The sequence below is a fragment of the Dermacentor andersoni genome, chromosome 5 (genome assembly GCF_023375885.2).
Source record: "Dermacentor andersoni chromosome 5, qqDerAnde1_hic_scaffold, whole genome shotgun sequence".
NCBI lineage: Eukaryota > Metazoa > Arthropoda > Arachnida > Ixodida > Ixodidae > Dermacentor > Dermacentor andersoni.
The window spans coordinates 8,586,523-8,730,701 of record NC_092818.1 but is presented as its reverse complement, the minus strand read 5'-3'; positions in this window follow the sequence as shown (position 1 = coordinate 8,730,701).

The following is a 144,179-nucleotide window of genomic DNA, read 5'->3' as shown; positions in this document are numbered from 1 at the left end:
TAATAATTCATGACTTGCGCGATCAAACGCCTTACTGAAGTCCAAATATAATACAAGTGTCAAAAGCCTGTTTTCGATATTGTCTAATATGATTTCTTTTTGGGCTAATAGAGCGCTCTCAGTTGAACGTTTCTTTCTGAAACCATACTGACATTCGGTAATAAGATCGTACTTTCTAGAGAACATATCAATTCTATCGTTTATTATTTTTTCAAGGCATTTCGAGAAAATGGGGAGTATGGATATTGGGCGATAATTGCTTAAATTGTTTTTGTCTCCTGTTTTGTATATTGCGGTAACTTTTGCTATTTGCATGAGCGTTGGAAAAATACCTGTTGATAACACCAAGTTGTAGATATGTGTTAGTACTTCCGCTATGATATCTAATACATACTTTATTGGTCGCATTTCTATGCCATCAAAATCACAGCTGCGACTATTTTTTATTCTACTGAATAGTGTAATTACTTCAGAACTGGAAGTTGGTTTAAGAAAAAGCGTGTTTGGTATCGGATTTATGCCGGTTGTTGTTTGTGCGCTGTGGCTGGCATTTCCTATTTTCACGAAGAAATCATTGAATTGCTCTGCAAGCTCAGTTCCGTTTAACCTTTTTCCGTCTATTTCCAGATTTTCGATTTTAGTGGGAGTGGCTCCTTTATTCAGTACTTCATTTAGTTTGTTCCACATGGCATTACGTCGCTCTGGACGTTGTGGATGGAATATGTGGTAGTAGTAGTCCCTTTTTGCCCTTTCCTTTTCTTTATTCAACTTGTTTCTAACAGTCTTGTATTCAGTCCATAAGTCCGCATTACGTGTTTTAACGAACTGCTGGTAAAGTTTATTTTTATGGTTTATCTGTCGCTTTAGATAATTTGTTATCCATGGTTTCCGAGATTTGTTTGGTCTGTGATATATCTTGAGAGGAAACGATTCAAAGTAAAGTTCTTTAAATGTTGTTATAAAGTTATTATACGAGTTGTTTGCATCTCCATCGGCCAAAATATCATTCCAATGTAATTGCTTGATACGGTGTCTAAAGTGCTCCAATGTTGCAGGTGTCACTGAGCGGTACATGAATTCTTCTGGTTTCACGTAGGCCGGGTTTGTGTGCATTTTCAGGAAAAGAAATATAGGCAAGTGATCGCTTATGTCGCAACTTAGTACGCCTGAAATGCTTTCTTCTGTTATAGAATTGGTAACAAACATGTCCAGCAATGACATTGTTGATTCAGTAACTCGTGTTGGCATAGTAATGACATTTTCAAAAGAGTTGCACTCAAGCACTGATAAAAATTCATTACTTGTAACTGAGTTCTTCAAGACATCTATATTAAAATCCCCGCCGACAGTAAGCACATAATTCATAGCATTTGCATGTGACAAAAGACGATCAAAAAATGTTAGGAAATCAGCCATAGAACCGCTAGGAGGGCGATACAGAACGGCGAATACATTTGTACCCTTTTTGATGCATAAGGCTTCGTAGTTTTTTGTGATAAGGCTGTATTCTTCAATTACTTCACAGAACTCGAGAGTTGTTAGAATGGCAAAGCCACCCCCTCTACTCTCCGTGCGGTTTAAAAAGAAATGGTTGAACCCCGGCAGCACGAAATGTTCTGACTCACTAGTATACCACGTTTCTGTGAACATTAAAAGGTCAGAATTTATACCACATGATTCCAACAGCAAAGTAATATCTTCTTTTTTTGGTTGAAGTGACCGTGCGTTTAAGTGCATCACTTTGAACAACTTAATACCATTTTTCCTCGATTTCACAATGTGCTGAATTTCCTCAGGGGCGATATAACTAGCCGACATAGCATTGCGAATAGGCATCATCGTATGGTTCTACCACTACAACTGTGAGGTGCTGCTAATCCTTTCAACATCACTTTCGCGACAGATAGCAATGATAGGGGACGTCTCCGTACGACGGGCAAAGATGTTCCCATTCCTTGTCCAAACGAACTTCCAACCGTTTTCGCGCTTTCGGGAAATCGCCAGCCCCAGGATTCTTTTCATTGCCGGGCACAAGTGCTCATTTATATAGATCGGAGCGTCGTTTTGCAATCCGATGGCAGTGTTCGTTATCTTCTTTCTTCGGGCGACGTTGAGAACCCTGTCACGTTTTTCCCGGCGTTGAAACTGGACAATGATATTCGGTTTATCTTTATCTTTAGTCTGCACCCTGTGGCACATATTGACGTCACAGGCTGATATGGGTTCTCCGATAGCTTCACCAACTTTCGTCAGGAGCTGTGCAAGGTTCTCATCATCTGCTTTTACTATTCCCTTGATTTCAATATTTCGATTTCGCGAGTATTGCTCCGATTTTAGCATGCTTATTTGACAGTCAGCAACATCTTTTTCGAGAGCGTGGATCCTGAGTTTGAGAGCCTCATTTTCCTTCTTAATACCTTTGTTCTCGTTGAGAACAAAGTCAAGTCGACGGCTCGCATCATCCAGACTTGAGCTAACATAATTCAAGCTAGATTTTATTTCTTCAAATTCCGCGCGCATTTTTCGCTCGTCTGTGCGCATGCTTCGTTCGACAGCATCCTTTGTGCTTTTCCACTCGGCTCTCATTTCTTCTTTAAAATCTTGCAACAGCTTTGCGAACTCTTTTGACATGATAGGTACAACAGGCATACAAAAGAAAGGCACAGGGCAGCAGCGACAGCGGCTAAGTATTATACTAGCTATGTCAGATCAATGCAAAGACGTGTGCACCAACCTGGAAAATGCAATGGATGCTTGTAAAAACGTGCGCACACCACTGTCACTGCTGCCAAAGTGCCGATCCGTGGGGCGGTGCTGAATATATGAGGACCAGACGCCGTGACCAGTTCAGGCCTCGTCCGCCAGTCGTCGCTTGCGGTCAGTCGTCGTTTTCCTTCGCATGCGTCGATGAGATAGTGGTTTCCGCAGCCGTGCAGCAGTGCTTGACAGTTCTCGATATCCCACGGTGTTACGCTCTGGAAAATGCAATGGATGCTTGTAAAAACGTGCGCACACCACTGTCACTGCTGCCAAAGTGCCGATCCGTGGGGCGGTGCTGAATATATGAGGACCAGACGCCGTGATCAGTTCAGGCCTCGTCCGCCAGTCGTCGCTTGCGGTCAGTCGTCGTTTTCCTTCGCATGCGTCGATGAGATAGTGGTTTCCGCAGCCGTGCAGCAGTGCTTGACAGTTCTCGATATCCCACGGTGTTACGCTCTGGAAAATGCAATGGATGCTTGTAAAAACGTGCGCACACCACTGTCACTGCTGCCAAAGTGCCGATCCGTGGGGCGGTGCTGAATATATGAGGACCAGACGCCGTGACCAGTTCAGGCCTCGTCCGCCAGTCGTCGCTTGCGGTCAGTCGTCGTTTTCCTTCGCATGCGTCGGTGAGATAGTGGTTTCCGCAGCCGTGCAGCAGTGCTTGACAGTTCTCGATATCCCACGGTGTTACGCTCTGGAAAATGCAATGGATGCTTGTAAAAACGTGCGCACACCACTGTCACTGCTGCCAAAGTGCCGATCCGTGGGGCGGTGCTGAATATATGAGGACCAGACGCCGTGACCAGTTCAGGCCTCGTCCGCCAGTCGTCGCTTGCGGTCAGTCGTCGTTTTCCTTCGCATGCGTCGATGAGATAGTGGTTTCCGCAGCCGTGCAGCAGTGCTTGACAGTTCTCGATATCCCACGGTGTTACGCTCTGGAAAATGCAATGGATGCTTGTAAAAACGTGCGCACACCACTGTCACTGCTGCCAAAGTGCCGATCCGTGGGGCGGTGCTGAATATATGAGGACCAGACGCCGTGACCAGTTCAGGCCTCGTCCGCCAGTCGTCGCTTGCGGTCAGTCGTCGTTTTCCTTCGCATGCGTCGATGAGATAGTGGTTTCCGCAGCCGTGCAGCAGTGCTTGACAGTTCTCGACAGTTCTGGAAGTGGAGGAGCCCGAACGGCGAGACTAGAAATGAAATAGACCTCATACTCTGCGCTAACCCTGGTATCATACAAGATGTAGACGTGCTCGGCAAGGTGCGCTGCAGTGACCATAGGATGGTAAGAACTCGAATTAGCTTAGACCTGAGGAGGGAACGGAAGAAACTGGTGCATAAGAAGCCGATCAATGAGTTAGCGGTAAGAGGGAAAATAGAGGAATTGCAGATCAAGCTACAGAACAGGTATTCGGCTTTAACTCAGGAAGAGGACCTAAGTGTTGAAGCAATGAACGACGATCTTGTGGGCATCATTAAGGAGTGTGCAATAGAAGTGGGTGGTAACTCCGTTAGACAGTATACCAGTAAGCTATCGCAGGAGACGAAAGATCTGATCAAGAAACGCCAACGTATGAAAGCCTCTAACCCTACAGCTAGAATAGAACTGGCAGAACTTTCGAAGTTATTCAACAAGCGTAAGACAGCTGACATAAGTAAGTATGATATGGATAGAATGGAACATGCTCTCAGGAACGGAGGAAGCCTAAAAGCAGTGAAGAAGAAACTAGGAATTGGCAAGAATCAGATGTATGCGTTAAGAGACAAAGCCGGCAATATCATTACTAATATGGATGAGATAGTTCAAGTGGCTGAGGAGTTCTATAGAGATTTATACAGTACCAGTGGCTCCCACGAGGATAAGGGAAGAGAGAATAGTGTAGAGGAATTCGAAATCCCACAGGTAACACCGCAAGAAGTGAAGAAAGCCTTGGGAGCTATGCAAAGGAGGAAAGCAGCTGGGGAGGATCAGGTAACAGCAGATTTGTTGAAGGATGGTGGGCAGATTGTTCTAGAGAAACTGGCCACCCTGTATACGCAATGCCTCAGGACTTCGAGCGCACCGGAATCTTGGAAAAACCCTAACATAATCCTAATCCAGAAGAAAGGGGACGCCAAAGACTTGAAAAATTATAGACCGATCAGTTTACTGTCCGTTGCCTACAAAGTATTTACTAAGCTAATTGCAAATAGAATCAGGAACACCTTAGACTTCCGTCAACCAAAGAACCAGGCAGGATTCCGTAAAGGCTACTCAACAATAGACCATATTCACACTATCACTCAGGTGATAGAAAAATGTGCGGAATATAACCAACCTTTATATATGGCTTTCATTGATTACGAGAAAGCGTTTCATTCAGTCGAAACCTCAGCAGTCATAGAGGCATTGTGGAATCAGGGTGTAGACGAGCCGTATGTAAAAATACTGAAAGAAATCTATAGCAGCTCCACAGCCACCGTAGTCCTCCATAAAGAAAGCAACAAAATCCCAATAAAGAAAGGCGTCAGGCAGGGAGACACGATCTCTCCAATGCTATTCACAGCGCGTTTACAGGAGGTATTCAGACACCTGGATTGGGAAGAAGTGGGGATAAGAGTTAATGGAGAATACCTTAGTAACTTGCGATTCACTGATGATATTACCTTGCTTTGTAACTCAGGGGACCAACTGCAATGCATGCTCACTGACCTGGAGAGGCAGAGCAGAAGGGTGGTACTAAAAATTAATCTGTAGAAAACTAAAGTAATGTTTAACAGTCTCGGAAGGGAACAGCAGTTTACGATAGGTAGCGAGGCACTGGAAGTGGTAAGGGAATACATCTACTTAGGAAAGTAGTGACTGCGGATCCGGATAATGAGACGGAAATAATCAGAAGAATAAGAATGGGCTGGGGTGCGCTTGGCAGGCATTCTCAGATCATGAACAGCAGGTTGCCATTATCCCTCAAGAGAAAAGTTTATAACAGCTGTGTCTTACCAGTACTCACGTACGGGGCAGAAACCTGGAGGCTTACGAAAAGAGTTCTACTTAAATTGAGGGCGACGCAACGAGCTATGGAAAGAAAAATGATAGGTGTAACGTTAAGGGATAAGAAAAGAGCAGATTGGGTGAGGGAACAAACGCGAGTTAATGATATCTTAGTTCAAATCAAGAAAAAGAAAGGGGCATGGGCAGGACACGTAATGAGGAGGGAAGATAACCGATGGTCATTAAGAGTTACGGAATGGATTCCAAGGGAAGGAAAGCGTAGCAGAGGGCGGCAGAAAGTTAGGTGGGTGGATGAGATTAAGAAGTTTGCAGGGACAACATGGCCACAATTAGTACATGACCGGGGATGTTGGAGAACTATGGGAGAGGCCTTTGCCCTGCAGTGGGCGTAACCAGGCTGATGATGATGATGACTTCTCACACCAAGAAACTATTTTTGCAAAATCATTATTCAGCCTAATTTGATCACCAGGCTAAGTTATTTTCTCATACAGCACGCAGTCGCCCGCATGTAACTTAACACGTACTGACAGGTTTTTAACAATACGATTAATAAACAGTAGGGGGCCAAGGACGGATACCTGGGGAACACCAGAATCGACGGGAACGTAATTGGAGCAAGTTTTATGCAGTTCGGCAAACTGGCGGCGATCAGATAGGTACGATTGTATCCATTTTAATATCTGTTTATTATTTATAATAAAACTGAGTTTATAAAGTAGTTTCTTGTGCGAAACCTTATCGAAAGGTTTTCGAAAGTCCATAAAGATAACATCAGTTTGTTTTCCTTCGTTGATTGCTGTCACAAAATTATGGATTGTTTCGACCAGCTGAGTGCATGTGGAATACCCTCGTCTGAAACCGTGTTGAACAGCTGCCAGTAAATTATGCTTGTCGAGGAAATTAGTTAGATGCTTATGAATGATGTGTTCCAATAATTTGCGTGTTGTTGAAGTTAATGAAATAGGGCGATAATTTTCGATACACGTCTTCTCTGCACTTTTGTGCAAAGGCTTAATTCTAGCAGTTTTCCAATCACACGGTAGAACACCTTTCTTCAATGATCGAGTGAATAGGACGCACAAATACTTTGAACACCACTCTGCATACTGTTTAAGGAAGGCATTTGGAATATCATCTGGCCCAGGTGATTTCTTAATATCCAGTTTTAACAATAGATTAAAAACACCCTCTTCATAAATTGTAACATCAGGCATGGAAGAAAGGGGCATGCTAAAGGGTGGGAGACGCCCTTCATCTTTCGTGAAAACTTTCTTAAAGGTGTTATTAAATGCTGCTGAAACCTGGGCATTGTCACCTACATGTTGTCCATTTATAATAAATGCATCGGTAGAACGAGAAACTGGTGCAATTGACCACCAGAACTTCTCAGGTGCAGTTTTTATAAAAGCCGGAAGTTGCTTATTGTAGTATTTTTCTTTATCTTTCAGAATGCACTGTTTTAATTTCTCTGTAGCTTAATTAATTTTCGCCTCTAAAAAGGGTGAGCTTGATTTTTTTTATTCTTTTCTTTAATCGCTTTAGCTTGCGCTGCAATTGCAAGGTTTCTCGCGTAAGCCAGGGATTGTTATTGTCTGACTTCTTGCATATCACTGGTACAAAACGCTGAATGCAGTCACGAACAATGTTTTTGAAAACAAGCCACAGGTCATCCACGCTACGAGTGCTGTGCAGAAAACTATAATAATGAAGATCTAAAATATCAATAATCGATTCATTGTCAGCACGGGCAGAATTCGGAAAGTGTCGAGTATCACCCGTTCGGCCCAATAATATGTCTTCTATTACCGAGATTACGGCTTGATGACCAGAAACACCGGCCACTACATTACATGAAAGTTTTTCTTTGATATTGCCACGTACCAAGAATAAATCCAGTATTGATGAAGAATCTTGTTGGATTCTAGTAGGGTTCTTCACAATTTGTAAGAGATCGAAATGAAACATGATATCAAGCAGAGGATCTCCTACAGCGTGCGGAGATTTAACAGAAAAAGTAGCCCAGTTTATGTTTGGTAAGTTAAAATCTCCAGCTAAAATTAACTTATCGTCTGGTTTCGTGTAGCAATAAAGATATTTCTTAACTTCATCTAAGACAGCGACAGAGGAACCGGGAGGCCTATAGATAGCACCAAGAATATATCGGAAATTGTTAGCATATACTTTACAAAAGACAGCTTCAACTGTAGCAACATTAGGCAGTTTTAAAATTTGGAATGTGCTTTTGAACAGTATAGCCACTCCGCCACCTCTTCTGTCGCGGTCTTTGCGAAAGACATTATAGTTTCTTGGCACAAATTCGGAATCGAATATTTCTTCATCTAACCATGTCTCTGTTAGCGCAGCTATGTCCGGATTATGCGTAAACAGCATCCCTTCTAGATGGGAGACTTTGTTCACAACGCTACGACAATTAATACTAATTATTGTTAATGTCCTCCTATCTTCCTTTTGTGGTCATTTCTTTCTTTCAGAAATTTTGTAGCGAGCATTGTTCGCTGAGTCCCAAGCAAACACCATACCATCTACACACAGCTTGTTAAAAAAAAGCTTCACCCTAGCTCCGTTCGATCTCTCTTCCGCAGAGCTTTCTCATAACTTCTTTCTAATATTTCAAACGGCGAAAGAAAAGTCTTCCGTGATCGAAAATTCCGTTCCCTTGAGCTTATAGCAAGCTTTTAGGTTGGAATGTTTTTCGCGGTAGTCTAAAAACTTAATGATTACTGGGCGACCATTTTTGCTCTTTCTTCCAAGCCTGTGGCATCTCTCTATGCCTTTAACAGTAACATCTAGTTTTTATTGGAACACCCTCTCGTTGACCTTCGTGATAAGAGATTCAGCAGTTTCATCGCTCTCTTCTTTTATTCCGAAAATAATCAAGTTATTCCTCCGGCTCCTGTTTTCTAGTTCATCAACCTTGTCTTGCAGGTATGTCACTTTATCTTACAGCTCAGTCGTTGATTTTAACTCGCAAATCCACTCTTTTAGTTCATTTAAGGACGCCGACTGAACCTCTAACAACTTCATCTTTCGTTCAGTCCTGCGATATCGGCTTCAATCTTTCCTTGATTTGTCAAAATGTTGTTGATGGAGGCTGTCATATTACTCTGGCCCGAAAGAATCATCTCCAACATTTCCTTATCAGTAGGACCTGGATTTGACTCGATGTCGCCACAGCTCAAAAGGCTCTTCCTAAATGAACACACAACCAAAAGTAAATTTCTTATACTAAGTGGGCAAGGCAGCAGCAGTAGGAAACGGCCATCACTGCGATAACATTTGGCATGTAAGTATGCACTAACCTGCAAGACAAAGCAGAATGGGTCGACCATTATGTCCGATATAATGCTGCCGAGCCCACTGATTCCGAACGCCAGGCTGCTGCTTCTTATACCCGCTGGTGGAAGCCTATGATGCGACGTCACTGATGCCGGCGCAGGCGTAGTAGCCACAATGAGTGGCTGGAAGATGTTGTCTACGGGGCAGTCAATGTCTCGTGCAGATACGTCGATGACCAGACGCTGTATGGCAATTCCTTCTTCTGCGCAGATACGTGGTGCTTGCATTTGTAGCAAGGAAGCTAGAACCTGCACGACAAAGCAGAATGGGTTGACCATTGTGTCCGATGTGCTGCTGCCGAGCCCACTGTTTAGCTAAATGTTTAGCTAAATTTAGCTAAATGACATTTAGCTAAAGCTTTCATGCTTAGTGCACAAGTATTCATTCTAAGCACCTCTATGGCAAATCAAGTGTCTGCTATGCATTTAGCTCAAAACCTTCTATTTAAAAAAAAAAACTGATTCTAAACAGTATCCACAATTTCTGAGCGGGTAACTTCTGTAGGCCAGCTCGGACATTCTTATCTTCTAAGCGGAAGTAGCCCGTATGGAGCTGAGCCATCATTCTTTGACCAGATGATGAATATAGACAATGAAATCGGAGAAAGCATTTGGTAAACTGATTGTGCGGTTTCGGAATTTATAGATAGTATGGAAAGGGAGATGAAAGTGGACGAAGAGATAGCTTGCTGTAGGTAGGAGCTGGATCCACACCGCCTTCATTAGGCATGTGGTGCCTTACCAATTCAGCTACAGTGGCACTCACCCTCCCATCCCCTTGGCTTAAGCCACGACCACTCACAGCCACAGCCGCCGACGTCTTAACTGCAGGCAACATGAAATACTTCAGCAGGCAACTGTTCGAGGGCTCTGACTTCAGCTGCCCCTTGATGCCCTAAGATAGGGTACGATGGTTTATTGGCCATTTGCCCAACTGCGGCAAGCAGCCTATTGAGGCGATTTCATCAAATGAACAGGCATTTAGAATGGAGCTTCACTCAATTTGTTGTACATGCTGTTACCAAATCTGTTCTTTGAAAGGTGAAGCTTTGCTCACTAGGACACAGCATCGAACATAAGAATAACCGATCGCTAGGCATGACTTTGTACCATATGTGCTCAGAATTAGCTACAAATTTAAAAACTTGGCTGGTAGATATCGTGCCCCAGTGGTTTCTCCCGCACCCAAGCGATTAGCCCAATTGTGTATTTGTACCACGAGTACTGAGAGACAAGAATGTATGAAGAACCATGGCAAACACTTTGTGTGCTGTGCTGGGGGGGGTTATCAGCGCGATACCTCTCAGCTGTGGCAAGTCTTATGCAAGTCCGAGGGGCTAGTGTATAAAGGAACACTTAAGGCAAATTAATAAGTCAAGCTAAAGTAATAGATTAGTGCTCGAGAACGTCTAAGGCATTACTATTATTGCGAACAGAGCTTCAGCAATTGAGAAACTGAAGTAAATGCAGGACACAATTAGGCTCTCGCCTGGGACATTCAAGTATAAGCACAATGACGAAGGCACTCCTCATTAAAGTTCTGTTGCTAGGACTCATCTACTAGTAATAAAAAGATCGCTGCATTTCATTATAAGATGAAAGAAAATGCTATTCGTCTAGTTCCATTTGATTTTCCCCTCAAAAAAAGAACCCATTGAGGTTACCCTTAAAAGTATCGCCCACGTTTTCACGTTTCAGTATTTTCCTTATCATGTAGTGCTGAGCTGGCTTTTCTGGCTGGCGAAACTCACATAAACTGTTAGTTACCAAGAATTCTATGTTAATGTGATGTTGTGGGATTCCCGAACAGTCCATGCTACTTGATCAAGAGCAGCTGCAGCAGCGAGTCCAATGTTCTGTCTTTGCTCGGTTGCTCCATGGCCACGCATACGCATTTTGCAATGAAAACTGCAGCACCGTCTGTAGGGCACTGTTTTACTCACCGATGGAAGTAAAGGGCAGTGATGGCGCAACATCGCCACTCCGTCCTAAGGAGCAGGTGATTTGAATTGCTCTCTAGGTATGCGAACCCCACAGACGCAAGTTTCTCGCAAACTAAGTATTTTTTTGGCACGAAACGAGCACTGTGAGGTTTATGGAATGCTACTTTAATAGGCCACATCTACTTAGTATTTGCCTTTAGTGTGCCATTAAATGACCATATTGGGGAGCACTCAAATAATTCAAATAAATTTCATAGTGTGCATCTTGGCAGGCTTTGCAAGGCCTGCTCATGTGAACTGTGCTTTTCGCATGTTATGATCTTGGGCAGTGTATGAGTCGATGGAGGCTTATGTTATTAGAATGATCCTGCGTGTGTTAGTAAATGTAATTATTCTTAATTGCATGTGACCTTAGAAGCAGGCTAGTAGCCAATAAACTCTTGTATGCTACCCTAAGGCATCGAGGCGGTCAAAGTCAGGGCCGTCGACCATTTGCCTGCTCCTAAGCCCAATTATTGGCAAATCAGTTCTGTGGAAGCCCGCAAGATCAAAGAGGATTCAGGAAAAGGAAAATTCTCATCAACCTGACTTTAGCACAATATCCTGGGTTCCATCCCCGGAATAAGATAAATTTTTTTTCAAAGAAACCCATATGAGCTTTTAAAAACTGCTTTCAGCTGAGAAACCTACCAAGCCATCGTTGGTTTAACATACATCACATGGCATAGCCATAGGTACGTACGATCGTATAACACATAATAACTGATAACTTCACAATCCAAGCTTATCTTTCATATGCACGTCCAGTACATATGTAGAACGCAACAGTCTGCATTTCGTAAACTGACTTCAAATGGCCGGAGTAGGAATAACGCCGTCAGTGTCACATAATCACGGTCACTGACGCCTTTTTGCTGTCGTTACATACATAGTTGTTCGCTTTACACCAACATGTCGGTCCGCCTAGCAAGACTTCACATTAATCATAACAGTGCTGGGTTACCAGCAAAATGTTACCATAACATTGGTTCCTATAATGAATGGAAGTTGTTCCATTTTGATTTCTGACTTGTGTAAATGTTTACCCTTCTGCTGGAATTCAAATTAAGAAGTCCTCATGGTTAATTACGTGAATGCAATATTTACTTGCAGGCTAAGGCAATGTTTTCTTACTTGCGACGGAAGCACTGTGAGCAGAGGTGTATGTACAAAGAAGTTGTGGGAAGGCTGGGTTCGGTCGTCCTGGTCACCAATTTATGGGAGGCAGCATAAAGAGGTAGCAACCGTACCCATGGCTTATTCAAGCCAGCCAGCCATGGTGTCACGGAATCTCGGGAGCGGACGTTCAGGTAGCACGCGCTAGCATGTTCTATTCTTGCTCTGCCTGTGCGTGAGCCCATCTCCTCTGCCTGCGTTGGAAGCGACAGTCGCGCGGCTACAGGGCCCACCTCCTAGTGCAACGTGCAGTTGAAATAAAGTCCAATGGTAAAGCCCAAGTAATGTGTGCAGATGGTGTCGTCATTGGTAGTGTCGGGTTCACGCAATCCGAGAGATATATACCAGGCAGCACCGGCAGCAAAGGTTGTGAGTGAGGCACAGCCACAATGATACCAGAGAGCAAAATCGCAACCTGCCACAGGCACTCATAGATGCACGGGCCTGTAGAAGTCGGAGCTCCTAAAGTAGACCGTCTGGCAATGCGGGACTTGCGTGGAGATAGCGAAAGTGTTGGTCGCTCATGCTGTTGACGTAGAAGAGATTGTAGAGCTGAAGAAACGAGATCGCAGAGTTGCTCCTGCAAAACTTCGGTAGGCCATGCATCCGCGGAAGGTGTGAGAACCACATCGGAAGGCTTGCCTGCTGCTGCTTGCAGTGGAATCTCGAATGCCGATAGCATCAGGGTTGCAGTGGTCACTGAATTCATCACGAGGGTTGTGCTTGTGGCTCCGCTGTGCCAGAGAGAGTGAAATTCGCGTCTTGTGGACCCGGTGGCTGAGCCTCTGAATTGGTGATGAGTGAGGTGCCCGGAGTGGAAAGCGGGCAGCAGCTTGTGCGAACGTCCAAGGAAGGAGAGCGACGAGCTGTAGAGTAGCCGAAGGTACTTGCGTTTGGCCCAGTGAATTCCTTGGAAAAAGTCGCTGAGCAGCGGCCTTCGAGCTGGGGAGGAGGCTTACGGACCGAGTAGAGGTTTGATGCTATGGTCGGCGCATGCTTACGACCGGCACGGGTGGACGCAGGTGATGTGGGACGGCAAGACGCAGAATGACACGATAGATGGCGAGAGCTGTTGTGATGGAGCACCGGCTGGAGGAGAGTGAACGCTCGAGGTGACATAGTGAGCAAGGACGGCTGCCCGCAAGTCCTTGTAGAAGTCGAAGCAGGGGTTGAGAGCCAGAGTCTGCAACGCAGCCGGAGCCTGGCACCTTGTTGAAAAGGAAATGGCTGTTTAGCCGGATGAACAAGATGTCGGGGAAGTCAATGTAGAATTCCCGGGCACCCTACAATCGCAGCATGTTTGCCGAACCGTGTGAGGCCCCGTCACTACTCGCCTTGGTAAAGTCGGTGCGCTGATGCTGGCATGGCAGGGCTCGGTCATCCTGGTCACCAAGTTGTGGGAAGGCTGGGCTCGGTCATCCGGTTCATCAATTTGTGGAAGGCAGAGTGAAGAGGTAGCCGCCATAACCACTGTTTGTTTAAGCCAGCCAGCCATAGTGCAGCGGGATATCGAGGTCGGCTTACACCGCGGCTACTTTGGTCAAGTGCGCTAGCGTGTTCTACTCTCGCGCTACGTGCATGTAAGCTCATCCTTTTCGCCTGCGTTAGAGGTGACAGTCGCATCGCTACGAGGTATTAAACATGTTTACTGTTTGAGCATCTCTGAATCGCATGAGCTATTAAATACACCCATCACGCAAGTGCCGAGCCCTTCCGCTATGTCTATTTGGCAGGAGTACTTTGACCTGTAAATGTTCATGTTTTCCCTGTCCACTGTGGAGCTGTATCCTGCTACGTCTATTTGCTTAGATGCTGACGCCAAACTTGGAGGAAGAAGCGAAGAAACTATATCCACATTAAATAACTTTAACATGATAAAATTTTTAGGATTATTAGCATTCAAAATTAGCTCGAATAGCAAACCACATTTAAACTCTTGTGAGAAGCCCTCACTAAAAAACAAAGCTTATACTTTCTGATGAGCCTACCCTGTGCATTTTCCTTCCTTAAAGATTTGTCTACTTTTATCTTAAGGATTAAATGAACAGGGTTTTTCAACTCGACGGCCAAAATTCATTTACACAAGAACTAAAATTCATGCTAGCCCGTGCTGTCTAGGCCAAATGTCAGCGTTCCTGTGTTATATGTCATCTTGCTTTTGTGTTCTACTTGGCGCTTAAGATACGCGATAGACAATTTACACACAAACAAACCATTTGTATTACATACTGTTCAACTTTATATGCAAAAAGTACTACCGTTGCAGACAGAAAACACTGAAATATAGTAAGAAATTTTAGGAATTGTTTTCTGCGCAATTAAGTTGGTCGGCTTTGGGCAAGGGTCTAAAAATTTTACATAATTCAGTTTCCTAACGTCAGTTTTTCCGTAATACAGCCGTTGTCACAGGACATGTGTGTTCCTTAATTACACATGCACGCACCTACTGTCCCCTGTCATAGTACAAATACCGACACATGTAATAACTGCACTGGCAGCCATTCAAAGCTGTTTCTGTGGAGATTTAAGGCCCATGTTCTGAGGTGAAAAGTGTGGCCCTAGCTGTAAGAAAGTAACATTTTGTTTATCAAGCCAAAGTTTATAGTGTTCATGCTTTTTAAGTGTTTATTATTTCTAAAATATTAGTTACATCCTTGCAAGGTGGATGAAATAGAGCTCACATTGCCACAGCCATGTCTAAAGTAGCTCTGATGGCCTGGTAGTACAGTTAACAGGTACATTGGTGCTTTTATTGACAGGAGAAGGTGGGTGCAAACACGTATCATTAAGGAACACATTATATGTCCCGTGACAGTGGCCCCTTTCCACTTTTATAATATGCTTCGCCGCCGTGCATTGCATATGCTTCATCGCATAACCGCACGTTATTGTGGCGAAGCTAACTTTAAAAACTGAATTATGCGACATTTCTGGGAATCTTACACGGCTTCATTCTGTAGAGGCCCTATGAAAAGCCATGCTGCTTTATATTCGCAGCAAACATAGTCTGTGTCATAGAAAAACAAATATTTGTGATATTTATTCGCAAAATATAGGTGCAACGTCAGCCAAAATATTACCTGCCGTTTTACTTGTGGCACTGCTGCCAGTAAGTCTGAATGAGTGGGTCTGAGTAGTCTGGTTCTGAAAATTGCCCATTGATAATATTTGCATTCCGTTAAGATCAGTTTTTGCCTTTACTAGGATGCAAATAAAAAATTTTATTGTGACGTAGCAGTTAGCATGACCGTTAATACGCCCCAAATACATGGTGGACGGATCACACTGAAGGCAAAGATCAATTTTAATATGGGTCCCCACAAGAGATGAAGATGAAGAACACGATGTGATGATGATCATTTGCAGATGATGACGTGCCTAAGAAATGCCCAAATTATAGTTATTTGTGTCAATAGAAGAATTGTAAGCAACCTATAGAAACCTGACATTTTGTGGTGAAATTGTAAAAGTTGGCAGGTATGTATTACGACAATGAAGCAGAAAACATTCATTTTGTCATTAAATAAAGTGATGTATGCATTCACTTTTTCATCTTCCCTCTTGTGCTTGGGCCTTCATTGGTCTACATTGTGCAACAGGTAAAATGATGCGAAATATAACTGAGCACAAAGAAAATCCTAGCCTGTTAACATACGCCTGCTCAGTACACTATTGACATGTCCTGATTTATTAAGCGTACTCATCTGTCAATTGAGGCACAGAAGCATGTCACTAAAACTTCCGTTCTTCAGCCGAAACATACACAGCCATGCTTACATAGGAAAAAACTTTAGGGATGCCAATTATTGGCACGCATTGCAGATAGTACTATGGATCAAGCATGGAGCTATCCACAATGCCCTCGAACTCATCCCAACAACATCTATTGTCTAGCATCCTGAGCCAACCTTCTGGCCATGCTTTGAAGCTGCTGTCAGCGTTCGAACCAAGCCCAATCGCTTTCTGGCTTTGTTCTTCTCCTCGTCTTGCCATTTCCCCCCTCATTTATGTTTGTCATATTGAGAGTGATATGTGATGGTTGCTCAATTGTGTGTAGTTTGGGCAAAATCAATTTGAAATCAAACAAGCCAGTGAGCAATTCTTATGGCCTAATTTCTTTTTGCGCTCACTGATTATGCAGACCTACCTGCACGGCTGCATGTATACGGCAACTGAATTCTCGTCAGATGTTACGTGAATTTATTCAATTAATAAACTTTATATACATTTCTACATGTTTGCAGCACAGACCCATTGCGACTGCTACTATATTGAGCTGCATGGCTGTTCACAGCAGCATCATAACGGAATAAAATTTGCCAGTCTTTACTTAATAAACAGTCACAATAATGAATAACCAAATAATTTTTGTATATTTTTCTAAATTTAAGTACTTTCTGGCTTTCACTATCATGTTCTTATAAATTTGGCAGGCCTAAAATTGCAACAGACCATCTAACTATGTGGAGGGATTTTTTAGCAATTACATATTCACTGCGTTTGCCTGCTTTCCACATGGCTACCAATAATCAGTAGATTTGGAATTGATGATTTACCCAAAACCTCTTAGTACCCAAAAGAAAATAAAGCCATTGCATATATGGAACAAAAGTTTAATGCACCCATGGAAGGGGAAGCAAATGTAATGATTTAAGTTAGAAGCTAAGAGTAAGATGACATTTTGACTTAAACAGCAGATTACAACAAATAAAGCAGTGGAACAAAACAAAGCGAATGAAAAAAGTATTGTTCAGCCAAAGAAAACATTTCACTGTTGCAGCAAAGTGAGATGACGAGGGAAGCTGCACTGCACTCATCCCAACAACTAGAGGCTTGACCGAAGGGTCCAAGACATTTCAAACATAATGTCCACACTTGGCCAAAGAAGCGGGGACCATATCGAGAAGCTTGTGTTCTGGGCACAGAAGCGGGAGCTCACAGGCGTTGTGTTGAAGTTTGAAGTTGTGAGGAAGTGAAGGAAGTGAAGCTTGAGGTCCGATTGACCAAATTACACAAGAAAGGGTGTTACACATCCGCTATGCCAACAGGGATTTTGATAAGTAGGCCCTAGAGCTGGGTTTGTTCACATGACGAGAGTATGCCAATTGATGAAGCTAAGTAACTAGGTCTAAAAAATGCTGGAAGAAATTAACACTACTTCAGTAGCGATATTGTCACAGCAAATAGGTGCATTGCAGAAGCAACAGTCATAGCCCCAAAAGCATAGAAACACGCAGAGGCGAATCTGGATTTGTGCCACAAAAGCCATTCTGTTCTCTGTCAGTAGGTCTGCTATGCTGTGTCGGTCAATGGGTGCTGTGTCTGCCCTGAAGACGGTGACAGCTTTCCTTTAACTCGGTTTGATAATCCATCTGGAACCACTGCTAGAGAATTGTTAAACATTTGTGATAAAGACAAAAACGCAAAACAAAGGGGGGGGGGGATGAAGCTTACAGAAAAACGAGACGAGGATTCTTTGAGATAAGGTGTGGCAGTCGGGATCAGAACCAGAACAATAAGTCAAAGGCGAGTTTGCACTTTCGTGTGTGACCAAACGGACAGGCATAATACTGAACGCATCATGAAGAGCACAGGGATGAAGCGAATGCACTTGGCAGCTTGGAAAGACAGAGTCACGCACTCGAATGCACAAAGATTGCGCGAAGCAATCAAGCACCCGAATGAAAGAAAAGAGTGAAAATTATACTTTATCTTTAAAAAAACGATTTCCTTTAAAACACAAGGTTAAAATAATACTGCCCCACTGCAAGATACATAAAACATTATAAACAGCTACAAAACGGCGTAACTGTGCAAACTGAAACTGAAAGCCTGAAATCGATGGAATAAAATTTGTTCCTTGTGAGCAAATTGGGATGTGTGGCTTGGGTAAGCTGAATATGTGCAGTTTCAGCTTGGCAGAAAGGTTATTCATTACTTAAACTTCTATAGTGGTGACTGAAATTGGAGTTGGGCAATGGGAAAGAAAATAACATTTGTGTGCAGTAGTGTGAGAGTCAACATGGGCAGTGGTGCAATGTGTAAATAAGGTCTATTTTGGGCAGAAATACCGAGATATAAATTGCACTGGTATTGTACTGAGTCAGGTTATCTTGTCAAGAAGCAATAGCCTGCCCTTTTTTTGCATATATTTTGCCATACAGTTTCCGAACACTTCCTGCTATTACGTTACTGCATACCTCGGCAAAGCCAGATGACTGTCATCATAAATGTCATGTATAAGGCAGCCATTTTTGTCTATCCACGTGCAGGCATATCTGTATTTTATGACTGTGCGCAAGCTTATTGTTGACAGATACCGTATCTTGTGCATAACATAAAGTATGCATCCTCGCATTCATGCTGGACGGTAATAATATTTTTCAGTTCGACCCTGCCCCCTCGCTCTAGGTCTTTGTCCAGAGAATGGAATACCCACTGCTTGAGAGCCCATAACAGAATGGATGGTGCTTCAAGTTTCAACAAGTCTTGTGCCAGTTAAAGCTGTGCAAGCCAATATTTGCACCAAGAATATGTTACTTAGCTCCTTCAGGTTTTTCAAATAAAGTACCTTACCAACAAAACTATGCCCAGGGGCTATCCCCCTTTGACTTTTCTTTGGCATTTACAACACATCATCAGGCCATAAATGCTTATTCAAAGCACCCAACACAATTTGGGTGGAACATCTGCAAAGTTCCAATTGAAGAGGTACTGACATGATATCTTCAATTATTCCTTTTTTTGTCTCTAAATTAAGGCTTTAGAGGTTTAAAAATGTAGTAACATGCCTTGGAGTGGCGTGATTTAGTATAATAGCTTTCCTAGAGCCAGTTTCGGTTTTGTTTTCTAGGAGGATAACGTGTAGTGGCGTCACAACACAGTATGTGGTCACGTGGGAGAAGGACATTGCGACGTTTTTGGCACTCTCTTGGGGCCTCCGGCTAACTCAGTCAACTTGTGTGCTGCTACTTGTGAAAGCCAACGTAGCAGCATAGCGGACGACTGAATGAGCTAGAGCGAGTGTCGTAACATCACAATGTCCTGCTCCCACATGACCATATACTGTGTCGTGATATCAGGGCATAGTATGCTCCTGGAAAACATAAGTGCCTGTAAAGAAGCTATTATATCAAATTATTTACGGCGTTTTGAGGCTTCACCCCTCTAACGCTGTCTGTCGTCTTCTCTCCACCCATCTTCAGTACTGTTAAATTTAATTATAAACGTGCACTAACAAGCTCAGTTAAGCACACTCTTGCAGTATGTTCTACCAAGTGTTTTTTACCCCTTTGAATGTCGCACTGTTACCCCGATGGGGGCGAAATGCAAAGACACCCATGTATTGTGCATTTGGCGCACATTAAGGAAACCCCATATGGTCAGAATTAATGTGGAATCCCCCACTACGATGTGCCTCATGATCATATCATGGTTTTGGCATGTAAAATCCCACAATTCGTTTCATTCTGACCAGAAGTAGCTAATGTATGCTTAAAACCTCAGTTGACAACGTGCTTTTACCTGCTCAGAAAGAATAAATTTGCTTCTTCTGGCGCTGTCCCATGGATTATGCAGTGCCTTCGATCAAAAGCCTGACTAAGCATTGAGACACATCTTCTCTCGTCTGTGGCATTGCTAGGGAATGCGAAGTACTGCTTATGAGCTGAGCTTGTCTTTGGCTGTTTTTTAGCAAAAAGCCACGGACGAACCTGGCTCGTCGAGGGTGCAGAAAGTGTTAAACATCCCACACAATCTGTACAAGTACTTCATTTAGAAATCAAGTAGGGGAACACAAGCTGCACACCTGGCAAGTATTGTTTGTGCAATTGACGGAAAGCTGAGTCTACTAAACTTGCTAGAAAGCACGCCTGAAATGATGTACGTCAACAATTCCAAAACTAGACAGCAAAAACAAAAGTCTAAGAATGCAAGGCATGCGGTGAAAATTTTTTGGGTAGCTTTTGCAAAGAAACGGCGGGTACATTATTAGGCTACTATGAAAAAGCCTTTGGCAGACCAGTTCTTTTTAATATGTAAGCTTGATGACACGAAGTTGCATTGCTTAGGCAAAGGAATGCTGTTAAGACCTTGGGTTATGGCTTTCAGTGAAAGGCAATAAGGAAGCTTAACACAGCCACCTACATGCTTTATCTGTTTGGGCAATGATCTAAAGAGGTGGGGGGGGGGGGGGGCTCAGTAGCAGATTAAGAATAATGTATGTAGGACATGCCCACACATCATTAACAATGGCAGGTGATATTGGTGATACTTCTGGCTCCGGTTTCGAACATTAAAATATGAACCAGATTCTCTCTACACCGATTATCATCAGGTTTATACTATTACCCTTTTTTATACACCTAAATTTATAAAAAGGAGCTGCAGACAGGTTTCACACAAATCAAATAGCAATGTCTTTTGACAAATTAGCTTAATAGCATCAGCATTAGGCCCTCGTTCAATAAGTACTATTTGGAACATATACAGAGGAAAGGTCACTGATCCTGATATCAATTACAGCAGCACGGTTCTCAGACTTTCCAAGCAACCAGAGGCGCTCCATGCTGTAATGTCTTCCTATTTGTATTAGTATGTATGGAAGACAGGTTTTAGTCATTATGTACACCAAAGGCACAACATTTTCATTAGTGAGCATGGTTGTTTCTTTCGTGTTTTCTTTTTCAACTTGGAAAGAGAGAAATGAGTGCAAGATGATGGTTGTTGGTGCATTTAAATTGCCACAACATACTGACACGTGTACTTATCTTTATCGGGCGACCACGTTTCGCCACCTAACAAATGTAATCGCACAGCGCGGGACGCGCCTGCATGTATCCGAAGTTTCTGGAAAGTTATCGTTACTTCTACCCGGCTATCTCTTGTCGCCGAACGTTGCGTTATCTGATTTCATCGTGTGTCGCGAATGGTGTAGAACTTTGTGGAAGGTACGCGGGTCCGAACAATTAGTCTGGAACATTCGGCGACTGCTGTATAAAAGCCGACGCGCTTGACTCGCTGATCAGATTTCCGACGATCGCCGACCGTGTTCGCCGCTATCGTTGTGCTATAAGTGTAGCCTGTTATTGTGGGCACAGGTTCGCCCAATAAAACCTAGTTTTATATTCCACCGTATTGCTGCTTTTCTTCACCGTCACTACCACGTGACAATACTGATTATTAAAAATTGAGTTGCCGTGAAGCCATTAAACGCATATAAAATATATGAAGAAGTGAACCTTAGCAAAGCTGCACAACCATAAGTCAAGTCAGTTCAAGTGCACATACTAGTTCAAAAACAAGCTTAAAATATAACGTACCACATATTAATTCAGCCATCCGAGAACCACTAATAGGTGCTAACGTGGCTGGGTTAGTGATCAGAAATAATCCTTAAGAAAAAAACCGTTGTTGTAGAAAAAACAAAATGCGTGTTCCTGCTAGGGTGTGAGTTCATGACCTTATTTATAAGCCAGGTGTTCCATACACGACACGGCAGCGGTTTAATTTTTTTCTTTCCAATGCAGACACAATCGAATAATAACTGTAACCCAGTGTATTTGACCACATTTGAATGTTTCAACAATTCAAATGCTGAACTCTTAAGAGTACTAAAAGTGAAATACTTTCATGTGCATAGTTCCATCAGTGAATACAGTCATCCTCAGTTCTCTATAACCGCTGTTGTCTTAAATATTAAATGATGTGTAATATTGGGAGATGTTGCACAAGTAAGCATCATCGGAAGATAAATAAATTTTGTACACCACAGGTCTTAAAATGGTTACCCATTGACAAAAAGCTCATAAAATTGACATGGTTCATAAGAAGTTCAAGTATGTTAAAGTGAGCAAAGACTTTGCAAGTTTAAAGGATGTCCATCAAGAAAGATCTGTTTTCAGGTAACACTATATCCCAGTAAACACAAAAGGCAAGTGGAACAGTAGGAGCTCCAGATTATATTTGGTCGTGGCCAGGACGTATATTATGTGAAATGATTATCAGATACGTTCAGCTGCCACGGAGTTGACAGTGCAAGCCTTACCTTAATGAGAAGGTTTCCCTAAAGGGCTGCCACAGTAGATGGGCGCCTACTTGTATGTAATGGTTCATTTGAAGTTCTGTAGGTTGTTTTCGTCACCCCGCTTGGGAGAACCCTTAGCACACCCTTTTTACTATCGCGAACTGATCCTTGCATTCAAAGCTTTCGACTTCCCCTTTCCATAGCCATCATTTTACTCAGACGCACCTGCTTATCCTCCGCGACCGTTGCGAGCGATGAGCTATGTGGAAATCAGTTGTCGCCTTAATGACGGCAAGTCCCTTTGTCCAAACGTTGACGTTGACTCCAGGCAGAATATTCCCTTGTTCAGTGTCTGTCGGTAATTTAAATAATTGTGTGGTGCTCTACTTGCTCTACAGAAAATATTGTACAATCATCATCATTATCATCATCATCATCATCAGCCTGGTTACGCCCACTGCAGGGCAAAGGCCTCTCCCATACTTCTCCAACTGCCCCGGTCATGTACTAATTGTGGCCATGTTGACCCTCCAAACTTCCTAATCTCATCTGCCCACCTAACTTTCTGTCGCCCCCTGCTACGCTTCCCTTCCCTCGGAATCCAGTCCGTAACCCTTAATGACCATCGGTTATCTTCCCTCCTCATTACACGTCCTGCCCATGCCCATTTCTTTTTCTTGATTTCAACTAAGATGTCATTAACGCTAGTTTGTTCCCTCACCCAATCTGCTCTTTTCTTATCGCTTAATGTTACACCTATCATTCTTCTTTTCATAGCTCGTTGCGTCGTCCTCAATTTAAGTAGAACCCTTTTCGTAAGCCTCCAGGTTTCTGCCCCGTACGTGAGTACTGGTAAGACACAGCTGTTATAAACTTTTCTCTTGAGGGATAATGGCAACCTGCTGTTCATGATCTCAGAATGCCTGCCAAACGCACCCCAGCCCATTCTTATTCTTCTGATTATTTCACTCTCATGATCCGGATCAGCAGTCACTACCTGTCCTAAGTAGATGTATTCCCTTACCACTTCCAGTGCCTCGCTACCTATCGTAAACTGCTGTTCCCTTCCGAGACTGTTAAACATTACTTTAGTTTTCTGGAGATTAATTTTTAGTCCCACCCTTCTGCTCTGCCTCTCCAGGTCAGTGAGCATGCATTGCAGTTGGTCCCCTGAGTTACTAAGCAAGGCAATATCATCAGCGAAGCGCAAGTTACTAAGGTTTTCTCCATTTACTCTTATTCCCAATTCTTCCCAATCCAGGTCTCTGAATACCTCCTGTAAACATGCTGTGAATAGCATTGGAGAGATCGTATCTCGCTGCCTGACGCCTTTCTTTATAGGGATTTTGTTGCTTTCTTTATGGAGGACTACAGTGGCTGTGGAGCCGCTATAGATATCTTTCAGTATTTTTACGTACGGCTCGTCTACACCCTGATTCCGCAATGCCTCCATGACTGCTGAGGTTTCGACTGAATCAAACGCTTTCTCATAATCAATGAAAGCTATATATAATGGTTGGTTATATTCCGCACATTTCTCTATCACCTGATTGATAGTGTGAATATGATCTATTGTTGAGTAGCCTTTACGGAATCCTGCCTGGTCCTTTGGTTGACGGAAGTCTAAGGTGTTCCTGATTCTATTTGCAATTACCTTAGTAATTACTTTGTAGGCAACGGACAGTGAGCTGATCGGTCTATAATTTTTCAAGTTTTTGGCGTCCCCTTTCTTATGGATTAGGATTATGTTAGCGTTCTTCCAAGATTCCGGTACGCTCGAGGTCATGAGGCATTGTGTATATAGGGTGGCCAGTTTTTCTAGAACAATCTGCCCACCGTCCTTCAACAAATCGGCTGTTACCTGATCCTCCCCAGCTGCCTTCCCTCTTTGCATAGCTCCCAAGGCTTTCCTTACTTCTTCCGGCGTTACTTGTGGGATTTCGAATTCCTCTAGACTATTCTCTCTTCCATTGTCATCGTGGGTTCCACTCGTACTGTATAAATCTCTATAGAACTCCTCAGCCACTTGAACTATCTTATCCATATTAGTAATGGTATTGCCGGCTTTGTCTCTTAACGCATACATCTGATTCTTGCCAATTCCTAGTTTCTTCTTCTCTGCTTTTAGGCTTCCTCCGTTCCTGAGAGCTTGTTCAATTCTATCCATATTATACTTCCTTATGTCAGCTGTCTTACGCTTGTTGATTAACTTCGAAAGTTCTGCGAGTTCTATTCTAGCTGTAGGGTTAGAGGCTTTCATACGTTGGCGTTTCTTGATCAGATCTTTCGTCTCCTGCGATAGCTTACTGGTATCCTGTCTAACAGAGTTACCGCCGACTTCTATTGCACACTCCTTAATGATGCCCACAAGATTGTCGTTCATTGCTTCAACACTAGGGTCCTCTTCCTGAGTTAAAGCCGAATACCTTTTCTGTAGCTTGATCTGGAATTCCTCTATTTTCCCTCTTACCGCTAACTCATTGATCGGCTTCTTATGTACCAGTTTCTTCCGTTCCCTCCTCAAGTCTAGGCTAATTCGAGTTCTTACCATCCTGTGGTCACTGCAGCGCTCCTTACCGAGCACGTCCACATCTTGTATGATGCCAGGGTTAGCGCAGAGTATGAAGTCTATTTCATTTCTAGTCTCGCCGTTCGGGCTCGTCCACGTCCACTTTCGTAGAATAAGGTGTAATTTAAAACCACCGCTAATTTCTGGCGAAGTGGTACCTTAGTTGGCCAGGCCATTGCTTGACCAAGTGTGCTGACCAACTAGCTATCTTTGGTTAAGGCATAAGTACAAGGGTATCTCAGTCGTTCAATTGAGTGTGGGAAAGAACCTTTCAGCAATAACTTTGCTTTATTCTCAAATAAGAATAACTTATTCTGACAGGGCTGCCTTTGTGGACTCGCTGGATTGAAAATGCATACATGCTTTCAATCCAGCGAATATGAAAGCATCACTGCATGCTTTCATATGAAAAGCTAACATTTCTATTGCGTCATTGTTTCACGCTGCAAGTAAATAATCTATTTCGTTAATGTGGAAAGCTGGGCTAGTTGGTGATTATTCATCATACCTTGCAGGGAGTGTCGTGTTTTCTTGTGTGTCTTCACCTTGTCCTTGTCAGTGCACTGCTTCACCACTAAGATACGATCATCTATTTCATATTTTGCAAAGGCTATGAAGCTTTCAATGACAGTAGATAAAGAACTATCAACTGACAACTCTGACTACCTAAAACATAGACCATCAGAACACCGACATGATCGGGTAAAAGGAAAGCAGAGCTGTTGCTGACTGCCACTCTTATATCCTATACTAGCGAACGTGGTACAAATGTCGGACATGTACATTGGGCAGCCACAACACAACGGCTCCTGAATTTCACAGGTGCAAACACCCCGTCAAAAATTGTAACGTGTAGTTCGGAAAGACATTTTATAGTGTATTTTGTATGTATTGGCAGTGCGCTATCAAAGAACTGTGGCGCAGAAAATCGTGAAGCTATTACAAAATCAGCTACATTTATACATCCTTCGCTGCAACCAAAAATGTTACCAGAAAGCAGTTCCTGCCTTTTACACATATAACCGGAGTCAGATTCAAAACCATGCATGCTTAAAGTGTTCAAAAAACAGCGCTATCTTTTACAAGTCCTGCATCGTTAACCTGCACAACGCCTTGTATTACATTTGAAATAGGAATCGAACAAATAACAAAAATGTAAATATAAAACATAACAATGAGTAAATCATTGCACATTGTCCGAGTTTTTAAATACTAGCACATACAGCTTTAATAGACGACTGCAAATAGCAGACATGAATTACTGATTGGTAACGCACACCAAAAGACACGTAGTATGAGCCGAATGAGTACTGATTTTCAGGGACGTTGAGATCACTGTGACCACAGTGAATACGGACAGCAGTTCATGGCGGCAACCACTAATTTGTTAGTCACTGCGCAACGAGTAAAGAATATGTACTTCTGACATGCAGCTTCTCTGTAGTACAACGTAATAATAAACCTCACTGACAAAAAACTAGCAGGTTGGGAACATCTCACAAACACGAAGACACTACAACCATGAAACTCAAGCTAAATTGTTATTGGTTTAATTTTGCGTATGGTTTATCATAGTACTATTGCAGTCGGATAGGTATAGTACAGGTCGATTCATCTTCACTGCAGCACAAATTTTATGCGATGAAGCCGATAGATTTTGGTTTAAAAGTTCATCGCAGCTACTGCTACTGCTGAAAACATATCGTAAAAACTTGATTTGCCTATATATATATATGAGGAAGCGCAATGTGTTTACCCGATCGAGATTAAATTTTTTTCCGATAGCGCTTCACTGCATAAACCTTAATGCTGCTGTAAAGCCCATTTGCAGACAACTATTATGCATTGCAGCGAATAGATCAGTTTATTAGTTGGTTTTATTGTTGTTCGCGAGTGGGTGTGTAAAGAGGGTCCAAACAGAGAGGAATTATGAGGGCAAAACAACGACTTAAAGCACCACACCAGAATCACCTCTGAATGCCTGTCGGTACACATATTAGATGGTTCAGTGCTCTACTGTTACCGGAGACGACGTGTGCGCTCATGTGTAATTAGGGACTCTTACTATAGTCCCCGTGAGAGCTGAACAGAGCCCCCTTTCAATCTCAGTATGCTTCACTGCAATGCAGTTTGTATAACTCACCACATAAATTGTCTGCATTGTGGTGAAGATAAAGCAAATCACCGTTAAAAAACACATACAAGACCTTTGCCGACGTGTGTGTGTGTTTGTGTCTCTCTCACTCTCTCTTTCTCTCTCTCTCTCTCTCTCTCTCTCTCTATGTATATATATATATATATATACATCACAGTGAAGCAGACGCGCGTATGAAGCGGTTTATTGACGTTTCGACCGGAGTTCGGCCTTCATCAGAATCGGCCGAAACGTCAATAAACCGCTTCATGCGCGTCTGCTTCACTGTGAATATTGACCCGGACCCCGAACTGCTTTTCTTTCTGGTACATATATATATATATATATATATATATATATATATATATATATATATATATATATATATATATATATTGTCACGTGGTAGTGATGGTGAAGAAAGAAGCAATACGGTGGAATACAAAACTAGCTTTTATTGGGCGAACCTGTGCCCACAAAAACAGGCTACACTTATAGCACAACGATAGCGGCGAACACGGTCGGCGATCGTCGGAAAACTGATTAGCGGGTCAAGCGCGTCGGCTTTTATAGATCAGTCGTCGAATGTTCCAGATTAACTGATGGGACCCGCGTGTCTTCCACAAAGTTCTACACCATTCGTGTCACGCGATGAAATCTGATAACACAAGGTTCGGCGACAACAGACACGCGGATAGAAGCGTCGATAACTTTCCAGAAACGTCGGATACATGCAGGCGCGTCCCTCGCTGTGCGATTACAGTTGTTAAGCGGCGAAACGTGGTTGCCCGATAAAGATAAGTACACGTGTCAATATATATATATATATATATATATATATATATATATATATATATATATATATATATATATATATATGCAGACACAAACACGCACACATGGGCAAAGGTCTTGTACGTTTCTTAATGGTTGTCGACGCTATATAGACATTTTATGGGCGCAGTTGTAGAAAATACTGTGAAGAGAAGCATACGTTCTAATATATATATATATATATATATATATATATATATATATATATATATATATCTTGTGACGTAGCTGTTGTCACTACGTTTATTCCGAGGTCGAAGATGCAGCGAACCGCTCGAGAGCCAGCCCCACAAGCGATGATGAAGAAGAACCCCATATGAACCCCACATGATGATGATCATGTACAGATGACAAACAATAGCTTATAAATGGCCACACTAATGTCCCCTCGCGCGAGAGCGGCCATCCTGGCCGCAATTCAAAGGGGCGGCGAACGCCTCGTGAAAGGCTTCATACGGGAAACGTGGACAACCTCAGCGGCGCGGCAGCGGTGGTCATTTGGAACAATGACTGGTACCACGCGATAGTTAACCGGAGAAGTCTGCTCCAAGACTTTGTAGGGGCCGATGAACCGAAGTTGAAACTCGTCACGCAAGCCAGGAGTACTAACTGGTGTCCTGAGTAGCACTTCGTCGCCAGGGCGGAAGCAAACGACGCGATTAGAGGCGTCGTAATGCTGCTTGCGGTCCTGTTGCCGTGCTTCGGTATTGATGCGGGCGAGCTGGTGACAACGCAGAATGCGGGACACATATTCTTCACAGGAGGATGGACGTTGATTGACAGTTGGCGCGAAGACAGAGACGTCAAGACAGGAACTGGGCGAACGACCATAGACAAGGCAGAATGGCGAGTAACCGGTCGTGCGTTGAACGGCGGTATTATACGCAAAAGTCACGAATGGCAAAATTGCGTCCCAGTTTCTGTGATGCGGTTCAATGTACATGGCTAGCATGTCTGACAGCGTGCGATGAAATCGCTCTGAGGCCGTTAGTTTGCGGATGGTAACTGGAGGTAGTCTTGTGGGTGGTTCCGGAGGCTCTGAGTACTTCGTCTACTAGTTGCGATAGGAATGCTTTTCCACGGTCGCTCAGGAGGACGCGAGGAGCACCGTGGCGCAGTATTAAGGATTGAAGTGTGAATGCAGCAGCTTCAGAGGCTGAGGCAGAACTCACACAAGCTGTTTCGGCGTAGCGTGTCAAGTGATCAACGGCTGTCACAATCCATCGTTTACCGGTAAGAGTCAGAGGAAGAGGACCATACAGGTTAATGCCAACGATTTCAAATGGTCGCGACGGGCAAGGAACCGGTTGCAGTTGTCCGCTTGAAGCTGATGTAGGGAGTTTTCGACGCTGACATAGGGCGCAGGAAGCGACATACCTCGCTACACTGGCGGACAATCCAGGCCAGTAGAAGCGACCTTTGATGCGGTCATAGGTTTTCTGGAAACCAAGGTGACCAGCAGTCATGTCGTCGTGAGAAGCCTGCTGGACATGATCACGTAGAGAGCGTGGCAGGACAGGAACCCAGCGTTGACCGTCAGGGTGATAGACATGACGGTACAGGACGCGGTTGTCAATCTTAAATTGCGTCAGCTGTCGACGAAGGCGGGCGTTAGGCGGGCGCGAAGGTCCTTGAAGGTGGTCTATGATGCGCCGACAGTAAGAGTCTGCAAATTGATGAGATTGAAAGAATATGTTGTCGTGTTTAGGCATCTCGTCTACAGTGGCCAACAAGAAAGCATGTGAAGAGGGGTCGTGCGAAAGCTTGTCACGGATGGTAGTTGGAGGTCCATTGCATGGTGCCGCAGGAAGCGGACAGCGAGCAAGCGCGTCGGCATCCTGGTGTTCTTTTCCGCACGTGTAGGTAATAGTAAAGTCATATTCTTGTAGCCGAAGGATCCACCGACCAAGCCGTCCAGACAAGTTCTTCAGCGTCGAAAGGCAGCATAATGCATGATGGTCTGTAACGAGTGTGAAATGGCGGCCGTGAAGATAAGGTCGACACTTCTGTACAGACCAAACGATAGCTAGGCATTCCAGCTACGTGATGGTGTAATTCTTTTCGGTGTTTGTCAGAACACGACTTGCGAATGCGACGACCCTCTCCCCTAAAGTGTCGTCTCGCTGTAGGAGAATGCCACCGATGCCGTGACCACTAGCATCCGTATGCAGGAGGGTAGGAGCAGCTTCATCAATATGGCGTAGTACTGGTTCAGATGTGAGAGCGCGCTTCAGATGGGCGAACGCAGATTCACATTCGGGATACCACACAAAGGGAACATTAGAACCCAGTAATTTGTGCAGAGGTGACGCTATTGAATCGAAGCCTCGTGTGAATCGGCGAAAATAGGAGGCGAGGCCTAGGAAACTGCGCAAATCTTTGGTCTTTTCGGGACGAAGGAAGTGCCGAACTGCCGAAACTTTGTCAGGATCAGGACGAATGCCATCTTTGCTCACAATGTGACCTAGTACCTTGATCGTCTTGCTCGCAAAATGACATTTCTTGGTGTTTAGGTGAAGTCCCGCGTTGGCAAGGCATGTGAGAACTTCATCCAGACGTTGCAGGTGCTGAGAGAAGGTTGACGAGAAAACAACAATATCGTCCAGATAGCACAGGCAAGTCTTCCACTTCAGGATACGAAGAACGGTGTCAATCATGCGCTCGAACGTTGCGGGTGCATTGCAGAGGCCGAATGGCATGACATTAAACTCGTAGAGCCCATCTGGTGTTGAAAACGCTGTTTTCTCGTTATCGTCCTCATGCATAGGTATCTGCCAGTAGCCTGAACGCAGATCTATGCTGGAGAAGTACTCGGCACCCTCCAGGGAATCCAAGGCATCGTCTTTTCGCGGCATAGGGTATACATCCTTGCGTGTGATCTTGTTAAGTGCTCGGTAGTCGACACAAAATCGAACAGAGCCGTCTTTTTTCCGAACCAAAGCAACGGGGGAAGACCAAGGGCTAGAACAAGGGCGTATTATATTCCGTTGGAGCATGTCGGTGACGGTCTCGTCAATGACTTTCCTCTCGGCTAGCGATACGCGATATGGTCTACGGCGCACGATGGATGTACCATCTGTCTCTATCCGATGCGTCGTAATCGAAGTCTTTCCCAACGAAGCTGAATGCGCGTCAAACGAAGCTTGATGTTTTTGGAACAAAGCAAGCAATTGTTGTGACTGCGAAGGTGTCAGTTTGGAACTGATTGCAGCTGCACGAGCTGAAGGAGATGCGGCCCGTCCGGTACAAGGAACTTCAGAGGAAGCTGGTTTAAAGGAAACAACGGATATAGACACCGATTCGGTGGCGGAAGCCAATGTAGTGCCTTTAGGGATGATAATTTTTTCGGATGTCGGGTTTGTAGCGTTGAAAAGTGCAGAGCCATGATCAAATCTAACCAGCCCTGATGCAAAGGCAATCCCTCTTGCGAGACAGCGTGCAGATGGCAATACGAGCGCGTCGCCGCAATCAACCTCATCAGACCTGATAGTCACAATGCTTTGATGGCCAGGAGGTAGCGTGGTAACTTCTGCAGCAAGAAAGTGAAGTGGTGCGTCATCTGCATGAAGTGAATAGGTCGTGTCGGTCATGTGGAGAACGCGTTGCCCACAGCAGATGGAGGCGGAGGCCGTAGAAAGAAAATCCCATCCCAATATGAGCTGCTAGGCACACGAACTTAGCACTGCAAATAGTACGTAATGCAGAAGTCCATCGATGGAAATACGAGCTGTGCACATGGCGATAGGTCGAATGGCAGCCCCTTGAGCAGCGAGTAGCGTAGGTCCATCATAGGGGGTCGTAACTTTCCGAAGTCGCGAACACAATTCACAGTGAATGACTGAACACTAGCACCAGTGTCTATTAAAGCTTCTACTTGTACACCTTCTATTACAACCAATATCACATTGCACGGACGCCATGGAGGAATTTTTGTCCTGTCGTTCGATGCAGCTTTTCCCCCAAAAGCTGCATAATTTAGTTTTCCGGACGACGCTCGGCGAATCGAGAAGCAGGTTTCAGTGGGGACGTAGAGCGGCGAAGCGGTGACGGCGAGCGGCGTCTCGCAGGACGGTACGTCTGAGCCGTCTCGGATGCTACAGTAGGCGATGGAGAGCGTCCGCGCGGTGGACCATAAGGACGGCGTTGGTCATGGAAGCTCCCTAGACGTTGGAAAGTAGCGCCGGGCGAAAAGTCATGCCATTCGTATACGTCATATCCACGACGCTCGTCTTGCTGGCGCTTGCGGCAAGAACATGCTATGTGGCCACGATAGCCGCAGTAGTAGCAGATGGGACGAGGAGGACGCCACTGCGGATAGCTGGTTTGAGTAGGTGCGCTGGTAGTCATGGACGTGATGGGGGCCGGTGTTGGTTTTGGAGGCATCGGTGGAACGATGACTGGAGTAGCTGCGGCTACTTGTGCGTACGTGGATGGGGCCCTAGGGGTTAGAGGGTCCTTGTACGCTGCACCAGCCATGGAGGCCAATTCTTCCTTGATAACGTCTCGCAGATTGGCATTGGAGGGATGAGAAGGCATAGGCCCTGCGGCTAAGCCAAGATACTGGAGCTCTGCTCAAATTATTGCTCGTATCATTGCCCGTAAAGTAGAGTCGTCGGCAGTAGTGTTCGCAGTGGTGTCTGGCTGCAACCGTACTGATTCGAGTTCGTCAAGGCGCTGGCAAGTAGCGACGATATCAGCGACGGTAGCCGGGTTCTGGATGGCTAAAGCATTGAAAGCAATAGCTCCGATGCCTTCGAGGATGTGGCGAACCCTGTCTGATTCGGTCATAGCCGTGTTCACGCGTCTACAAAGAACAAGCACATCCTCGATGTACGACGTGTAAGATTCACCGGTTTGTTGCTTGCGAGTGTCGAGCGTCTTTTTTGCGAGGGCGGAACGAACAGCCGGTGTGCCGAAGATTTGGCGGAGCTGCTGTTTGAAAACGCCCCAGTTCGTGAAATCAGCCTCATGGTTGAAAAACCAAGTCTTCGCTACTCCGGTCAGATAAAAGGCGACGTGACGTAGCTCTGACGCATCGTCCCAACGGTTAGCTGAACTCACTCGGTCGTAGTCGTCCAGCCAATCCTCGACGTCTTCCCCGCGAAGTCCAGCAAACAGATGGGGATCACGCTGGTGTCTACTGACAACCCAATACAGGGAGGCTGGAGTAGCCGAGGCCGAGAAGTTTGAAGTTTGAGATGGGGGAAGTAGAAGTGCCTGTTGGCTCATCCTGCGACATGCTGGCGGAGAGCTGGCACAATTGGCGACCCGATCGAAGCTCCAGGAGGTTCAGCGGGGAGTCAGAGGACGGAGGACCGAAAAGCACACTCCACCACTTGTGACGTAGCAGTTGTCACTACGTTTATTCCGAGTCGAAGATGCAGCGAACCGATCACGCCCACAGCACGGATCACACTCGAGAGCCAGCCCCACAAGCGATGATGAAGAACCCCATATGAAGCCCACATGATGATTATCATGTACAGATGACAAACCATAGCTTATAAATGGCCACAATATATATATATATATATATTAGAACGTATGCTTCTCTGCACTGCATTTTCTACAACTGAGCCCATAAAATGTCGATATAGCGGTGAAGCTAATTAAAGCAAATTTGTCTACCATTATGAGATGCATACAAGACCTTGCACACGTGTGGATTTAAGTGAGTTAAAACTACACCGTAAAAAAGTTTACACCCTTTGTGTTGTATTTTGTCCCCAAGAAATAATCGCCATTTGTCTTGCCCGCATTTCCTTTCTTTAATGCTTCGAGGCCGTTACTTCCTAGTCCCAAACGGCTTGCGCGCAATCAGCTTGACACAGCCCTCTCGACAGGAAAGTAGCGAGCGCCGAGTTTTCAAGAGAGCAAATGCGAGTAACGCAGATGACGATTATCGGTGTGGGACAAGACAAGCTCCAAAGGTGTAAACTTTTTTTAGAGTGTATGGTGGACTGTCAGTGGCTGTGAAATCTTCAACATCTAACTACTCTCTCTCTTTCTCTTTCGAGAGAAAATTTAATTGCATCTAGAGAAGCCTCAGCCCCAGGCTTCCAAAGCTTGATGCTGCTTGTTAGATGGCAGGGACTAAAGAAAGAAAGTGAGAAAAAAAAAGCACACTGACTTACACATACATGCGTGCGGAATGCACTATCACAAAAGTGATTTTCACATTGCCTTCGTGGAGCACAGCTCAGATCTATTTTTAGTTGCACCACAAATCATGTATTGTGTGGGTACTGAATTCCTATGGACAGCCCTCACTGTTACAAAGCCTCTGCAAATATAAATCAATGGTTCCTGTCCTAGTCAACACAACAGGGGGATGCATGTATGGCATGCTGGACAAATAATTCTAACTAAATTCCTCTTAAGCGCATGACTGTTAACGAGACCTTTAGCATTTTGAAATGTGCGTAAGTTTAGCTATGAACTGGTTAAATTGGTGATATAGCCGTGGTCGAGGTAGCCTTTTCTTGAACCTACTGTGTGTAAAACACACTCACGATTGTTGACAGTTGAATCGTTACAAATGCAATCAGCAGGGAGACCTAAAGTCGGCCTACATAGATGTATATACTAAAGTGCTCAGAGCACATATTCAACATTCCACCATCTTGCTTGACTACCACCTCGTTTGCTTGAAAGTGGTCAGCTCACTGGCTACATTTTCAAGAACCATTGTTACTCACTAGCCTTCACTTTCAAAGATGTTTGCACCTGCTGCAACATCACCATCTCCCTTTTGTGGTGAGAGAAAGCTCTATTAGAACTGTTTATGACATCTGGACCTTCATTTTAACCCCTGGTATTTAGAGGCATACTTGATCAAGTGCCTTTACAAATTCACTGTACTTCGTTATTAAATGTGACCACTGTAACTGTGAAAAGACCATTGAGCACCTCCCTGTCAGTGAACCCACTTTGATGTCCAATGTCAGCCCTTTTAGAGTGTACCCACCCAAATGGGCCGTTGACCTTTCACAGAGGCTAGTATCCTGGGTGCTTGGCCATAACAATGAAGGAAGCTATACATACATGCTCTAATAACTTTCTAAAATAAACTAATCCGAAAATACGCTTGTAGACAGAGTCTGTCTTTTGTGCGAGTGAACTGTCTCTACTTGCCCCCTTTTTTGTTTTAACCCATCATACCCCCATGCAGGGTAGCCAACTGGATGTACGTCTGGTTCATCTACCCGGCCTTCCTTGTTCCTTTCTTTGTCTCTCGGATGTAAACCCCGTGCAGGAAAACTAAAAACCACACAAAATCTAGTCAGATATACCTGTTCAAACTAAGATGCGACATGCTTAAACCATTTCAGACATCTAAATGCACCTAAAATACAAGGATACAAGAAAGGACAACACACACGTAGCCCATGCACTACTGATTCTTGTCCTTTCTTTTAATTGTCCTTGTATCTTATGTACTTTTACAAGCCTGCAATGCTGAATCAACATGCCTAACTACTTACACTTCTTAAACCAATTCAATTAATCTTTTGGTTAATGTATACTCAGGCATTTGTGCGATGATTAGGCAGATTCTTCTCTCGCAGAACTTCATCCGACCAAACACCAGAGAATGGAGTGATGCTGATATGGACACAAGTTTTGTTGGCAGTGGAATACGTTAGCTGGGCAAACTGCTGCAAGCGTTGCATAGTATGATGCGTTAAAGCTGGTGAGCAAGCTGAAGTTCATGACTTGCAAATTTTCTGCCAATAATTTGCATTGTCAGGCAACTGCAAAGAAAGTGAAGAAAGGACTGCTGGCAACTGGACCAGGTTCTTGCTAAGTTCATAGCAACTGCTTTGACATTGGAAGACAAAATAAAGCAACCACTGTGCCACCTGAAGCAGTATTCTCGCTTGTTGCCTAATCCAGGGAGGACAGAAAAAGAGCGGAGAATGATGCCTTCCAAGCTTAATTATAAGCAATGCAAGAGCTACCTTGGAAACTGAATTAATTGCATCCTGCTGGGCAGAAATGGGAGAACTAAAAAGACGGGATGACATGCAAGAGTACAGAAATGTCTGCACATTGGCCCAGCACATATTAACTTTTTATTATTGCTGCAGCTGAAAGAAGCTGCGCTAAAAAGAAAGAGCAGTAGGGCTTGGAGCTGAGAAACTGCATGCTATAATCATAATAAAATCAGCTTTTGCCATGACTGGCAGGAGCTATGTCAACATGTGCAAGCACCAATGAACAGCAAATTAAGCTCCACCAAAAAGAAAGTGGACTAAACGAGACATTTGCTTGAGCTTTGCCAAAGAGTTATCACCTGGCAGTTCTGCTTCCATAGCCCCACCAATAAAATAAAGTCGCATAAGTAATACAATATTGATTTTGCTGTAATTGACTTTTTATTGTGTATTTGCTTATGTTAGTACGCCATTTTGATGTAGTTTTATAGGTGCAACGAAGCACTAACTTTTTTGTTATAGTTTGTATTAAAAGATTTCAATAATGGGGGTTGTTACTCTTACATGTTTTTATGCCGGCCAAGTAGCCCAAGTTGCATATTAGCTTGTGCCACTGGATGTGTTTGTGTTTGTGATGCCATCGTGTTCGTTGCATTGTCGTCATTCCTGCTTTATCATGAAACTGTCACGATACCTGCGTTGGAAACAGATGGCTCACATGAAAAGATCTGGGTGCCACAGCAGCAGCACACCCACCCATTGTTGGTTGCTTCCGTTTGAGATTCAAAAGCAAGTTTCACACGAGTGTTCATTTCGGAACGGCCGATAGCAACACTATATCTTGGCACAGCCAACTACCTGTAAAATAGTTCAGATAACATAACATAAACTTCTTCTGTACAAATCGCTTGTCCGCTCCAAATTAGAATATGCTAACTCAGTATGGGACCCTTTCACTAACTCTTATCGACGCCCTCGAAGCCGTACAGAACAGAGCAGCCCGTTTCATCTTTCGTAACTATGATCGTTTGTCCAGCGTCACAGAAATGAAAAACACATTGTCACTAACCCCTCTCTCAACGCGCAGAAAAATATCACGCCTGTGTCTGTTTTTTAAAATTTACCACATGAATTCCACCCTTAAAGATACATTACTCACGCCGCCAACATATGTTTCATCCCGCTTAGATCATCCATGCAAAGTTGGTGTTTCACAGTGCCGTACAACATCCTGCAGGAATTCTTTCATTCCAAAAACATCGTTGGACTGGAATCAGCTACCATGGGATATTGCATTTTCGAAAGATTTTGATGAATTTAAGAAGAAATTATCAACATATTATTGCTTGCCAAAGCCTTGGTTCTATTTGCATTTTTCTCGTTATCATGCGCATCATTCTGTATTTTCCCCCCAGATTTGCTGTGTTCATGTTTGTGCTAATGATGGCGTTTTGCAATTTTCGACTTTTCTGTGCGTGACTTAGCGTTTCTTGGTAATTGTATAATTTTGAACTCACTTCATGTTCCGGGTTGTGAATTATGTATTTGTTCCGGTATATGTATATATATGTTTTGTATATATGCGTTGTCTCCTTTTGTACAAATTTATTGAAATGTGTGTACCACTCCCCTCAATAATGCCCTGTGGGCCATGAGGGTATCTGAAATAAATAAAATAAATAAATAAGTTCCCACATTGCGTGGGATTTACGCAAGTTTATATTGTCACGTGGTAGTGACGCCAAAGAACTCAGCAGCAGTACTGTGAAAGACAAAACTAGCTTTTATTGGGCGAACCTGTGCCCACAAAACAGGCTACACTTAAAGCACAACGATAGCGGCGAACACAGTCGGCGATCGTCGAAAATCTGATCAGCGAGTCAAGCGCGTCGGCTTTTATAGAGCAGTCGTCAAATGTTCCAGACTAATCGTTCGGACCCGCGTACCTTGTACAAAGTTCTACACCATTCGCGTTACACGATGAAATCAGATAACACAACGTTCGGCGACAACAGATAGCCCGGTAGAAGCATCGATAACTTTCCAGAAACTTCGGATACATGCAAGCGCGTCCCGCGCTGTGCGATAAGATTTGTTAGACGGCGAAACGTGGTCGCCCGATAAATATAAGTACACGTGTCAATATCATAGTTTTCATCTAGAGCCTTCTGAATCTTTATGTGAGGGATAATGAAATGGTTTTTTATGTCTAGCTCCTCTGAAATATATATAATTCGACACCTTGCATGCTAAGCTGCAGCATCTTAAGTCCCAAACTGGCATCAAGAAAGCCAGGACCGTAACATGATACTGGGCTGGACAAATCAGCTTCCAAAGATTTATGTTGCGTTCTTGACCTCCTTTCCACAGTTCCTGCGAAAGTTTGTGTGAAAAGACATTCTCAAAGCTTACATGTGTAGAGACCACACTGAGAAGCTTTATGTCAAGAAATACTTAGCTGGCTGATGGTGCCTGCGGTGGAGAAATGAATTACAATTTTTTTATAATGTTATGAAGATAAATAACCCTATATCATGCACACTTATGCTGCAGCTTTTTTTCCTGCCCTGCACAAGCAAGAAAGCAAATCAGTAATTGCAAAGTACTCTGCATATTGTATCCCAGCTGTATTGCGTGTGCCACATTACCAGATAATCATGCTGACCTTTATTTCACGTTTACAGCACACCATGTCTTTATGAAGCGATACCTCTATGTTGGGTTGATATATGTAAAGATGCCCGTTCACCTTCATGTCAGCTTAGCTCTGTCAACAGCAGATGCACTAAAGCTACACACTCTTGCTACCTACATCGAATATTGCAATTGAAATGAAGGAAACACAGGTCTTAAAAGTAAACTAATAAAGAGTGTATTTAAATACTTGGGCAACCTTCTTTTTGGAAAGACCATGTGGCACCTACTGGTTAGAGATGTAGCTTTGAAAGTAAGAAACTCACGTGCTTTCATCTAAAACTAGAATTGATTGATGTTTTGTGGGACAAGGTGCCTGCTGTCTCAATGAGCACACTTTATGGCTGAGAATATTTTTGCTATTGCGTCAGCCTTGACAACATCAGAATCTTTAATTTGACGCATTAGAAAACACATTGAAACAAAATGAATGTAACCCTTATTGTCATTGAAAGACAGGTGCTGAAAAGAATTCGGTGAATACAGCAGAATGAAATGCAGGGATGTGGATGGGAAACGGGTAAGCAATTTACCAACCACGTTATGAATGCAAGTAGCTGACACTTAATAGAATAAGAAATCCCTGAAGCAAGTCTCCGGCTTGCAGTGCAAGACCTGTGCACACCTATATGATGATATTGCAGTGTTCATGGCAGAGACGGGACCGTTCAACCTTGCACACTGCAACACTCTGTATATCTCTTTCAAATCTTCTCGTACCAACATGTACAAATTGCATGTTGCAAACAGTAAAATCATTGCTATTGTCATATAGACAGTTTTCATGTTTATTGGATTCTCATTTTAATAGCCAACTGCACACTTCCACACTGAGAGCTGGGCGAGTTAATGCATTTTTGAAAGACTAGAAACAGTGCACGAAGTATGAAGGACAGTGATAACGCAACAGGAGCACTGACATGCAACTGAATTTTTTAATGAGGTATATATACGAGAACAATATGCACACACCAGGCAATGTGAAAAAAGGAAGCAAATGAAGTGCAGACTAATAATCATGATTGACATTGCTGGAAAACACAAGCATGAGTTACGCCGTGAGTTAACTGTGACATGGTCTGTAATCCACGCAGAAAGCCATGTTAGAACTTACATGGGCATTATGTGATTCAATGAATTCAACAATATGCTTATAAACTATGTATTCTAACATTTTACTTAAATAACGCGCTAAGAAGATCAATCCATATATAGCTACAAATGCCTTAGTCACCAGATTGAAAAAAAAGGGAGGTCTTTCGTTTGTTTCAAAGATGAAAGAATACCTGTTGTGAGAGAATGCTGAGAAATAACAGCGATACTGAAGAGTCGATTGGGAATAATCTAATGTACCGAAATGCATTAAGAATTACGTCAGGGACTCCACATTTCTTAAATTTGCAGACGTGCTTCTATATTCTAAAAATATTGTCACGTGAAAGAGACGGTTAAGAAGGCAGCGAAACTGTGATTTAAGGCGCACCACGTGGACCACTTCAGATCATGCGCGGCGCCGCTGTGATTGCGAAATGCCGTCTGGCACGACCTCATAGTCCAATGCGCCAATACATCGGATGACCTTGTAGGGGCCAAAATAGCGTCGCAGAAGTTTCTCACTGAGTCCTCGTCGGCGTATCGGGGTGCATACCTAAACACGGTCACCGGGCTGGTACTCCATGAAGCGTCGTCGGAGGTTGTAGTGTCGGCTGTCGATCCTGTGCTGGTTCTGGATCCGCGGGCAGGCGAGCTGTCGGGCTTCTTCGGCACGTTGGAGATAGGTAGCGACGTAAAGATTCTCCTCGTCATTGACTTGCGGCAGCATGGCATCGAGCGTCGTCGTCGGGTTCCTGCCATAAACCAACTTAAACGGCGTGATCTGTGTTGTTTCTTGCGCCGCCGCGTTGTAAGCGAATGTTACGTATGGCAGAATGGCATTCCAGGTCTTGTGTTCGACGTCGACGTACATTGCTATCAGGTCGGCGAGGGTCTTGTTCAGGCGCTCCGTAAGAACATTCATCTGCGGGTGGTAGGCCGTTGTCCTCCTGTGCCTTGTCTGACTGTATTGCAGTATGGCTTGGGTGAGCTCCGCTGTAAAGGCCGTTCCTCTGTCGGTAATTAGGACTTCTGGGGTGCCATGTCGCCGCAGGATGTTTTGGACAAAGAATTTAGCCACTTCGGCTGCGCTACCTTTCGGCAGTGCTTTAGTTACAGCGACGCGGGTGAGGTAGTCTGTTGCCACGACGATCCACTTATTTCCGGTTGTTGACGTCAGAAAAGGTCCCAAAAAGTCCATCCCGATCTGCTGGAATGGTCGGCAACGAGGCTCGATTGGCTGTAGTAATCCCGCTGGCCTTGCCGGTGGTGTCTTGCGTCGCTGACAGTCTCGGCATGTTCTGACATAACGGGCGACGTCGGTGGTCAGGCGCGGCCAATAATACCTTTCCTGTATCCTCGATAGTGTCCGGGAAAATCCGAGGTGTCCAGCGGTCGGATCGTCATGCAGGGCGTGCAATGCTTCTGGTCGCAGTCCTGACGGGGAAACAAGAAGGTATTTGGCGCGCAGTGGTGAGAAGTTCTCCTTTACGAGTAGGTTGTTTTGAAGTGAGAACGAAGACAATCCTCGCTTAAATGCCTTAGGGACAACGGCGGTGTGCCCTTCCAAATGCTCGACGAGGTTTTTCAACTCCGGGTCTGCTGTTCAACGAAGACTTCCGCGTTTAAAATGCCAAGGAAGGCGTCGTCATCTTCGTCATGTTGCTGAGGTGAGTCGATGGGGGCGCGTAATAGGCAATCGGCATCACAGTGTTTTTGTCCGGACTAATAGGTTGCATTTATATCATATTCTTGCAGTCTTAGGTGCAACCGCGCCAGCCGTCCTGAAGGATCCTTTAAATTCACTAGCCAACACAAGGCGTGATGGTCGCTAACGACTTTGAATGGCCTGTCATATAGGTAAGGGCGAAATTTTGCTACAGCCCGAACGATGGCGAGGCATTCCTTTTTGGTCGTAGAGTAATTTCCTTCCGTTCTTGAGAGCGACTGGCTAGCGTTAGCTATTACACGTTCAAGTCCATTTTTCCTCTGAACTAGAACTGCACCGAGGCCCAGTAACTGGGGTCAGTGTGGATTTTTGTATCGGCGTCCTCGTCGAAGTGGGCAAGTATGGGTGGCGACTGCATGCGTCGTTTGAGTTCTTGAAAAGCGTCGGCCTGCGGCGTTTCCCACTTGAACTCGACGTCACATTTAGTTAGCTGTGTCAGCGGCTCAGCGATGCGCGAAAAGTCCTTGACAAAGCGCCTATAGTAGGCACATATGCCAAGGAATCTACGCGCTGCCTTCTTGTCGATGGGCTGCGGGAACTTTGCGATGGCTGCTGTCTTCTGCGGGTCAGGCCGGACTCCAGACTTGCTGATGACGTGGCCAAAGAATACAAGTTCATCGTAAGCGAAACGATACTTTTGTGGCTTCAGAGTGAGCCCTCATGACTTGATGGCCTCTAGTACTGTCGCTAGCCGCCTAAGGTGATCGTCGAAATTTCCGGCGAAGACGACGACGTCATCCAAGTAAACAAGACAGGTCTGCCACTTCAATCCTGCTAACACCGTGTCCATGACGCGCTGGAACGTTGTAGGTGGCGAGCACAGTCCGAATGCCTTGACCTTGCACTCGTAGAGGCCGTCTGGCGTGATGAAGGCGGTCTTTTCGCGATCTCTTTCGTCGACCTCTATTTGCCAGTAGCCAGACTTGAGGTCCATCGACGAGAAGTATTTTGTGTTGCAGAGCCGATCTAATGCGTCGTCTATCCGTGGTAGGGGGCATACATTCTTCTTTGTGATCTTGTTCAGTCGACGATAATCGACTCAGAAACGTAAGGTTCCATCCTTTTTCTTCACCAAGACAGCTGGGGATGCCCACGGGCTTTTCTACGGCTGGATGATGTCGTCGCGCAGCATTTCGTCGACATGTTCTCTTATAGCTTCCCGTTCTCGCCGCGAAACTCGGTAAGGGCACTGGAGGAGTGGTCTAGCGCACTCCTCGGTGATTATGCGATGCTTTGCGACTGGTGTCTGTCGAATCCTCGATGACGTCGAGCAGCAGCCTTTGTATCGTCGGAGCAGACTTCTGAGCTGTTCTTGCTTAATCATGCGGAGACTTGGATTAATTTCGTAGTCTGGTTTGGGAACCATGGTCGTCGGTGTAGATGCGGTGGAATCCGAGAGGACAAATGCATTACTGGTACGCGATCGTTGTGCCCTTGCTGATGGGCTTGAACTCCTGGCTGAAGTTTGTCAGCAACACTTCAGTTTTCCCTCCATGCAGTCGAGCGATCTCTCTTGCGACGCAAATTTCACGGTCGAGCTGTAGACGTTGGTCACCCTCGGTGACGCCTTCTACGACGGCAGGCGTTTGGTGCCGACGGAAGTGACAATGCTGGAGCGAGGCGGTATGCTGACTGGATTTTCGAGCAGGCTTAAGGCATGGTGACTACGAGAGCTCTCCGGCGGTATCGCTCCATCTCCCGACAGCGTTATCGACTTCGACTTCAGGTCGATGATTTCGCCGTATTGGTTCAAGAAGTCCATGCCGAGAATGATGTCTCGTGAGCACTGTTTAAGGATAACGAAGGTGGCAGGGTAAGTCCGCTTATGAACGGAAATTCTTGTTGCGCAGATTCCAGTTGGCGTGATGAGGTGTCCTGCAGCGGTCCGAATTTGAGGGCCTTCCCATGCAGTGTTTACTTCCTGGGCGGCGATGTGTATACTCATGACGGAGTAATCAGCCCCTGTGTCGACTAAGGCGTTGACTGCGTTGCCATCGAGAAGCATGTCGAGGTCGGTGGTTCTTTGTCTTGCGTTACAGTCCGGTCTTATCCTGGGATCATGGCTGCGTCGCGCTGACCTGTGGCTGGTATGTGACGTCGTCAGGTCGTCTTTCATGGTTGTATTCTTTACTTCCACACTTCGTCGGGACAGCGGCGTGTCGTTATGCCATCGAGGTAGTTTCCTCGGCGTCTTCGTAGGCGGTGGAAAATCTTCGTCAGTTCGACGAACAGCAGCCGCACCTCCATCGGTTGCTGCTTTTAGTTTTCCGGATATGGGCTCGCTGACCGGCCCCGGGCTTGGCCAGTGCATGGTAGGCGCTGCGGCGACAGGTAGCGGCCTGGTGATGGCGAAGGAGCCGGTCGTCGAGGGCTCAACTGAGTGACGGCGAGGTAGTCGGCGATATCGCGAGGTGTTCGCCAATCTGTGGTCGCGGCGCGTTAATGGCGAACCGTCGCAGTCCCTTCTCCCGGTATGGGCATCGGCGGTAGACGTGACCCGTTTCTCCGCAGTGGTGGGACAGCGGGCAGTGGCCAGGAGCGTGCCAAATATCCGTCTTCCTCGCGTAGCGGCGATGGGCGACGGGCGGGCGTGCTGGCGGAGGTGGCGGTGGACGACGGAATTGTGGCGTTAAAGGGCCCTGGCGCGGTCGTGCAGGGGGGCCTTGACGGCGGGTGACGGTGGCGTAGGTCATCGCTTCCAGCTGGGGCTGCGGTGATGCTGGCTGCACCTCAGGAATTCCAAAGGATCGCTCAAGCTCATCTTTGACGATTTCGGCGATTGAGGCTACTGGAGGCAGCGACCTGGGGTACAACTTCTGCAGTTCTTCCCGTACGACCGCTCTGATGGTTTCGCGCAGATTGTCGGTGGCCAGTGATTGAATTTGTGTAGTTGGTAGAATTCATGCGGCGGTTGAATTGCCGGTTCCGCATTTCAAGTGCCTTCTCGAAGCTCCTGGCCTCCTAAAGGAACTCTTCCACGGTCTTCGGTGGGCTTCGTATCATTGCGCCGAAACGTTATTGCTTCACACCATGCATGAGAAGGTGGACTTTCTTCTCCTCGGGCATATCTGGGTCGGCGTGGTGGAATAGACGGTTCATTTCTTCCGCGAAAATGGCAACGTTCTCGTTAGGTAGCTGCACTCGGGTGTCCAGCCTGGCTTCGGCCCTTTCCTTGCGCACGACGCTCGTAAGGGTGCGCAGGAAACCGCTACGGAAGAGGTCCCATTTTGTCAAGGTCGACTTCCGGTTCTCAGACCACGTTCTGGCGGCGTCTTCTAAGGCAAAGTATACATGCCACTTGTTAAAAGTCGCGATTCGTTCGTAGGTTTCGTAGTCGCTGCTCCATAGAAGGTCGTTGGGTCCCGAGGTTGTTGTAGGATAACGGGGAACGCTGGGGCTGCCATCGGGGTTGTTCGGGCCATGATCTTCTTTGTCGTATCAGGTAGAAGTCTGTGCTCTGGGCGCAGTCCTTACAGTCTGCGGCTAGCACGCTGGTCTTCGGAGATGTTGGTTTTGGCCTCGGGCTTCGGGCTTGGATCGCGGCTTTGCGGGGTGTTCGGTACATGAACGCACTAGTACCTCCACCAGATGCCACGTGGAAGTGATGGTTAAGAAGGCAGCAAAACCGTGATTAACGAAATGAGCGTTTTATTGGGCGAACTTGTGCGCTCAATAACAGGCTACACTCGAAGAACAACGGTAGCGGGGAACACACTCGGCGAACGTCGAAAATGTGATCTGTGGGCAAAGCGCGTTGGCTTTTATACAGCAGTCGTCGAACGTTGCCGACTAATCGTTAGGACTCGCGTGCCTTCCACAAAGTTCTACACCATTCGCGTCAGGTGATGAAATCAGATAACACAAGGTTCGCCCACAATACACAGCGGATAGAGGCATCGATAACTTTCCAGAAACTTCGGATACATGCAGGCGCGTCCCGCTCTGTGCGATAACATTTGTTAAGCGGCGAAACGAGGTCGCCCGATAAAGATAAGTACACATGTCAATATTATTAAGGCATATACATCTAAAAAATAAACGCCACTATGTTCGCATTTGCCCTAGGAAATAATTTCCTAGGGGTGCAGGTACAATGGCCCCCAATTGAATATTGTACCTCTAAAGCTCTACCACATATGTTTGACCCCTGTTGATTGCTTCAAGTCCAGGTAAGTCTCCCAAGCCTATTCCCTTAGTGAGTGAAAGTCAATGAGATAAACTTGGCCTTCTTTGCAGAGCACCGACAGCTGTCAAAAATGAAGCACACAAAAGTAGAGGTTTTGGTATAACCTGTACAGTGAAAGACCCACTTAAGATCCAGGTGTTGTACCATATTTTCAGAAGATAAATCATTTATCTAAACACATGCACAGGGTGTAAATGATAGCATGCGCATGCGTGTGATACATACTGACAGTCACCGCAAAAACCTATCGCATTACTATTACTTCCACAGATAATTTTTATTGCTGTTATGGAATGGCTGTCTCACTGCACCATGATCTATAGCAACTAATACACTTGAGAAAAGGTTTGTTGGCAGCGCCCAATGCGAAGGCACAGCGACCGGGAACGGCGAGGCAGCCCGAAGCACTGTCCAAACGGACGGCAGCAATCAACAGCGCGAGCCGAAACGAGCCGCGCGTTGGCGATGCGGCTGTGCCGCGAGGCGCGTCTTCTTCTTCGCAATCTCCCCCCCGGACAAAAAGAGCCATCCTGGCGCCTTAAGAATCGGGAGGCAGAGGGTCGTGGTAGGGCTTGAGACGCGAGACGTGGACAATGTCACGTCCACGCCGGCGCAAGTCTTCAGGTGGTGACAGAGGCTCAATGAGAAAATTCACCGGGGACGTTTGCTCCAAGACGCGGTAAGGCCCTTCGAATTTTGGGACGAGTTCCGAGGAAAGCCCCGGCGTTTGGAAAGGGACCGACAACCACACGAGAACGCCTGGAGCGTAGGTGGTGTTTGGAAGCGTGTCGATGCGGTTTTCTTTCTGGCGCTGCTGTTGCTCTGCCGTGAAGGAGCGTGCTAGCTGGCGGCATTCTGCGGCTTGTCGGGCGACGTCGGACACAGGTAGACACTCGGAGGCGTCAGGACGGTATGGAAGGAGCGTGTCGATGGTATGCGTAGGCTCGCGGCCATACAGGAGGAAGAAAGGTGAAAATCCCGTAGTGGCCTGGATCGCGGTGTTGTACGCGAACGTGATGAATGGAAGGATGCGGTCCCAGTTACCATGATCAGATGCCACGTACATAGAGAGCATATCACCAAGTGCGCGGTTAAATCGCTCTGTGAGCCCGTTAGTCTGTGGATGGTATGCCGTGCTTGCCCGATGAATAATGTGGCATTCCGAAAGCAAACTTTCGACGACTTCGGAGAGGAAGGCGCGACCTCGATCGCTAAGGAGTTCTCGAGGTGCGCCGTGTCGAAGCAGGAAGCGATGTAGGACGAAAGAGGCTACATCCCGCGCTGTAGCACTTGGTAAAGCAGCAGTTTCAGCGTAGCGTGTCAGATGGTCAACAGCAACTACGATCCACCGATGGCCGTCTGGCGTCATAGGAAGCGGGCCGTATAGGTCGATGCCGACGCGATCGAAGGGTGCGGCAGGGCACGGGAGTGGCTGCAAGGCACCAGACGGGCGTAAGGGCGGCGATTTGCGACGTTGACAGTCAAGACAGCACCGAACAAACTTGTGTACAAAATTGTACATGCCGCGCCAGTAGTAGCGGTGGCGAATGCGTTCGCACGTCTTTAAGACTCCGGCATGGCCACACTGCGGATCGTTGTGGAAAGCGGTACATATTTGAGACCTTAAGCTGCGGGGAACCACCAGAAGCCACCGACGACCTTTAGGAGTGTAATTGCGTCGGTGCAGCAGGTGGTCGCGAATGGCAAACTGAATTGCTTGGCGTCGGAGGGTTCGGGATACAGGGATGGTCGATGATCCAGAAAGGTAGTCGAAAAGAGAAGCGATCCACGGGTCACGACGTTGTGCGGTGGCAAAGGAGTCCATGTCGAGAGACGACACGCAACGTGCGGAAGATGTTCCGCAGGCCGAGTCTGGAGGTAAAGGTGAACGAGACAAGGCGTCTGCGTCAGAGTGTGAGCGCCCGCTGCGGTATACGACGCGAATATCGTACTCCTGGATGCGTAGTGCCCAACGGGCTAGGCGGCCAGCGGGATCTTTCAAATTGGCGAGCCAACAAAGCGCATGGTGATCTGTGACTAAGTCGAATGGACGCGCGTACAGATATGGGCGGAACTTGCCAAGTGCCCATACTAAAGCCAAGCACTCTTTTTCGGTCACGCTGTAATTGGCCTCAGGCTTCGTAAGCGTGCGACTCGCATAGGCGACTACATATTCGGGGTAGCCCGGCTTTCGTTGGGCGAGGACGGCGCCGAGACCGACCCCGCTGGCATCTGTATGTACTTTAGTTGCAGCTGACGGGTCGAAATGGCGAAGAATAGGTGGGGAGATGAGAAGACGACGCAGCTTAGCAAAGGCGGAGTCACATGCAGGGGACCAGCAGGAGAGGGTGGCGTCACCGCGTAGAAGCTGAGTCAATGGCGCCATGATCGATGCGAAATTTCGAACAAAGCGCCGGAAATATGAGCATAGGCCGACGAAGCTTCGACGTTCTTTGATGGTCTGAGGCTTCGGAAACTCAGCGACTGCTCGAAGTTTTGGAGGATCGGGTAGAACGCCATGCTTGGACACGACGTGGCCTAAAATGGTAAGCTCTCGCGCGGCAAAGCGGCACTTCTTGAGGTTTAGTTGAAGGCCAGCGTTCGTTAGACAGGTCAAAACTTGTCTGAGGCGGAGCAGGTGAGTAGGAAAATCAGGCGAAAAAACCACGACATCGTCGAGGTAACACAGACATATAGACCACTTGAGGCCACGCAGCGTGTTGTCCATGAGTCGTTCAAAGGTGGCAGGGGCGTTACAAAGCCCGAAAGGCATCACCTTAAATTCATTTAAGCCGTCAGGCGTAATGAATGCGGTTTTCTGGCGATCGGCCGCAGCCATCGGGACCTGCCAGTACCCTGAACGCAAGTCAAGGGACGAGAAGAATTCTGCTCCCTGAAGACTGTCGAGGGCGTCGTCGATGCGCGGCAAAGGATAGACGTCCTTGCGCGTTACCTTATTTAACCGACGGTAGTCGACGCAAAAGCGAATAGACCCGTCCTTCTTGCGAACGAGAACGACAGGAGACGCCCAGGGACTGTGGGAAGGTTGAATAACGTCACGGCGCAGCATATCTTCAACTTGGGTGGTAATGACTTGACGCTCTTCGGCAGAGACGCTGTACGGTCGTTGACGTAACGGCTGATGTGAGCGGGTGTCAATATAGTGCTGCACTTCCGACGTGCGGCCCAGGCGAGGTTGTTAAACGTCGAATGAACTTCTAAATTTGTGCAGGAGATCGAGAAGGTCGGCGCGTTCGGCAGATGTGAGAGTACCGGCGATGGCGTTCGAGAACGCATGCCTGGACGTTTCCTCAAGCGCGGACATCGAAGACGGTTGGCCGGAGTCGACATAAAAAGAGTCTCCGGGGACGTCAACCAAAGACGAAGAGTCGAGGAGTTCCACGAAGCCAAGGCATTGACCCACGAGCAACGTAATAGGCGCACAGAGGGGATTGTAAAAGTATATATTGGTGCAGCCGCCAACCATGTCAAGCGTCGCGAAGTGTAGTGGGAGAGATTTACGGCTCATGAAGACGTCCGACGGTGTGAAGAGGACCGTTGCATCAGCGATGGCATCGCAAGAGACGGGTACGAGGGCGAAGGAGCCAGGTGGAATATCTGTGTCCTCGCGCACGGTAAGTTTAGAAGGGCGGTCGCAATCTTCGCCCAAGGGTGCGTCACAAGGGGAAAATTCAACTTCGGCGCGTGCGCAGTCGATCACGGCTTTATGACTGGATAAGGAGTCCCATCCGAGGATGACGTCATGCGAGCAGGTGGGAAGAACAATACACTCGACGATGTAAACAATGCCGTGAATAAGCACACGTACAGTATAGGCTGCTTGCGGAGTGACGTGCTGCGCGCTTGCCGTACGAAGCGACAGTCCAGAAAGCGGCGTGGTCACCTTGCGCAGCGAACGGCACAGTTTGGCGGCTATCACAGAAACGGCTGCGCCGGTATCCACAAGAGCGAATGCAGGAACACCTTCTACACAAATTTCGACCACGTTAGCAGGAGAGGCGCGAGGACTTGGACAGTTCGAATGTGGCGCAGTTCTTGCCTCTTGAACTGCGACGTTCAGTTTTCCTGGTCAGGTGGTGCGGGTCGCCGACGCATTGGGGAGAGCGAGCGTCGGCGAGGGGATGGCGAGCGACGCGAAGGAAATTCTGGGACGTCAGCACGAGCGTAAGGTTGGGGGGAAGGAGCGCCGTATTGGCGAGATGGCTGGCTGCCGTACTGGAAGGGCCGCGAGACGTCGCCGAACGCTTGAGGGCGACGGCGGCAATATCGGGCGACGTGTTCGGGAGTGCAGCAAGAATAACAGATAGGTCGATTGCCAGGTGTACTCCAAGGATTAGCTCGCGGTGCGGTCCAAGATGCAGCATGGGCTTCCGGTGCCAGCGGTTGGGACTGGGTCGCGAAAGACGCCTGTGGAAGCCTGCGTACTGCCTGCGCGTACGTAAGAGGCGCGGCCACAGGCAGGACTGGCTGCGCATAGGTGATAGGCGTGGCGACAGGCTGCACTGCCAGCGCAGAGTTGAGATTCGCGGCTGCAGGTGGCTGATGGTGTGCGGAAGGGACAACTTGGGCAACCTCTTCGGAAATGAGCGTGCGGAGCGTGTTTGGAAGACGGGAGGTGGGCTCCTGAGTCAAGGGGACTAAAGAAAGTTGGCGGGCAACTTCCTCACGCACGAAGTCCTTGACTCGCTGAAGGAATGAGGATGGGTCGTACATGTTGTCAAGGCTCGCCAACAAGTCGTCGCTTCCCAGAGGACGTCGAGTCGAAGTGCGTTGCTTCCTTAACTCGTCGTAACTTTGGCATAGGCTGACAACTTCAGACACAGTGCGCGGATTCCTGGCTAGAAGCATCTGGAATGCGCCGTCATCGATGCCTTTCAGTATATGGCGAATTCGCTCTGCTTCGGGCATTGCGGCGTTGACTCGTTTACAGAGGTCCACGACGTCTTCTATGTAGCTTGTGAACGTTTCTGCCGTCTGCTGTGCTCGGGCGCGCAAGCGTTGTTCGGCACGTAGCTTGCGAACAGCGGGTCGTCCGAACACTTCCGTAAAGGTTGTCTTGAAGACTGACCATGTGGGTACGTCACTTTCGTGGTTGTGAAACCACAGTTGGGCAACACCAGCCAGATAAAAGATGACGTGGGTTAACTTGGCTGGATCACCCCACTTGTTGTGTGCGCTCACCCGTTCATATGACGCAAACCAGTCTTCTACGTCTTCGTCGTCTGCTCCGCTGAAGATCTTGGAGTCCCGTTGTCGTGGAACGCCGGTGCAGGTGACGGACTGTGGCGTCGGTGCCGTTTGGGATGAGCTGTCGGTCATGGCGGGCGGTAGCGTTCTTGATCTCAGCTCCAGGGTTTCAAGCGACGGGGTTTGAGTCCCAGCACCTCCACCAATTGAGAAAAGGTTTATTGGCAGCGCCCAATGCGAAGGCACAGCGACCGGGAACGGGAAGGCAGCCCGAAGCACTGTCCAAACGGACGCCAGCAATCAACAGCGCGAGCCGAAACGAGCCGCGCGTTGGCGTTGCGCCTGTGCCGCGAGTCGCGTCTTCTTCCTCACACACTGGACATTTCAAATGGTTCATGAAAGCGGGTTGGGCACTGGCCATACTGAAGCAGCGGCACTCCACACACTGCGCAACGCCCAGCTTCGTGTGAGTCACTTAAAACTCGTCATGGATACCTGCTGACACTGCCTTCAGGCGGGCACAGGCCTTTGTGTTAGATTCACGTTTCACGTCCTGGCTTTCGTTACCAGGCTTCTGCGTGCGTAAGGCGACGCGAAATGTGTGAATGCACTTTGTTCATCGACGAAAGGCGCCCTTACTGTGCAAAGTGATTTGGAAATATGTATGCACCCTACATCGACGTCAATGCCGGTGCGCACCACTTCTGTGTTTTCAAGCTCGTGAGCAGTGTGTCGACCTGGTGTCCAAGGCCAAACAGGCATCCGGCTTTACCAGAAGGCGTAAATAAAACTTAAAAAGGTGCTACATATGATACAACCTACAATATTCATTATCCGTGTCGGCACCATATGCAGTCGGCGCTGTATTACCACGACTCTTCGAAACCGACAGTCCAAATGAGGCGACATGTCGTGCTATTTTGTGGATGCAGTACAGTTAGTTCGAAGCTTCTGTAGCTTCGTCACGGCAACGTTATTCGTACTCGCAGATATTACACAGTGCTCCAGTACTACAGTAGACACCAAACAGCCACACGGAACCACAATGATCCTCCCACTGCGTGCACGCGCGTGTAGGCCACAGAACACCTGTAGGCGCCGACAGGTATTTTCAATTTTAAGACGCAGCATAAAATAAATGTTTTACTTATTTAAGCGTAGTGCACTTAACAACAAAAAGATAATGTTAGAAATTTATGTATTTTCTATTAAACTTCTTTTTGTGACGTCATCATGCGTGGCAGCAGCGGACTCCACTTGGGGTCGTCTGCTGCCACGCGCGTGTACCCAGCGCCGGGTAATTTCTTTCTTTAGACTCCAACCGGCTCATACTCCACCGAACGCCCCGAGATCGCGCGTTGCTACAGCAACCATCCTAACGCATGCGCAGGGAAGCAACACCGCGGGCGCACCCGCCCGCTGAGTTTTCGTTTTCTTTCTTTTTTTTTTTTTTGCGAACGCGTGCTTTTTTTTTACGCGCCAACCAACAAGAGTCGCCGCGCTCTAGGAGTCTTCCTTGTCTTGCTTAATGACATTGCACATTTTTCGAGGATGGCATGGAGCAACCCTGCATGACGGAAGCTGGTGCTGGCATTGTTGGTGCATCGTCTGCGCTATATTCGGGGGATTTCTAACACGCGCATGGAACTCGGAGAATACCACCATCCCATGCAGGAGCTCCGACAAAGTTACGCCGAGTACCATCTTAAGTGCTTCAGGTAGGTGACCACACGTTATAAACACGGAAGGCTGGCGAGTTCCGGGGCTATAAATAAAGCAAAATCCCTATAAAATTATTGCGCTTGCAGTTTCCAAATACAAGCATCTGGAAGTGCCGAAATAAAATCAGGTTTTCATTTTCTAACGCAGCATGAAAAAGGCTTCTTTCGAAGAGATAGTGTGCTTTCTGTACAACAGAATGGTTGATCCACCAACTCACAGAATGCCCATCAGCCCTGCGGAAAGGCTCGCAGTCATATTAAGGAAAATGTGCGTCCGCATTTTTTAATGCGTAAGCATTCTTTGGCGAGTACCCCAGCCTTTCACGCGAAAAAACTGTATGTGTTGTAGCTGCACCAAAAATTCGTAATTTGCAACGTTACGGCTTTTATTCGTTATAGTAGTGTGAATGCATATAGTGAAAGCTTTATAGGCGATACGTGACTATAAGATCCAAATAAAAGAAAATGAATTTATTCTCAGTGCATTCCTATGGGGATACATAGAGCTCCATAAAAAATGCATGAAGGAGCCTATAGTAGGGATGGGTTAATTGAAATTTGGGTGGCCGAACTCGAACCTTGGGGGTTGACGAGAATTTAGGGATGGGCCAACTTGAAATTTAGAGGTGGGCCAAGTGAAATTTGGGGGTATGCTTACGCGTATACTTACACTAAAAGATCCAACTGGTCGGCTTGCCCGTTAGGCATTGCGCCTACAAGAGTACGACATCCGCGTTGTTTATCGTTCAGGCCGAAAACATTCAGGCGCAGACGTTCTATCCCGGTCACCCCTGCCCTCTGGCCCCGTCCACTTGTCTGTTTCCACCTACGGAGCCTTCGCCTCAACATTTCCGACATGCCATCAGAGCAGCGCAAAGACCCATGGATCTCTTCGCTTATGGACTTCCTGTCTAGCCAGTCGCCAGCACCGACCTCTCGGGCGCTCCGTCGTCAAGCCGCGCACTTCATCATTCGGGATAACCGGCTGTACCGCCGCTACATACGAGCGGCCGCAAGTGATTGCTTGTAATACCCCTACACCTCCGCTCCGACATCTGCGCCACGTTCCACGACGAGCCCCAATGAGGTCAGGCTGGTGTATTAAAGACATACTCTCGCCTCCAGCTTCGGTACTACTGGCGCGGTATGTACCGTTTCGTTCGTCAGTATGTCCGGTCATGCCCCATATGCCAACGATGCAAGACGCCACGTCATCATGCCGCCGGCCCCTTGCAGCATTTACCATGCCCCGCGCCCTTGTTCGACCACGTCGGCATTGACCTATACTATCCGCTTCCCAACACTCCAAGCGGCAACCGCTCGGTTATTGCTGCTATCGACCACCTCAGGCAGTACGCTGAAACTTTAGCCCTAGCATCTGCCACAGCAAAAGCCGTTGCCAGGTTTATCCTTCAAAAGCTGATTTTGCACCATAGAGCACCTCGAGAAGCACTGAGCGGCCGCGGTCGCGTTTTCCTCTCAGACGTCATTTCCACATTGCTAATGGAGTGTAGCATCATTCACCGCACTACGACGGCATATCATCCTCAAGCTAATCAGATGACAGAACGTTTCAACCGCACCCTCGGCGACATGTTGGCCATGTATGTTTCATCTAACCATTCCAATTGGGATCGCATTCTGCCTTTCGTCACCTACGCTTACAATACCGCCACGCAAAGCACCACTGGGATCTCCCCTTTCTTTCTCCTTTACGGACACGAACCTTCATGCACTAAGGACACGATTCTACCTTTCCGGCCAGATGCCTCGGAGTGGACGACTGTTCCTAGAGCGGCTGCTTACGCCGTGGAATGTCGCCAGCTCGCTCATTCGCTCACATCCCAGGACCAGTGGCACCAAAAGCATCGCCACGATTCATCTACTACGGCTACGTGCTTTGCTCCTGGCTCGCTGGTCTGGTTGTGGGTGTCGTCTACTCCTCCAGACCTTTCCTCTAAGCTGCTCTCCAAGAACCACGGTCCTTATCGGGTACTGAAACAAACATCCGCGGTTAACTACCACATTGAGCCAATGGAAGCGCCTTCCGACAAGCGTCGCCGTGGCCAGGAAATTGTCCACGCCTCCCGGCTCAAGCAGTGACATGACCTCCCTGTGCTTTCCTGTCCTTAGGTCGCAAGGATGGCTACTCTTTCAGTGGGGAGTGATTGTACTGAAGGGACTGGGCAGTGGGCATGGTTCTGGTGAAAGAGAAGAAGACGAGAAGTGCTTGCTCTCCTGATTCGATATGGCGCCGACTTGTTTAAGCCTACCACTACGCGCCTAGAACCAGTGCTGCTATGCGAACACCACCGCTGCATGATAATCACTGTCATCATCATCATGGTTACGCCCACTGCAGGGCAAAGGCCTCTCCCGTACTTCTCCTGTGGATCCACTCCCATCCACTGGGTCCCTGCGCACTGCGGTATCCCTGGAAATGAGAAGGCTCATAGACTGGCGCGCGCTCATCTCTTTACCGCGCTAGCCAGAGCCTCCGATACTCCTTATCCTCTTCTAGCTACCACACCTGAGGTAGCAGACCCGATGGCAGACAAGCATGCGACCAAACAACGACATGCCACCTACCCCGCAGCAGTGGGCATTCCACTCTCTATACCGTCGCTTCCAACGAAGGTATTCACACGGCGAGAGTCAGTCTTGCTTCGGAGAATTCAGACAGGCACACTCCTTACTCCTCACTTGTTGAACCGTCAAACACCATCACCCGTAAGTGGGTTCTGTTCCATGTGCACACGTCGTGCTGATTTCAACCACCTTTGTTGGGAGTGCCCCCTCTACGTCCCACCAAGGCTTCGTGCCCTCGCCACCACATAGCGGGGACCCTGGCCTTCTTCTCTCCGGACTTGGGCTTGCGCGGATACCACGTCTCCGGACCATTCCATCGAGCTCTGGCGAGCACTGCTATTGTTCCTCCAGGACCCCGCGGCACCACCCGTCGGCGATCGGCTCCGCGACAGCCACAAGCGTCATGCGACCCCCACTTAGCTGCGTCCAGCACGTTCGTTAATAAAACGGAGGCAGCCTTACCCTTCCCCTTTTGCAATAACACCCCTCCCTTTTCCACCGCAGCGATTTCGTCGCATTTTATAGTGGAATAAACGTGGTTTCAATCATTCATTCGTACTTCTCCAACTACCCCGGTCATGTACTAATTGTGGCCATGTTGTCCATGCAAACTTGTTAATCTCATCCGCCCACCTAAATTTCTGTCGCCCCCTGCTACGCTTCCCCTTCCTTGGAATCCAGTCCATAACCCTCAATGACTGTCGGTTATCTTCCTCTTCATTACATGTGCTGCCCATGCCAATTTTTTTTTATTCTGACTGAGAAGTCAGAATACTGACTAAGAAGTCAGTAACTCGCGTTTGTTCCCTCATCCAATCTGCTCTTTTCTTATCCCTTAACGTTACACCTATTACTCTTCTTTTGATAGCTCGCTGCCTCATCCTCAATTTAAGTAGAACCCTTTTCGTAAGCCTCCAGGTTTCTGCTCCGTACGTGAATACTGGTAAGACACAGCTGTTATACACTTTTCTCTTGAAGGATAATGGCAACCTGCTGTTCATGATCTGAGAAGGCCTGCCTCCATTAATTTTTAATTTTATTTTATTTATTGATACTGAAATTCCGGTATTGGGATTAAAGCAGGGTGGGAAAAAGAATTAAGCAATCATTCGCAGCAATTAAGCGTCACAAAAATGGCAAAATGTATACAAAAGAAATAAGGGTGCCGGTTGAAGCTCTGCAGCCAGCATCAGGAATACATTTGAACAAGATATCAAACAGTAAAAAAATAAAATACCCAATAGGATAGTAAAGTGATGAAATGCAGTAACACAGACTAGGTAATCTGTTGTGGGGATAACGTCAGTGACAGTTGAAACACTTCATTATTAGTGAGGTTATTCCAATCGGTAATAGTTCGTAGAAGAAATGGGCACTTAAAACAGCTGTTACAGATGCGAAAAGGAGTTAAAGTTAGCTGATGTCGTTGTCGGGTCGCATATCCAGACGAGAATGGACTAAATGGGTGAGTTCAGTTCTGTAGCGTCCTTTAATTAATTGGTACATGAATTTAGGTCTTGCAGAACGATTTCGCTCATTTCTTGTCAGCAGACCAGCTTTGATTAAAAGACGTGTTATCGATGTACGTCGGTAGTTATTATGTATGTATCGAGCAGCCCTCCTCTGAACCCTCTCTATTTTGTTTATATTAGTCTTAGTGAATGGGTCCCAAATGACAGCAGCATAATCTAAGGTAGGCAACACAATACATTTGTAAGCAAGGAGGCGGACAGATGGAGTGGATAACCGTAATGCCCGTATTAAGAAAAACAATTTACTAAAAGCGTTACACGTTATGAAATCAATATGTTTGTTCCAGCTAAGATTGTTAGTTACCCAGAGCCCTAGATATTTATAGTCTGTTACTTCTCCAAGTGTCCCCTCATTAATACTGTAATCAAACGGTAAAACATTCTTTTTGTGAGTAATCCTCATCAATAGTTTTTCTCAATATTATTAGACATTTGCCATGATTCACACCATGCAGAAACTTTTGGCAACGCGCTATTTAATAGTATTTGATCTGAGACACTTCTTACTTCTGTGTACATGACACAATCACCATCGTAAAGCCTAATTTTCACAGGAATGTTAAACACACTAACATTAATATATATTAAAAACAAAAGTGGTCCAAGAATAGAGCCCTGAGGGACGCCAAAGTGAACTCTAAGCTTCTCAGAACAATGATTGTTAAAAAGAAAGAATTGTTCTCTGTTTAAAAGGTAGGCTCAAATCCAGTTTACTAATTGTTTCTTATGAAGTATTGTGTCTAACTTATAAATTACCTTTTCGTGAGTGACCCTGTCAAAAGCTTTCGAGAAATCCATAAATACGGCGTCAATCTGTCTTCCATTGTTAATTTAAGAGGAAAAATCATGTATAGTTTCTACTAGCTGTGTACAAGTTGAGTAACCCCTCCTTAATCCATGCTGGTATTTAGTAAAGAAATTGTTAGCTTCGAGGAAGTTTGATATGTGATTGTGAATTATGTCCTCAAGTAGTTTACAAGCAGTCGATGTTATCGAATTTGGGCGGTAGTTCTTGATCAATCGTTTGTCTCCACTTTTGTGAAGCGGTTTCACTCTGGCAATCCCCCAGTCTCTCGGGATTTCGCTTTCACACAAGTACCTTGTAAATAAAACAAACAAATATTTAGATGTTCATTGTGCATATCTTTTCAAAAAGGCATTAGGTATGTTGTCCGGTCAAGGTGATTTCTTTACCTCGAGGTTAAGCAGCATACTTAAGATACCATGCTCACTAATGACAAGATCCTCCGAAGGCGGCACTGAGGCTCCAAATTTTGGAAAGATGTTATTGACGTAAGTAAATAAGGACTTGAAATGTTCATTGAAGACATTAGATAGTTTGTGTGCACCACTGACCAGAACACCTTTGATTTCAAACTGATCATGGGTCTTTGAGGTTGGGGAACCTGAACGCCAGAATTTCTCAGGAGACTGATATAAATTTTGGCAAAGATATTTCAAAATAATGCTGTTTGTCAATGACCATTTGCTTTTTGAGCTGAGAACTAAGAAAAGTCATGTTTTGTTCCCATTCCGGAGAAAGAATGTTTTCTTTTCTTTTCTGTTTCATGCACTTCAATTTTCCCTTTAGCTGCAGTGTCGCCCGACAAATCTATTGGTTTTTTGTTTTCTTTTTAACAATAACCGGCAAGTGACGTTCAATACATTCATGTACTATGGCCTTGAACTGATCCCAAAGTTCTTGAAAACTTGCAGTGTTATTACAAAATGCATAAAAATTAACGGACAGAACATCAATAATGGAAACATTCTTAGCACGGGAGAAGTTTCTAAAATGCATTTGAGCGCAAACTTTTATCAAGCGTCATGCCGTAAAGAGCCAGAAGAACAGCCTGGGGATCGTAGATACCAGGTATCTAACTAACAACTAACTACACAATTAGTTGCATCGAAGATTGTTCCAGAAACAAAGAAGAGGTCTAAAATAGATTTTGAATTCCCTTGTATTCGGGTGGGGTGCTCTACATTTTGCGTCAAGTCACACAAGAAAGCTATATCGAGCATTGCCTCACTTGATTCATCACAATGCGTTTTGAGTGCGAACGTTGCCCAGTCAATATCCGGCAAATTGAAGTCGCCTGTTAAAATAATGCGATCATTCAGCTTAATAAAGGTTTTCATATAATCTTTAAGGTTATCCAATACTATGACAGGCGATCCAGGCAGCTTATACAATGCTCCTACTATATAGCGGACATTGTTATGGTATGACATACAGAAAATTCATTCAATGTTAGGCACTTCAGGCAAGCTCAATATATTTGAACTTTCTTTAAAGAGTATGGCAACACCTCCACCTTTACCACCACGGTCTTTCCAAAGTAGACTGTAGGGAGCCGGCACAAATTCACTATCGTAAATGGTATCATTTAACCATGTCTCTGTTAAGACCACGGTGTCAGGATCTTCGCAAAGTAAAATTCCTTCCAAATCACTAATTTTGTTTAATATGCTTCTACATCTATATTTAGTATCTTTATGATTTAGAAATTGGCTTGTGCTGTCAGTTATTTTTATTGCTCAGCTTATAACAGGCAACTTTAACTTCATCCCAGCCATACATTACATTATCAACGGATAATTTATTGTGCACTAGTTTCACCTCAAATCAAACCCCGGCCCTCAGTCCCCAGCAGCTGCGAAGCAACTGACCACGGCGGCGGTCAGACCTGCAACGCCGCAGAGGGTGCTAAGGATCCCTGGATCCGGACTGACCGCCATTGGAATCTGATTCTGGCAACGTTTAATGCTAGAACGTTATCTAGTGAGGCGAGTCTAGCAGTGCTATTGCAGGAATTAGAGGGCACTAAATGGGATATAATAGGTCTCAGTGAAGCTAGGAGGACAAATGAAGCATATGCAGTGCTCAAAAGCGGGCACGTCCTGTGCTACCGTAGCTTAGCGGAGAGGCGAGAACTAGGAGTCGGATTCCTGATTAACAAGAATATAGCTGGTAACGTACAGGAATGCTATAGCATTAACGAGAAGGTGGCAGGTCTTGTTGTGAACCTTAATTGGAGGTATAAACTGAACGTCCTACAAGTGTACGCCCCTACATCCAGTCATGATGGCCAGGAAGTCGAAAGCTTCTATGAAGACGTGGAGTCGGCGATGGGTAAGGTCAAAACAAAATACACTGTACTGATGGGCGACTTCAATGCCAAGGTAGGCAAGAAGCAGGCTGGAGACAAGGCAGTGGGGGAATATGGCATAGGCACTAGGAATAGCAGGGGCGAGTTATTAGTAGACTATGCCGAACAGAATAAGATACGGATAATGAATACTTTCTTCCGCAAGCGGGATAGCCGAAAGCGGACGTGGAGGAGCCCGAATGACGAGAATAGAAATGAAATAGACTTTATTCTCTGCGCTAACGTATCCTGGCATCATACAGGATGTGGACGTGCCCGGCACGGTGCGCTGCAGTCACCATAGAATGGTAAGAACTAGAATTAGCCTAGACTTGAGGAGGGAGCGGAAGAAACTGGTACATAAGAAGTCGATCAATGAGTTAGCGGTAAGAGGGAAAATAGAGGAATTCCGGATGAAGCTACAGAACCGGCATTCGGCTTTAATACAGGAAGAGGACCTTAGTGTTGAAGCAATGAACGACAATCTTATGTCCATCATTCAGGAGTCTGCAATAGAGGTCGGTGGCAACTCCGTTAGACAGGATACCGGTAAGCTATCGCAGGAGACGAAAGATCTCATCAAGAAACGCCAATGTATGAAAACCTCTGACTCTACAGCTAAAATAGAGCTGGCAGAACTTTCTAAGGTAATCAACAAGCGTAAACAGCGGACATAAGGAATTATAATATGGATAAAATTGAACATGCTCTCAGGAACGGAGCAAGCCAAAAAGCAGTGAAGAAGAAACTACGAATAGGCAAGAATCAGATGTATTCGTTAAGAGATAAAGCCGGCAATATCATTACTAATATGGATGAGATCGTTCAAGTGGCTGAGGAGTTCAATAGAGATTTATACTGTACCCATGGCACCTACGACGATAATGGAAGAGAGAATAGTCCAGAAGAATTCGAAATCCAATGGGTAACACCGGACGAAGTAAAGAAAGGCTTGGGAGCTATGCAAAGGGGGAAGGCAGCTGGGGAAAATAAGGTAATAGCAGATTTGTTGAAGGATGGTGGGCAGCTTGTTCTAGAGAAACTGGCCACCCTGTATACGCAATGCCTCATGACTTCGAGCGTACCGGAATCTTCGAAGAACGCTAACATAATCCTAATCCATAAGAAAGCGGACGCCAAAGACTTGAAAAACTATAGACTGATCAGCTTACTGTCCGTTGCCTACAAATTATTTACTAAGGTAATCGCAAATAAAATCAAGAACACATCAGACTTCTCTCAACCAAAGGACCAGGCAGGATTTCGTAAAGGCTACATAACAACAGATCATATTCGCAATATCAATCAGGTGGTAGAGAAATGTGCGGATTATAACAAACCCTTACATATAGCTTTCATTGATTACGAGAAAGCGTTTGATTCAATCGAAACCTCAGCTGTCACGGAGGCACTACGGAATCGGAGTGTTTACGAGCCGTATGTAAAAATACTGAAAGACGCCTATAGCGGCTCCACAGCCACCGTAGTCCTCCATTAAGAAAGCAACAAAATCCCAATAAAGAAAGGCGTCAGGCAGGGAGACACGATATCTCCAATGCTATTCACAGCGTGTTTACAGGAGGTATTCAGACACCTGGATTGGGAAGAAGTGGGGATAAAAGGTGATGGAGAATAGCTTAGTAACATGGGATTCGCTTATAATGTTGCCTTGCTTAGTAACTCATGGGACCCATTGCAATGCATGCTCACTGACCTGGAGAGGCATAGGAGAAGAGTGGGTCTAAAAATTAATCTGCAGAAAACTAAAGTAATGTTTAACAGTCTCCGAAGAGAACAGCAGTTTACGATAGGTAGCGAAGCACTGAAAGTGGTAAGGGAATACATCTACTTAGGACAGGTAGTGACTTCGGATTCAGATCACGAGAGTGAAATAATCAGAAGAATAAGAATGGGCTGGGGTGCGTTGGGCAGGCATTCTCAGATCATGAACATCAGGTTGCCATTATCCATCAAGAGAAAGCTATATAACAGCTGTGTCTTACCAGTACTCACGTGCGGGGCAGAAAGCTGGACGCTTACGAAAAGGGTTCTACTTAAATTGACGACGACGCAATGAGCTATGGAAAGAAGAATGGTAGGTGTAACGTTAAGGGATAAGAAAAGAGCAGATTGGCTGAGGGAGCAAACGCGAGTTAATGATATCTTAGTTGAAATCAAGAAAAAGAAATGGGCATGGGCAGGACATGTAATGAGGAGGGAAGATAACCGATGGTCATTAAGTGGTTACGGACTGGATTCCAAGGGAAGGGAAGCATAGCTGGGCGCGGCAGAAAGTTAGGTGGGCGGATGAGATTAAGAAGTTTGCAAGGAGAACATGGCCACAATTAGTACATGACTAGGGTAGTTGGGGAAGTATGGGAGAGGCCTTTGCCCTGCAGTAGGCGTAATGAGGCTAAATATGATGATGATGATGATGATGATGATGAGTTGAACCTTGGCTCCATTAGCCTCTTCTTGCGCGGCACTCTTCCACGGGTGCTTTCGTATTTCACGCCTTCTGGTGGAAAAGTCTTTAGAGATTGATATTTCGGAACCCTTCAGTTTGTGGGCGGATTTCAATGCTGACGCCTTTTGTCGGTAGTCTAAATATTTGAGTATTACGGGGCGTTTCTTATCTTTAACTTTGCGACCAATTTTATGACACCTGTCATTGCCAGAGACGGTTAATCCTTATTTGGCCTGAATGACCTCAGTCACTACCTTACTTTGAAGCCCAGCTGCTGTCTCTTCGTCATCGTCAGTTAGCCCGTATATAACTAAATTCTTTCTGCGATTCCTATATTCTAAGTCATCGACATTAGAAATGAGAGCAGATAACTGTTTATCAACCTTCGCAACAGTGTCCTCCATTGTTTTCGCATGTTCGTTCAGTGCATTCAAACCAGCCAGCTGTTCTTCAAGACCTTCTATGCGTTTGGTCAGTGCTGAAATGTTCTTCTCAATATCGTTTTGAGAACTCTGCAAGGCTTCCACAAATGTGGTCAAGTTTCCCTGGCCGATCAGTAATTACGAAACCATTTCTTTTTCTGTAGGACCCGGATTTGCGTCTATATCGCCCGATACCAGCAAGTCACTTGGCATAGAAATGATATAACTTATTGAACGCACCCCAGCCCATTCTTACACTTTTGATTATTTCAGTCTCATGAGCCGTATCCACGGTCATTACCTGTCCTAAGTAGATGTATTCTCTTACCACTTCCAGTTCCTCGCTACCTATCGTAAACTGATGTTCTCTTCCGCGACTGTTAAACATTACTTTAGTTTTATGCGGAATAATTTTTCGACCCACCCTTCTGCTTTGTCTCTCCAGGTCAGTGAGCATGCATTGCAATTGGTCCCCTAAGTTACTAAGCAAGGCGATATCATCAGCGAATCGCCAGTTACTGAGGTATTTTCCATTAACTCTTATCCCCAATTCTTCCCAATCCAGGTCTCTGAATACCTCCTTTAAGCACGCTGTGAATAGCGTTGGAGGGACCGTATCTCCCTGCCTGACGCCTTTCTCAATTGGGATTTTGTTGCTTTTTTTTATGGAAGACAACGGTGGTTGTGGAGCCGCTAGAGATATCTTTCAGTATTTTTACATACGGCTTGTCTACGCTCTGACTCCGTAATGCCTCCATGACTGCTAAAGTTTCGACGATATCAAACGCTTTCTCGTAATCAATGAAAGGTATATATAAGGGTTCGTTATATGCCGCACATTTCTCTATCACCCGATTGATAGTGTGAATATCGTCTATTGTTGAGTAGCCTTTATGGAATCCTGCCTGGTCCTTTGGTTGACAGAAGCCTAAGGTATTCCTGATTATATTTGCGATTACCTTAGTAAGCACTTTGTAGGCAACGGACAGTAAGCTGATCGGTCTATATTTCCTCAAGTCTTTGGCGTACCCTTTCTTATAGATTAGGCTTATGTTTGCGTTATTCCAAGATTCCAGTATGCTCCAGGTCATGAGGCATTGCGTATACAGGGTGTCCAATTTTTCTAGAACAATCTGCCCCCCATCTTTCAACAAATCTGCTGTTACCTGACCCTCCCCAGCTGCCTTGCCCCTTTGCATAGCTCTCAAGGCTTTCTTTACATCTTGCGGCGTTATTTGTGGGATGTCAAATTCCTCTAGCCTATTCTCTCTTCCGTTATCGCCGTTGGTGCCACTGTTACTGTCTAAAGCTTTATAGAAGTCCTCAGCCACTTGAACTATCTTATCCATATTAGCAATGATATTGCCGGCTTTCTGTCTTAACGCGTACATCTGATTCTTGCTCATTCGTAGTTTTTTCTTCACTGCTTCTAGGGTTACCCCTTTCCTGAGAGCATGTGCAATTCTATCCTTATTGTACTTCCTTATGTCAGGTGTCTTACGCTTGTTGATTAACTTGAAATGCTCTGCCAGTTCTATTGTAGCTGTAGGGTTAGAGGCTTTCATACGTTGGCGTTTCTTAATCCATATGATATCTATCACATATCCAATACCACAACTGGTATTTGAACCATATACTTTGTTCTCCGGGTACATTTCCCATTTTCTGCCTACTTCATCCTGCGGCAACTGCGCTTTTCTTGCCTACTCTTGGGAAGTTGTCTGTTGTTGAACGATCGCTTCTAGTATCTTCCCCGTTCCACCAGACTTTCGGTTTCTTTTTTCCTTTCCAAAGACCATTTTGCTTCTCTCTTCGTAGTTCTGTCATTATTACTAACTATATTCCAACTCATTGTCTGGCCATTTGGCAAGTTCTTCCTCGACTCTTAACTATACTTGTTATTTGCTCCGTGTTCGAATTTAGACTAGGCAATTTGTGCTCCTTGCTCTCCTTTCGAACTACATATCCCATTTTCAATATGATGCGTTTATGGTAATTCCCTATGCTGATATACCCTTCCTCGTCAATGATCATTTCTCTCAAGTCACCATGAACTTCTTTCATCAGACAGTAACCAATGGTCGATTGTTGGGTTTCCATTTCTCACGTGGTCTGCTCGTCACACTTAGGCCCAGAATTCACGATAAGGAGGCTATGTTACTGACAAAGATCTGGGATTGACTTCCCGTTGTGTTCTGCAAAGCCAACTACATGCTTTATGTAGGCATTCATGTCACCTATTAGGACATGAACGCCACTAATAAGGGTCCTCTTATTATCCCTATAAGGAATAATAAGGGTCCCCTAAAACCTTATTATCCACACTTCGACATTCCACTAACTCTTGATTCTTCTCTCTGCGATTATTTCCGGTCCACAAATACGTTACTCCCAGCCAAGTTTTTTTCCCACTCATTGTACATGATCACCAAAGATGCTCATGGCATTTCAAATTTACTCTTCTCCATTTGGCTTACTGATTGATGAGCATTCCGACTCCCTCTCCCTTGTTTTCAGATTTAGGTCTGTTGCACCATACCCAAACATAATTCTCGATCACTGGCTGCTCTTACGACTCTTTAAGCTGTGTTTCCGTAACCGCATACATACCTCTTTCTTCTATATTTAACTGATCCTCAATCTCTACCCCCTTTCCCATTCTTGTGCAATGCTGCATGTTTATGCAGCCCATTTCATGGCAAGCTCTTTTTCATGTTCTACACTTTTTTCTCTTATCGATGGTGATGCAATTCCTAGGTTCCCTTAGGGGACCTTCATCATTACTACCTACCCTAGCCTCCTATTTGCCCGTGGAGCCCACAAAACGGATGGATGAATGGGTGCTATGAGCGTCGCCTTTGGAACGAGGTGGTGGGTTGCGCCACGAATCTCTTGTTACAAATTGCCTAATGTCCTACCTATTCTAAAAAGGAAAAAAAAAAACAAAAAAAAACATTATGAATTCCCATAGCCAAACATTCTGAACCCCTCTTGTGAACTTTGTTTTTGCACGCCTCCGTTGTTTGTCCATTTCCCTGCTTTTCTTCCACCAATCTTGGAATCGCCGCTTACTAATATCTACTGCGCACATGTTTGCTTTCCTCCTGCTGTCACTTAATCCATCGCTTCAAGGAGGTCAAAGATGCCTAAATTGACCGCTGGGCAGATATAATCACATTGTAATGACACATGCTGCATCGTTTCCCTAGATTTACCGCAGCAAGCACATGCTTCTTTTTGCTTGTTATGTCTTGCTGTATATGTGCGTGTTCTAAGGCATCCTGATCTCGCTTCGAAAAATAATGAGCTGTCGTTCGTGTTATCATGAATTGTTTTATTCCTGATTTCGTTCTTTCCTCTGAAGTAGTTACTCATAGCAGATTGCTTTTCCATTTCCACCACCCATGAGATTATCTCACCATCTTTGACTTTCCGCTTGACGTTCTTTGTTGCTATCTTACTCACCATAATGGTCGCATAGTTGCTGCTAAGCTTCCTGGTTCTTTTCCTCGGCTGTGAATCGATATATTTCCTGTACAAATACCTCAACACTCTTCCTGGCCATTTATTTTCTTCCATTATCCTCAGTCGCTCTTCATAATCAATCTTACTGTGAGTTTCTCTCACTTCAAATCTTGCCCAGTCCATATCACCCTGCACAGCGTCATTTGTAGGGTTCCCGTGAGCGCCCAATGCGAGGCGTTCCACTAGCCTTTGGTTGCCATGTAATCCTGATTGTACACCTGGTTTCAAGCAAATAACCGCATTTTCAAATGTAAGTCCTGGAACCATTACACCTTTCCTCAAACCCCGGAGCACCTCGTACATATTGTATTCCCATATCCCTCTCTGTTTCATTATGGCCGCTTTTCGCCGAACTGCTCGCGCCATTTACCGGCTGAGAAGCCGAAACTATAGCGAGTACGGAGACGCTATCTCCTGAGTGCCTCCGCGTACTTTATACACCTTTCATATTCTTCCACCATGGCCCTGGACAAAAGTTGATTGTCGCGGCCGTCAAAGAACTCATCGCGGGACTACTGCTAATTTTATGATGACAAGACTTCTTCACTTCCATACCCAGGAAGCCAGCTACTATCCCATTTTTTACAAGTCTTGAGTTGCATGACCTGTAGTTCAACAGGGACTTCTCGTTCATAGGAGAGTACTGCCAGCACAGGTGGGCTTTTTAGAATGTTAGCTATATATCTAAGTATTGCAGTATGCTATGTGTTGGGACTTCATGCGTGAATTTGAGTCCGGAACAGCTTTGTTTAAAAACATCAAGAGAGCGTGGCAAGCCTTCAAATTCGAAGGCTTCGACAAGCACAAAACAATCAGCTACGTAGCAAAAAATGCATATAAAATCACCTGCCAAGTGTTTCTCCACTTTGTTGCCAAATGGGCTAAGAAAATATTACATGGCACGGGCTATTTTGCCACATATACGCACACCAGACTTATGCATATATGTTCGGCCTTCGTAAACAACGAACGTATTCTTGAGCTAGAAAGACAGGAGTTCCAGAAAGGATCCAGTATTAATTTCTGATTGACTTTGAAATAAACGCTCATCATTTTCCTGCTCATTAGATTCCTGAACGTACTGCAGGAGGGTGTTATGTGGAAGGGAAAAAACAAATCTTCTACGTCCACGGTGAAACCGGAACATGCCACTGGGTTGTCTTTCACTAGGAACTTTACGATCTCAGAATAAGAAATCAGGAACGGGTCTGCCATAATAAGCGTTGAGATATTGTTATGAAGAGTTGCGAAGAAATGATTTTATTTACAGGAGATGGACGATGATCGTAGCATGATCGCAGCGCCGTCCGGCCTCTCGAACTCCTCGTTCTCTTCGTCTTCTCTTCTTTCTTCTTGTACTTGCCTTTCGTATCGGTTAAATTTCCCCGCAAGCAGACGACGCCAGCGGGGCGAGTCAAGATAGGCAAGCATGGTAGGAAGTCTTCAGGCGAGCAATATGAGTGAGCTGAGTTCTGCTTGACTGCCCACCATTGCACAGGAGGCGACCTATGAAGTAAGTGAGTTCGCTGAGACGGTCCACAAGTACAAATGGGCCTGAATATTGTCACAACAATTTTTGGTACAATCCACGCTTGCGTTGCGGTGTCCAAAGAAGGACCAAGTCACCAAACGATACTTGTGCGTGACGGTCGTCGTATCGCTGTTTCGAACGACTTTGCGAGGCCAGTGTACTAACACGAGCTATTCGATGGGCTTCTTCGGCTAGACATAAAGTCTTCGATACAGAATCACCATTGTGGAGAACGAAGGGTAAGAAAGTGTGCAGAGAGGCTTCGCGGTAACCTTGCATACAGGAGATAAAATGGGCTATACTTCGTGGTTTCGTCTTTCGCAGTGTTGTATGCGTAAGTGATGAAGAGCAACACGTCATCCCAGTTCTTTTCATTGGAGGAGACATACATGGCAAGCATGTTGAACAGCGTTCTGTTTTTCCTTTCTACGTGGTCATTAGACTGTAGATGATACGGCGTGGAATAACGGAACTGTGGAGTGCACAAACGAAGTAACACTTCAATGCCATCAACTGGCGACGACGGTGCCTGATGATGACTCCTAGTGGGCCATGACGAAGAACCACGGGACACAGCTGGAAGACCGCTAAGCAAGCAGCGGTGGAAAATGGTGTGGCCGTAGTTTCTGTATACCGTGTAAGATGGTCTACGCAGACAATTATCCAACGGTTCTTGTTGTTAGATAACGGGAATGGACATAAAAGGTCAATGCCTACTTGCTCGAACCGTGTACTGGGCGGTGTCAATGGCCCAAGGGGACCCGGCGTTGCGGTGGTCGGTCGCTCGTGACGTTGGCACATTTCACAACTAGCGACAAAGCGCTTGGTTGTTTCGCACATCTTGAGCCAATAAAAGTGCTCCAGCGTGTCGTGTAGCATCCGTACGAAGCCGAAATGGCCGGATGTCACATCGTCATGCATGGCACGCAGAACGTCGGAGCGGAGGCTATCGAGGACAACAAGCAGAAAACGCGCTCTATGACCAGTGCAATTAGTTTTCTATAGCAACTTATCACGGACAGTAAAGCGACCGCTGTCTTGAGAAGTACGGGCGGCGACAAAGAGCGGATCGAAGGTAAGATCATTCCGTCCGTCCTGCTGAAAGTCTGCCACGTCAGGGAACGTAGAAGTAACAGCAGCGAGACAGTCGTCAAAATTCTCAGCATCGCAGTCGGTAGTCGCAAGAGGAATCCGATAGAGGCAGTCTGTGTCAGTGTGACGACGGCCACTCTTGTGCGATACCACAAAGTCGTATTCCTGGAGGCACAGTGACCAACGTGCGAGGCGACCAAGGGGATCGCGTAAACCTACCATCAGCATAAAGAATGATGTTGGGTGATAATCTTGAATGGTCTACCGTAAACATAACGCCGAGACTTATGTACGGGAAAAACAGCTGCCAGGCATTTCTGTTACGTAACCCTATAACTGCGTTTAGATTTGCTTAGGCAACGGCTGGCATATGCGACATGTTGTGCGCTCTTGTGACGTTATACAAGCACCGCTCTTATCCCGATTCCACTAGCATCACTGTGACCTTCAGTCGTGCAAGATGGATCGAATTGACGCAAGAGGGGCTCTGACGTTAGTATAAACTTCAGTTGAGAGAATGATGCGTCACACTTTGGTGTCGAATTGAAGGACGCATTTTGTCGCAAAATACTTATCAATGGGTAAACGATGTCGGCAAACCGGGGAAGGACGCGATGGAAATACCAACATAGGCGAATGAATAAGCGAAGTTCTCGAGCTGACTGCGGTAGCTTGAATGAGCTCACCGCTTCAGTCTTACGATGATTGGGTCTGACGCCTTGTCGACCAAGTGTCCCAGGACCAGTGTTTGACGTTCGCCATATCGACACTTTTTTAGTTTAGAACCAGTCCAGCTTTCTCGATGCAGTGAAGAACAAGGCTGAGGCATTTGTTATTTTCTTGAAACGTGCGGCCAAAGATGACAAGATCATCGAAGTAACACATGCATATCTCCCACTTTAGACCACGTAGTACGGTGTCCATGAATCTTTCGAAGGTGACAGAAGCATTGCAAAGGCCACAAAGCCTAACATTAAATTCGAATAGGCCATCTGAAGTCACGAAAGTGGTCTTTTCCTTGTCGGCAGGGTCCATAGGTGTTTGCCAATACCTCGATCGCAAATCAAGTGTTGAGAAGTAAGAAGCAACGTGTGAGCAGTCAATAACGTCATCGATTCGCGGTAGTGGACAGAAATCCTTCTTCGTGAATGCGTTTAGATGTCTGTAATCCACGCAGAATGTCCAGAAACCATATTATTTTTCGGACCAGGATTACTGGGGCAGCCCATGAACTGGAAGACTTTTGAACGACACCTTTGTTCATTATCTTCTTTACTTGCTCTGCAATAACTTTCAGGTGGGAGGATGACACTCGGTAGGGCTTCTGGCGGATGGGGTGTGCTGAGCCGGTATCTACCGTGTCTCGAGAGCGGGACGATGGTAAATGACGGGGTGCATCTGCATGCGTGAAGTCGAGTGCAGCCTCATGTATGGAAAGGACCTGTACCAGTGCTTGCCGTTCCGACGTAGAGAGAGCCTTAATGATCATGCCAAGCATTAGCTCTTCAGAATGGCGATTATAGCAAGGAGAGCAAGCTGTAGAGACGTCCGCAGTTATTGCCGCTATTGAGATACATGGGGCTTCATCGAAGAGAGCGATTTTTATACCGCGAGGAAGGACAACCGGCGTGGCGGAACAGTTCCGCGCCCACAGTGTGGCGACTCATTTCGTCAGGCACACGACAGAGCAGGGCACAAATATATTTTTTAGCACAGTAATTGCGGAGAGGCTTAACTACAATATCAACACAATCAGCTTGAACAGTAGTTTCAGAAACACGAACGGGTGTCATGCACCACGATGGTGCAATCACTTCCTCAAGAACACAGAGTGTGTCTGTGTCCGTTCTTCCAGTTCGTGGAAGAAATGAGTATTTAAAGCAGCTATTACGTATGCGAAATGAGTAAAAGTTAGCTGACGTCGTTGTCGGGTCGCATACCCATATGAAAATGGACTAAATGGGTGAGTGAAGTTCTGTAGCGTCCCTTAACGCTTTGAGACGCTGTCTACACAATTGTGCACAGCAGGAGAGTGCATCAGTAGCAAAAGCACTGATGAAAGTAATGGTATTTAAAATGTGTTTCATACATCTTGAAACATTTGTTATTGGAACTGGGCTGCAATTTTGAACAACGTGCAGAATGTTTTAGCAAAATGAGTGGGAAGGTAGACGGCTGGGTGTTTTTACTCTGTGTCAGTATGTTATATGCAGCGGGTTCACTTCTTTCATTGTTTGCTACAATATCATGCACCAGGCATAATTTTCAAGTGGCTGGATAAGTGCTTTTCAAGCTTTTCAAAAGACGAAATAGTACATGTTCTCATATATTGTGTCACTGTAGTGAGTTTCCGCATGGAGTTGAAATTTTGTAAGCTTGACAAAATTCGCTAAACAATTGAACATTCTTAATATTTTCGGTAGGTGTACACTTTCTACGATTCTGAAAATGCAAGAGATTGAGTGAAAAAACGCAACTTTTCCATCAACGGGATAAAGTGGCATCTGAAAGGGTTAATTCATTGGTACATGAATTTAAGTCTTGCAGAACGATTTCGCTCATTTATTGTCGGCAGACCAGCTTTAATTAAAAGATGCGTTATCGATGCACGTCGGTAATTATCATGTATGTATCAAGCAGCCCTCATTTGAACCCTCTGTACTTGGTTAATGTTAGTCTTAGTGAATGGGTCCCAAATGATAGCAGCATAATCTAAGGTAGGCAACACAATACATTTGTAAGCAAGGAGGCGGACAGATGGAATGGATAACCGTAATGCCCGTATTAAGAAAAACAATTTACTAAAAGCGTTACACGTTAGGAAATCAATACGTTTGTTCCAGCTGAGATTGTTAGTGACCCAGAGCCCTAGATATTTATAGTCTGTTGCTTCTCCAAGCATCCCATCATAACAGGCAGAGGTACTTCTTGCAAAGACCGTCCGGCGACCTCACCTCCATTGTACGCGGATGCTAGTTTTCCGGCGGCGGTGAAGAAGAGCAGTGCCGAGGGGTCGGAGAGCGATGGGGACGGTTATTTGTTGGTATGCAACTCTGCTCAGCTGATGGCGAATGCTGCGCCTGGTCTCGTGTGACAAGTGGTCCATTGGAAGCAAGTCGGTCATCCGCAAGTCATTTAAGTACGGGTTCCGGGGGGCGACAACATCGGTGCTTGACGGCCTTCGCGACAATACCGAGCTATATGGCCGGTGGAACCGCATTTGTAGCACGGGAGGGTTGCGTTTCACAGCATCATTCTCGAAACGAATGCTAAGCTGCTGCGGATGGCGAGTAAGTTCATCGTCATGTGAATATCCTGTCTCTGCTGCTCGCTGAAAACCATTATATCCATCATAAGCCACGTCGTGGTAGTAGAGTCGGTGCTGTTTTTGTCGCTGCCTGAAATAAGTCACAGGCCCTCAGAGGTAAAAATGCGGCTGTTCTCGTTGTGGCCGAGCGTCATAAGCAGGGCCTCTGTCGTAGGGACGTGGCTGCTGTCGGGGCGCGAGTTCATAATCCCCAGTGCCCCTCGCCGCAGGATACGGGGAGAAGGATGACGCGTTTCGCTCGAACTCTGGCGGTAGGCGGAAGCTATGAGTGCCTGAATGTGTCCCTTGCGCGTGCAGGCTCAGCTCATCGCGGACTTTTTGTCGGATCGTTGATGCAAGATCAACGGGGTGGTTGCTGTCTACACTTGCAAGAGTCGTCACATTGGCTAGCCTGCTAAACTTCGGTGTGATGCGCCTCGTCTTCAGCTGGTCGAAAGTGCGACAGTGCCGAATGATGTCGGCCACGGAAGCCAGGTTGTATTTTGCGATGAGGAAACTGCAAACATCTTCGGCAATTCCTTTTAGGAAGTGTCTGACTTTGTGTTCCTCAGACATTCCTGAGTCCACCATCCTACACAGTTTTGTTACTTCCTCAATGTTTTTCCCCAGTGAGGAGTAGCAGGCTAGAGACACGCTCTCCAGGCCGACCTCTCCTCCTTTCTCTCCATTAAAATCTACTCCTCCTCCTCCTCAATGTAGGTCGTGCAGGTTTCGCCTAGCACTTGCGCGCGTTGCAGTAGCCTCTGTTCTGCCCTTTTCTTTTTCGTCGCCGAATCGCTCTTTGATTTCCGAAACAAATCTTCTCCATGTTGTGAACGTTACCTCGTGATTGTCGGACCACACCAACCGTTAGAAAGAACAAAACGTTCGAAAGCTGGGAAGCGTTGTTCCACTTGTTGGCGGCACTCACTCGGTGATAATGGATGAGCCATTCCTCGACGTCCTCGTCCGATCTTCCGGCAAAGGGACGCGCATCTCTCAGTTGTAGAACGCAACTGGTCGGCGCAGCAGTTGGAATGGGCCGTTGTCCGTCTGCGTCGTGGGACATTCGGTGGAAGTCCAGCAAGGCGACGGCTCTGTTGAAGAACTTGTGCTTCAGCCTCCGTTTTCGGGTGTCAATTAACCCGCACCTCCACCACAACTGTTACGAAGAGTTGCGAATAAATGGTTATATTTACAGGAGATGGGTGATGATCGTAGTGCGATCATAGCGCAGTCCGGACTCTCTTTCTTCGCCTTCTCTTCTTTCTTCTTGTGCCTGCCTTTCGTATCCGTTACAATATGTTTGTTTAAATACGTATAAACAACTATCTGCCAAGTGTGGTGCCCTGAAGGAGACTTCGGATTTGTGCGTCTTCGCCACGAAGAAAATTTCAAGAACAGGTTTCTATGATTTCTATCATTCTGCACAAACAGGACGTTTGTGTCATCAAAGAACGATACATTCGCATTCGAAACAGGCTGTTTCCAGGTTTGTAGATTTCTCGTCTTACCCGCCGTGGTTGCTCAGTGGCTATGGTGTTAGACTGCTGAGCACGAGGTCGCGGGATCGAATCCCGGCCACGGCGGCCGCATTTCGATGGGGGCGAAATGCGAAAACACCCGTGTACTTAGATTTAGGTGCACGTTAAAGAACCCCAGGTGGTCGAAATTTCCGGAGTCCTCCACTACGGCGTGCCTCATAATCAGAAAGTGGTTTTGGCACGTAAAACCCCATAATTTAATTTTTTTAATTTCTCGTCTCAAGAATTCTGGTGCTCAGATAGCGTCACAATAATGCATCAGCCTGTCTACCCTGTGTACATAAGGCCGCAGGACGAATAGATTTGGTAAAGAACAGCAATCTTACGGACTTTTTACCATGGTATATTCCACAGCTTGTGTTCTTTCCTATTCTTCCTTTCTTCTTTTAGACAGCTGCTCCCGCATTACCAACTCTATTAGGAGCTGATAGCAAAACTTTGACACCATCTCTGGCACCTACTTTCTTAAATTTGAGAGAGTGTGAACGTAGGGTGTAGTGGCTGCACGTCTACCGATAACCTACACGTGCGCTACTGCGACACGCCCCTTTGATAACAGCTTATATACAGCGGCGCGCAGCGTAGCCAGCCCACTTCTTCCCAGCTTAGCACAGTCGGCGGCCCAGCTGTGCTGGTGCTCGCCAGTCACCTTGTCAATGGAATGAAGCAATTCCCTTTGCGTACTGTCCCTGCAACCGCCTGGTTCCTGCCTGCCTGGAAAAACACCACATAACGGCGACGAGGATCAACGCATCGACAGCGGGACCCTGCAGCTAAGTTGACAGTCTCTTCTTCGGAACCGACAATACTGCGAAATGGCCTCGCAGCTGGGACAGATGGAACCTTTTGACGACTCGACCAGTTACTGCACGTCGTACGACGAGCGACTCTCATCGTATCTGAGGGCAAACAAGGTTCCAGCCGACCTTCAAGTCGACGTTTTCGTGAGTCTCATCGGTCCGAAAACCTACCAACTGTTAAAGTCTTTGACTGCTCCCGATACGCCTACATCGAAGTCGTTAAGCGAGTTGAGGGACGTTTTGAGCAAACACCTGTCGCCAAAGCCATCCGTTATTGCCGAGAGAGCCAAGTTTTATCGTGCCGTGCATGGCGAAACGCAGACGATAGCGCAGTTTGTAGAAGAGATACGCAGGCTAGCTCAAACCTGCGATTTCGGTTCTTTTCTCGACGATGCGCTTCGCGACAAGTTTGTGTGTGGCATGCGGCGAATAGATATCCAGTGACAGCTGTTCGTCGAGGACAAGCACTTAACTTTCCAGAAGGCAGTTGACCGTGCTCTGGCGTCCGAGGCCGCAATGAACAATGCAGTGACAGCCCATGATTTATCAGATAGCGGTGGCCTAGTTCACCGAATGCAGAGTGGAAAGCAGAAGAATAAGTACGCAAGTAAACGTGCCAAATCCCAGCAGTGTTATCGCTGTGGTTCTTTTAAGCACGATGCGCAAGCGTGTCCGCACGTACGAGCTACTTGCTTCGAATGTAACCAGCAGGAGCACATACGCAGAATGTGCAGAGCAAGAGCGGAATAAAAAAACCAGAAGCAGTGTATGTGCACGCTTGAGTGCAAGACCCAGCACGACTTCACTAAGCTCAACAGTGTCGACGTGTCACGAACGGCACCCATAATGGTAGGCGTAAATGTAGACGGAACTACCGTAAACATGGAGCTCGACACTGGAGCAGCAGTATCGCTCATGTCGCACCATCAGGCTAAAGTGTACTTTACTGGTGTTCGTTTGCAACCAACAAAGATGCAACTGAAGACGTACACAGGGGAAACCGTAAAGCGTATAGGAGTAATAGATGTGCTGCTCCGCCACAATAACCAAGAGGCACGATTGCCTCTTTACATTGTTCCGCAAGGCGGCATACCGCTCTTAGGTCGCAACTGGCTACAGCATATCAGGCTAGACTGGGGTGGCATTCGAGGTTTTTGCAAGGTGTCCACTGCGTCAGGCAGTCCACCTGCAGCACTAGAAACGCTGCTAGGGAAAAACGAAGACCTGTTTAAGGATGAGTTAGGGACCATACAAGGAGAGCAGGCAAGCCTCAAGTTTAAGGATGACCAAGTGCCTCGTTTTCTAAAAGCACGGAGTGCGCCTTTCGCTCTTGTGAAAAGGGTAGAGGCTGAATTGGAAAAGCTCGAGAAGTTGAGAATCATTTCTCGTGTCGCCAGTAGCAAGTATGCTACGCCAATTGTTCCCGTAGTAAAGAGCGACGGGTCGATTAGAATCTGTGGAGATTACAAACTCGCGCTGAACCCAATCCTAGATGTAGAAACGTACCCGCTTCCAAAGCTGGATGAGCTTTTGGCAGCATTAGCTGGCGGTCGGAAATTCTCCAAAATTCATTTAAGTCGGGTTTATCAGCAAGTCGAGATGGACGAGAAATCCAAAGCCTACCTCACCTTGACCACGTCCAGGGGCTTACACGTTGTTAACCGCTTGCCTTTTGGCATCGCCTCAGTGCCGGCGATCTTTCAGAAGATCATGGATAATATTCTGAAAGGCCTTGAGGGAGTTACTTGTTACATCGATGACATCATGGTCACCGGAAAGACTGAACAGGAGCACCTAAAGAATTTGGAGGCGGTATTGAGACGGTTATCAGTCAGAGGCATCAGGGTAAAGAAAGAAAAATGCGAGTTTTTCAAAGACAAGTTGCAGTACTCGGGACATGTCATTAGCGCGCACGGAATTGAACCAGCAACTGACAAGCTAGAAGCCTTCGCAAAGGCTCCGCGTCCCACGGACAAGCAGCAATTGCATTCACTGTTGGGCTTGATAAACTATTATGGCAAGTTTGTTCCTAACCTGTATAACGTCGTTTTACCCCTCAACAGATTGCTGCGACTCGATGTTCGCTGGGCCTGGAGTGACGTGTGCGAAGCAGCCTTCTCGCATATCAAGCAGCTGCTGTCGCAGCCACCGGTTCTCGCTCACTACGACCCCAGTGCGCCCCTGCAACTGTCGTGTGATGCATCGGCATACGGTATAGGAGCTGTCATCGGTATAGGAGCTGTTGCGTACGCATCACGTATCTTATCTTCAGTGGAGGTCAACTATAGTCACCTGGAAAAAGAGGCGCTCGCTCTAGTTTTCGGCGTCAAACGTTTCCATTACTATCTTTTCGGGCGTTCATTTGTTCTCGTTACTGACCACAAACCCTTGCAGACAATTTTCGGTCCCAAGACGGGAATACCAACTGTTGCCGCAGCTAGACTGCAACGCTGGGCTTTAGTTCTGTCTGCTTACAATTTTACTTTGAAGTATAAGCCATCGAGTCAAAACGCCGAAGCAGATTGCTTATCTCGATTGCCTCTGCCAAGTGAAAGTGAAGAATGCTCGGATGACCAGTTTTATCTCCTACGCCTGCAGTCCTTGCCAATTAACTGTCGCGATGTGGCACGCGAAACGGCCCGAGATCCGATTCTAAAGATAGTCATGCAGCACGTAATGAACGGTTGGCCTGAGACCATCGTGAGTGAAGAAATGAAGCCGTTTTTTCACAGACGCTGTGAACTTTCTGCACAGCTAGGGTGTCTTCTTCTTGGAATGCGTGTCGTTATTCCTCGGAAACACCAGTCGCAGATGCTCGAAGAATTGCACCAGGGACATCCTGGAATTGTTCGGATAAAAGAACTAGCACGTAGTTACGTGTGGTGGCCAGGCATCGATCGGGACATTGAGACCCAAGTGCGTTCTTGCAACCCCTGTTTAACTCAACGCGCGATGCCTTGCCCGGCTATTTCGCACCCGTGGGCATGGCCAACCAGACCATGGGAACGTCTGCATATCGATTTTGCAGGACTTTTCAAGGGTGCCATGTTCCTGGTTGTGGTCGACGCTCACTCCAAGTGGCCGGAGGTATGCCAAATGCGAGACACGTCCGCGGAAGACACAATAAACAGTCTCCACGAAATCTTCTGCAGGTTTGGTTACCCTGAAGTTGTGGTATCTGACAATGGACCGCAGTTCATCTCAGCTGTGTTTTCAAACTACCTTAAGAGCATTGGCACGCGCCATGTAAGGACGTCAGCCTACCATCCGAGCAGTAATGGACAAGCTGAACGATTTGTCCAAACTTTGAAAGCGGCACTGCGGAAAACTACTGCCGCCAGCTTAAGCACCACGTTGGGAGAGTTTTTGTTGTCTTACAGGAACACTCCACATGCCACCACGGGTGAGGCGCCGGCCACCCTCCTGCTACAGCGTAGACTCCGCACCCGTCTAGATGCCGTCAAGCCCTCGCTGCAGCAGAAGGTTTCGACGCGGCCGTTCGTCCAGACAGTGCGTCGCAAGCAGCGCGCACGTGAATTCGCTGTGGGTGAAAGTGTTCTTGTGCGAAATTTCAGACGCGGTGCAAAGTGGTTGCCTGGGATTGTGTTAGGGCGGACTGGACCTGTTTCATAGAGAGTTCGTGTGGAAACCGGTCGAGGTGTGTTTGCCTGGAAGCGCCACCAGAACCACATAATTCAAGCCAGGGATGTGGACTTTCCGTACATCCCTGAACAGCGAGACGACCCCGAGCAGCCGCGACCCGACAGCCCCGACCCGGTGCAGCCAGCATCGTCTTCTCTTCCAGCCACGGCAGAGCGGCATTATCCTGCAAGGCAGCGGTGCCCTCCAGACCGCTATGTGCCATGAACTTCTTTTTGTTTCAGTGCATGCGCCCGAACTACAATAAGAACGGGGGAGTGTAGTGGCTGCACGTCTACCGATAGCCTACACGTGCGCTACTGCGACACGCCCTTTTGATAAGAGCTTATATACAGTCGGCGGCCCAGCTGTGCTGGTGCTCGCCAGTCACCTTGTCAATGGAATAAAGCAATTCCCTTTGCGTACTGTCCCTGCAACGGCCTGGTTCCTGCCTGCCTGGAAGAACACCACATAGGGCATTACCTCTACGTTTTTACTCCTTTCAACTGGGCTACTACGTTGCTCCAAGTCGCGTTTGGGGGGCTTTAACTTGCTGGGGATTTTTCCTGCGCATACGACAAGCATTGAGCCCTTGAAACCGGCCTCCCTGCATCGATGTACCTCTGTCTCGAGACTAGCGCTTATTCTATGACGATAAGACCTTGACTGCCACACCCATGAAGCCGGCTACTATCACATTTTTTACAAGTGTCGAGTGGCATGACCTTTAGTGGGCTTGTTCGATGGTTATCTTTAAATCTAAGTATTGCAGTATGCTATGTTTTGGACTTCATGTGTGAATTGGAGCCCGGAACAGTTTTGTTTAAAAACAGAAAGAGAGCGTGGCACACCTACAGGTTCGAGGGATTCGACAAGCACAAGAAAATCATCTGCGTACCTGAAAATGAGAATAAAATCACCAATCAATTGTTTATCCACTTCTTTGTCAACACGGAGAAGAAAAATATTACTTATGACTGGGGCTACTTAGGCACCTATACACAAATCAGACTTTTGCATATATGCTAGGCCTTCCCAAACAACGTACGTATTGTTCAGGAAGAAAGACAAGAGTTCTAGAAATGATCCAGTGTTAACTCCTGATTTACTTTGAAATACACGCTAATAATTTTCATCCTCAATGATTTCCAGAACATACTGCCCGTGTGTGTAATGTGGAGAGGAAAAGAACAAATTTAAAACTACGCTAAATCTAGAACATGCCTCGGGGTTATCCTTCATTAGGAACTTTATGATCTACTCCGAAATGGGAACCAGGAACGGGTCTGCCACAAAAAGCATCGACAGACGTTTGTGTGGGTACGTGGAAACGATTATCTGCCAGGTGTGGTGCTTGGACAAGATTGCCCTGAAGGGGACTTCGGGTTTTTGCGTCTTTGTCACTTAGAAAATTTCAAGAACAGGTAGTTCAGTGTTTTATAAACACAGTTGCAAATCAGCGCCGTGTGTTTCACATCCTATATTATGTTGCACGGTGTACGTCTTTAGCGCTGTTCTTAAACAATATCGAAAACCACCAACTCGCTCAATCTGCCGTTCTTCAATTCAGTGCGTAATATGCAGATAATGCGCAGAAGCTTCCTCTGGGACAATTACGAAGATTTACAAAGAACAGGTCTAGCAAAATAATGCCTGGCCAGTGCATCGTACCGACTCACAAAGCAGCATGAAAAAATGGCTTGTAGCGCCGCATGCCTGTATTCATGTGATGCATATACGGCAGGCCCATAGACGTTGTCGCAACGCCGATATAAATTTGGTGTGAAAGTGGAAAACAATCCTTACATGTTAGTAAAGGGAAGCTCAAAACGATGTCAGCGGACGGGAGATGCGAAATTTACAAGTAAATACTTGCGAACTTGCAGTGACCTTGTGTAGGCGCTATAAAGATGAATTAACTAATGTATCGAACTATCTGAAGCCCGCCGCGGTTGCTTAGTGGCTATGGTATTGGGCTGATAAGCGCGAGGTCGCGGTATCGAACCTCAACGCATTTTTGATGTGGAGCGAAATGCGAAAACACCCGCGTATTTAGCTTTAGGTGCACGTTAAAGAACCCCAGGTGGTCCGAATTTTCAGAGTGTCCCACTACGGCGTGTCTGATAATCAGATCACGGTTTTAGCCCGTAAAACCCTATAATTTAATTATTAAATTAACTATATGAAGGTGCAAATGGTATGTGTCGCGCCAGATACAATTAGTGTGCTAGTATCTTGTATTTGTATCTCAAATACGTAGCGACTGGGCATCTTGTATCTCTGTCATGATGCGTCAGGAATGTAAATTTGCCTAGCCCTGGGCAAATGTACGCCGGTAATCTTAAGTGAGATTGGAAGTATGTAATAAAGTATGTATTGAGGCTCATTTTCCCGTGCAGCGTCTTCTGGAGTCGAGTGGCGAGTCTTATTGTATCCATGACACATTTTAGGGGCGGCTTCGCTTTTACCCAGACACCTGAACTTCATACCAACGCTATTTTAGTACACGGACCAGTTTAAAAAATATAAAGGACGTGGTCGACCGCCATATTCGTACTGCGGCGCGTTCTAAGAGGACGAAAGGCGCCCACAGTAGGATGTCGTCCTAATCGCCTCGACTACGGAAGCCGGCGCTGAGAATACGGGATTCATCTTTGCTCAACGACTTGACCAGCATGGATACTGCGCACAGGAGTTTCCGAATCTGAGTGACCACTGGGCAACTTCAAACGTCATTGACCCAAGATATGAAAGCCCTGCTTAAATCGGATTTCCTCAATGGGCATGTCAGCTGGCGTCAAGTAGGCATCATGTCAAATCCATTCCTTTTTTCTATCCAGGTAAGTAGCATTTCTGCAATAAAATCGAATGACCCATGATTTGCCCAGTTGACGTGCCCAGGTAGACTGAATGAAGTTTATTTTATTGCATTTGACTTTGTGTTGTCGCTACTCATGCTGTGTGGTGACGACGAGTCTAATCCAGGGCCTATGACTCAACTGCTAGTAGCTGAGCTCCTTGAAGGCCAGAAAGGCATTTAACAAAGACTGGGGGATATTGAGGTCAAGTTATAAAAGGTGGAAGAATTTACATTAGTCATAAATTAAATCAAGGACTAAACTCGCGAACTAGACTCGCGCGTCTGCAGTTTAGACAGGAAGCTTGCCGACCTAGAAAACTATAGCAGACGCAACAGTATCATTGTATTTGGAATCACTCAAAAATGAAATGAAACCTACGAAGAACATTCACAGTCCGTGCTGAAAGACCTGTTCACTGACATATTTGGCAAAAAAGTAGTTTCTGCTCAAAGAATTCACAGAATTGGTCGCAAGTAACTTAACAAACATCGATCGGTTATTATAAAACTAATTGAACACTGTGGCAAAGTTAACATACTAAAAAAATTGCTTCAACCTTAAACCCAGCAAATATTCTGTTTGAGAACATTATTCACATAATACAAGGCAGACACGAAATCAACTGTGAGAAAACACCGCAGAATTTTAAGGGCGGTTCAGAAGCTTCAACTAACCTACAATAGGATAAAGATTGGCGAAGGACTGTTCGTTTGGGATGATGCGCGCAAGGAGAGAATCCCAGCGCTTAGTACCAAGTATATAAAAAAACGTTATACGCAATGATCCGATAGCAGTCGCAGCAAATCAATAAGATGCACACACTCCTACGTCACGCGCAAATTTGCCCATAACACTAAAGTTTTAGAAAGCTTAGCAGTAACGCATAAGCTGAGTAAAGAAAAAACACTTTTCTATGAGAATGCCCGCAGTCTGGTTAACAAGAATGTCAACTCCAGTTGCCTCGTAGAATGTCACAGCCCGCCAGTTATATGTGTTAATGAAACGTGACTTAATGAATCCGTTTCCGAAAATGAATTCCTGCATCTATACTACTTGGTTATTAGAACTGATAGGCCTTCTGTCTGTTTGTGCAAGCGGTGTTGCACTCTTTGTCAAAACGGCATCGAGTACGCGACGCAGCCTGACCTCCCTGAAACAGAGTCTGTCTGGTTCAAGACTAAGGTAGCCATCTGTCTGTAGGAATTGGCGCTGTATACCGACCGCTAAATAACAATGGCATCTGCATATTGGCTATCACTGATTAAATCCTCACACATACACTTCACGACAGTAAGTTGATCCTATGCGGCGATTTTACCGCGCCTTACATTAACTGGGACTCCTTCATTACCACTGGCCGGGGCAAGTTTTTCTGTATGCACTAATTGACTTCGCCGTCTCGCTTCACTTAACTCAAGATCTTCATAGCATCACTAGAGGTTGTTTCATCCTGGATCTTGCATTCGTTACAGATGATGTCATGGATGAAGACCTGGAGTGTGAAATTGTAGACGGTTTTTCCGATTTTAATAATAATAATAATAATTATCATCATCATCAGCCTGGTTACGCCCACTGCCGGGCAAAGGCCTCTCCCATACTTCTCCAACTACCCCGGTCATCCAATTTTAATGGAGTCTGCTAAATTATCTATTTCCTGTGAACCTATGAAAGCAGAATTCAAAGTTTCTACTGATTTTTCACGTGCCAAGGATGACGGTGCACTTTCTATGTAAGCGGATTCCTATGATGATTTTCTGCTTACCAGTATCACCTGTGGCGTGGACGTTTTAGTGGAACATTTTCATGCGATTGTTTCTGAATGTCTGTCGAAATTTGTGCCAAACCAGTGTGTCAAATGCAATCATAAACAACCCTGACACAACAGAGATATAATTGAGTTTATTCGCCACATCGTCGATGCCGTTGCAAACCAAACCAGGGATTGCTTTTGTGCATGTTAAAGAAAGTACTTAAAACTAAAATACATGAAGCTAGAGACTTTTATTACAACAGTACTCTGTCAATGTTCCTAGGAGAAAATTCGACTAAATTTTAGAAGACAATCCCCCGGGGTCCTGCCGAGCGTCCTTCATTCATTATTGGAAATTATACCGGCTCTGACGCCCAGACGATCTAAGAAGCCTTCAACAATTATTTGGAATCTGTTTTTTGCGTTGATAACAACAATGTTCCTTCGTTCTCTCCTCATTTTTTACCTGCAGCTTGCCCATATATCGATATAACTTGTTCTCGAATTTATAGCCTGTTACTAAACATAGACATTCCTAAAAGTGCCGGTCTGGATAGTGTTCCTAAAATATTTATGGAAATGTACTCTGAATAGTGCTCAAGTTATCTAATAATTATATTTCAGAAATCACTTAACTGCATATGAGTCCCGCAATTTGGAAGGTCGCTAATGTCGTCCCTATCTTCAAATCGGGCAAGGAGGAAACTATTTCTAACTATAGACCAATTTCTTTATTATCTACGTGCTGTAAACTTCTGGAGCATGCGATTCCCAAGCACATATTTCAATACTTCACTTTTAATGATATTGACACGTGTACTTATCTTTATCGAGCGACCACATTTCGCCACCTAACAAATATAATCGCACAGTGCGGGACGCGCCTGCATTTATCCGAAGTTTCTGGAAAGTTATCGATGCTTCTACCCGGCTGTCTGTTGTCGCCGAACGTTGTGTTATCTGATTTCATCACCTCACGCGAATGGTGTAGAACTTTGTGGAAGGCACGCGGGTCCGAACGATTAGTCTGGAACATTCGACGACTGCTCTATAAAAGCCAACGCGCTTGACCCGCTGATCAGATTTTCGACGATCGCCGACTGTGTTCGCCGCTCTCGTTGTGCTTTAAGTGTAGCCTGCTTTGTGGGCACAGGTTCGCCCAATAAAAGCTAGTTTTGCCTTTCACAGTATTGCTACTGTGTTCTTTGCCGTCACGACCACGTGACATCTGGTGGAGGTGCTTTTGGTCCATGTACCGGACGCCCCCGACAAGCCGTGATCCAAGCCCGGACCGTAAAGAGAGCACCAACGTAGTCACGGACCATCGAGTAAGCTGTCGTCTACAACAGCTGCCCCCGGAACACGGACTTCTACCTGAGAAGACCAAGAAGATCGTGGCCAAGACAACCCCAATGGCTGCCCCAGCGACCCCCGTTGTCCTGCAAGAACCTCGGGACCCACCGACCTTCCATGGAGCAGCAACTGAAGACCCGGAATCCTGGCTGGAGACGTACGAGCGAATCGCGACTTTCAACAACTGGGACTCCGACGACAAGTTGCGGCATGTATACTTCGCCCTAGAAGACGCCGCCAGAACGTGGTTCGAGAACAGGGAGTCGACATTGACAACATGGGACCTGTTCCGTACCGGCTTCCTGCGCACCTTTACAAGCGTCGTGCGCAAGGAAAGGGCCGAAGCTATGCTGGACGCCCGAGTGCAGCTACCTAACGAGAACGTCGCCATATTCACGGAAGAAATGAACCGCCTGTTCCGCCACGCCGACCCGGATATGCCCGAAGAGAAGAAAGTCCGCCTTCTCATGCGTGGCGTGAAGGAAGAACTTTTCGGCGCAATGATACGAAGTCCACCGAAGACCGTAGAAGAGTTTCTTCACGAGGCCACCAGCATCGAGAAGACACTCGAAATCCGGAACCGGCAATTCAACCGCCGCACGAACTCTACCAACTACACAGGAATTCAGTCACTGGCCACCGACGACCTGCGCGAGACTATCCGAGCAGTCGTGCGGGAGGAACTACAAAAGCTGTTCCCGTCACCGCAGCCTCAAGTGGCTTCGATTGCCGACGCCGTACGTGAGGAGCTCCAACAACAACACGGAGTAGCCCCTGAATCGCCGCAGCCTCAGCCGCAAGCGATGACATACGCCGCTGTAGCCCGCCGTCACGTTCCCCCTCCGCGCCGACGGCAGGGCCCAGTGACGACACAGTTCCGTCGTCCACCACCAACCCCGCCGCCAGCACGCCAACCCGACACCCCACGCGGCATTCCAAGGAAGACTGACGTTTGGCGCTCCCCTGACCATCGCCCGCTTTGCTATCACTGCGGAGAAGCCGGGCACATCTACCGCCGATGCCCATACCGGGAGATGGGACTCCGAGGGTTCGCCGTGAACGCGCCGCGACCACAGATCGCCGACTACCTCGCCGCCACTCAGTGGAGCACTCGACGACCGTCCCGTTCGCCGTCACCAGGCCGTTACCTGTCGCCGCAGCGCCGACCATACACTGGCCCAGCCCGGGGCCGGTCTGCGAGCCCATATCCGGAAAACTAAAAGCAGCAACCGATGGAGGTGCGGTTGCTGTTCGTCGAACTGACGAAGATCCTCCGACGCCGACGGCGACGCCGAAGAGACCATCTCCACGACATAATAATGAGACGCCGCCGTCCCGACGAAGTCAGAAAGCGAAGACTACACCGAAAAAAGACTACGTGACGACGCGACGTTCTAGCTTCAGTTTAACGCGACGCAGCCGTGATCCGACGCCAAGACCTAACTGCAACGCAAGACAAAGAACCACCGACCTCGACGTGCTTCTCGACGGCCACGCAGTTACCGCCTTAGTGGACACAGGGGCCGATTACTCCGTAATGAGTGGACACATCGCCGCCCAGTTGAAGAAGGTTAAGACCGCATGGGAAGGCCCTCAAATTCGGACCGCTGGAGGACACCTCATCACGCCGACTGGAATATGCACGGCAAGAATAACCATTCATAACTGGACTTACCCTGCCACCTTCGTTATCCTCCAACAGTGTTCACGAGACGTCATTCTCGGTATGGACTTCCTGAACCAACACGGCGCAATCATCGACCTGCAGTCGAAGTCTATAACGCTGTCGGAAGATAAAGCGACACCGCCGGAGAGCCCTCGTAGTCGCTACGCCTTGAGTGTGCTCGAAGATCAAGTGAGCATCCCGCCGCGCTCCACCATTATTATTTCCGTCGGCACTGAAACACCCGCTGACGTAGAAGGCGTCATCGAAGGCGACCAACGTTTGCTGTTCGACCGTGAAATTTGCGTCGCAAGAGGGATCGCTCGACTGCACGGAGGAAACACGAAAGTTTTGCTGACAAACTTCAGCCAGGAGTTCAAGCACATCAACAAGGGCACAACGATCGCATACATCGAGGAAATTCAGAAAACCAGCGATGCCTTTGTCTTCTCGGATTCTGTTGCATCTACCCCGACGACCGTTGTTCCCGAGCCAGATTTCGACATAAATCCAAGTCTCCCCGTGATTAAGCAGCAACAGCTCAGAACTCTGCTTCGACGATACAAAGACTGCTTTTCGACGTCATCGAGGATTCGACAAACACCAGTCGCAAAGCATCGCATAATAACCGAAGAGTGCGCTCGATCACTACGCCAGAGCCCTTACCGAGTTTCGACGCGAGAACGTGAAGCTATTAGGCAACAAGTCGACGAAATGCTGCGCGACGACATCATCCAGCCGTCGAAAAGCCCGTGGGCCTCTCCTGTAGTCCTGGTAAAGAAAAAGGACGGAACCCTACGCTTTTGCATCGATTATCGTCGACTGAACAAGATCACGAAGAAGGATGTGTACCCCCTTCCACGGATAGACGACGCATTGGATCTGCTCTGCAACGCTAAATACTTCTCGTCGATGGACCTCAAGTCTGGCTACTGGCAAATAGAAGTCGACGAGAGAGATCGCGAAAAGACTGCCTTCATCACGCCAGACGGCCTCTACGAGTTCAAGGTCATGCCATTCGGACTGTGCTCGGCGCCTGCAACGTTTCAGCGCGTCATGGACACGGTGTTAGCCGGACTGAAGTGGCAGACGTGCCTTGTTTACCTGGATGACGTCGTTGTCATCGCCGGAAATTTCGACGATCACCTTAGGCGGCTTGCGACAGTGTTAGAAGCCATCAAGTCATCAGGGCTCACTCTGAAGCCGGAAAAGTGCCGTTTCGCTTACGATGAACTTTTGTTCCTAGGCCACGTGATCAGCAAATCAGGAGTACGCCCCGACCCACAGAAGACAGCTGCCATCGCAAAGTTCCCGCAGCCAACCGACAAGACGGCAGTGCGCAGATTCCTTGGCATGTGTGCCTACTATAGGCGCTTTGTCAAGGACTTTTCACGCATCGCTGAGCCGCTGACAAAGCTAACTAAATGTGAAGTCGAGTTCAAGTGGGAAACGCCGCCGGCCGACGCATTTCAAGAACTCAAACGACGCATGCAGTCGCCGCCCATACTTGCGCACTTCGACGAGCATGCCGATACCGAAATACACACTGACGCCAGTAGCCTAGGCCTCGGTGCCGTCCTAGTCCAGAGAAAAGATGGACATGAACACGTGATAGCTTACGCTAGCCGGTCGTTGTCAAAAGCGGAAGGCAATTATTCTACAACCGAAAAGGAATGCCTCGCCATCGTTTGGGCTACGGCGAAATTTCGCCCTTACCTCTATGGCAGGCCATTCAAAGTGGTCAGCGACCATCACGCGTTGTGTTGGCTAGCTAACTTAAAGGACCCTTCAGGACGGCTGGCGCGGTGGAGCCTCAGACTACAAGAATACGACATCACTGTAACATACAAGTCCGGAAGAAAGCACTCAGATGCCGATTGCGTATCACGCGCCCCCATTGACCCACCGCCGCAAGATGACGAGGATGACGACGCCTTCCTTCGCATAATAAGCGCGGAAGACTTCGCCGAACAACAACGAGGGGACCCGGAGCTAAAAGGCCTCGTCGACTATTTGGAAGGGCACACCGACGTTGTCCCTAGGGCATTTAAGCGTGGATTATCTTCGTTCACGCTTCAAAACAACCTACTCGTGAAGAAGAACTTCTCACCAGTCCGCGCCAGGTACCTTCTTGTTGTACCGTCAGCGCTGCGTCCAGAGATACTGCACGCCCTACACGACGATCCAACCGCTGGGCACCTCGGATTCTCCCGGATGTTGTCGAGAATACAGGAAAGGTATTACTGGCCGCGTCTGACCTCCGACGTCGCCCCTTACGTCAAGACTTGCCGAGATTGTCAACGACGCAAGACACCACCGACAAGACCAGCAGGATTACTACAGCCGATCGAACCTCCTCGCCGACCATTCCAGCAGATTGGGATGGATTTGTTGGGGCCGTTTCCGATGTCAACATCCGGGAATAAGTGGATCGTCGTGGCGACGGACTATCTCACCCGCTTTGCTGAAACTAAAGCTCTACCAAAAGGCAGCGCAGCCGAAGTGGCGAAATTTTTCGTCGAAAACATCCTGCTGCGACATGGTGCCCCAGAAGTCCTCATCACCGACAGAGGAACGGCTTTTACAGTAGAGCTCACCCAAGCCATTCTGCAGTACAGCCAGACAAGCCACAGGAGGACAACTGCCTACCATCCGCAGACGAATGGTCTCACGGAGCGCCTGAACAAGACCCTCGCCGACATGCTAGCAATGTACGTCGACGGCGAACACAAGACGTGGGACGCGGTCCTGCCGTACGTAACCTTTGCGTACAACACGGCGGTGCAAGAAACAACACAGATCACGCCGTTCAAGCTGGTCTACGGCAGGAACCCGACGACGACGCTTGACGCCATGCTGCCGCACGTAACTGACGAAGAGAATCTTGACGTCGCTACCTATCTCCAGCGCGCCGAAGAAGCCCGACAGCTCGCCCGCCTGCGAATCAAGAACCAGCAGAGGACCGACAGCCGACACTACAACCTCCGACGACGCTTCGTCGAGTACCAGCCCGGCGACCGTGTTTGGGTCTGGACCCCGATACGCCGTCGAGGACTCAGTGAGAAACTATTGCGCCGCTATTTGGGACCCTACAAGGTCATTCGACGTATTGGCGCACTGGACTATGAGGTCGTGCCAGAGTGAATTTCGCATTCACAGCGGGGCCGCGCACGATCTGAAGTGGTCCACGTGGTGCGTCTGAAACCCTTTTACGGACGCTGACGAACTTCCTTATTTTGTTGTTTTCTTTGCTACGGGTGTTTTTCTTTATTACTTTCGTTTGTATGCAGCATCGGGTCGATGCTTTCTTAAGAGGGGGGTATTGACACGTGTACTTATCTTTATCGAGCTACCACATTTCGCCACCTAACAAATATAATCGCACAGCGCGGGACGCGCCTGCATTTATCCGAAGTTTCTGGAAAGTTAACGATGCTTCTACCCGGCTGTCTGTTGTCGCCGAACGTTGTCTTATCTGATTTCATCACCTGACGCGAATGGTGCTTTGTGGAAAGCACGCGGGTCCAAACGATTAGTCTGGAACATTCGACGACTGCTCTATAAAAGCCGACGCGCTTGACCCGCTGATCAGATTTTCGACGATCGCCGACTGTGTTCGCCGCTCTCGTTGTGCTTTAAGTGTAGCCTGCTTTGTGGACACAGGTTCGCCCAATAAAAGCTAGTTTTGCCTTTCACAGTATTGCTACTGTGTTCTTTGCCGTCACGACCACGTGACGGCAAAGTATGATATACTTTCATAGCATCAGCATGGTTTCTGTAGAGGTTTTTACACTGTCACACAGTTGATTCAATTCACGCAAGATGTTGCCTCATCACTTAACAACCATGAATAAGTCGACGCTATTTTTATTGATTACTCTGAAGCTTTCGACAAAGTATGCCACAAGCTACTTCATCTTAAACTCAACACCTATCTTACTGGCTCCTTTGGCGATTAATTACTAGGCTGGATTACAGATTAATTCCAGTTTAGGACTCAGTTTGTTAGCTACAATCGCCAGCAGTCATCACCGGTTCACGTTTCATCGGGTGTCCCACAGGGTTCTGTTTTGGGACCCCTCTAATGTGTAATGTATATCAATGATGTCGTCCAAGTTGTGACTAACACTCCAGTTAAGGTTCGTGTATACGCTGATGACTGCGTTTGGTATTATAAATTCTGTAGTGTCACTGATCAGGCTTAACTAAATGATGTGTTTTCTTCTTTTTACGACTGGCACAGAACTTGGGAAATGCAGGTGAACTTTAAAAAAATGGCGATAATGACATTCACTAATAAGCAACAACCCTTTCAATTTAAGTATGACAATGCGGAACATACAATAGAAAGAGTCCAGAAATTTAAGTACCTTGGTGTTCCATTCTCTTCTAACTTAAAGTGGCACCAACATATTGACCTTATTTCCACAAAATCATTTAAGAAAATAGATTACTTATGAACTTTAAAAGGCGCGAAGAAATTATGCGAGCTAACAGCCTATAAATCGCTGGTCAGGCCTCTTCTTGGATATGCGTTAGTTGTGTGGTCACCTCATCTTGTAAATGACAAAGGTAAACTCGAGTCTGTCCAGCGGAAAGCTGAGGTTCATTTGGAACCGTTACGACCGTAACGCGCCCCCTTCACAGCATTACCACGTTTTATCACTGACTTGCTTAGAGCATCGATGAGTGCGCGATCGGCTTATCATGTTGCATAATATTGTGCATAAATCCGCTTGTTGGTGCGTTTCCAGCGCTCCTTTCTACTTGGAGCTGCGGATATTCGCCCCATTTTCTGGTTTTTGCCCGCTACTGGAACCCTATTGTTTATGGAGCGCTTTGGCGGTTCATAATCACTACTGGTGCCTATTTAGAAGGTCCGTTGGCACCTACACGCTCCTGCTGCGTAGTTCAGCCCAAGTTCTTGTGCGGCTTCGCGAGTACGCGTGCTCCCGCAGCACTCGCCGCGTCGGCGCGGAGCATCCAAGCTGCTACCCGCTGCGTCGAGGGAATGGAAAATTACCGACGCAAATGTCATCCAAGCCAGGACACATGCAGGGGACAAGTGCAACGTGCGAAGGCGGTAACCTTAGAATAGATACCGCCAGCATGGAGCACAACAGCACTGCTGTCACGGCACACACCTAGCGAACGACGGAAGCAACTGGCCATTCGATAAAAATGCAGCTCCAACAGCACCAAAAAGACCTCGCTCATCACAAGACCTGCCCGCAAGACCGACACGTACGTCTCCGGTGTCGCCAACGGCATCGTAGTACAAAGTGGTTATCAAGCCTCGTGCTAGATATGACATGTCCACTCAGCCCAACTGTATTATTCAAGCGGCCCTGGACGCCCGCCTCGAAACTCCCCGATTTCCCCAAAGTTTCGCTCTACACAAATCTAACAATACAGGCTCAGTATAGGTGCCTGCTATGACACTAGTTTATAAAGTCGAAAAACTGCAACAGATCCCAGTCTCAGCAGAATGCGCCCTTCCAGTCCAGGCGCACCTCGCCAGTGGTACCGATTTAAGACGCTACGTGGCTAATGGCGTTGACCACGTCGAAGAACCCAAAAGGCTCCTGCAGGAAGTATCGTGTTCCACGCACAAGTTCGTGGCTCCTCGCTACCTAGGAAGCGCTCGTACATGCCTAATCACGCTTCAAGGTCGTAATTCCCCACCTGAGCGTATCCTGCATTACAATTGGGCACTGTGCCCGCGTCCGTCCAATCCTTGTGTTGCGGACTGCTACACTTGCTTTAGACAGGGACACATGAGGTCATCCTGCCCCTACCCACCCAAAGACGAAACCATGGAGCCTGAACCATCAGCATCGTTTAGATGCGGCCTATGCTAAACAAACGATCATGTCATCACTTCCACGACGTGCCCTACGAAGTTGAAGGAACAACTAAGAAAGCTCGACAACGCCGTTCTCGACAGCCAGTAAGGACCCCTCGAGATCCATCAATGAAACAAGTTCTATGTACAACCGTTACCCCCTTCTGGCCTCGCTGGAAGAGGACGCTACCCAGGTGATAATAGCAAGTACAGCGACAAGTGATGCTGCCACTCCTACATTTAGCGCAGCTGTTAGGCCATCCACTTCACGACCACAACGGGCATCACAATAGATAGAAGACACGCCGCTTCCTTTGGCTAATGAAGAATTCAAGGTGGACCCTCGCCTAGCCACCCTTGAATAGGAAATCCAACGTCTCAGGGTACGCCGTACAGTGCTCCGGCGGCGTCATCATGGAGCGCGGTCGTCGCCATTGTCCTCGACGTCTATTCCTGCTCATATGGCTAACCCGGCATCTAGCTCTAAACCTCTTTCACCCCAAGAACTCTTGCGCTTCGTTGCACCACAGCTTCAGCATCATACCTCGGTTCTACTGGCCAATCTTAACCTGTGATGTCTTTTATGTCTTCAAGTGCGCCAGAAGGCATCTTACAGTGGAACTGCCGAAGCATCGCTGGGAAGGTTGGAGAGCTGCACCAGGGTCTAAGATATGGGAGGCTGCGTGTTTGCGCTCTACTGCTTCAGGAATCTGACGGCCTGCCACCAAATTCAGGATTTGTGGCATACTCATCGCCTTGAATGTTGGACAGTAGGAGTGCTACGCCCGATATTCCTCCAGGAAAGGCCGCAGTTTATGTAAAATGCAGTCTTGATCAGACCCGTGTTGATCTTTCATGGTGGTGTATGTGAGGCAAGAAGTCATGGCCGTATTGGTTCGTCTCTAACACCTGGGCGTTATGGTCGTTTCGTACAATGCCCGCCCCTACAGCGGTCGTGCCGCACGGTTGAATCTCAGCTGGTTGGCGCTCCTACGACAGAAACATCCTGGTCGCCCCATTATGGTAGCAGGAGATTTTAACGTGCCCCACACCACATGGGGATCCGCCATTCCCAGTGCGCGTGGTCAGTGTGTGCTGGACACATTTATGGACGCCCAATTCACTCTGCTTATTAATGTGTTAGTGCCTACTCGTCGGCGTTACCAACCTAGCGCGCCGCCACACTGACCGGACTTATCTTGGTGGCTAAGAAGGACGACCCTCTTGTGGTCATGTGAACCCGATTGCTGGGTTAGCGAACATCATCTGATTTACCTTGGCTTATCTTCGGGCGTAACAGGCCGCCTCCTCCGACTCTGTCATGGTAGACTGGGATCTATACAGGGATTGTTTCAGAAAGCACTGTATCCAACTCCACGCGGGACTCATCCCATGGTCTTATTGCCGCATTAGTTGAGGCAACACGTACGTCGTGGGTTTATGAATCGCGAACCGCTCCAGATTTGCAACTTCTGAGTCTCTGGGCTTGGCACCGCCAACCAGAACCTGCATCAGAAGATGACCCTGCATCAAATGCCCTTCGTTTAGAGGCCCAACGCCTTACTGCAGTAGCTCGGCGCCATGAACACCAGTTAGAACGTGGCTACTGGATGAACTGGTGGTCTTCTCTCCGATCTTCGTCGTCCAATGCCTCTATTTAGCTGCACCTTCCGAGTAATGCAACGTTGTCGGCACCCTCCAGAACCTGCAGCCTGCGCCCTGTTATCATCGGGCCAGACACCAGCAATATTCGCATAAACTGTCGCCCACACAACGGTCGCCCACACTCCGTTGCCAACCCTGCAGGCCGGTTCCCAACTCAACACTATCGACGAACTCGTGCACCAACGTCGATGCGCGCGCGCTCTAAAGCCATCAAGTTTCTGCTCCGCTGCTCACTGGCCCGGTACACGGGACACAAAATAGACAATCCAGCTTCTACGAGACCCGATGTAGCTCCGTGGAATATGCTACAATTAAATGACAATAAGCCTCTTGGTCGTCTGTATAGCCCGGTTCCTCGCCAGGCGAACGCCCAAGTTTCCCGCCCTTCATCCCGCCGATAATAATCAACTTGATGCGACTCTTGTAGCATGCACTTATGCCAGTGTTAATGGTACCATGATTCACACAGCTCTCGTGTGTCCATTCATACGAGAGGCAGGCCAGACGTGCTGGTGTGTTGCTGGTCCTGCACAACAGGCTTACTTTGCAGAGCTTGCCGCCATGCGAGATGACTTTGGATCGTTGCTACCTACTGTTCAAGCTGCTCGATACTCTGCTCAGACTCTGCTCAAGTAATCCACGAAATACGTATGGTGTCTCGATCCACTATACTCTCAGATAGCATACACCGTCTTTCTGCCACTACGAATATCCTGATACGTGTCCAGTGGGTGCCTCGAGCAGCCGTGCCGGGTCTCCTTGAAGCAAATATGGCAACCAACCAACAGATTACAACGTACCTATTTCCCCATTTTCCTGAAGACACCTGCGGACGAGTGATCCGGGAAAAGGAAAACATCTGACATACCACTCGAGCTCTTATGGGGCTCTTGCATTGCCCAGGGGGCGCTGCGAAAATGGTGCTAAAAAGTGCCCTCTGTCCTCAACTGGGTAGTATCAAAGCTCGGTCGTCTGCTTCGGAAAGCACGTTGACAATATGTACCCTTCACTTTCGGTTTTGTTATACCACGGCTTGCAGCGAATATCGGGCGCCGAATATTTTTTCTGGGGTGGCACGCTGCGTAAAGGCAATAAATTATGCAACGCCGAATACGTGTACGCCGTTCAAGAAATAAGCGGCGAAGTTTTAGCGCGGTGTCAATCGCAAGTGAAGCGAGTCGCGTACGAAGTTAACTTCAGGCACGGTTTGCACGCTGCTATATTCAGGCGCACAAACGCGAGGAATAGCTTGCTATAAATGAATTCACAGCAGCGATAAGCAGGCATCATGCGTACGAAAGTGCTCGAGCCCACGACGGGACGCACCGCGACGGCAGCGGTCTCTCAGCATGCCGCGATGTACGAACTGCTCGAGCGCACGATCGTACGCGCCTCGACGGCAGCGGTATTTCGACATGCCGCGAAACGGCGGGCCTCGTGCAATCTGCGTTGACTGCATGCCGCTAGACAAGTAGTTATGTTTGCAATGTAGTAGCGGCCATCTGTCCTTTTAGCAACTGATAAATAACTGATGCAATGCATATGAGCTCGCAGTAACGTACGTGCGAATCGCGCTGTAGTGCGAGTTCGTGCGCTGCTCGCTTGATGTAGCTTTTAACGACAGCTCTCTAACATCGATGTGCTGCAATCAATACTACCTTGCTGCGCGGCCTGAACGTGCTGGCTTGAGATCAAGGATGAGCACATTTAACTCTCTAACCTGTGCTGCTAGTAGTGGGTTAGTGAACTGTCGACGAATCAGCCCGACAATTTGTGCTCATTTGCACACACCTATGGTCACTTCGCCACTTCGCAATAGTCGAATTGTTAATTGTCGCTGTGGCCGGGTATCGAATCGTGAATCACTAGCCATTCCTGCTGCCATGTCGTTCTGCCGTCGGGACTGTAGGTGCAAAGACCGAATTTTAGCAACGCAGATAATCAAGCAAGCTTGAAGACAGGCGAAGCAGTGAGCATGGCGCGAAGTTTCTCTTACCCAGCGCGACGAACTGCATTTATGCAGCACGCCTGACGCTCCGCTTCGTGACGCGTTGAAGGAAAACGGTAGAATCTGATGTTGGGATTCAGGCCTTCTTGTTCATGGCAGCCCACGAAGCAGAAGTAGCGACGGTGACGCTTTGTTGAGACTGAGCTAGGTCTCTCCGGATCGGAGTCGCCGATTACTTCTGCTTCCAGCATTACGTCTCACGGAGAGTCCGTTTTCGTTAAACTGTAGGCAGCGGCTAGCTCGCAGCGTGGTCGGCGTGGTCTGTGGGAAGCGACGAGCCTTTTTGCACTCGCCACAGGGCATAAAAAAGTGCGAATTGACGCAAAACTCAGGCTAGAAACGTGCTTCGCCACAGGCAGGGCTCGATACTACCCAAGCCGGTACTACCCAGATAACGTTTCGCGTGCCGCCACCAGGCGCCGCTACTGTACCTTAAACTCCAGCGCAAGACGACCATACCTCCGTGTAGGTCAGACCTCCCTGGTGAGTTAACCCGCCGAGAGGAGGTTACGTTAAGGAGGTTGCGTGCTGGGGTCACGCTCACCCCGTCTGTGGCCGCTCTCTGGCCATAACAGTACGATGGTCCTTACGGAGCATCGTACCTATTTGGTAACACAAAAATCCGAAATGTGACTGTGAAACACCTGCTATGGACGTGCCCAGGACTTCTTCTACGCCGGCTACGCCACCTCCGGGCAACAGGTCCTCGGCCTGGCTACCCACCCGACTTTACCGTTGCACTCATGGACCACATCATCGTTCACTTATAGATTTTTTGCACGAGTCGAATCTGTTCGTGTACATTTAACATCCTCTGAATTATGCCTAAGTGCAAGATTTCGAATTAAAAGAAATCCATTTGTATTGCTGCCGCTATTTCTTTCACTGGTCATTCTAAGCCTGTGACCCGCTTGTCTGATTCTTTGAACATTGTGCCATTCCGGTCTTTTCTGGACTGCCATAAATATTCTTTTTATTCCGTGCACATTTGACATTTGGAATAAACTTGATAGTTCTTTGCGACAACTTCCACATCCACAGTTCGCAAAGCAAGTTTATAATTCTTTGTTTGGACGTTATTTATTTATTTTATGTGACCACTCCTGCAATGTCTCAAACCTGGGACAGCAGTATCTGCTAAATAAATAAATATAGCGGAACGTGCTGAAACAACTGCACGGGGGTGTTGTCGGCGTCCATTCCTTCATATAATTTCGCCATCCTGAAGAAAAAGGGGGAGGAGGTTCTCATTGAGGCAGCCTCAGGAAGACGACAATTGCCCAGACCTGCGGTTAGAGATGGCGATCTGGCTATCGGGTCAGAGCGATGGCCTCGTTACGCTAGTTATGCCCACCAAACGAATCTCAACCTGTCGCATGCCTGTGAAAAGCAAACACAACGAACCAATTCACAGCACGAATTTTAAAATATGAGTAATTATTGAAGACATCGTGGAGCATAAAAGTACGCAGTTGACGTATTTACCTAAAAAAAATACGATGTAGCAATCATTTCGGAAAGAACGCTGCCGATTCCCCTCCCGCTCCTCTCCCCAGATACACGTACGCGTCACCATTCCGGCGAAAAAATCTCAAGACGAACCTATTTCAATGTGTAAATAAAATGGACAATAAGAATGTCTATATTTCCCCTCACAAAAAGTACAAATTAACGAAAAAGAACTAGAACATTGATATAAGTGTTCAAGAAGGTTGATATCTGATGCGACGACTATATTGTCACGTAGTAGTGACGGTTAGGAAAGCAGCAATGCTGGGAATTACGAAACTAGCGTTTTATTGCGCGAACTGGTGCCCTCAAAAAACACGCTATACTCAAAGAACGGCGACAGCGGCGACACCATCGGCGATCGTCGAAAATCTGACCAGCGGTTCCAGCACGTAGGCTTTTATACATCAGTCGTGGAATTTTCCATAGTAGTCACTGGGACCCGCACGTCTTCCACAAATTTCTACATTAGTCGCGTCCCACATACATGTAATCAGATTACACAAGATTCGGTCACAGACAGCAGATGGAGCCATCGATAACATTCCAGAAACTTGCTATACATGCAGGCGCGTCCTGCGCTGTGCGATAACATTTTTAGGCGGTGAAACGGGGCCACCCGATAAAGATAAAGAAGTACATGTGACATTACCCCCCTCTTAAAAAGCATCATCCCGACGCTACAAATATAAGAGAGCGAAACACAAAAGGACGCTTATTAAACAAAACCAACAAAACAACGAAAAGAAACAAAGTCCGAACGTCAGTTACGCGAAGTCCCAAAGTTCATTAGTGCAGGTAGTATGGCTTGAGTCGCACAACATGGACTATTTCAGTTCGTGAGCGGCGCCGCTGTGATAGCGAAATGCCGTCTGGCACGACCTCATAATCCTGTGCGCCAATACGTCGGATGGTCTTGTACGGTCCGAAATAGCGACGCAATAATTTCTCACTAAGTCCTCGTCGCCAAGTAGGGGTCCAAACTCGACGTAGCATCCTCGGAGGTTGTAGTATACGCTGTCGGCACGCTGCTGGTACTTGATCCGTAAGCGGGTGAGCTCCCGAGCTTCTTCGGTGCGCTGGAGATAGGTGGCGACGTCAAAATTCTCTTCGTCAGTGACGTGCGGCAGCATGGCATCAAGAGTCGTCATCGGGTTCCTGCTGTAAACCAGCTTGAACGGGGTGACTTGTGTTCTTTCTTGCACCACCGTGTTGTAAGCGAAGGTTACATATGGCAGGACGGCATCCCACATCTTGTGCTCGACGTCGACCTACATTGCTAGCGTGTCGGCGAGGGTCTTGTTCAGGAACTCCGTGAGGCCATTCTTCTGCGGTTAATAGGCAGTCGTCCTGCTGTGGCTTGTCTGGCTGTATTGCAGAATGGCTTGGGTTAGCTCTGCTGTAAAGGCCGTTGAGGCCTTGTCGGTGATGAGGACTTCTGTGGCACCATGTCGCAGCAGGATGCTCTTGACAAAAATTTTTCCACTTTGGCTGCGCTACCTGTCGGCAGAGCTTTAGTTTCAGCGAAGCGGGTGCAGTAGCCCGTCGCCACGACGATCCATTCGTGTCTGGATGTTGACGTCGGAAAAGGTCCCAACAAGACCATCCTTATTTGCTGAAAAGGTTTGCAAGGAGGCTTGATCGCCTATAGTAATCTCGCTGGCCTTGTCGGTGGTATTTTGCGTCGCTGACATTCTCGGCATGTCTTGACGTAATGGGCGACGTTGGCAGTTAGGTTCTGCCAGTAATGTATTGCATCCCGATATTGTCCGGGAGAAGCCAAGGTGCCCAGCGGTCGGATCGTCATGTAGGGCGTGCAGTACTTCTGGACGCAGCGCAAGCGAAACAACATAAAGGTAGTTGGTGTGGACTAGAGAAACGTTCTACACGAGTAGGTTGTTTTGAAGCAGGAACGAAGACAATCCACGCTCCAACGACCTAGGGACAACGTCGGTATTCCCTTCGAAATACTCGACGAGGTCCTTTAGCTCTGAGTCTTCTCGTTGTTGGTCAACGAAGTCTTCCGCGCTTACAATTCTAAGGAAGGCGTCGTCATCCTCGTAGTCTAGCGGCGGCGGGTCAATGAAGGCGCGTGATAGGCAATCGGCATCAGAGTGTTTTTGTCCGAACTTGTACATTACAGTGATGTCATATTCTTGCAGTCTGAGGCTCCACCGCGCTAGCCGCCCTGAAGGTTACATTACATCAGCTAGCCAATACAACGCCTGATGGCCGCTAACGGCTTTGAATTGCCTGCCATATAGGTAAGGGCGGAATTTTGCTGTAGCCCAAATGATGGCAAGGCATTCTTTCTCAGTCGTCCATTAATTGCCTTCCGATTTCCATAGCGACCTGCTAGCGAAAGCAATCACCCGTTCAAGTCCGTTTTTTCCTATGGACTAGGACGGCACCGAGGCCTAGGCTACTGCTGTCAGTGTAGATTTTGGCATTGGCGTCCTTGTCGAAGTGCGCAAGTACCGGCGGTGACTGCATGCGTCGTCTGAGTTCTTGAAATGCGTTGGCCTGCGGCGTGTCCCACTTGAACTCGACGTCACGTTTAGCTAGCTGTGTCAGCGGCTCAGCGATGCGTGAAAAGTCCTTGACAAAGCGGCTGTAGTAGGCAGATATACTGAGGAATCTACGCCCTGCCTTCTTGTCGATGGGCTGCGGGAACTTTGCGATGGCAATTGTCTTTTGCGGCTCGGGGCAGACACCAGACTTGCTGATGACGTCAGCCAGGAACAGAATGAATAAATGAATGTTTAGTGGCACAAGGGCCAGGTATGGCCACAGAGCGCCACGACTGATCCTGCTTTGTTAAGCGCTGATTGGTGAGTTATTATGATGGAGTGTAAGATGCCTGTAATGTGGGCCAAAATTAATCGCTATCGTAGGAGCGTAAAACGATATAGGGTGTAAAATTATGACAGTGATACGTGGAGTGCCCTGTGGGTATAGTACGAATGACAAGTGATCATAGGGCTCAAATGCAAGGATATGGAAATAGCACACATGCCTCCTTAAGGCCTGTGAGCCCAAAGGCTGGGAGGCAGGTGCTTTCTTTTATAGCAGCTACCGCAGCAGAAACCTCTGTTAAGAGGCTGTGCTACGGATTTCCTGGGGCTATAATACGAAAGCTATGTATATCTTTTAAAAATTGAAACAGGGATTGATATTTAAAGATAGGTTCTATCATCATCATCATCATCATCATGCGCCTGGTTATGCCCACTGCAGGGCAAAGGTCTCTCCCATACTTCTCCAACTACCCCGGTCATGTACTAATTGTGGCCATGTTGTCCCTGCAAACTTCTTAATCTCGTCCGCCCACCTAACTTTCGGCCGCCCTCTCCTACGCTTCCCTTCCATTGGAATCCATTCCGTAACTCCTAATGACCATCGGTTATCATCCCTCCTCATTACGTGTCCGGCCCATGCCCATTTCTTTTTCTTGATTTCAACTAAGATATCATTAACTCGCGTTTGTTCCCTCACCCAATCTGCACTTTTCTTATCCCTTAACGTTACATCTATCATTCTTCTTTCCATAGCTCGTTGCGTCGCCCTCAATTTAAGTAGAACCCTTTTCGTAAGCCTCCAGGTTTCTGCCCCGTACGTGAGTACTGGTAAGACACAGCTGTTATAAACTTTTCTCTTGAGGGATAATGGCAACCTGCTGTTCATGATCTGAGAATGCCTGCCAAACGCACCCCAGCCCATTCGTATTCTTCTGATTATTTCAGTCTCATCATACCGATCCGCCGTCACTACCTGTCCTAAGTAGATGTATTCCCTTACCACTTCCAGTGCCTCACTACCTATTGTAAACTGCTGTTCTCTTCCGAGACTGTTAAACGTTACTTTAGTTTCCTGCAGATCAATTTTTAGACCCACCCTTCGGCTTTCCTCTCCAGGTCAGTGAGCATGCATTGCAGTTGGTCCCCTGAGTTACTAAGAAGGCAATATCATCAGCGAATCGCAAGTTATGAAGGTATTCTCCATTAACGCTTATCCCCAATTCTTCCCAATCCAGGTCTCCGAATACCTCCTGTAAACACGCTGTGAATAGCATTGGAGAGATCGTATCTCCCTGCCTGACGCTTTCTTTATAGGGATTTTCTTGCTTTCTTTATGGATGACTACGGTGGCTGTGGAGCCGCTATTGATATCTTTCAGTATTTTTACATACGGCTCGTCTACACCCTGATTCCGCAATGCCTCCATGACTGCTGAGGTTTCGACTGAATCAAACGCTTTCTCGTAATCAATGAAAGCTATATATAAAGGTTGGTTATATTCCGCACATTTTTCTATCACCTGATTGATAGTGTGAACATGGTCTATTGTTGAGTAGCCTTTACGGAATCCGGCCTGGTCCATTGGTTGACGGAAGTCTAAGGTGTTCCTGATTCTAGTTGCAATTACCTTAGTAAATATTTTGTAGGCAACGGACCGTAACCTGATCGGTCTATAATTTTTCAAGTCTTTGGCGTCCCCTTTCTTATGGATTAGGATTATGTTAACGTTTTGCCAAGATTCCGGTACGCTCGAAGTCATGAGGCATTGCGTATACAGGGTGGCCAGTCTCTCTAGAACAATCTGCCCATCATCCTTCAACAAATCTGCTGTTACCTGATCCTTCCCAGCTGCTTTCCCCCTTTGCATAGCTTCCAAGGCTTTCTTTACTTCTTCCGGTGTTACCCGTGGGATTTCGAATTCCTCTCGACTATTCACTCTTCCATTATCGTCGTGGGTGCCACTGGTACTGTAGAAATCTCTATGGAACTCCTCAGCCACTTGAACTATCTCATCCATATTAGTAATGATACTGCCGGCTTTTTCTCTTAACGCATACATCTGATTCTTGCCAATTCCTAGTTTCTTCTTCACTGCTTTTAGGCTTCCTCCGTTCCTTAGAGCATGTTCAATTCTATCCATATTATATACTTCCTTATGTCAGCTGTCTTACGCTTGTTGATTAACTTCGAAAGTTCTGCCAGTTGTGTTCTAGCTGTAGGGTTAGAGGCTTTCATACATTGGCGTTTCTTGATCAGATCTTTCGTCTGCTGCGATAGCTTACTGGCATCCTGTCTAACGGAGTTACCACCGACTTCTATTGCACACTCCTTAATGATGCCCACAAGATCGTCGTTCATTGCTTCAACTCTAATGTCCTCTTCCTGAGTTAAAGCCGAATACCGGTTCTGTAGCTTGATCTGGAATTCCTCTATTTTCCCTCTTACCGCTAACTCATTGATCGACTTCTTATGTACCAGCTGCTTCCGTTCCCTCCTCAGGTCTAGGCTAATTTGAGTTCTTACCATCCTATGGTCACTGCAGCGCACCTTGATGAGCACGTCCACATCTTGTATGATGCCAAGGTTAGCGCAGAGTATGAGGTCTATCTCATTTCTAGTCTCGCCGTTCGGGCTCCTCCACGTCCACTTTCGGCTATCTCGCTTGCGGAAGAAGGTATTCATTATCCGCATATTATTCTGTTCCGCAAACTCTACTAATAAATCTCCCCTGCTATTCCTAGTGCCTATGCCATATTCCCCTACTGCCTTGTCTCCAGTCTGCTTCTTGCCTACCTTGGCATTGAGGTCGCCCATCAGTATAGTGTATCTTGTTTTGTCTTCACCCATCGCCGATTCCACGTCTTCATAGAAGCTTTCGACTTCCTTGTCATCATGACTGGATGTAGGGGCGTAGACCTGTATAACCTTCATTTTGTACCTCTTATTAAGTTTCACAACAAGACCTGCCACGCTCTCGTTAATGCTATAGAATTCCTGTATGTTACGAGGTATGTTCTTATTAATCAGGAATCCGACTCCTAGTTCTCGTCTCTCCGCTAAGCCCCGGGAGCACACGACGTGCCCGCTTTTTAGCACTGGATATGCTTCTTTTTGCCTTCTAACTTCACTGAGCCCTACTGTATCCCATTTACTGCCCTCTAATTCCTCCAATAGCACTGCTAGACTCGCCTCACTAGATAACGTTCTAGCGTTAAATGTTGCCAGGTTCATATTCCAATGGCGGCCTGTCCGGAGCCAGGGATTCTTAGCACCCTCTGCAGCGTCGCAGGTTTGACCGCCGCCGTGGTCAGTTGCTTCGCAGCTGCTGTGGACTGAGGGGCCGGGGTTTGATTGTTGTGTTCATATAGGAGGTTGTGGCCAAGTACTGCACCAGGGTGGCCAGTCCTGCTCTGGTGAGGGAGTGCGTTACCGGTTCTGGTCACCGGGATCAGGCCACACTCCAGGCCTGTTTATGCAATTTTATCAACACGCGGATTTTTTTTAATCCGGTGGAAAATTGCACGGCACTGGGATTCGAACCACGGACCTCTTACACGCGAGGTGGGTGTTCTACCTCTACGCCACCGCTGCACCTTCATAGGTTCTATACCTATGATACCTTTACCTATATATACATAAACCTATCATAGGGTCTATACCTATGATCATTTGAGGATGGAGGGGAATTCGCTACCGGTGTGGTAATGGAAAATGCTTTTTCCTATTTGCGTCTAATTTCCTGCATTGCATCGGGATGTGAAGCACGGCAAGTGGCTCACCACATTTATGACACGTGGGTGGATCACCACCAGACAAGAGGTATGCGTGTGTGCTGTATGTGTGTCTTATCCTAAGTCTGCAAAGTGTTACTTCCGTGCAGCGGTTCTTTGATACCAACGGCCAGTTGCCAAGATATGGTTTGATATCATGTAGTTTATTTTCTGTTTCTTTATCCCACAACCACTGCCAGTAAGTCCTGAGCGTTTTCCTTATGGAGGGCTTGAGGTCCATTACAGGGACAGTCGTGGAAGAGTTGGAAGCGTTCGCGTGGACGGATGTGGCTAGCTGGTCAGCCAACACGTCTCCTTCAATCTCTCGGTGCCCGGCACCCAGCATACCACGATATGCTGCTTGGACTCATAGGTGGTGCATAATACTGAGTAAAGAGACACAATGACAGGGTTCTGATATTTTTTAACAGTTTTCAAAGCGTTTACGACGCTCAAAGATTCTGTGTATATAACCTCCTTTTGGACAATAAATTCTTTTATGTGTTTAACCACGGGCAATATCGCGTAGGCCTCTGCTGTGAAAATACTTGTCCTAGGGTGCAGAACACCGGAATCTGAAAAGGATGGACCGACCGCTGCGTAAGACACGCCAGAATAACACTTCGATGCGTCTGTAAAAAATTCAGGAGAGGAGTATTCGTGCTGTAATTCGAGGAAGTGCATTCGGATATGCGCGACAGGCGCGTGCTTTGTAACAGCTACGAAACATGTATCACAGTGCATAGGTTGCCACTGCCACGGCGGGTGCCGTATAACAGGGAGCATAAGGTGGTATTCAAGCAGTGGAACCCTTGTTTCTTCAGCTATGTCTCTCACACGCAGTGAAAAAGGTTATGCCACTGCGGGCCGGTTGCGAAAAAGTTGAGAACTGAACAAATGATTTATAGTGGAATACGTGGGGTTCTCACTGTTTGCGTTCACTCTCAGAAAATACATGAAAGACGAATATGTTCTCTGCAGATGAAGTGACCACTCATCCGATTCAACGTTAAGGCTTTCCACTGCTGGGCTTGTTCTAAAGGCCCCTTATATAAAATATGAAGACGCCAAATAAACAGACACACACAAGAGAAGAGAACGGCCACTTGTGTGTGTCTGTTTATATGGCGTCTTCATATTTTATAATGAACAGCTACCAACTAGCCCAACAAGAAGTGGTTTTAAAGGCCCCTCCCTGTTGATAGGCGAATTCCTAAGTGGTGGACAGGGTCTAGCATCTTCAGAGCAGTTGGAGTCGCCGACTGGTAAATTATGGCTCCATAGTCTAGTCGTGTGCGTATGAGGCTTTTATACATGTTCATGAGACATTTTCTATCACTGCCCCAGGTTGTGCGTGACAGCACCTTTAAGATATTCATTGTTTTCATACATTTGTTTTTAATATACTTTATGTGCTGCATAAAGGTTAATTTCGGGTGTAAGATTATGCCTAAAAATTTATGTTCCCTATTTACAGGCAGGTGCTCACCATGCAACACAATTTCAGGACCAGGGTGCAGGCCTCTTTTTCTAGAGAAAACGACACATGTGCTTTTTTGTGGTTTCAGTCTGAACCCGTTCTCATCAGCCCATTTGGAGACCTTGTCAAGACCAAGCTAGACCTGTCGCTCAACATATGTTGAATAGAAGATGTTACGTGGTATGTGTAGACGAAGAGAACTCATTTTTACTACAGAGAGCGTGCAGCTGAGCCCCCCGCACCTCGGCACTCCAGTTTCCTGTACAAATTTCCGTGACAGAACGTAGCCCACTCGAACACGGAATGTGCGATTAGGCAGATAACTTTCGATAACATTGAACATATTACCGTGTATACCTAACTGTGAGAGGTCTCTCAATATCCCAAACCGCCACGTAGTATCATAGGCTTTCTCCATATCTAGGAATACTGATTCGAAAAACTGCTTATTGTGCTGACGTAACGCCAAGTGCATGCCGTGCCACTTCGTCATCACGGGCACTGATATCAGCAGCGGATAAGTAACCGCTTCCTATAAAAAGCTTGTCCAAAAGAATGAACGCTGATTCCTTGTTCTGCACCGGCCACTGTCGTTTTCTGGAGTACAGCTTCTCGGTTGCCGCAAGCTACTACACTGGCGACAAGGATGGGATAAGGGTGGCTTGTCACTTGCTTCTTCGATTGCTGCTGAAGACGACTACCGCTGGGCCGGCGCTGCAATGGCGAAGGTGGGAAAAATTGATAATTTTGACGAATGAAGTGATAGCTTCGAGTCCTACTTGGAAAGATTTGAGCTTTACGTCTCGGTAAATGACATAGCTGAAGGCAGGAAACTGCCTGTATTCGTGACGGTAGTGGGTCCTCGAGTGTATGAGGTATTGAAGAACCTGTTGATTCCACATTTCCCATCAAGCAAAACGTATAACGAGGTAACGGCTCTGCTAAAAAGTCACTACAGTTCCAGAAAGGCCGTGATAGCAGAAAGGTGGCGATTTAACTGAAGGATGCAACTTGAGCAAGAGACTGTAGCCGAATTTGTGGTTCAGCTGAAGCAGCTGGCCAGAAGTTGCGAGTTTGGCAAATTTCTAGACGAAGCACTTAGAGACCGACTAGTTGCCGGACTACGATGCGCCGATACACAACGTGAGCTGTTTACAACTGAAGAGCTGACATTCGAAGAAGCGTGCAAAATCGCGTTAAACCGTGAACTAGCATCCGCACAGACTCGGCAAATGGTATTAGAAGAGCACCAAGGCAGTTCACAAAGGCATTCCAGATTAGCAGTTGATGTTCTAAAGCAAAGCAGTCAAGCTAGGGACCGCTATCGAGTCAAGAATGAGTGCCTAGAGTGTTTCCGTTGCAGTGAACGTCACACGGCGGAAAGCTGCCGGTACCGCAAGTATAAGTGCCATAACTGCGGTAAGCAAGGTCACTTGAGAACAATGTGCAGACAGCGCCCAGGGAGAACAAAGGCACTGAATGCAATCGATAGCCCGGCAGACGATTCGCACGAAGAGCAAGAAATATACAGTATGAGAACTAATAATTCAGCGTACTATGTCAATGTTCGGATGGAAGGACAAACCATAAATATGCAGATAGACACAGGGGCTTCCGTCACTGTCATGCCTAAGTCGGTTTTTCAGCACAAATTTCCGCAACTGACTATCAAGAAAGCGACTGTTCCTTTAAAGACATATACGGATGAGCTGGTACCAGTTGTAGGATCAGTGAACGTGCGAGTCGAGCACGGCGATCAAACTGATATTTTACCTGTGCTGACTGTAGATGACGGGGGAAGAAGGCTGCCATGTCTGCTTGGTCGCAACTGGTTGACAAAGCTTAAATTAAACTGGCAAGGACTTTGAGCTGTAGAGCAAGACGATGCCGTGGATGAGCTAAGCAGAAATTTGAGGCAGTGTTTTCACCGCAGATAGGGTTCATAACGGTTTGCAAAGCACAAGTTCATGTGAAGCCAAATAACACGCCAGTATTTTTCAAGGCCGGTCGTGTGCCCTTTGCATCGAAGCAAGCTGTGTCTGAAGAACTTGACACCTTAGAACGGACTGGGGTATTGAAAAAAGTCACCAGAAGCGATTGGGCAACCGCGTTAGTGGTAGTACCCAAGGATGGGGGAGCAAAAATGCGGCTCTGTGGCGACTACAAGGTCACAGTGAACCCTGCGCTTCTGACTGAGCATTACCCTCTTCCGTTGCCAGAAGACTTGTTCGCAACGTTAGCAGGTTCAAGGGTATTGTGTGTGCTTGTTCTTGCTACCGCTTACCAGCAAGTAGAACTTAACGAAGCTGCGAAGGCGATTTTAACTGTGAACACACACCAAGGTCTTTACCAATACCAGCGTCTCCCTTATGGCATTGCAAGTGCTCCTGCCATATTCCAGTCGCTCATGGACAAGATTCTCAAAGGCGTCCCTTAAGTAGGGTATTACATTGATGATGTCATAATTGGGGGTAGGAGTGCTGATGACTGTCGGCAAAAGCTGGAAGAGGTGTTAACACGATTACAGGATCACAATGTGACTCTCCGCATAAAAAAATGCAAGCTCTTTTGCAGCGAAGTTCGCCACCTGGGCCACAGAATTTCGGCAGTGGGAATCAAGCCATGGGAATCGAAAGTAAGGGCGATAAAGGATTCACCGGAGCCCATGAATGTTACAGAACTGAAGTCTTTTCTTGGAATGGTAACATTCTACGCTAAGTTCCTATCGGACTTGGCAACCGTAGCTGCGCCGCTCTACGAGCTGTTAAAGAAGGGCAAGCGTTGGAATTGGACAAGTAAATGCGCTCTCGCGTTTCGAGAAACGAAGAACTTGCTCACGACCAGTCCGGTACTTGCTTACTATGATCCAAAGCAACCCTTGGTACCGCTCGATCTGGGCATAGCTACGCTCAGCTTGCGATAGGATCCTGGACACAAAAGCAATGGGTTTTTCTGTACCATTTGGAAGTATAAGAAAAAGAACCGCGCCGAGCCCATACTAGTACTCATACTTCCAAATGGTACAGAAAAACCCATTGCTTTTCTGTCCAGGATCCTATCGCAAGCTGAGCGTAGCTATGCCCAGATCGAGCGAGAAGCGTTGGCGATAATCTTTGCCCTCAAGAAATTTCATCGCTATCTGTATGGGCGGACATTCACGTTGTTCACGGACCATCGACCGCTGATAAGCATCTTAGGGCCACAGAAGCAGGTTCCATCTTTGGCAGCCACTCGCATGCAACGATGGGCTTTAATCTTGGCTTCTTATCGCTACGACTTGAAATATAGGAAAGGATCTCAAATGCAAGTTGCAGATCCACTGTCCAGACTGCCTGTTTTAAGTGGAGCCGGTATAGAGGAGACGGATACCCTCGCTGTTTTTGAAACTACGCCACTGACGGCTATGGATGTTGCTAAAGTGACCAAGTATGACGGCACGCTAAGCAAGGTTTACCGATATACACTGGAAGGATGGCCAGCACAAGTGAAAGACGCTGAACTGGTACCGTACTATAGCAGACGCGCTTAGCTATCGTTAGAATCGGGATACGTCACGTGGGGAAGTCATTTTATTGTGCCAACAACGTTGCAGGACGCCGTGCTGGGACTGTTGCACGCAGTAAACCCCGGGGCATCACGCATGAAGGTGCTCGCTCGTAGCCTGCCATGGTGGCCAGGGCTAGATGCAGACATAGAACGAGTGGTAAAAAGGTGCAGCATCTGACAAGCGATGCAAAACAGTGCTCCTCGTGCACCGCTCGAGCCATGGCCATGTCCCGCCCGATGCTGGCAGCGAGTGCATTTGGAATTTTTTTAATTTGAAAAAACGACAGTCCTTTTGTGTGTTGACTCGTTTACAAAATGGATTGAGGTGTTCCCTGTGAGCTCAACTACAGCCGCCAAGACTATCGAGCGCTTGCGGAGTCTATTTGCTTCTTACGGATTCCCGGAACAAGTCATTTCTGATAATAGTTCACAGTTTTCATCACAGGAGTTCCAGGACTTCCTCGATGCCTATGGCATCCGGCGCACGTACAGCCTGCCATACCATCCGCAATGCAATGGAGCTGCCGAGAGGACGGTGCAAACCGTTAAGAGGAGCCTCCGCAAGCAGCTGTTCCACGACAACAAGGGAGGAAACGGCAGACCGCTGCGGGAGAGGCTGGACGACTTCTTGCTGGCATATCAGACAACACCTAGCACAGTAACAGGCAAGTGTTCAGCCGAACTGTTTCTGAAACGAATGCCGTGCACGAGACTGTCCTTGCTAAGGCCCTCATTTCGAGAAGACATGCAGAGCAAGCAAGAAGCGGTAAAGCGGCAGCATGACCAACGAAGATCGATTTTCCGTTCATCCAGGGCAGGGGACTGCGTATACGTAAAGACTGTCAGGCAAGAGAAGGTGTCGTGGACTGAAGGGTGTGTGGTGCGGCCAGTTAGCCCTGCGAACTATCTCGTAAAAGTACAGAACACAGTGCGGCACGTTCATGTTGACCATTTACGCTCGCGCAGTTTCCAGCATGCAGGATCAAACGTTGGTGCGGAGGCGCCGAGAAGACACGGGCTGAGGACATTGTGCGTCATCCGGAGGCCCCAACCATGCCCCAGCAGGCGTATCATGAAGCGGACACGGCAGCACCTCCCCCAGAGGATGCAATAACGCCGGAACCACCACCACCTGACGGGCAGGAATTGCCACTGCCTGCTACCCACAGTGACCATCCTCAGACGCAAGCCGAAGCGCCTTCCGACCCTCCACCAGTGCTGCGCCGAAGTCAGCGTGCCAGAAAACCACCAGACCGATATGGGTCTCACAATTTCCGCCACTGAAGATAGTAATGACCACGGCGATCTTTGGGGGGAGGGATGTGATGACGTAACGCCAAGTGCATGCCGTGCCACTTCGTCATCACGGGCACTGATATTAGCAGCGGATAAGGAACCACTGCCTATAAAAAGCGTGTCCAAAAGAATAAACGCTGATTCCTTGTTCTGCACCGGCCACTGTCATTTTCAGGAGTACGGCTTCTCGGTTACCGCACGCTACTACACTTATGAACAAAAGCTTCACGGGTACGTGCCTCGATACGTATGAGATCGTCATTGGTGGATCGACCCTCCCGAAACCCGCACTGGTATGGGTGGAGCAATTTGTTTGATTCGAGGAAGTGTAGTAGGCGACAGTTATTCATTTTTTCGAAAACCTTGCAGAGGCTGTTTTAGGCTTGTAGCGCAGCTCAGGACGAGCAAAAAAAGGAAGGAGGTAGGGGTGATCAAAGGGAACGGAAAACAGGGTGAGCGCTAACTTCCAACTGATGGTTTATTTCGTGACACAAGAGTACTTATACACTCGGCAAACCATATGACATCAAGAGATAACAAAGAAAACCAAGCAACAAAACCGATAGTAACCAAGTGGCAACATACTCAGGCTGCCGTAACGCCAAGTTCCTTCCTTTTTTGCTCGTCCTGAGCTGCGCTACAAGCCTAAAACAGTCATGACATACCAACTCGCCCAAACTGCCACGCTTTTGCAGAGGCAACTTGTTAACGCTATAGGTCTGTAACTTGATACACAGGAAGGATCCTTTCCGTACTTTAGAATTGGAATTATAATAGCCTCCCTCCAAGCAGAGGGGATCTCGCCGGAAAAACATATAACGTTGTAAAGGTAAAGGAGGGTCTTTTGTGTTTCGCAGGGGATTTGTTTCAACATCTCATATATTACGCGGTCTGTGTTGGAACAGTTCAGGGCTGCCTGCAGTTCTGCTATGCAGAATGGTTCGTTGAAGGCCACACCTTTAGGACATTTTCTTTGTAACTTTTGCTGTTCTATTCGCGTTTTGTATGTTAGGAAGGTTTCGGAGTAGTGCGAGGAGCTCGATATGTATTCAAAATGTGCACCAAGAAAGTTGGCTTATTCTTCCAGCCTTTCTCCGTGGCTATTTACTAAAGGTAAGGAATACGTTTGTTGCCCATTAACTTTCTTCACTCTATTCCAGACTTTTCTCGCATCTGTGCGAGAGTTCATGCTTGATATAAACTTTGCCCAACTCTCTCGTCTTGCTTGTCGGCGCGTTCTCCTTGCCTGGGATTTGACATGCTTAAAGTTTTCTAGGTTTTCTGCTCGAATCAGCACCCACGCTTTGTTCTGGTTCCTCCATGCTTGCCTATATGCATCTTTCCACCAGGGAACACGCCGCTTGGAACCAGTGGCGCTCGCATGTGTAATAGGCTTACATGTGGCATCAAGTATAAAAAGCTGTAAAATATGTGACAGCATCATCTATGGTTATACCGGACATCTCAGTCCCCGTCATATGAGTAAGAGTTCGGTACCGTTTCCAATCGGCTGAGTCAACTTCCACCCAGGGACCTGCGGGAGAAGTCGATCTTGTTCTGTCGTGCTTAAAATTATTGGGAAGTTGTTACTCCCATACGGGTTATTAAGCACAATCCATTTAAAATAACATAAAAGCGTCGGCGATAAAATGCTAAGATCTATGGCAGAATATGACTTCTGAGGCAGCTTAAAATACGTGGGCTCCTTTGTAATCAAGAGACGTGCTCCAGAAGAAAAAAACAGCTGCTCAATAACGCGACCTCGCGAATCACAGCGTGAATCGTCCCACAAACTACTGTGTGCTATAGGATCACCAAGAATCAGATAGGGCTCCGGGAGCTCATCTATTAATGATTCTATGTCGCCCCTGTGAAGGTCATAATGTGGTGGTATATACAAGGATCAGATGGTTATGAGTTTATTTAAAAGTACGGTTCGAATGGCCACTGCCTCAAGGGCCGTGTGGGGTTTGAAATGCTGACATGCTATACTTCTATCAGTGATCATGGCTACACCGCCAGATGATGCGACAGCATCCTTGCGGTCTCTCCGGAAACTCATGTATTGTCGAAGGAAGTTGGTGTGTTGGAAGTTACATGGGTTTCTTGCACACACAGCACTTTACGTTTAAACTTAGAGAGAATTTCTTGGACATCATCTAGGTTTCTTAACAGTCCTCTAACATTCCACTGTATGATGTTATGCATGTTGAAAAAACAAATTGTGCTGTGTGACTCAAGAGAGAGCAGAATGACGTGACTTTACAGAGCCTTTGTTAGGCCCTCTAATTGGTGTTTTGTCTTTTCTGGAGCGGACAAGAGAACCTCGCCAATCCTTCGACGTTACCTGGGCCATTTGGATTTGACTGGTGTCCATAGCCTCTGGCGAGGCACTGGACACCCGCTCCAGAGAGTGATGTGTGCGTCGCGTAGACTACATCTCAAGCGAAGAAGTCTCTTTCCCCACCGGGAAGGAGACTTCTTCACAGGGTCGACAGGACCCCTGTGGCCTCTGCGGTGCCCTGGCTGCTACCGGAGCTTGAATAGTCCACTGGTGGGGACACTTCGAGAGATGGCAGGGCAGCGTTGGCTGCTACTACCGTAGAGGCGGCTGGCGTGAGCCTCGGCACACTAGGCGTGGTCCGGGCTGCCGCCAGAAGCCATTGTGGTGCCACCCCCCATTGCACCACTTCAGTGAAAGATGTTTTCAATGTAAATAACGAGGGCACCCTTTGTCGTGCTTCACGGAATGTTATGTTCTGCTTAAATTTTACTGTAATTATTTCCTTTTCTTTCTTCCAGGCTGGACAAGCTCTGGAGTATGCAGGGTGACTGCCGTCGCAGTTCGCACAATGTACCTCATCATTATTGCAGTCATCGGCAGAGTGACCGGTTGCGCCGCACTTTGCACACATAAGCTGTCCTCGGCAGCTCTGGGATGCGTGACGAAATCTCTGACATTTGAAGCAACGTCGCGGGTTCGGAATGTAGGGTCGAACATTAAGTTTTACTTATCCGGTTTCAAGAGTATCGGGTAAAGTAGTTGAACTGAAAGTGAGTATTAAATGCTTCCTTGCAATCATTGTCATTCCGTCTGATTTTGATGCACTGCAAATGGATTATGCCTTGGTCCTTCCATCCATCCAGGAGTTCTTCTTCATTCAATGCCATTAAGTCTTCATCTGATATTACGCCTTTGACTGTGTTCATAGTTCGATGTGCGCTGACAGAAACACGGATATTACCAAAGGCTACGAGATGTGCGAGTCTGTTGTACTGTTCCTTGTCTTTTAGTTCGAGGAGCAAATCCCAACTTGCCTTCTTTGTTACTTTATAACCAGCTCCAATGGTCTCTTTTAGGCACCTGGCCACAAGGAATGGGGAAATTGCTCTAGCTTTGGTGGATGTTTGTCCACAGTGAAGGACGTGGAATTTCGGAAATGTTTCTTTGTTTTTGGGCAAGAACAACGAGGTTGCGTCGGTGCATACCCTTTTGGAGGCACGATCGGGTGAAAACGGGTTCGATGATCCCACAGAAAAAAGTGATTTGTTCGGCAACGGCGTCTGCCACCCACCACGGAGCCCAACAAGGGGACGTGGCAGAAAATGTAAACAAGTCTGCACAGCGCCAGCAGTATGCCGTTACTATAACCCAATATGGTATACCCAAGGTAGGACAGCCACACCAGGTTAACCCTTGCCGCCAGGAAAAGTCCAAATGAATGGAAAAGATGAGAAGACAGAAAAGATCAAAAGTGGAAGAGAAAGACGAAGATGAGGGTAGAGAGAGACAGGAAAAGGCGACTGCTGGTTTCCTCCAGGTGGGTCAGTCTGGAGGTGCCATCTGTGTTAAGAAGAGACCAAAGGGGTGTGTTGCCTCCGCTGGAGGCCTTAAAGGTCCAAACACCCCGCATCGGCTCAACCCCTAGGATCCCCCTTTCTCCAGACACGGCTAAGCCACGCACGGCTACACGCGGGAGGGTCCAACCCTCATGTGCTCGAGTACGTGGCGTCGCAACACTCCAAACACCTGCTGACGCAGAGGCCCCTGCGGTGCGCCCCGGAACAGAAGCTCATCGTAGGCGAAGTGACACTTTCCCGGCTTCAGAGTGAGCCCTGATGACTTGAAGGACTCCAGTGCTGTCGCGAGCCGCCTAAGGTGGCCGTCGAAATTTTCGGTGTAGACGACGACGTCTTCCAAGTAAACGAGACAGGTCTGCCACATAAATCCTGCTAAAACCATGTCCATCACGTGGTGAAACGTTGCAGGCGCCGAGTACAGTCAAAATGGCACAGCCTTGAACTTCTAAACGCCGTCTTGGTTGATGAAGGCGGTCCTTTCGCGATCTTTTTCGTCTACTTCTATTTACCAATAGCCAGCCTTGAAGTCCACGGACGAGAAGTACTTAGCCTTGCAGAGTCCATCCAATGCGTCGTTAGCTGTTGGATGGGGTATACGACCTTCTTCGTGATCTTGTTCCGACGACGATAATCGACCCAGAAACATAAGGTTCCGTTCTTTTTCTTCACCAGGACTACAGGAGATGCCCACAGGCTTTTCGATGGCTGGAGGATGCCGACGTGCAGCGTTCATCGACATGGGGCGTTATAGCTTGACGTTCTCATGTCGAAACTCGATAAGGGCTCTGGCGAAGTGGTCGAGCGCATTCTTCAGTCATTATGCAATGCTTTGCGAATGGTGTTCGTGGAATCTTCGATGACGTATAAAAGCACTCTTTGTATCGTATAAGAAGAGTTCTGAGCTGTTGCTCCATGCTCATGGGGAAACTTGGTTTGATGTCTAAGTCTGGTTCGGGAACTATGGCCATCGATGTAGATGCGGCAGAACCCGAGAAGACAAACGCATTGCTGGTTTTGGCATTGCTGCTGGTGCTTGCTCGTGTCCTTGAACTCCTCGCTGAAGGTGGTTAGCACTACCTGTGCTTTCCCTCCGTGCAGTCGAATGATCCTTCTTGCGACGCAAATTTCACGGTCGAGCTGTAGACGTTGGTCACCCTCGATAACACCTTCTACGTGAGCGGGTGTTTCGGTGCCGACGGAAATAATAATGCTGGTGTGCGGTAAGATGCTCACTTGATCTTCGAGGACACTCAAGGCGTGGTGACTCCGAGAGCTCTCCAGCGGTATCGCTTGATCTTCCGACAGCGTTGTGGATTTCGGCTTCTGGTCGATGATTGTGCCGTGTTGGTTCAGGAAGTCCATGCCGAGAATGACGTCTCATCAACACGGTTGGATGATAATGAAGGTGGCATGGTTAGTCCGGTCATGAACGGCAATTGTTGCCATGCAGATTCTAGTCAGTGCAATGAGGTGCGCTCCAGTGGCCCGAATTCGAGGGCCCTTCCCATGCAGTCTTAACTTCCTTCAAATGGGCGGCGATGGGTCCACTCATGATGTAGTAATCGGCTCCTGTGTCCACTAAGGTGGTGACTGCGTGGCCGTCGAGAAGCACGTCGAGATAGGTGCTTCGTTTCATTGCGTTGCAGTTAGGTATTGGCGTCGGATCACGGCTGTGTCGTGTTGAACTGATGCTGGAACGTGCCGTCGCCAAGTCGTCAATCGTTGGTGTATTCTTGACTTTATGGCTTCGTCATGATGGCGGCGTCTCTTTGATATATCGTCGAGATCGTCTTTTCGGCGGCTTCGTCGGCGGCGGAAGATCTTTGTCAGTTCGACGAACAGCAACCGCACCTCCATCGGTTGCTGCTTTTAGTTTTCCGGATAAGGGCTCGCATAGCGGCCCCGGGCTGGGCCACTATATAGTCGGCGCATCGGCGTCAGGTAGCGGGCTTGTGATGGCGAAGGGGAGGGTCATGGAGGACTGCACTGAGTAGCGGCGATGTAGTCGAGGATGTCGCGCGGGCGTTCTCCAAGCTGTGGACACGATGCGTTGACGGCGAACCCTCTCAGTCCCTAGCCGCTGTATCGGTATCGGCGGTACACACGGCCGGCATCTCCGCAGTGACAGCCGAGCGGGCGGTGGTCGGGGCTCGCCAAATCTCCGTATTCCTCGCGTAGCTGCGCTGGGCGACGGGTGGGCGCGCAGGTGGCGGCAGCGTTGGACAACGGAATTGCCGCATTACAAGGCCCTGACGTCGTCGCGGAGGGGGACCTTGACGGCGGGCGATGGTGGCGCAGGTCATCGCATCCGGCTGGGGTACTGGTGACTGTAGTTGCACCTCAGGAACTCCAAGCTTTCGCTTAAACTCCTCTTTGATGATTTCGGCGACTGAATCCACTAGAGACTGCGACCTTGGGTCCAAATTCTGCAGCTCCTCCCATACGACCGCTTTGGTAGTCTCACGTACATCGTCGGTGGCCAGTGATTGAATTCCGACGTAGTTTGTAGAGTTGGTGCGGTGGTTCAATTGCCTCATCCGCATATGGAGTGTTTTTTAGGTGCTGGAGGCCTTGCGAATAAACTGGTCGACGGTCTTCGGTGGGCTTCGTACTATTCCGGCGAAAAGCTCCTTCTTCACACCACGCATGAGTAGGCGGACTTTCTTCTCTTCAGACATTTCCGGGTCGGCGAGGCGGAATAGACGGCTCATTTCCTCCGTGAAGATCGCAGTGGTCTCATTAGGCAGCTGCACCCGGGTTTCTAATAGCGCTTGGGATCGTTCTCTGCGCACAACGCTTATGACTGTCTCCAGGAAGCCGCTTCGGAACAGGTCCCAGGTCGTTACGATGGCTTCGAGGTTCACGAACCAAGTCCTGGCAGCGTTTTCCAGTGCGGAAAAGACATATCGCAGTTTGTCGTCGCTGTAAAGCTGTTAAATGTAGCGATGTAATGTTAAATGTTAAGCCAGCTTTCCAGGTTCTCGAACGTTGAACCACGGAACGTTGGAGGCTCCCTGGGCTGCTGCGGCACGGTGGGGGACGCTGTAGCTGCCATTGGGGTTGACTTGGTGAGAATACCGCTGCTCGTCTCAGGCAAATGTCCGTGCTACGGGGGTAGTCCATGCAGCCTGCGGCTACCGCGCTGGTTCTTGGTGACGCTGGTGATGTCTCCCGCGTTCGGGCTTGGGTCACGGCTTTGTGGCGGTATCCAGTACATGATCGCAAAGCACCTCCACCAGATGTCACGTAGTAGTGACGGTGAGGAAAAGAGCAATACTGGGAATGACGAAACTAGCGTTTTATTGGGCGAACCTATGCCCTCAAGAACACGCTATACTAAAAAAAATGGCCATAGCGGTGAACAGAGTCGGTGACCCGCTAAAATCTGATCAGCGGGTCGAGCGCGTCGGCCTTTATACATCAGTCGTCGAATGTTCCAGAGTAGTCGCTGGGACCCGCGTGTCTTCCACAAAGTTCTACGTTATTCGCATCGCGCATATATACAATCAGATTACACAAGTTTCGGTCACAGAGAGCGGATGGATCCGTCGATAACATTCCAGGATCTTCCTATACATGCAGGCGCGTCCTGCACTGTGCGACAGCATTTGTTAGGCGGTGAAACATGGTCACCCGAAAAAGATAAAGTACACGTGTCAATATATAGAAAATTGTCGCGACACAACAATATACCTGTTGGTTTTAGCAGCAAATGGTAAAGTATGAAATTGTGTAGCTTAAAGCACTCAAGTATTTCCGGACACGTACGAGTGTTTTCGTCGAGCCCGCTATGCACGTAGCGGAGGGGTGTTTATTCTTGTCCATAATAGTATACCGAGCGTGCAGATGGAATATGCAGATAATGAAGCTGAACCGATATTTTGTAAAGTAAGGCTACCAAATGGGAAAGCAATTGTTCTTGGATCATGTATAGGCCTCCTGGTCCTTCTGTAGAACCACTAGTTCATTTAGCCAATTTTCTTGAAACTATTAACAATGAATGCCTTGTTCTAAGGGGGCTTTAATCTTCCGGATATTGACTGTTCAGCTGGAGAACCAAGGAATACTGCTCGAGGGAGCCTATACTCAACTTTGTTTGATATTTTAGATCACAACACTTTCTATCAGTATCTGCACGAGCCATCGCGCACTGACGGAACAGGTCACGTACTCGACTTTTTTGCTCTGTAACGTACCTGATGTTTTATACAATGTACGGGTGTTACCAGGTTTGAGCGATCACAACGTTGTTCAAGCGTATTTCTCAGTTCTGTATGTGAAGGTTGCAAAAACATCTAGTGGAAAGCTTTATGCCTGCTGCAGGGCCAACTTCGAGGCAATTAGCGCTGTTTTAGAGTCCTTCTTTCCAACTTTTGATGCACTCACAGATAATCTAGATATCGAACAGCTGTGGAATACTTTCAAATTGAATTTGTTTGAACTACGTGAAGTTTTTGTCCATTCACGAGTTATATCAAGTAGGCGAGCTCGAGACAAACCCTGGTTTAACACAGAGTGACGTGACATTTTTCGACGACAGCCACGAAATTATCAAAGATACAAGGTGTCTAAATCGCCAGAGCATTTGGCCTTGCTGAAAGCAACAACAACTGAATTTAGGCAAAAGTCCGACATCGCTAAGAACTTGCATTTCATTAATCTAGAAGAAAGACTTGTCAGGGATACAAAAAAAATTTTGAGGTATGTGAAGCATAATGGCAAAGACAACAGATCAATACCTGCTTTGAAAAATGAGGAAACAATTATTTATCATAATGAGTCTAAAGTTGAAATTTTTAGCCGTTATTTTTCATCTGTGTTTTTGCCGTCTAGCTCACGTACTGTTCGTTTTGAATTACCTGCTGAAATATACCGCGTGCAAGAAGTCACCTTCCGTGTCGAAGGTATCCGTAAATTATTAAAATATGTGAACCAGGCTAACGCATACGGCCCTGATGACATTCCTGCCGCTATCATATGGAATTGTGCGGACGCGTTATGCTTTTATTTCGCCCGGACTTTTCTGAAGTCCCTCAATGAAATCGACATGCCTGATGATTGGAAAATAGGGGGAGTCGTGCCCATACGTAAGAGTGGGCTGCGCAACTCCGTTCAGAACTACAGGCCCGTTTCCTTAACTAGTATAACCTGCAAAATTATGGAGCATGTAATATACAGTTGTGTTATGGCCCATTTAACTACACATAATCTCCTGAGCACCAGCCAGCATGCTTTCAGGCGTGGTTTATCTTGCAATACACAGTTGGTAGAGTTTATTCATAATTTAGCCTCGACAGTTGATAAGCAACAAGTTGTGGGCTGCGTTTTCTTAGATTTCAGTAAAGCGTTTGATGTAGTCGCACAGTCTCCTACGCTCCAAATTAAAAGCTTATAACTTGAATAATAAAATAATAGCGTGGATTACCGAATATTTGTCATTGCGGAAACAAGCTGTTGTTCCGAACGGTATATCTTCGCAATAGGCATCAGTTACGTCGGGACTTCCCCAAGGCTCAGTGCTGGGGCCACTATTGTTTTTGTTGTATATTAATGATATTTCAACTGGTATACAGTCTTCATTCAGGATGTTTGCCGATGATTGTGTTGTTTATAGAGTCGTAAGTGCCATTTCCGACTCACAAATCCTGCATGTTGATCTAAACACTATAGCAGACTGGTGTGTGCGTTGGGATATGTCATTAAATTTAAAGAACACTGTTCACGTCACCTTCACAAGCAAATGAGCTAATCATCCGTATAGGTCTTGAATCCATAATTCAACTCTAAAAATGAGCAAGGAATTTAAATATCTAGGTGTGTTTTTTACTTCAGATTTACGATGAAACAAGCATGTTAACTATATTGGAAATAAGGCAGCATCAGTTTTGAGATTCTTGTGGCGCAATTTTAGTCATTTACCGAGTAGCTTAAAGACACAGTTGTATTTCAGTCATGTACGCTCAATACTTGAATATGAATGTGTTTGTTGGGACCCACATACATGTAAGCTTATAAATAAATTAGAAAAAATCCAGAATAGGGCAGTTAGATTTCTTCTTAGTTACTACAGCTGGCAGCTTAGTATGAGAGAAAGCAAACTTAAAACATAAATGGCAAGAGCTGAAGGATCGTAGAAGGCGTATAAGATTAAAATTTTACCACGATATTTATTATTCTAAAACAGGTATAAACCGCGAACAATATATCCAGGCACCACACTATATATCTAAGCGACTTGACCACTGTTTGAAGGTCAGGGAATGAAGGTCAGGGTCAGGGTCAGGTCAGGGGTGACGTCTTCTGTTATTCCTTTTTGTTACAACTGTTCGAGATTGAAACAGTTTGCCATCGAGCATTGTATACGTCACAGAAAATGATACTTTTTTGCTTTTTTGCACGCGTTGAAATAATTTGTTCATGTAGTCATTCGAGTTTGTAACCTCCCTGCTGTAATGCCCTTCGGGGCAATGCAGGTAAATAATCAAAAAATAAAAAGAAATTCATAAGATAGCGTTTTGACCAAAGGCTGTGTTTGGATGGCTAACACATTCTGCAGTATTGCTTCAAATGTGACATGCCTCGATGAAATCTCTTGTTATAAGGTAAGAATGCGTTGCGGAAACGTAAGATTCGTGTAAAATAGGTGCGAAGGTGCATTTTGTTGCCCCTTCTTAGGTAGTATTTTTCTGAAGAGGACATAGGGTAAAGCGGGTGTGTGTGGGCAGGAGAGAAGGTGTGTTAGCGGCGAGGATGTAGAATTGATAATAAAGGAGTGCTGTGCTCAAGGCCGGTGACACGGCCGTTTCTCAGCCAAGTGTCAGTGACCGTGTGTCAGCCGGCGTGTCAACGGCGCGTACAGCACCCCTCTATTACCTGCTTCTCTGGTGGTCGTCGGCTATCGTGTCTCTGAAAGAAATCATAGAGGGAGTGGCAGAAACCGGTGCTCGTGAAAGAAAATGTATATATGAAAGAAAAAACTGAAATAGAATAAGCAAATAAATAAAAGCAAGAATAAAGAGGCAGAATACTGTGGTGAGGAAAGCATATGTCGCCTTGAAACAGACAAGACCACTTGTCTAAACGTTGGCTCCCGCTTTGACCTTGTTCTCGTTTTGCTCATGACCTATACGCAGAAACATATGCAAAGGAAAGATTGTACACAGTACCCACGGCGTAGTGCATTCCTTTCTAGAGTGCCGTAATACGAAACTCCGGAATAAATTGAACCACTTGGTCCTCTTTAAGTTCACATAAATGTAAGTACACGAGTGCTTGGCAAGTGGCCTCCATCAAATTGCGTCCGCCGCTGCCGTGATCGAATCCTGGAGTGCAGCAGCGGTGGCATGCCGTTCTCTGTCTCGCCTTCCCTTGCGTCTCCATGGAATAACCCCATGCTAACTCCCCCAGCTTTCACGCCCTGCAAAAGCAACGCTAAAGGAAAAATCAGAAGTTCTTTCTGTATATAGATTCCTCAAAACAACGTAGTGTTATTAAAATAGAAGAATCACTATACGCTTGGCATTACTAATGGAAGACCAAAAACACGTGTTAGTTTTCACAAGAAGTATATTCTTTTTTCAAGAAATACATAGTGGCCCTCTCATTAGTATTCTGTGAATAGGCCCTAGATATATGATTTATGTAATTTCAGACACCCTGCGGGCATGAAGTCCGGTATTACGTAAATGTCCGATTGTGGTCTTTTGTATACTCTCGGGAGTTGTAATAAATGACATAAAAATTGTTGCAGCGCAATCACATGCAACCACAAGTATGAAGGACGGGACACAAGCGCTCTGTCCCGTCCTTCATACTTGTGGTTGCATGTGATTGCGCTGTAACAATTTTTATGTCAAGTATACACCAAATCGCCCAGAAAGAAGTTTTAATGAAGTTGTAATAAAGACCGCAAAAGAAGGACATGGACAATACTGAACAATACAAGCGCTCAGTCAGTCCTGTCCATGTCATTTTATGTCCCTCGTTTGAATTGCAAGAAGTGAAGGAATCCAGAGAAAAGTCGGGGAATGTGGGAGATGGAAATTCAAGACGATGAGCAAAACGTGAACAAGGTGAATGCAGGAGCCAACGTTTCGACATCTGGACTTGTCTTCTTCAAGGCGACGTATGCTTTCCTTGCCACAGTACATGTAAGTGGGGAGAGGGTGTGACGCGGGAGGATGCGGAAACGAGGGAAAATGTGTTAGCGTGTCGAATTGAGAGTAAAAGGATGCTGTGGACAAGGTCAAAGCCAGGGCACAACCCCCCCCCCCCCCCCCGGTCGGTCAACGCACACGCGTTAGCGGGTCAAGGGCGTCTGACACAGAAGAAAGGAAAGGAAAGGAAAAAAAAAAAGAAAGGGGCGGGGATGCGCCAAGAAATCAAACTAAGTGTTGTTGCCTATAGCTTGAAGTTTAGCATAGCGAATAGATTCTAAAGCTCCCTTTGAAACGTTTATGCCTATTGGTTGCAATGTCTTGAACTTATGGATAAGGTATGATTCTCTGTATTTTCTTTCTCGTTCAGAACGGGAATTTGACTCTAAGATGTAGAGTTTAAGTTCATCAAAGTTATGACCTGTTTGGTTGAAATGCTCGGCGACGGCTTTGGGTAGCTCTTTAGCTGTGTCCACGTGATGTCCGTTTAATCTGACGTTAATTGATTGTCCTCTTTCACCGATATATTGTTTCTTACAGAAGAAACATTCAAGCATATAAATCACATCCGAACTTGTACAAGTGAAGATAGATTTCACTTCATGTGTATAACTATTTGCGGTGCTTTTAATTTTAATTTCACTTTGAAGGAGCCTGCAGGCTTTGCACCTAGGGCGACAACATGCTTTTATTACGGGGCAATGCAGTTGGATGATTTTTGCGTGCACTAACATGTACTTAAAGTTCTTGTTTCGGCGATAGGTAACCCTGGGTACATCCGGGAACGCTTTTCGCAGACGCTCGTTACTTGATAATATTGGGTGGTATTTTCTTAGGATGTTGTTTATGTTTGGGAGTGCATTAGAATATCTTGTTATAAAGGTCGGCGGTCTGTCAGATTCTAATGTGCGCTGTCTCTTCGCCAATTCCGACTGTCTCTCCATTCTTGACGCGGCATCATAAGCTCTATCGAGAGCAACTTGGGGATAGTTCCTATCTGCTAGCGTTGATTTAAGGTCATCTAGGTGGTGGATATAATCGTGGTCTTCGCTGCAGATTCTTCTTATACGTTTCGCTTGTCCGACAAAAATTCCTGGCTTGCAATGTCGCGGGTGATGACTGTTGTAGTGTAAATATTGCTGGCTATCTGTAGGCTTCCGGTAAAGTGTTGTTCTTAGTTTTCCGTTTTCTATGTAGAGCGTCGTGTCCACGGAGTGGATATGACTAGGAGAGTGGTGAGCAGTAAATTTAATACTCGGCTGAAAGCGATTGAAATGGCTAATTAAATCGGTTAAGGCGCTTGTGCCGTGTTCCCATATTTTAACTATGTCGTCAATGTAACGAAGATAGGTGTGCGGTTTTAACGGGTAGGATTTCAGCAGGTCTGCTTCAAGCTGTCCCATGAAGATATTCGCATACGTGGGAGCGAATGGCGTACCCATGCTAGTGCCGAAAATTTGCAGGTAGTGTATAGAATCCAATTCAACGTAGTTGGGTGTGAGAACTAACCTAAGGAGCGATAAGTAAACTTCAGCAGCGTGCGCTAGGGTATTGATTGCGAGGTATCTAGAAAAGGCTTCAATTCCTTCACTCATGGGAATGTTGATGTAAAGGGCAGAAGCATCCAAAGTGACTAGAATAGCGCGGTCGGAAAGGATTTGGTTGGCGTTGATGCCGTCGAGAATTCGATGGAATTGCGGCGTGTCTTGAACGAAAGATGGGAGGGTGGTGGGTATGTTTGACAGGTGGTGATTTAAGAATTTAGATAGTGACTCAGTAGGTGTGTTTTTATTAGACACAATAGGCCGACCTGGTATTTCTGCTGTAAATATTTCTTCGACCGGAACTTTATGTATTTTAAGAAGAAGATAAAAGCGGCCTTCTGTTTTGTTCTAGGGCATCATGAAGCGATATTCAGATTGCGTGATCAATTCCCTGGACAGGAACTCTGCTATTGTGCTTATCACAATATTGCTGTAATCTGAAGTTGGGTTAGAGTCGAGTTTTCTGTAATGGGTGTGGTTGCTCAGTTGTTTAGAGGCCGCATTCTTATATTTTTCTATAGGCCAGATTACGATACTGCCGCCTTTGTCTGCTGGTTTTATTACAATATCATTACTTTTCGCAAGTTCTTTAAGGATTTGGTGTTGAGCGGGAGTCAAATGTTTGCGTTTCCGGCAATGCCGCGTTGACTCTAGAATTTCCTTTGATATCAGTATAAGTATATCAGTACAAGTATAAATCGAGGTCTGGGCACTGTTCGGTTTCCGGTGTCCACGTGCTAGGTGGTCTAAGAGATTCTCTATCTTCTTTTCCTACATCTGGTCTACCGAAAAAGTACTCCTTGATGCGCATGCGTCGTGAAAACTCTGTTATGTCTTTGTGGAGTTCGTATACATTTACTGCGTTGTTCGCCGGACAAAACGTTAGACCAGGTTTCAGGAGATCAACTTCTTCGGTGCTTAGACTGTGGGATATGTCTACTACATTGCTGCGGTGCTCTGGATGCTCGCCTGTAGGACTGTCGGTAGAGCTACGTGCTGCAGGGGTTACATTAGTTTCTTTGGGTGGATCTGCAGCTCTAATATCTTTGCGCTGGTATTTATCTAGTAATTTTTTCTCCTTAGTTTGGACGAATTGTTTAGGTTCTCTTACCCTCGGTGGTTGCTCAGTGGCTATGGTGTTAGGCTGCTGAGCACGAGGTCGCGGGATCGAATCCCGGCCACGGCGGCCGCATTTCGATGGGGGCGAAATGCGAAAACACCCGTGTACTTCGATTTAGGTGCACGTTAAAGAACCCCAGGTGGTCGAAATTTCCGGAGTCCCCCACTACGGCGTGCCTCATAATCAGAAAGTGGTTTTGGCACGTAAAACCCCATATTAAAAAAATTAAATTAGGTTCTCTTCTTTCCGGTTCCGTTAACTTTATGCTGTCGAGTTGATCGGAGATTATCATAAGTTGTTCTTTGCCGTGTTCTTCGAGAATGTCAATAAGGGAGAGAGATGCATTTTCTAGCACAGCATTCCACTTTAATAATAGCCTGGGGGGTAAAGAACCGAGGGCGCATCTAATCTTAATTCTGAGACCTTTTGGGATTTTCCTCTGTTTAATGCAGCTAGTGTAAGTTTTCAGGTGAAATCTGTAATTTGTTTGTTTGGCGACGAGATTGCGGGATTGGAGGAAAGGGCGAGATTTGTTGTTGCGTGTGCTATCGCTAGTGCGTGGTAGTCATTTCTGTTTGGTTCGGGCAGACCTCCGGGGCGAAAATTGTTCAGGTGGAGTCTCTTTACGCCTAATTTTCTTGTCGAGGCCTGCACCGATGTCTGTCTGCGTATCGGTTTGCTTGTTAGTGTATGTGGCTGTTTGCGTGAAGGCTTCGCGGGTAGTTGTGGGCTGCCGTATGCGCGGATGTTGTAAAGGTGGTGTTGGTTCCGCGTACACCATCCGCATAGATGCTTCTTGGGTTCTAGCTTCGGTGGAACGTGCGTGCGAGCTGGTGCTGAAATTTTCAGGCTTGTGTTCCTGTGTTGAAGCTAACTGGGACGCAGGATTATTGGTATTGTAGGTTGCGTCGATTTAAAAGAGTTCCTGAGCCTGTACTTGATGTTGTTAGCCATTACCTTGACGCCAAAAAAATTGGGGTGAAGTCCGTCCCGGGCGAGCAGAATGGGGGGGTCCTGGTGTATTTCAGCGTGGTGGATTACATCGACGTTTTCGTGTTGGTTTCCAATGTCAAGAAGAAAATCATTGCGATTAGGTGTTCCTAGTGCTTGAGCTAGGAGTGTCGCTGATTGTTGAATAAGTGGCCCACCAAAAGTCATCCAACAGCATTCCCCCGTAATAAAAGCCTGTTGTTGCCCTAGGTGCAAAACCTGCAGGCAGCTTCAAAGTGACATTAAAACTAAAAGCACCGCAAATAGTTATACAGATGAAGTCAAATCTAGCTTCACTTGTACAAGTTCGGATGTGATTTATATGCTTGAATGTTCCTTCTGTAAGAAACAATATATCGGTGAAGCAGGACAATCAGTGAACGTCAGATTAAACAGACATCGCGCGGACACATCTAAAAAGCTTCCCAAAGCCGTCGCCGAGCATTTCAACCAACCAGGTCATAACTTTGATGAACTTAAACTCTACATCTTACAGTCAAATTTCCGCTCTGAACGAGAAAGAAAATACAGAGAATCAAACCTTATCCATAAGTTCAAGACATTGCAACCCATAGGCATAAACGTTTCAAAGGGAGCTTTAGAATCTATTCGCTATGCTAAACTTCAAGCTATAGGCAACAACACCTAGTTTGATTTCTTGGCTATCCCCCCCCCCCCTCCTTTTCTTTTCTTTCCTTTCCTTTCTTCCTTTTTTTTTGTCAGCCGGCGTGTCAGACGCCCGTGAGACGCCGGCCAACGCGCGTGCGTTGACAGACCGGGAGGGGGGAAGCGGGGGGACGGTTGTGCCCTGGCTTTGACCTTGTACACAGGGTTCCTTTACTCTCAATTCGACACGCTAACACATTTTCCCTCGTTTCCGCATCCTCCCGCCTCACACCCTCTCCCCTTTAGAAGAACCCCGTCTATATATACTGTGGCGAGGAAAGCATACTTCGCCTTGAAGAAGACAAGTCCACTTGTCGAAACGTTGCCTCCTGCATTCACCTTGTTCACGTTTTGCAGAAGTGAAGGAGCGGCACAAGGGCTAACCGGAGGCACCACGTGACAAGCGAAGCTACGACTGCCATCTCCCAGAAAAGAGCGTCACCGTGCCGCTATAAAAGACGAAGGAACGGCTGGCCCAGGCTACAGTATGGCAGCAGCGCGCCGTCTGTACAGCGCCAATAGCCATCGTCTGCCTTCGCAGGTGAGATAACAGTTTAGGAGTCGAGCGTTTTATTGGATTGTCCTGTGCGTTGCTGCCGAACAAAGTGTGTGCTGATACTGATGTATACTTGCTATGTTATCTGAGCTAGTCAGACTTAATGGATGTGAAAGAGTTGTGCCGACAACTAGAGAATTTCAAGCGGGACATGAGAACGGGGAGCTCAGAGAAATGAAAGACAGTGTGATTTTTTTTCCGCTGCATGGGACGGAATTCAGGGCCTCACAAACGATATAGCTGATTTGAGGGCTGAGATCAAAGAGTTAGTGAGGCTTAATGTTCATTTCAAGGCACAGAACGAATGAGAAGGAAAGGTTGTCACAGAGAGTAAACGCACTAGAACGGTATCAAAGAGCCAATAATCTAGAAATTAAAGGCATGCCTGGTAAAAAGGACGTCATGACAGTGATAGAAAGAATTGGTGTAGCTGTTGGCGAGAGCATTTCAGAAAGTGATATTGACACGCGTCGCTGGGTGTCAACTGCAGAGAGTGGCTTCAAAAACATTGTTGTGCGCTTCGTGCAAAGAATGAAAAGAAACCGTTTGCACATGAAGGCAACAAAAAAGCAGCTAACTTGTAAAGATCTTGGTTTCACCTCAGACAACTCAGTGTACGTCAGCGAGCATTTGACGCAACAAAACAAAACTTCTCCCGTCTGCGCGACGGAAAGGGAAGAAAAAAAAGCGGCAATATGTCTATACGGCCAGTGGCGTGGTGCTTGCTCGAAAAGATGAAGGCTCGCCCATTCTGCGCATCACCACTATAGAGGACTTATCTAAAATGACCTAATGATAAACAAGGGCACTGAGATACTGTCTACTCCTTGACCTGATCGCCAAGTGGCAGACGCTTACTATGACATGCAAAAGTTGAACAAAGAATATTCAGGATGCAAGATGTTATCCTGTATACATATTGACACGTCTAATAATATTGTCACCACCACGTGACTATATTAATACAAGAAGAATTAGAAATGAGTTGGATGAAATTAATGAGTTCACACAATCAAAAACCGAAAGATTTGATGTACTTTTCACGGATACATGGTTAACTGCAAATGATCGTGTTCCACAGTTTTCAGGATATAGCTCGCATCATATAAAAAGTGAAAATAAAGCCGGTGGAGGGGTAGCAGTTTATGTTAAAAAACCGTTGAAGTCAGTTGTTATTGATGAGTTTTCTATTATTACTAATGATGTGCAATGTTTGACCGTGCACCTAAATAAAACTGTTGTAAGTGTCGTATACAGGCCCCCAACTGGAGACAAGGACACTTTTTGTGGTTTTATGGAAAGTTATTGCTTTGGTCCCGATGGACTAGTGAGACTTGTGTGAATATGGGAGATGTGAATGTCAACATGATCAATGATGAAGCATGGTCGCTAGAACTCAAAACATGGTTTTCTTTTTATGGCTGCAGTAATTAAATTACTGCCACAATAAGGGTAACAATCAAAAGTGCTACATTGTGAGACATATGCGTTTCAAATTTAAATAAATGTAATGTCAAGTTGGGAGTACTAATATCAGATGTAAGTGACTATTTACCTGTGTTTTGTCTTATATCTAAAGTCCCTGACAAACAAAACAATGACTGCAAACAGCGCTGTCGTCGAATAATCAGACAAAATACTCTAGACCAATTCCGATGTTTCCCCCAGTGCGTAGACTGGCAAGAAATAGATAATGAAACAGATGTAAACAGAGCGTTTGCTCTGTTTGATCAAAATGTGCCCGCGTGCTATAATTTGGCTTTTCCACTTCAGCCAGTGGCTTCGAGAAATAAACATAAAAAGGCGCGCAAACCTTTGGTCGACAAACACGTGTACGAACGCATAAAAAAGAAAGACGCTATGTATCACACCTTCATCCGCACGTCGCAGCCTGATCTATTTGTGACGTACAAAAAATTTAGGAATGAAGTACAAAGTGATTTAAAGAAAGTGAAATGTGATTACTATGAGCGCCTTTTCTCGAATATACGAAGCAATCCGAGAAAAATATGGGATGCCGTTAATGAAATAACAGGAAAACATTCAAACACGCATCCGCAAATGACACGCTTAAAGGGGCAGGAAATAGAACGTGCGGAATTGGTTAGCTGCATGAATACTCTAACAGTGGTATGAACCCTGCACACGTTGTAATCGGAAACAATCCCAGGTTTTCCACAACAAATGTATCAAATTCACTTTTCTTGAAACCGACTTGTTTCGGCGAACTGATCTTATCAAGACATCAAAGCATGGTGTTTCAGCTGGAGTAGACAGTATCAGTCCTATTCTGGTGAAATGATGTTACGGGAAGAAAGAAGCGTACGTCTATTTACAGGTGGCTTTTAATGGCTGAGCCAACAAGCGTAGAGCATCGATACTGCTAAACACTTCCTCGTCATCTCCCAGACCACCATCACCGCCGCCGGAAAAAGCACCTTATCGGTGCGAGTCATCTGTCCGAGGAAGGTAAGGTTTCAGACGGCTGACGTGGATGATGTCAAAGAGAGGTGAAGGCACCGTGGCATCCAGCGGAGACACGTCATATGTGACAGGGGTCACCTGGCGAAGGATGCGGTAAGGGCCATAGTATCGCGAGAGAAATTTCTCCGAAAGACCAGCACGCCGCGTTGGATACCAGACTAGCACAAGAGCACCGGGTTCGTAATGCACGTCGTGATGGCGCTGGTCGTAACGGCACTTCTGACGAATGCGGGCTATCTGGCGTGCTTGGGTCGCTGTGGTTATGACGTCACGAGTGTACTCTGTCGGCGAGTCGAGCGTGGTCGAGAGGAGTGTGTCGAAAGGCAAAGTCGGCTCACGGCCGAAGAGGAGATAGAAGGGTGAATAGCCAGCTGTGTCGTGGCGCGAAGAATTGTGGGCGAACGTGACAAATGGTAGAGCAATGCCCCAGTCGCGATGATCGGAGGAAACATACATTGATATCATGTCAGTTATTGTGCGGTTCAGGCGTTCGGTAAGACCGTTAGTTTAAGGATGGAAAGCGGTAGTAAGTTTGTGTTTGGTAGCACATGATCGAAGTAGGTCGTCGATAACTTTGGCAAGAAAGTATCTGCCGCGATCGTTGAGAAGTTGACGAGGTGCACCGTGGTGCAAGATAACGTCGTGAAGCAAGAAATCAGCGACGTCTGTAGCGCAGCTGGTCGGTAGGGCTCTAGTAATGGCATAGCGAGTTGTATAGTCCGTAGCGACGGCAATCCACCTATTTCCGTCCTTGGATATTGGGAATGGTCCGAGGAGATCAAGGCCAACGCGAAAAAAAAGGATCGGCCGGTATATCCAAAGGCTGCAGCAGTCCGGCAGGAGGCACAGCTGGTCTCTTCCGGCGTTGACACGACTCACACGCGGCAACAGAGCGCCGGACAGAGCGGTTTAGACGGGGCCAGGAAAACCGTCGCTGAATTCGGTACTAGGTCCGCGTGACGCCAAGGTGTCCAGCGGTGGGAACGTCGTGCAGTTGCTGCAGTACAATCTGTTGCAGATGAGACGGAATTACGGTTAGGAGCTCGGGCCCGTCGGGGTGCATGTTGCGGCGATACAGGATGCCATTTTGTAGTACGAACATGTGAAGGGATGGGTCAGACGGAGCACAGAGGAGGCGTTCGATAATGGGGCGTAACGACTCATCGCGTCGTTGTTCAGCGCCAATGTCTTGCAAAGCTGAGAGCGAAAGAACGCAGATCGGTGCGACATCCCCTAAACCATCCGGTACTTCGACGCGATGACGAGACAGGCAGTCGGCGTCCTGGTGTAGACGACCCGACTTGTAGACCACAGTGTATGTGTATTCTTGCAGCCGTAGGGCCCAGCGACCGAGGCGTCCGGTGGGATCCTTGAGGGAGGAAAGCCAACAAAGGGCGTGGTGATAGGTTGTAAATGTAAATGGTCGACCATATATGTAGGGTCGGAACTTGCCCACCGCCCAAATGAGGGCGAGGCACTCGAACTCAGTAATCGAGTAATTGCGCTCGGCGGGAGAGAGGAGGCGACTGGCGTAGGCGATTATGCGGTCGTGCCCACATTGGCGTTGAGCTAAAACTGCGCCGATGCCGTAGCCACTGGCGTCAGTGCGGATTTCTGTCGGAGCGGAGGGGTCAAAATGGGCGAGAACAGGAGGTGTGGTAAGCAGCGTGATGAGCTGCGGGAAAGCAGACGCTTGTTCAGAGCCCCAACAGAAAGGAGCGTCTTTCTTGAGGAGGTCAGTAAGGGGACGGGCAACATGGGCGAAATTTTCCACAAACCTGCGGAAGTAAAAGCAAAGGCACGTAAAGCTGGGAACATCTTTGGCACAAATTGGTACGGGGAAATCCTGCACAGCATGAACTTTAGCGGGGTCGGGGCGAATGCCTGACGAATCGACGAGGTGTCCGAGCATGGTTATATGGCGGTGACCGAAGTGGCACTTGGATGAGTTGAGCTGTAAGCCAGCGGTGCGAAAAACAGAAAGAACAGATGAAAGTCTTTCAAGATGAGTCGCAAAAGTTGAAGAGAATACGATGACGTCATCCAAGTAGCACGAACAGATGGACCATTTCAAACCACGCAAGAGCATGTCCATCATCCGTTCAAAGGTCGCCGGGGCATTGCTCAAGCCAAATGGCTTTACTCGGAACTGATATAGGCCGTCTGGTGTGACGAATGCGGTCTTTTCACGGTGCATTTCATCCATGGCAATTTGCCAATATCCAGAGCGAAGGTCTATAGATGAAAAATAGGTGGCACCGTGGAGACAATCCAGAGCATCATCAATGCAGGGAAGTGGATATACATCTTTCTTGGTGATCGTGTTTAGATGACGATAGTCAACGCAGAATCACCAGCTGTTATCCTTCTTTTTGACGAGAACAACAGGGGACGCCCACGGACTGGAAGAGTGTTCAATAACCCCTTTGGCAAGCATCTTGTCAACCTCGCCCTGGATAACTTGTCGCTCAGAGGGCGACACCGGCGAACTGGTGCTGCATCGCCAGTATTTATACGATGCCTCATCACCGTAGTTTGACACAAAGGGCGATCGTTCAGGTCGAAAATGTCGGAGTAGGACTCGAGGAGGCTACGGAGCTCTGCGGCTTGTTGGTTTGAGAGGTCCGGTGCAATCATCTTTGTAAAGTCGTCGGTCGGAGCAGACGCAGAAGGAGTAGAATGGGCATTGTTCGAAGACGGCGCGACAGATAGAACGGGAATGTGGCACCCGTGCGACGGTGACAACGTGTTCAAGAGACATGCCTCGAGGGACTACTTGCGGGCACTGTCCGAAATTTAAGATCGGAAGACATGCCTGATTGTCCGCAACAGAAACGATGGTGTGTGAGAAGTAGACATTGTGAGAAAGCAGGACTGACGTCGCGGGAGTAAGGACATAGTCTCCGTCAGGTACAGGTGGGCTGGCTAAAACAGGGATGAAGGTTGCTGCAAGAGATGGCAGGCGTATAAAATCCGTGGAACAAAGCTGAGCTGGAGCTTGAGCAGGAAGGTCAATGGGAACAGGTAGGGATAGGTCAAGTTGTACAACACCGGCGGAACAGTCAATCAGAGCAGAATGGGCGGACAAAAAGTCGAGTCCGAGGATCACATTGTGAGGGCAACGTTCAAGCACACTAAACAAAACGGACGTGTGGCGACCGGCGCCACTGACACGAGCAGTACACATTCCAAGCACAGCCGGAGTTCCGCCATCGGCGACCTGGAGCAGTCGAGTCGGAGCAGGAGTAATTATTTTTTTCAAGCGCGTTCGAAGCTTCGCACTCACGATGGAAATTTGGGCTCCAGTGTCGATGAGTGCTGTAACAGGCAAGCCATCCACGTCCACGTCCAGAAGGTTGCGATTAGTAGGCAGGGTCAGCAGAGGAATTTCAGGCCGGTGTTCTAGAACAGCGTCACCTCCAGGAGCTGCCACAGTTAGTTTCCCGTCGGAGAGCGGCGACGGTAAGATGGGGATGGAGAGCGACGCAGCTGGGGCGAACGGGAGCGGCGACTATGTGGTGATGGCGATCGGCTTGTCGCGGTGGCTCGAGCGTTGTCAGGTGCGTCTTCAACCTCGGAGGAGAGAGATGGCGGGCGAGGATTCAGTGGGGAGCGGTGGTAGGTGGGAAAGCTTGGTCGAGAGTGGGCTGGCCAGGAACTTCGACAGTGGCGAGAGATGTGGCCCATACGTCTACAGTAAAAGCAGATGGGTCTATCGTCATGGGTGCGCCTCTCGGCCGGGTTGCGATAGCTCGGACATGGACCGTATTGGCTCCGGCGAACAGGAGAAGAGGCAGCAGATGAAGCAAAGTCAGGACGGCTGGCGGAGCAGATGGATGGAAGACCTACATTGGCAAGTTCTTGGCGAATGATCGACTGAATGAGGGACACAAGCGGGCGGGAATCGTGAAAGCACTGCGTGACTGGCGTGGAGGAGACGCTGCTTCGATTTCTCGCCGAACGATACGTACGACGTTCTCGCAGGAGGTGGACTCACGCGGTGGACAAATGTCTTCGCACGTCGACGAAGCTGCGGTATTAGGTAGACGAGTAAACTGTCGAACTATGCGGCGACTCTTCGCGTCTTCAAAGCGGCGACATTCGTTAATGATCTCATTGACCGTTGTGATGTTCTCATAAACAAGCAGGTTAAGCGCGTCGTCCGCGATGCCCTTTAAGACGTGGCTGACCTTGTCTGCCTCTGCCATATTGTTATCTACTTTGCGGCAAAGAGCGAGGACGTCCTAGATATACGCCACGTAAGATTCAGTGGACGTCTGTACACGGGTCCCAAGGTCCTTCTTCGCAGCACGTTGGCGGCAGACAGGTTTGCCGAGCAAATCTCTAAGCTTCTGTTTACACTGGTCCCAACTGGTAATCTCTTCTTTATGTGTTTCGAACCAGACCCGTGCTGTTTTCTTGAGGTAGAGTATTATATTAGCCAGCATAAGCGCGTTATCCCACCTGTTGTGTGCGCTGACCCGTTCATAATTCTGCAACCAGTCATCGACGTCAACGTTGTCAATGCCGGAAAACATGCCAGGGTCGCGAGGCTGGGCCAGGATGACCGTCGGTGGCGACGACGGGGCCGCGGTTGAACTCTCTCCTTCGGATGACATGACGGCCAGGTTACGTCCGCTGCGGAGCTCCGTCTTGGGCAAGTGATTACCCCGCACGTCCACCAATGATGTTACGGGAAGGAAGAAGCGTACGTCTATTTACAGGTGGCTTTTAATGGCTGAGCCAACAAGCGTAGAGCATCGATACTGCTAAACACTTCCTCGTCGTCTCCCAGACCACCATCAGCGTGGTCTTCTTTCCACATTACCGACTGTGACAATATGTCTCACGCGAAATAGGGCCAGTACTCATGCATGTTACAAACTTGTCTCTTAGCACAGGTGTTTTTCCAGACGAGCTTAATATAGCGCGTGTCACAGCGATTTATAAAGGGGGAACTTCCGACCGCAGTGGCTGACCAATTACAGGGCAATTTTAGTTCTCCCTCTATTTTCAAAACATTTTGAAGGTGTTATCTATGCAAGATTTTCAAATTTTTTACGAAACACAATGTTATTGCGCAATGCCAATACGGTTTTCAAGAAAAGAAGTCAACCAAGCAAGCTTTACTTGATATTAAAGGTCGAAGAAGCACTAAGATTGAATAGAAAAAGTTAAGGCTTGGCTTGCTTTTGGACAGGAGAAAGGCATTTGATTCGATAGACCACTATATCTTAAGAGAAAAATTGGAAAGATACGAAGTACGAGGCGTTGCAAATGATTTGATAAACAATTATATATTTAATCGAAAACATTTCGTGCAGCTGGGAACTATTGCCTCTGACATGCTTACCCTACATCAAGATGTCCCACAAGGTTCAAAGTTAGGACCGTTACTACATCTAATTTATGTTAATGATATTAGAGATTTACCAGGCTCCCAAATATGGCAATGTATGTAGATGATATAAATGTGTTCTTTACAGCCGATATTACAACAGAGTTACAGCAATGTGCAAATGAATATACAACTTTGTTGTCTGACTGGTTGATGACCACCAAACTCCAGCTGAATGCAAGTAAAACAACCTATATTATATTTAGGCCGCCTAATAAAAGAACTGAGGGTAGAATACAAGTAAAATTTAACAACTTCCATATTAAACAGGTCAAAGTACAAAACTCTCTGGTAATACATTCCAGTGAACAATTGTCGTGGAATACGCATGTAAATTGCCTTTGCGGTTAACTATCAAAAAAACATCAATGTAATCTATAGAATTGCACACCTGATCCCTCTATGGCTGAAAAAGCAATGGTATAATACACCTATTTATTCAAATATTTGCTACGGAATATTGGTTTGGGGAACAACGGCCAGACGAGATTACACGAAATTGGTTACTTTACAAACAAAGATTTATTCGCTTATATGCAAATTACTATGGCTGTTTTTCAGATCGAAGAACCGGTCCACTATTCGAAAAATATGATATGCTGCGTGCGGACAGGGTATATAATATGCAAATTCTTCTATAAATCCGAAAGAGAAACCCAAGCCTACAATGTAGTGAACGTAACTTCTCCGGAAACTTCTTCCGACACAGCTCACGACACACACCAAAAGCAAGGACCAATTACGGGAAACAAACATTTCTCTATCAGTCTACAAAAATAATGAACAGTTACAGTGCATCTGTATCCTTAAACACTTCCTTACAGACATTTAAAGAAGAAATAACATATTGGTTAGAGATGGAAGACATATAAAATGAAAAATGTTTCTGCCATGAATTACATATTTTTTTCTTTTCAGGATTCACATACGATTTCATTTATTATCTATTGTTGGGTTTTGTATTTACACAAACATGTTTGCTTCCACGTGCTGTTCCCAGTTTTTTATTACTTTTGGCACACAATTAGGATGTCTTTTTTTGGCGCATGTTGTTGCTCTATATTGCCCTATAAATTTGCTGACGTTTATTTCTTGTATAAATGTACAATTTTAGCTTACCATTACAACCTGAAATGCTTAGCTACACATAACCGTTGCTGTACATTGTACTACATTGTACATTGTACAGTTTACATTGTACATTGTACAATTTTAGCTTACCATTACAACCTGAAATGCTTAGTTACACTTAACCGTTGCTGTACATTGTACTACATTGTACATTCTACAGCAACGGTTAAGTGTAACTAAGCATTTCAGGTTGTAATGGTATGCTAAAATTGTACAATTATACACGAAATAAACGTCAGCAAATTTATAGAGCAATATAGAGCAACAACATGCGCCAAAAAAAAACATCCTAATTGTGTGCCAAAAGTAATAAAAAACTGGGAACAGCACGTGGATGCAAACATGTTTGTGTTAATACAAAACCCAACAATAGATATTAAATGAAATCATTTAATTAATGATTTTTGAAATATTAATGAGTTATTAATAAAATCAATGTCCATGTAGATTGTACATGGACATTGCTACCATGAATTTTCACAGCAACCAACGCTGTTTTAACGCCCACAATTGTGCGTGTGTGTGTGATCTGCTGTCAAACCTGTCGTTCGCGGGGGCTGATAGCTTTTTCAGGCTTTATGCCTTTAGTCTCAGTCTACCCTCGTTTGAATGAACGAGAAATAAAATTCAACTAACCTTGCCACAAGCATGTACGTGCAATAAAACTATTAATAAATAGAATTCTTATACGAATTGCGTGCTTTGGTAACGGAGGCGCCGTCTGTCCAAGTTTAGGTTGGAGAGTTTTCGTCCAGATGGCGCTAGAGGGCCGTGGTTGAGCGGGAAGCGAATAACGCCCGTTTCTGCGTCGTGCTTTGTGGGGGATCGCGGATCGCCCACTGGGCTCGTCCCTTTCACGTCGAGACGAGCTTGCAGGTTGGGGGTATGCGATAAAACGAAGTGTTGAGCTAGCTCGTGATCGGCATCTTCATATTGGTGTTGTCCCCTTAAGGGTAGAAAAAATAGCACATGCTTCCTTACTGCGTGTTGGTAAAAGGGAGGCGAGTAGATGAGGGAACGCTTTCGTTATGTGTAGGAAGCATGCTTCGGCGCCAACCGCAGCCGCCGAACGCGTTCTTTTTTCCCCGTCGCTGCCGAGGAACCACTACCACAAATACCAAGAGCTCGACCAAAGCCACCTAGAAAAAATATTTTTTTTCTAGGTGGCATTGGCTCCACGCGGCCTTCAGTCGTAGCCTCGGATTCTAGATGGCTCACTTACACTTCTTGCGAAAGCGACACTAGGGGTAGCGATGGCGGTCGAAACACAGCGGTGCCCTTAGTTTAGCTGTGAAGCGGAGGCGAGGGACGTATCGTTACATTCATCATGCTATGAGATAGCTTCAAATAAAGACAATGCGTGAGACAGGCGCAAACGAAGAAAGACGCACACAGCGATGACTTCCAACAACTTTATTGACGAAGGGAAGACTATATTCAGGCTGCTTTGTTTTTAGCTGCACCAAATTTTTAAACGTTGCCTATGGCAGATGCCACAATTCTGAACCTTGATCTAAATTACTGGATGAGGCGTTCATTACTTCTAGGAGAAATCAAAACGTTCAATTGAATAATTACTGATTTACGTCAATTAACATTTTATTTAATTATCTTATGCTACATATTGGAATCTACGAATTATGTCCACTTAGTTCTCACGGCGTCTCCACTTGGAACGAATTCTCAGGAGAGCCCCAATACCGCGATATTAAATTTCGAACTTTGCGGTAACAAGTGTCCATGGAAATGCAATTGCGATCGAGATGCTTTTTAACGCAAAAGCGTTAAGGAGCCCATGTCGCAGAAAAACCGTGTCGTCGGCGTCGGCGGCGTTGTCCGTGAGCGGTAAATCCCGGGAGGCACTTCATGAATAAAAACAACTTGCAACATGGGCTGGGTGGGAATCGAACCAGGGCCTCCGGAGTGCAAGACGGAGACACTACCACTCAGCCCCGAGTTCGATGCTACAAAGCGGTACAAAAGCGCCTCTAGTGAATGCGGTGTTGTCTTAGAAACGAGCCGTAGAAAGTTGTACTGCGGTGTATATCGGTAATTATTAACATATAACTTATAGAAGTCGCAGTTACATTAGTAGCGAAGTGCGTTTCTGCTACATTTCTTTCTTCTGCGCTTTCCGCACACGCAGAGCCATCTTGCGACAAACACAGAAGACAGCCTCCTCTTAATGTACGGCGCTGCTCCGACAGGTGGCGCGCTACGCGCGCTACGCGTCGCGGCCCGGGCTCCCTCTCCCCTGACCGACGCTTCGCCGTGCTCCCTCACGGTTTGCAGAATCAAGCGTCCTTCCTTTCTTTAGATAACTATCTGTCTATCTCTCTGCCCGTGCCGATCACGACGTTTGGCTGGCGTACGTCGTTTCCCCCTCCGAGACACCGAGTTCTTTTGTTCGTTCCGCTTCCTCAGGCGCACGTTTCGTCGCCGCGCCGAACGCTGCGTTGCTCGACGCTCACCGCGTGATTGGTGGGTGCATAGTCCGATGCGGGGCACCTCGTAAGTGATCGCTGCGCCGTAGCGCATTGTCTTACACCCCTTGGCGGGTCGACGGGAACGCTGTCACGTTCGACTCTTGAAGGCGAAGCTTAAGCGTCCTACATTTTTTTGAGAAATCGCCATTTATGCATTGATGCACAAAACTAAGTGGAACACCAATGCATTTCGACGGACACTTCGAAAATTATATCTCGTAACTGGCATCATACAAGATGTGGACGTGCTCGGCAAGGTGAGCTGCAGTGACCATAGGATGGTAAGAACTCGAATTAGCCTAGATCTGAGGAGGGAACAGAAGAGACTGACACATAAGAAGGCGATCAATGAGTGAGTCAGCGGTAAGAGGAAAAATAGAGAAATTCCGGATCAAGCAAGAGAACAGGTATTTGGCTTTAACTCAGGATGAGGACCATAGAGTTGAAGCAATGAACGACAATCTTATGGGCATCATAAATGAGTGCGCAATAGAAGTCGGTGGAAACTCCATTAGACAAGATACCAGTAAGCTATCGCAGGAGACGAAAGATCTTATCAAGAAACGCCAATGTATGAAAGCCTTTAACCCTACAGCTAGAATTGAACTGACAGAACTTTCGAAGTTAATCAACGAGCGTATGACAGCTGACATAAAAAAGTACAATATGGATATAATTGAACATGCAATCAGGAACGGCGGAAGCTTAAAAGCGCCGAAGAATAAAGTAGGAATCGGCAAGAATCAGATGTATGCGATAAGAGACAAAGCCGGCAATGTCATTATTATTATGGATGAGATAGTTCAAGAGGCTGAGGAGTTCTATAGAGATTCATAGAGTGCCAGTGGCACCCACGACGATAATGGAAGAGACAATAGTCTTGAGGAATTCGAAATCCCACAAGTAACGCCGGAAGAAGTAAAGAAAGCCTTGGAAGATATGCAAAGGGGGAAGGCAGCTGAGTAGGATCAGGTAACGGCAGATTTGTTGAAGGATGGTGGGCAGATTGTTCTAGAAAAACTGGCCACCTTGTATACGCAATGCCTCATGACCTCGAGCGTACCGGAATCTTGGAAGAACGCTAACATTATCCTAATCCATAAGGGGACGCCAAAGACTTGAAAAATTACAGACCGATCAACTTACTGTGCGTTGCCTACAAATTATTTACTAAGGTAATCGCAAATAGAATCAGGAACACCTTAGACTTCTGTCAAGCAAAGCACCAGGCAGGATTCCGTAAAGGGTACTCAACAATAGACCACATTCATACTTCAATCAGGTGATAGAGAAATGTGCGGAATATAACCAACCATTATATATAGCTTTCATTGATTATGAGAAAGCGTTTGATTCAGTCGAAACCTCAGCAGTCATGGAGGCATTGCGGAATCAGGGTGTAGACGAGCCGTACGTAAAAATACTGAAAGATATCTATAGCGGCTCCACAGCCACTGTAGTCCTCCATAAAGAAAGCAACAAAATCCCTATAAAGAAAGGCGTCAGGCAGGCAGATACGATTTCTCCAATGCTATTCACAGCGTGTTTACAGGAGGTATTCAGAGACCTGGATTGGGAAGAATTGGGGATAATAGTTAATGGAGAATACCTTAGTAACTTACGATTCGCTGATGATATTGCCTTGCTTAGTAACTCAGGGGACCAACTGCAATGCATGCTCACTGACCTGGAGAGGCAAAGCAGAAGGGTGGGTCTAAAAATTAATCTGCAGAAAACTAAAGTAATGTTTAACAGTCTCGGAAGAGAACAGCAGTTTACGATAGGTTGCGAGGCACTGGAAGTGGTAAGGGAATACATCTACTTAGGACAGGTAGTGACTGCGGATCCGGATCATGAGACTGAAATAATGAGAAGAATAAGAATGGGCTGCAGTTTGTTTGGCAGGCATTCTCAGATCATGAACAGCAGGTTGCCATTATCCCTCAAGAGAAAAGTGTATAACAGCCGTGTCTTACCAGTACACACGTACGGGGCAGAAACCTGGAGGCTTACGAAAAAAAGGGTTATACTTAAATTGAGGGCGACTGAACGAGCTATGGAAAGAAGAATGATAGGTGTAACGTTAAGGGATAAGAAAAGAGCAGATTGGGTGAGGGAACAAACGCGAGTTAATGATATCTGAGTTGAAACCAAGAAAAAGAAATGGGCATGGGCAGGACACGTAATGAGGAGAGAAGATAACCGATGGTCATTAGGAGTTACGGGTTGGATTCCAAGAGAAGGGAAGCGTAGCAGGAGGCGGCAGAAAGTGAGGTGGGTGAATGAGATTAAGAAGTTTGCAGGGATGACATGGCCACAATTAGTAGATGACCGGGGTAGTTGGAGAAGTATGGGAGAGGCGTTTGCCCTGCAGTGGGCGTAACTAAGCTGATGATGATGATGATGATGTCTGGTGTTGTCTAGAGAATTAGTTCGAAGTGGCACCACCGTGCGTACTCAGCGGCTATAATTCGTAAGTTGCAACATGTATCGCAAGGTAATTATTTAAAAACCTAATCAGCGTGATTACGCTAATTATTCAATTGAAACTCTTTATTTCTTCTAGAACTAATTACCGCCTCATCAATCGATGCTTGGAATTGTGCTGTCGGCCATAGACAATCTTTAAAAAAATTCGGTGCAGCTTAAGAAAAAGCACCGTTTGTATACAGAGTGTTTTTGCGAACACTTTTAAACATATTGAAAGGTTGCCTATGGCAGGTAGCACAATTATGGTCCACTCGAAGAGGCGGACGTTACTTCCACAAAGAACTGAGATGCATAATCGACTAATCACCAAAAATACATTAGTTCAGTTTTAATTAATTCCCTGATGACCCATATTGCAGTTTCCAAATTTAAGCCGAGGAGTTCGCAAGGCGGATCCACAATGAACGAAATCTAAGGATGACACCAGTTTCAAGATATTCACGAACTTTGTCAAGAGACGCATTGGCGTTCCAGTTACTTTCCTACCGAAACGGCGTTTTATGCGTTGAAACACAAAAGTAACTGGAAGCCAATGCATTTCTCCACAAAGGTCGGAAATTAGTATCTGGAAACTGGTGTCATCCTGAGAATTCATTCGAAGTGGATCCGCCTTGGGAACTCCACAGCTACAATTTGATGAGCAAAACGAGAACAAGGTGAAAGCAGGAGCCAACGTTTCGACAAGTGCACGTATGTTCTTCAAGGTGACGTATGCTTCCCTCGCCAAAGTACATATAGGTGGGGTTCTTCTAAAGGAGAGAGGTTGTAAGGCGGGTGGGTGCGGCAACGAGAGAAGGTGTGTTAGCGTGTCGAATTCAGAATAAAGTGATGCGGTGCACAAGGCCAAGGCCAGCGCCCCTCCCCCTCCCCCCCCCCCCCCGCGTGTCAACGACGCGTCAACGCACGCGTCTTAGCCGGCGTGTCAACGGCGTCTGACACGCCGACTGAAAAAAAAGGAGGAAAGGAATTTCCATCTCCCGCATTCCCCGTGTTTTCCCTGGACAGCCACAATTTCTAAGTTACAATATGAGCCAAAGGGTAATTAGTTAAAACGTAATTAGTACATACTTGTTAATTACTCCGTTATGCATTTCAAGCTTTTGTGCATGTAGGCTTTCTCGAGTAGACCAGTTCATGACCTGGAATTGTACCATTTGCCACAGGCAGCCTTCAAAAAAGTTCGCAGTTCCGCCGGAAAGCCGAAGCAGCGATTGCGATAGCAAATTTGTAGATAGCTGTACAAAGTAAGGATAGCAGCTTTTTTGTTTCTTTTTTTATGGGGTTTTACGTGCCAAAACCACTTCTCATTATGAGGCACGCCGTAGTGGAGGACTCCGGAAATTTCGACCACCTGGGGTTCTTTAACGTGCACCTAAATCTAAGCACACGGGTGTTTTCGCATTTCGCCCCCATCGTAATGCGGCCGCCGTGGCCGGGATTCGATCCCGCGGCCTCGTGCTCAGCAGCCTAACACCATAGCCACTGAGCAACCACGGCGGGTTGGATAGCAGCTTTATCGTCCGTATAAACTTCCCAACATTCGCTTACTAACTAAGTTAACAATCATAGAATGCGTAAGCGTCCTCTACGAGGACGTAGAAAGTACCAGACACACGGAGACAGCGCTGTCTTTGTGTGTCTGCTTTTTTTCTACGTCCTTGTGCAGTCGCGCTTACACATGCTATCATGGATTCAAACCAACTAGCCCGCCAACGTATTTTCACAAAATTTACCAGCATGGTGTCATGCGTGCACAAGTAAACATGAACACACATCACTAACGACAGCGGGAACTGTCTGTGAAAACGCTGGAGTTAGGAATTGTGGCAGCAGCAGCGAGCCAATTGACCTCCGTGCATATGTCGCTTCAACGCGTACGAAACGTCGATAGCACAGCACATTCGAAGCTACCGGTACTAAGTGCATTCTGCAAACGTCACGTACTATCTGCCACAGGCAGCCTTCAAAAAAATTCGCAGTTCCGCCAGAAAGGCGAAGCACGGATTGCGAAAGCAATCCGTGCAAGCAAGCAATCTGTGATAGCAAGCAGTTTAGCCACGTCGCAGACCACTTTCAAGACGCACGAATGCCGGCAACGCGTCCCTGCGGCATCCGCCTAAGGCCGTCTACTATGGCGTCCGCGATTCGCGTGGCCAACGCCGTAGTAGACGCTGCGGTTGTGTCCACTCAGTACGGAGCGGCGGGCGAGGAGGACATCGAGGCACAGTAGCAATGCCACCTAGAAAAAACATATTGACCGTAGCAGCCACCGGATAAGAACGCCCCTCGCCACACCTTCCTGCCTCATCATCATCATCATCATCATCATCATCATCATCATCATCACCAGCCTGGTTATGCCCACTGCAGGGCAAAGGCCTCTCCCAAACTTCTCCAACTACCCCGGTAATGTACTAAATGTGGCCATGTAGTCCCTGGAAACTTCTTAATCTCATCTGCACACCTAACTTTCTGCCGCCCTCTGCTACGCTTTCCTTCCCTTGGAATCCATTCCGTAACATCTAATGACCACCCGTTATCTTACGTGTCCTGCCCATGCCCATTTCTTTTTCTTGATTTCAACTAAGATATCATTAACTCGCGTTTGTTCCCTCACCCAATCTGCTCTTTTCTTATCCCTTAACGTTACACCTATCATTTTTCTTTCCATAGCTCGTCGCGTCGTCCTCAATTTAAGTACAACCCTTTTCGTAAGCCTCCAGGTTTCTGCCCTGTACGTGAGTACTGGTAAGACACAGCTGCTATAAACTTTTCTCTTGAGGGATAATGGCAACCTGCTGTTCATGATCTGAGAATGCCTGCCAAACACACCCCAGCCCATTTTTATTCTTCTGATTATTTCAGTCTCATGATCCGAATCCGCAGTCACTACCTGTCCTAAGTAGATGTATTCCCTTACCACTTCCAGTGCCTCACTACCTATTGTAAACTGCTGTTCCATTCCGAGACTGTTAAACATAACTTTAGTTTTCTGCAGATTAATTTTTAGACCCACCCTTCGGCTTTGCCTCTCCAGGTCAGTGAGCATGTATTGCAGTCGGTCCCCTGAGTTACTAAGCAAGACAATATCATCAGCGAATCGCAAGTTACTAAGGTATTCTCCATTAACTCTTATCCTCAATTCTTCCCAATCCAGGTCTCTGAATACCTCCTGTGAACACGCTGTGAATAGCATCGGAGAGATCCTATCTCCCTGCCTGACGCCTGTCTTTATTGGGATTTTGTTCCTTTCTTTATGGAGGACTACGGTGGCTATGGAGCCGCTGTAGATATCTTTCAGTATTTTTCCATACGGCTCGTCTGCACCCTGATTCCGCAATGCCTCCATGACTGCTGAGGTTTCGACTGAATCAAACGCTTTCTCGTAATCAACGAAAGCCATATATAAAGGTTGGTTATATTCCGCACATTTTTCTATCACCTGATTGATAGTGTGAATATGGTCTATTGTTGAGTAGCCTTTACGGAATGCTGCCTGGTCCTTTGGTTGACGGAAGTCTAAGGTGTTCCTGACTCTATTTGCAATGACCTTAGTAAATGCTTTGTAGGCAACGGACGGTAAACTGATCGGTCTATAATTTTTCAAGTCTTTGGCGCCCCCTTTCTTATGGATTAGGATTATGTTAGCGTTTTTCCAAGTTTCCGGTATGCTCGAAGTCATGAGGGTGGCCAGTTTCTCTAGAACAATCTGCGCACCATCCTTCAACAAATCTGCTGTTACCTGATCC